Raw genomic sequence first — 121,257 nt, 5'->3', positions numbered from 1 at the left:
AAGGATTTTTTTCAAAACAGAACATTTGACTCATAATGCATTTGTGGATGAAATGAACTATCAGAGATGATCGCCTTGTCGAAGTCGACATATGAATAGAAGCTTGATTAGCGAGAATGTATTTTAGATTAAATGACTGTCAGTTCGGGCTGTCAGCAAGGAATATAAATTTTCATCAAATTTTAAACATCAGTATTCAGTTTCCAGTTGTAGTGTGGCGTCGAGCTGCGGTTGACTATGATCACCACTACAGGAGAACTACGGGCCAGTTTACCGATAATATCCTCCGTAGGTCAAATATCAGTTGATGGCTGTGGTCGAGATGTATTCGTTGGGGATCTCGTGGTATCGAAAGAATACCGAGATCGTGCCAGGTTACAAATGTGGTTGCTGAGGTCACAATCAACGGAAGAATGTATGTATTCTGGTATAGTTAAACAAACATGTACGGAAAAGCAAGCCCTCGTAAAATTGGTTATAATAATAATTGTTTCCACTACAGCAATCTCATTCTCTTGATTAAAGTAGGTCACTTCACAGTTATGACCAAAGGCGAAGAGATTAGAAACTTTGAAGCCACATAAATGTAGTACGTGTAAGAATTTACTTAGGGGGCTCCTCTGGTAGTTCAAAGAAATGAAAATTTCTGGAGAAGCTGAAATACCCAATTGTCTATTAAGTAGACCTACCAGAGAAGAGTCGCGAATACCCTTCTTGTTGCATCACAGAACATCCAGATGACTTGTCGCGGAGATAAAAGTTCGTGAAATTTCAAAGAAGTAGGTTCGTAGATATGTAAACTACAACCCTCTCATCAACTGTGTCAAAAAAGTCGTTACGAAACAGCTGGGAATTATCAAAGTAAAAACAACTGCCAAGTTTTATAGAACGCCACTACATTTCAGGGTTTTTCATTCGTTAACCATCCGATTTCTGGAGTTTTTAATCGTAACCCTTTTATAACGACATAACTGTAGTAAGCGTACGAAGGACAATATTTAAAAAGGATAGTGGTATTTTTCCTCGCTGAGTAAATTTCATTGTTTTGATCGTTTATTACGTATCAAGACTACGGTTTTCACTTTAATTGAATTCATTTCAGTTAAAGTATTCGACTAGAGTACCGTTTTTACCGTTCTCTCAATTAGTTTTGTCGTTGGTGCTCTTGAGTACCAATTGTATCTGTTAGTACTTTTGGTTCTAACAATCTACAGTTCTTCACTTTTTGGTCATTGATTATTTTTTTGTTTCTGAGTATCATCGCATCTCGTTCCTTTTTTAAAAGGACTCCTTTTAAATGAACGGATAGTGTGAAAAAAGCGGTTGCCAACGTCCGGGTTGTCGTTATCCCGTTGAAAGCGGAATGCAGTGCGACGAGTGCAAAAGCTGGTACCACGAAGTTTTCACGAACTTAACGCCTGCGGCTTTCAAACGGTTCAGCAAGAAGGGTTGCGTATGGCTTTGTCAACAGTGCTGTTCGGATGCAAACAGCCTGTTAACCGAGAACATCTCACTGGTTGATGCTGCAAAGAAGTGTTTTAGCAAGCGTAGTCGGAACACGTCAAACAGCACTCGATCTGTCGGCACACAAATCGACATGAAGCAAACTAAGGTTAGTTCGACAGTAGATGACTCACGCCGGTCAAAGAAGGACTAGCAGTCTCCAAAGGGGCCTGCCTTAAACAAAAGATCAAGGAAAGTAGGTTCTTCTGTTCCCGTCTCCCAGATGGGATCCCACAGGAAACGCCTAGAAGCCGCAATCGCAAGGTTCGATCGGTTTCAAGCGGTAAACATAACCTGACCTCTCAGGTCAGGTGTATAGACTAGGGAGTCAAGCGAACTTGAAGCCTATCAATCCAATTTACTCAAAGTAGTATTCAAATCTCAGAATGAACGCGACTTAATTTTAAGGAATGGATATAAATTGAAGGGTTTAGGTGTTTCTATCCGTAAGGACTTGTCGTTGGCCGACCACGTAAAACGACGGAAAGCCGAAAAGGAAATACAAATTAGGTTAGACGCTGGCGAAAAGGACATAAAAATTGTAAGTTTTCGGGTTGTAAGGCTTAGACAGAGAATGATGCCGAAGCCACTCTGGGTGAACCACGAAGCCACTTAGATAGGCTTCGGATTTTTTACACTAATGCCCGAAGCTTACTCAATAAGCGATCGTAACTAGGTGTACAGATTAACTCTACAAAGCCAGACATAATTGCAGTCACAAAAACCTGGTTGACACAGTCTATAGATAGTATGGACCCTTATTTCGAGGGTTTTATGTTAGTAAGGGCCGGCAGAATACAAAAGCGTAAAGGAGGGGGAGTGGCTCTATTCATTAGGAATGCTACCCCATTTGCGATTATCGACAGTGTATCCCATGAGAGTGGGACGTATGAATTAGTTAGTTGCCTCTTGAAATGCAAGGGACAAGAGCTGCTGGTTTGGTCTATCGCAGTCCAAGCTGTAGGGTAAATGAGGTCCTGCTAAGCAGTCTCAATACTTGGTCACAAAGTGCTCGATGTCTAATCCTAGGGGACTTTAATGCATCAGTGGTAAACTGGGAAAATCTGCGAACTGAATCGTCAGATAATTCCTTCGATCAGGAACTAGGTGATGCAGTTATCAAATGTGCCCTAGTGCAACATGTGAAAGAAGCGACTTGGTACGACCCGGCCACTGAATCATCCTAACTAGATCTTATATTGACTCACTATGAGGATGACGTTGTGAACCTCCATTACATGCCACCCCTAGGTAAAAGTGGTCACAGTTTTAAATTTTGACTTCCATATAACTGTCAATCACGAGCACGCGTCAGCTCAATCCAGAACTAACGTCTGGAAAGCAAACATACCAGGTATCATGCACTCAGCATCGTTAGTAGTTTGGACAATAGACCCAGAGTCCTCAGTTGAAACGGCCTGGGACGCATTTCGAAATTCATACTTAAAAGTTACCGCACCGCACATCCCTTGGACTATATCAAGGGGGCCGAGAAACTTTCCACCATTGTTCAGTAGGGAGTTTCGCATCCTTCTGCGTAAGAGAAGAAAAATGTGGGATATGTTTAGGTTACTGGGAACTGATGAAACTAAATCCCAGTACCGAAAAGCTCTGAATACCTGTACCTCGACCCTCCGTAAGTCTAGAAAGTTAGGGAATCCATAGAATGTCCTAAACGCTTGTATTCGTAAGTAAACCAGAGGACAAAAAGAAGAAAAAATATTCATGCATTATAGGGAGACAGTACTGCCACATCATTAGTGGAAGACGACTTTGGTAAGGCTCAAGTGTTCTCAAACTACTTCAGTAATGTATACACCATAGAAGCACCCTTCCCATCAGCCCATACAGATCCCCCACACATACACTGGATAGCGCAACCATTAAAGAACTCTATGTCTTTGGTCTACTAAATAAGCTTGATATAGGTAAATCCACGTGGCCCGATGAATTACGTCCTAGGCTACTGAAGGAATTATCTAACTTCGTTGCGAACCCTTTAAGTATATGCTTTAACCTATCCGTAACGCAGGGTCGTTTACCCAAAGACAAGAAAAACGCCATAGTAAGTCCTGTCTTCAAAATAGGTACGAAACACAAACCTGAGAATTACCGCCCCGTTAGCCTAACTAGTGTGGTTGTTGAAATCTTAGAAAAGATTATTCGGAAGGAGCTGTTTAAGTATCTCGATGAAAACCGGATCCATTCGGAGAAGCAGCACGGTTTCAGAATAGGTTACTCTTGTCTCACTAACTTATTAGTGGCCTGTGAAAGATGGTGAGCTCTTTAAGACCAAAAGTTATGTGAAGACGTGGCCTTCATTGATTTCAGCAAAGCTTTTGACAAGGTTCCGCACAACCGGCTGTTATATAAGCTAAGGAATGTTAGAATTGGAGACAATCTATTAATGTAGATAAAAGACTTCCTAGTTGGGAGCCAACAAAGAGTACGGGTGAACTCAAAGTTATCTAGCTAGGGAACTGTGCTTAGTGGAGTGCCCCAGGGTACAGTTTTGGGGCCAGTGCTATCCCTCTTGTATGTAAATGACCTTCCTCGTCTACTATCATCATCGGTCTTGCTATATGCTGACGATGTCAAGATATGGAGAACGGTACGATGTAAGGGCGATAGCTTAGAACTCCAAAATGACATGAAGAAATTATCTGAATGGTCTGAAACCTGGCAGTTGCCGATAAATACTTCCAAGTGTGTTGTGATGCATATCGGTCATCAAGGTACAGGTACATACACGATGAATAACACTGAGCTACCTGTCATCCAAACATATAGTGACTTGGGAGTCATCGTTAGCCAAGACTACTGCACACTGCCGTGCAATAGCCCCCAAAGGTTTTAGAACGTTATGGTCAATACGTATGGCTTTTAGTCATGTCGACGCTAAGACGTTTTTGACTTTGTATACAGTGTTCGTTCGTCCTAAACTTGAGTACTGCATACAAGCGGCCAGCCCCTGCCTAAAAAAAGACAGTGAGCTTCTGGAAAAGGTTCAGAGAACAACAACTAGGCTGATTCCCGGAGTAGCGAAGCTTCCGTATGAACCTCGACTGGCCAAGCTGAACCTTTTCCCGTTGTCATATCGCAGAACTAGAGGCGACTTGATTACAGTTTTCAAATTGCTTAGTGCCAAATTTGCACTTGATATGCCCTCAGTTTTCTTGTCTTCCAAAACAGAGAATTTACAAGGACACTCCAAAAAAGTTCACAAACCAAGAACAAATTACTTGTCATCTGACTATCGACATTCCCATCGAATCATCAACGAGTGGAACTCATTACCTCAGCACGTGGTTGAGGCTCCATCCGTCGAATCTTTCAAAATAAAGTTGGATCAACTGAGAGACCACCATTGCCAGGACTAACACAGGCCATCAGGCTTCCTGTCCTTCCCAAACTGAAACTGAAACTAGAGTCATGAGTCATGCTGAAAGAGGCATAGCAAAGTAAAATGATAGTATTTTATAGGGTGAATTTAAGCACATAAATATTTTATGCTGGAAAGTTGTGTATTAATCAGTATAATATTTCAGAAAATGTAGTCCTTACGAAGGTTTATAGATTTCGATGTTGAATATTGGTCATTGTTTTCTCCGGTTTATTATTATGAATCCATCCAATCAGACTACTCCACACAGATTACTGACCGCGTTCTTGGGATGTGTTACAAAGTTCGGACGCCCTTCTATTATTTTTTTACGATAACATGTTTTTACAGTATAGGTATTTTAATGTTTATTCCTAACTTTAGTTGTTAGTAACCCTATCAGTTAATGGTAGTGTGGAAGATATACTGGAGAAAGGGACTAGACTTTTAGCATCCGGTAAATTTGAGGAAGCTCTGTTACTGTACAGTGATGCCATCGGTATGTCGAAAGTACTTGTAATTTTTTAGGAAAAAGTCCTGATAGTTATATGGCCCACTACAAAAGGGGCACAGCATACATCGCACTATCTAATTGTAGGATGTCTCTTTTGGATTTTAATAGAGCTTTGGAGCTAAATCCAGATTTCATTCCTGTTAGTCATAAGTTACCTTGATTAATTCACAGGCAAGAAAACATCGGGCGTATGTGAAGCTAAGAATGGGGAAGCTGACAGAAGCCATAGAAGATTATGAGAGTGTGGTACTGTTTTCAACTACAAAAATTTATTGCATAGCTAAATCATGATACTGGCGCAAGCGCCAAAATATCTGAAATACATAAACTGCAAAATCAGTGGGAAGATGCTCGTAAATTGTTCGGGAACAGTGAATACAGAGAAGCTCTTACGTTATTGGACAAATTAGTGGAATCAGTCGACTATGCTGAGGAGCTACGTGAATTGAGAGCAAGGTGTTACTTAAGCTTAGGAGACGTGCAAAAGGTAATATTTGTGCTTAATTATTGTCCTCAGGGTTTGCAAGAAATGAGATTTGGCGTTCATCTGACCAATGATAACCGCGAGGGATTACTGAGAATTAGTCAAACAATGTATGACGCCGGGTTTGCAGTGCAGGCTGTCAATGAGCTTCGAGAATGTCTCAGGCTTGATCAAGATGACAAAGCCTGTTTGAGCCTCTACAAAAAAGTAAATAAGGTTGCCAAGGCTATAACAGCCACGCAAGAGGCTTTGGAAGCCGAAAGGTACTCTGATTGCATCAAGAAAGCATCAGAGATAGTCAAGTTCGAGTCTTCAAATCCAGAATATGCTAATCAAGCAAACATTAGCCTCTGTCACTGCCATGCAAAAGTGAGTTATTCATGTGCGATCTCTAGGTCTTATAAATTAAAAGATGCTTAACTTGTTACCAATATGTCTAATGTTCGATTTTACAAAATGCTTCATGCCAATCCAGTCTACTCACAATCTAGACATGGCTTACCATCCTGTGTATACATTTCCTTATGGTTTCTAACTCGCTGCGTATCTTCTTTCTTGAAATATATTCAAGCGGTAACGAAACCGTTAAGGCGTTCAACTGTCGGACATTAAGTCTTAGACTGGGATTTTGATTCTCCCACTTCGGTTTGGGAAACCTGGTGGTTATCTTGCGCGTAGTTACTTGCAGCGATGAAACTGGCCAATACTTCTCTAATCTGTCACAAGGTCCCTCGCTCTCTGTTGCTTTATTTGGTTTTCTCAATATATATTTCCCATAAAAGTTAAACAAGACTAATCAGGTATTATTTATAACTACCTTAAGAACTAATGTCAATCAGTGTCAGTGTAACGATGTCTAATTCGCGCTACTTGCATCGGCACAAAATATTTTAGGATGGATCTGAATCATTGCCTTAACATAGGTCAGAGATTGAATGTCACTTTTAAACATAAATTCTCTCGGTAATGAGCATCTACAGGGAGTTTTTAGGTAATCTCTCTAATAATCAAGACGTTTCAATTACCTCTAGGCGAGTAAATGTCCTTCCTGGTGAGTTTCCTTAATCGTCACATTTTACTCCTTAGTTTAGCTAACGATGTTAATTCCTTATCTGTTATCTGTAGCTAACGACTTTATTCTAGAATTTGTTCACGCACTTCTCCAGGTCGTGGCAAAGCTCATCAATTCTCATTTGGTTTTTGCCTATATGCCAGCTTTTAAGATCCAGTTGGAAAGCATATACTTTGCTGAAATTTAATTCTAAAAGGTCACCACAGCAAGTTGGCTAATGATCATACACTAGAATAAAATACATTGGTTCAGTATGCTGAATATGTGGTACTTGGTATACAGCATTGACTCAGGGATGCATAATATGTCCACGGTACCTTTTGTCTTATTTACGCTCTTCAGAAAGTTCGTTGAGGTATATCTGAGCACCTTATAATGACGTTCTGGTTAAGATTAATACCACTTCAGTTTTACTGCAGATGTCAGGGTTTCTTTAAACAGACTTTCATAGTCAATTAATTCTCTAACGAGTGCTTACTGTTCGAATCCCTCCATTTCATTGTTGGCATATTTGTGCATCGATTAGTGTGTGGACAAATCACGAATGTGTAGTCTGAATCCAAACGTGTGTTTCAGGAGGTCTAATTTTCCAACGATGAATAACAGCGATGTAGTTTACTTGTCTTTATTTTTCGACCAGCAATGTCTTTCAATATATTTAGGACTGGCACTTAATATAAATGCTTTTCCCACTCTTGTTTAATTTGTTAATACATGTGCTCGTAGAACTTACACTGTTTTCGTCCAACTTTCCAATAGTTGATCCCGATTTTACACTCATTGGTAGATAATGTAGTTTTGTTTCCCAAAAACCAACTATAATTTGTTAGCGGCTAACTAGTTTGGCATATGTGGCGTACCCCAGACATCCATTTACAAGCCAAGGGACGAACATGCTGTTCACCAATCTTCTATTTTACTTCATGGCTGAAACGTCTTTCGAAGTAGAGGACTTCCGTTGGCTATCAGCATCTAATAGTGTTTTCTAAGCGTTGTTAATATACTGTAGAATGACAAAGTAAGCAATGCTGGGACCAGATGTCGAGCACTAGGTAAATAAATGAAATCTCTAATCAGTACAGAAGTAAATCAATTAATCATTTATTATGATTGGTAGTACTACTATTTAGACTCCTGTATATCCTACCTTACTGATTCCATCTCTATGTTAAGATGGTGTAGCAACTTGTCCCGATGCATATTTATGCTATATCGTACGTTAATTACGGTAAGTTGATAACTAACTGGTTGGTATTGAACGATTCCCTGAACTTAGTTGCTACAAGAGATCGTTGTTATTTGTTCACTTGAATGTCAAGAGACACCTGTTACAATGACTACATCTGAACTCGGGTTTTTCAAGGAAATTTGAAAGTTTTTTGTGGGGACATCTTTTTATCGGGACTACACTAGATTAGAGTGTAGGTAAAAATTGAAAACAAACCGGAATCCATTTTTAGGTTATCGATTTCTCACAGTTCTGTTCAGTGTGAGTGCGTACAAGCAACGGTCGACTAAAGTCTTTCACAGGTACTTATTCAGGCTTTAAAATGAACATTACCTCTACAATTGTAAAACCATAAGAAGTCACTAACAAGTCCGGATACACGGACAGTGGGCTGTGCTAGTCTCAATGACCTGGGAGGGTGACCATAGAGACAACTGCTTAAGGCCGACCACCTACTACTTTCTCACTATTAGTTGTTTTTGTTACGCTGACTACGCACTTCAACTTGACAGTCGATACTGATAATTCGTGTCCGGTGTTATTTTCGTGGCCATTTTTTCTAATCTGTCCCCTTATACATGAAGACTGCTTCACTGAATGTGCTGGTTATTCGTGAAAAAACCCCACCACCCCCACATTCCTTCAAATGACTTTTCTAGCATATTGGGATGCTAAGGAATAAGTCTTGCAATCAGTGTTAGTCAATCGGGTCATCATAATAAGCAACCCTGACGAACTCATTAGGTTAACAACCGCGGTTAAACTTGAACCCCCTGTATTTTGAGACCTCTGACGTACATCTCCGCATCAAGTATGCGATTTATACTCGCAATACGATTACTTGAAAATCTATCGTAAAGACAAGTTTAAATGTCTCTAAGATGTTTGTTGTAAACTACTATCAATACATGGAAACCAGGACTTATAAAAGCATATAGCACTCGTTCATATAATTAATGTTTTCTTATCTAAATATCCCAGTTATCTCGTAAAGTCTCTCAATTATTTGCATTTTAACATGTTTCACTGCATATATTTTCGACGATTATCTATTTTTTGTTTGTCGGGTTACACTTAATCTAGTGTATAACCCGCAATATATACAGTTTATTTTTATGGCTTGTTCTGATAGGCAAAAAAATTGAAGTGTATATGTATATCACAGGTTATTGTATTTTACCTCTACAGTATTTGTGTTTGTGATTAACTATCTTAGGCTAAAAGTGCTGATGGAGTCTCGTATTGTGAATCTGTTGTTCAACATTATCCTGAAAGTACTGAATTCCAACTTTATCAAGCTGAAGCTTATATAAATGCTGACCGTTTTCAGGATGGTAAGATTTTGCACAAGCAATTTGTTTTATGTATTTCAAGTTACAACCGTTGTCCCACCCATATTTGGTAATTTTCTGAATCGACAGCTAGTAATCCCATATCCCCGATGCATTGTCGTTAACAAGATAGAATTGTACCCTATAACCCATTAATTTAAATTCTTGAGCCTGACGGTATCTGGTGCTTTAGCGTGGCGGTCGGGCTTACCTGTCCAACCGAGCTGTTTTTTTCCGGAACACTAGTTGACTTGAGTCCTATCATCCCAGGCAGGTTGATTGGTGAGCGGTAAAACTAAAAGCAGCAGGTGGAGGTTTAAGAGTAAAATCATACTACTGACTACTGGAAAGTGACAGAAGCAAAATGTTTACTGTAGACAACCATCATCTGGAATGATAATGCCTTCTCATAAGGGAAGGGGCTGGAAAAAGTTGGGCTTAAAAGTGCTACACTTCACATTACCTTATTGCTTTCCATCTCCGGCGATAAGGTCTTTTAATTAATGGGCTAACTCCTCTTAAAGTACCCAGTAAAAGGTCTTGTATGACCGGACCTCAGCAGTTGTCCTTTGGGCACTGTCGTTAAACTCATCTTCAGAACCACTGGAAACCAATCCTTCTTTTCAGGTCCCCAAAGAAGAAGTATTCCTCTGTGATATGGGCAGCCGGAACGTGATTATCATTTCAAATTGTTTAAAGGTAAAGCCAAAATGATAACTTAGTCATGCTTAATCTAGGAAATGTATAGTGATGCCTTACTACTGCGTTTAATTCTAGTTATTCATCTATGTAGCAGTGGTTTATCTAATAAAACACAACTTCAAGTTACTAAGCTGTAGCTTTAAAAGTCATTCCACATTTTTTGGTCTGGTTATATTTTGGTTAGCACCATTGACTCAAAAAGGTGTTACCCAAAGTCGAATACGCTGACTTATATTTGGTTATCAAGCGGGATTTCAGTTTTAGCTACTCTGACTATTGATTTAAGTGGTATTAAACCATCATTATTTGGTTCATTTAGTGAATAGATTTAGTAGTTATTCATCTCACAGGCTAACCGTTCACTTCTTAACCTACTGCAAGTTTGGTCTATGAAATATTCTAGCCACATACAAAACATTTTAGAAAATGTACCTATTAAGTATACATGTTTCTATCAACCGTTTCAGCTTATTGAGGCCCGAGATTCGTATAATTTTGCTAAAATAAGGATTCCCATATCCCTCTGAAGAAGTTGCAAGAATCCAAATGTAAAAACCATAAGCAAAACGTCTAGATGTCACTGGATTGTCATCATTTTAAATTCACTTTTATATTCTTATGAATTCCATCTGTTACATCTTATTGCCCGTCAAATGTCATGTGGCAAAATCACCTATTAGAATATCCATCCTTGTGACCTTGCCCCTGTGCTACATCAATCATGCATCAAACAGCCAAAAATGGATGTGAGTATAGGAGACCGTAACTGATAAATTGGGAATTAATTAAAAGTGGTAAATCGTATAACAGTATCCAATAGGTCAAATGAAAGCTTATGATAAAAGGAATATAAATATGTGTATAACTTAGTTACTTAATAGTAATCCAATAAGATTCAGTCAATCGGTCAGCTACAACGTAGGACCAGGCACATATATGCATCGGTCCAAGTTGCCATACCTCCTTAACACAACAAGATGAACACCGGATTCATAAAAGTAGTTAATTCAGTTGTGGCAATATATAGAAGAAAGATTGCAATAAGGATAAAGTACAGGAAGAAAGATTTAGTTCGTAGAAAGAAAGATATAAAGCGATTTTAATCTCTTAGTTTAAGGGAAGACAGATAGTGTATACACCGACGCCATTGTGATAGATTCTGAGCCATGTCACACAGTCTCCAACCATTGGTTACGATAGTCACGCGGACCCCAACCAAGTAGTCTGCATCTACCAACATGGTTCAGACTAGAAGTTAGTGACTTAAAGCACTGACGCCACGTTTTGGTTTGGCCGCCCCTAACTTTCTTCCAACCATCGCCAACACCGGTTAGCATTGCACGTCATGGTAATCGGTGTTCGGGCATACGTAACACGTGGCCCAACCAATCCAATAGGAACATATGTAATAATGGTCCATAGATGATTCCTAGCATCTATCATTCATTTATTCTTCGTTCAGATATACCACCATCCGATTTTCATCTAGTCTTCTAGACAATTATGTTTGACCATTGTTTAAGTGATATACCTTACGTTCGGCTTCCAACTGATAAACCGATATCTCGACAATGTTATCTCATTTTGCTATTAGCAGTCCTCTCAAAATGGTTTGGATTATTTTTTCTGGTAAGCGTTTTTTTAGCGAGTTACTTTTCTACGGGATGGGGACGCTAACCCCATGCCCAACCCTCCTCCTTTACCCGGGCTTGGGACCGGCAGCAACCCTATAAGAGCTACAGGCTACATCTTCCAGAGTTACACTTGATGGCGAAACTCTGGAAGATGTAGAGTCCTTCACATACCTGGGAAGCATCATCGATGAACAAGGAGGATCCGATGCAGACGTAAAGGCGAGGATCGGCAAAGCAAGGGTCGCATTCCTACAATTGAAGAACATATGGAACTCAAAACAACTTTCAACCAATATCAAAGTGAGAATCTTCAATACGAACGTCAAGGCAGTTCTACTGTATGGAGCTGAAACTTGGAGAACTACAATAACCATCATCAAGAAAGTACAAGTATTTATAAATAGCTGTCTACGCAAGATACTCAACATCCATTGGCCGGATACCATCAGCAATAGCCTTCTGTGGGAGAGAACAAACCAACTTACAGCTGAAGAAGAAATTAGGAAAAGACGATGGAAATGGATAGGACATACATTACGCAAATCGTCAAACTGCATCACGAGGCAAGCCCTAACTTGGAATCCTGAAGGGAAGCGAAAAAGAGGAAGGCCAAAGAACACATTGCGTCGGATAATAGAAGCAGATATGAAAAGGATGAATTACAACTGGACGGAGCTGGAAAGGATTGCCCAGGACAGGGTTGGGTGGAGAATGCTGGTGAGCGGCCTATGCTCCTTCACGAGGAGTAACAGGCGTAAGTAGTCCTCTCAAAGATGAGTAATATGCTTGGCTTGATAAAACAATAACATAACCAACCATCTTATTCGGATGCAGTACCCAGGTTAGAACCTCATTCCTCTCTAATTCAATTGAGACAACCGAATGGTGTCATTGGCCTTCACAGAGGCAATCTCTCAAAGCCGAGTTTTTAAATCTGTACTTCATAAATAGGTTTTGACTGGGTAGTGAAAATGTAATCCAGTTTTCCAGTGTCATTGTGTACTTATCCACAAAACATTTTATCACTTCTACTTGGAGCGTTCTGAGGTTACATTTTTGTTGCATCTCAAGTTACGAAGATATATTAATTAGGTTGGTTTGATGACAGCTCTTTTCATTAATCCCAGTAATATGAATTATAAGCAACTTATTTCAACCTTAACATTTAGCTTTTCATTTGCTTCTGCCCCACATACAATTGTGTTTTATAATTATTTAGACAGTTTCCTTTAACTTTGCTGAAGTATATTGTAGTAACCAATGCATATCTACGCTTAATCCTACTTTTTTATAATAAAACAATAGCTGAACTATCGTCCCATTGTATTTTGTGCTATAGTATTCGTTCGGTTATTTAGCAATAATTATAATGTATACATCTTTCTACTTATATTTCACAATAAATTTTTATGTCATTTTATTTCGCTATCTAGCCATTTCAACATACCAAAAAATTTTAGAACATGAATCGAATAATCAGAAAGCGAAGGAGGGCATGAAGAAGGCTCAAAAGCTTCTAAAAGCAAGCAACCGTCGTGATTACTATAAAATACTTGGGGTGCCCAAATCAGCTTCTAAAAAGGATATTTTGAAGGCCTATCGAAAAATGGCTGCTGAATATCATCCGGACAAATTTCAGGGCGAAGAAAAAGTGCAAGCCGAGAAAAAGTTCGTTTTAATTTCTGCAGCCAAGGAGGTCCTTACAGATGATGGTGAGTTTACCTAAATAAAGCTCCAAAAATTGCAACTTCTCAAAAATAATGTATTATTTATGATTAGGAAGGCATCAGTTAATATCCACGGTCCTTAAGAGCTTCACTCAATTAAAGTCCAGTAGTTATCTTAAAAAATGACTCATCAAAAAGATTTCTAGATATAATCTAAAGTTCTTTAATAATTCAAACTTCACAACAGCATCTCGTTTCCGGCTGGTAAGGATCATAGTATCTCTAGCGCACTTTGATTTTATTATGGAGGACTTTGTCATGTGTTAAAGTCCGGAATTGCGACTTATTTCTTCATATCATTATTATTAACACAAGTATTTTTCAAATTATTGTGTTCTCCAGCACCTATAACTATTCAAGGTAATTAGCAATTGAATTATTTTCTATTCCTATTTTTGAGTATAAAGACGAAGTATTATGCTTCTGTATGAATGTATCCTGAGTTGAAATCATTTGTTTTCTTGAATAATTTTCTAATGTCAAACATTTCATATCGTAAAAATGGACTAGGCACGTAACTAAGTAACCAATTTGTACTTTTGTCGTCAGGTTTTGCTGACCTATGATCTTCCGTAGTATGTGTATGTATGCTAGTTTTAAATCACTGAGTTAGTAACTTAACCAAGACTCCGTCTTTGGATGTCGTATCGTTTGCAAGACATTTCCATCTTCGAAATAGTGATTAGGAATACTTTTATTGTATATTAAGCATTGGGTTTTCTTTAATACAAGCGAATGAATTATTTCATGTTTTGTTTATTATTATTAAATTTATCCAGAAAAACGTACACAATTTGAAAATGGAGTCGATCCGCTGGATCCTGAACAGCAAGCTCAAAACCCGTTTGGTGGTCATCCTTTCAATGGTTTTCCATTCTCCCACATGCATCCCTTTGAAGGTGCTCACTTCGAGTTTCATTTTGGATAACTTAACATTTTTGTATTTGGCATTTTGGTCTTGTTTATTTCAAACCTCGTTTATTTATATCCAATTCGTTAGAAAATAACTACTTTTTCTACTACCTTGATTTAGTCTTTCGAAGTGTCCTTAAACCACGCGTTGTACATAAAACTTCAGTTTTGCTTCTTTTTTACTTCAATGTTATGGTAATTTGTCAGATTATTTTATAGTACCACCTCTGTGTTATATCTGGATAATAAATATCTTTGATTACATTCCTGATCGAAACATGACTTCAAAAACCTTATATGTTAACATTTCCTTATCGATGTATAAAATATCATCTGAGACATTTTAGCATGCTTTTTTAGTTTTTGATTGAATTTTCAGATGTGAATTAATAAATAGATCACTGAAGTACTCCGTAATTTAGGATATAAATTCTCTGATAAACCCCTTGTATGCTTCAGTGATGATATTAACTGATAACTAATCTGTTTCTTGTCGACTGAACGTGTATGAAGTGTTCGGTAGTTTATACTGCAATTGAAAATAATTTTATCATTATTTTTACTCGTTTGTGAAAACTACATGTCTATTGTTACGATTTATATGCGTCTGTAGTATGCAAACTGTAAGGTAGGCGTCCAGTATTTATCAAAGTATAAAATATTACATTTGACATGAAACTAAAATTATTTTCGTACTTCTTGACTGCAACTCATTAAACAGACCACTTGTCTGTCCGAAAGAAGTTCTGACAAATCCCCGTTCTGTCATGTAGTTTTGATTGATTTCAGCACCTGTTTTTGGTGATCGACATAGAACAGTTCCCGAGTTTACAATTGATTGATCAATGTCAGGTCCTTCTTAGTGTGGATCGAATCCTATTGACTAAGTCCAGTCACTAACAAAGTAGGACTTCGTGCGTACGTACATCAATTCGAGTTGCCACACCACATTAGCACAGAGATGCAGTTATCGATTAAAATCCCGTAATGGTAGAGGTGGTAAGTGTATAAGCAGTAATCGGGAAGATTAGTGTTTGGAGATGTTATTTAAAGAGTATAATCCAGTGAAATAGATTTGGGAAGAGACAACGAGGAATCAGGAGATTAGAATTTGGGAGAACACAGAGAGTGGATGCACCTGCGCCATCGCAAACGATTTTGAGCTATGTCATTCAGGGTCTCTAACCATCGGTTGCTATCGTCTCGCGGATCCCAGCCAGGTAGTCTACACCTACCAACATGGCTCAGTCCACTTGTCAGTGACTTCATGGATTTGTGCCATGTTTTGGTCTGGCCGCCCCTAGCTTTCTTCCAATCTACCCCTATACCACTGAACATCGCACATCGAAGCAGTCGGTGGTTGGGCATACGTAGCACGTGTCCCAGCCATCTCAACTGATGAAGTTTCCCTACTTCATCAATTGGTTTGCCATCCTTACCTAGTACCCGTTTGCTAACAACTGCGTTACTTACTCGATGGTCCCAGGATATACGAGCAATGTGTTGAAGGCACCTATGATCAAATACTAGTAACCTACGGATATCCTCTACTCTTACTGGCCATATTTTACTGCCATAAAGTAGGATGGAACGAACTGCTGCAAAGCAAACTCGTCCTTTGGTTGGTAGACGGATATCTCGTCTACGCCATAAATGACGCAAGTTGGCAAAAGCTAGTCGATTCTTCTGTATCCGTGCTGAGATTTCGTCACACACCAGACCACAAGGGCTGATGAGACTTCCAAGATAAGTGAAGCGGTCGACACACTCAACTACTTCACTCCCTATCACTAGTTCGGGTGTCGATGTAACCCAATCCTGAAGCAACATTTTGCATTTCGAGGGAGAGAATCGCATCCCGAACATGCTTGCATTGCTGCTTAGAGTGGTCAGAAGACTGCATTTTGTCAGCGTCTTCACCAAATAAAACTATGTCATCGACATATTCTAGGTCATTAAGTGAATCTCCCGGTAGAAGTTCAACCCCTGTAAATTTAAGCATGTCTACGATAAAGTTAAACAAAAATTGAGAGAGTAGACAGCCCTGATGAACACCACTTGAGGTAATCGATTCTGATGACAGTTCGCCATAAGCCCTCACTCGGCCAGTTGTGTTCGGGTAGAGAGCCTTTATAAGGTTAGTGTACATCTTTGGTACTCCTTTCAGTGACAAACACTGCCGTAGAACCTCACGATCAACAGAGTCGAATGCTGCCTTAAGGTCGAGAAATACCACGATTGTGGGGTGTCTGAATGTGTGTCTATGTTCTAGGATCTGACGTAGTGTGAATATCTGGTCTATACAACCACGTCCAGGTCGAAAACCAGCCTGATTTTCTCTAGTCTGCTCTTCACGAGCTTTGGTTAGGCGTCGAAGTATTATTGAAACTAATATTTTAGACACTATATTAGTCAAACTGATTTCTCTGAGATTGTCACAAGAGGACTTTTGTCCTTTCTTATAGACTGGCACAATCAGTGATTGAGACCAGTCAGATGAGATTACGTCCAGTTCTGAGGTGTGTCTAAAGGCCAGTTGAACTGGTCTCTAAAGTGTTCTGCCCATCGATCCAATCTCCTGGATTGAGAATGTATAATATGTCCATCTTTCTCTGAGATTGTTACGCTAACAGTCGTGTTCCTAATTGCGGTTTCCTTAACAAGTCTGAAAAATTGTCTGCTATTACCGATTGCCGCTGCCTATTCCATTTCTATTGCTTTCGCTACCCACCACTGTTCACGATCATTGCGTAGGCTTCTTATCAGCTTGCGCTTAAGCTGACTCCGCTCTTCGTCATGTTCAGGGCCAGATGGAATGAGTTTTCGAGCATCTATCAGTGCAGTAGATGCTGCTGAGACGCAGTGTTTCACCCTAGCCTTGTGGTTTACTGTACTGGCAGATATCACTGCTGTTTCCACAGCTTTTCGGATATCATTCCATGCTGCCTCGGGGTGGGCATCACATACATGACTGTCTAACTGTTTTCCTAGTTGTTCCTGGAATATACTCTGAGCTTGACTATCATTAAGTAGGACCCTAAGAGGTTTCCTTGCAGCGTCTTTCCTACGTCCAGTAAGACGCAAGCAAATACGCGCTCGCACTAGAGCATGATCTGAATCTAGGCATGTGCTCCAGAATGAGCGACAGTCTTCTATCGAGCCTCTCCATCGGTGGCTGATAGCTATGTGATCTATTTGGGTCCAACATTGGGACGAATTAGGGGGTCTCCATGTTAAAAGATGTTTTTCCTTATGCTTAAAGTTAGTATTTGCAAGAAACAGGCGGTTATCTAAGCATAGCTGCAACAGACGGTCGCCATTATCTGTTCTTTGAGCCATGATGCTATAAGATCCACCCAGGTGTCTTTCCCTTTCGCTTAGTTTACCTACTTGAGCATTAAAGTCACCGGCCACTATTACTACATCAGAGAGCCTAGCTTTTCGGAAAAGGTCGGAGAGCTTTCTATAAAACTCATCCTTTACATCATCTGAACTGCAGTCAGTGGGAGAATAGGCAGAGACGACGACGAGTGTTCCTATCTTTCCGAGTCCTTACTGTTCCGTTTAGTCGGACAGCACACAAACGACTGTCTACTGGGATCCAGTCTAAGAGAGCTAGTTCTGCCCTAGGACTCAATGCTATACCTACGCCGGCGAGGTCACGGGAAGCAGAATCAGGGCTTCTAGATACACGAAGTGTGGATCGAGTTGGTTCTTTATTTTGACATGGTGAGGTCAAATGAATGACGCTACTCGGATCCTATATGCGCGTTTTGGAGACGCAGCACACATCGATGGCGCGAGATTCTAAAGTCCTAGTTAAGGAAGCTTTTCGTCCTATTTGGCACAGTGTTCGGACGTTGAAAGCTCCTACATGTAGTTTAGAGTGTGGTTTCAGGAGACCAGGAATAACGTTCAGCGTACTCGAATCGTTTGCCCTAGCGGTGCGAGATGATAAAAAGACGTGAGAAGGGTTAGTCATGGAGATAAGAGAGGTATTAGGAGGTGTGGGAAGGGTTTGAATGTGACCAACTTGGTCTCGTGTGCTGTTACGGGTATGAGGGCTGATGTCACTTCCCGGATGCCCACACCGTGGAAGGGTATTTCTTGAGGAACCTGAAAAGGAAGTTGGATTAATGTTGGCCTTAACGACCTGGGAGCGTGACCACAGAGCCCAAGGGACAAGTGCTTGAGACCGGTCGCGCACGGCCTTTTCGTGGAAGGTTTTTAATGTGTTAGCTCCGTTCTTGAAAGGGCCTTACCGCCGGAGACGGAAATCCGTGAGGTAAGGTGAGGTGTGACATTTTTAGGGTCGACCTTTTCTCACCCCACCCCTCCTTGTGGGAAGGCGGCACCGCTGCAGATGCTGGTTGTCCGAGGGAAACACCTTACTGCTGTCACACCCCTCTACAGTCAGCAGTACGACTTCGCCCTCAGACCTTGAGTTGCTGCTTTTAGCCTTACCGTTCTCCAATCGAACTGCCTGGCATGGTAGAACCTACAGGAACATATGTTCCAGCCAATATAGCTCGGTTGGGTCATCACGATAGACAAACCCGACCACCGTGTCAAGGTAGCAGCTACGGTCAGGTATCGATGTGGCCATCAGTCTAGGTGATTCGACATCGCGTGCACTATGTTATGATAAGATGGTGGTTGGAGGTAGTTAACAGGAAACCGTGGACCTAGGTTTCGTGCTACTTAGAATTCGTCAGCGACCGACCTCCTGTAGAACTGAGATGTACTTACAATTAATTGATCAATGTCAGGTTCGATTTTATATGTTTTTCCTTACGAATTACCTGCAAACACTAAGCATAATTTCGCCACATAAATCAAAATTGAGAAAATAGAACGTATACATTTGCCTCCATATAATTTGTTAGTCTCAGCTGAGTTCAGAACTGTGTTAACTCAAATAAGGCTGGTTAGTTTTCCTGTCATGATAATCTAGTAACGTACTCATTCTTTTAATCGTACCTCAGTTTTTTACCAGAAAGATGTAAAGTAAAGTGATATAATTTCAATTTCACGCTATACAGGGCGATTTTGTAAAATCATATCTGCCTGTTTTTCTGTGAGTTTGAAACTCTATGAACCATTATATGAGAACCGTCTTATCTGTAATATCATACATCGCTCATAATTAGGAACCACAGTTGTAGAATAAATAGTTACTGATTGGAAGGGCAAACTTAATAGTAATACCTGTACATTTAAACGTTTTAATCTATGAATCTACATAGAAACCCTGAAAGGTAAATTAAAAAACATTGCTAGATTCGTTATATGCTATGTCAATTTTATAGGTATCAATACCAATGTTGGACTTGATAATCTCAAATAAATTGAGTATTGGTTAGAGAGTTAATAATAAATATATTTTTCTTATATCCCAATGAGTAGAAAAATTGTATTTCTGACTTTTCGTGACTTAATGTAAACCACTTTTTTGTTTAAGCTGGGATATAATAAAAATATATTTATTATCAATGTTTTAATCTCTTGGACGTCAAATTTTTTAGCTAATTCCTATCTTACTGCGGACATCTTTGTGTTCGTATGTGATGATTACTGAACACATAAATATCTCACATCAAGTGGTCCACGCTACTTTATCTGTGGTCTACCCACAATTAAACATCTACTGCATCAGTTTATTTCGTAATAAATTTATCTGTTTAAAAACTGGATTTGCAAAAATAGACTGATAAGTGCACATTAGCTCATCACCTGGACCTGCTCTAATCGGAATTTTCGTCAGTTTTCTAAGATAACCTCGGTTGGATTTGATTGTTAATGGATTATATTACTTTAGACTCACCAATAACACGTTCATTGCCTACGATAATGTAAACCACGCTTTACATTTGTTCAGGAAGCTTAGACAATACCCATCCTAACATTAAGTTCTACAACGAAGTATGAACGGAATGATGGGTTTAACTTTTTAAACGTCGATATAAAAATGAAATAATCGGGGAGTTGTTTCATCGTGGTTTATAACTCTTCGATAGCTCTCAACTTGGTCTTTGTTTGTGGGATTAAACCATTAACGAGAAAATGATCGCACGTTTAGCTTAATAAAATATTAAGGATGGTTGGTTTAGATGGTTTCCAACTAAAATAATGCAACAACATATCAGCCCTAGTTGGAGGTGCTATCTTGTTGATGAAAGCTAGATCTTTATCCAAACTAATGATCGAATATCATGTGTATAAAGATAATAACTTGTCCAGTTGTATTTGTCATTCGGGACATTTATTGGAAGTAGCCAAATTTTTCATTCAAAGGGATAAATAACATTAGTACACTATCATTCTTGAGTTAATTGATCATCGAGATTAATAAAGATTTTCTTCTATATACCTACTTTGTATACCAATTAACATGCATAGTATATATATTCCGCGTAACCTATTGGAATTGATTTAATTGAATATCAGTATTTCAAGTTTTGATTTAGGCTGCTATATAGTTTGAAAAGTCTCGTTAAATAGGTTATTCTGTTGTTAAACAACCAGCCCATATCTTTTCAACCTTTCTCCCACTGAAATTCTAGGCTTTTTACAAATCATTATTTTTAAAATAATTTCTCGTAAGTCACATCACGTTATGTTTCCCAATATTTCTGCTGCTCATTAAGATATACGGTAATTGTGGAAGCATTCCTTATTCGTCTGTATTTTCCAGCTTAATTAACTTGTGTTATATTAGAAATTCATTCAGTTATGAAAGAGGTAAACGGACCTCCATGATTTAGTAACTAGGTTTGAACTTTGCTTCTTATTACAGTGATATTGTTCACACAGGAACTAGGTTTATAGTAACTATGAATAATATAAGCTGAAATGATTAAAGTAATAACAATTTATGACCAATGACCATCAAGTTTCTTGCAATTTGAGTTTACAGTGATAAAGTAAAATAAAACACAATCAGCCAGCCAAATAAAAGTGCTTGCAAAAAAGGCAAAAATTTCAAACGTACTGATTTATCCACTCAATAAAGTAGATTGTATTATAAAATGAGATACCAAGGATTTTTATTATACAGTTAAAGTAAGTGTAAAATTATGGTTCTTTATTGACATAACGGTTTAAAATATTTTTCTCTCCGATATGCTGTGATAATACGTTAATGCGATCGGACCCAGGATTCCAGTCCCAGAACGGGGAAGCAGACTAACCCTAGATAATACTTTATTCGACACAGTTACAAGCAGTCACAGGGACTCCGGAGTAAAAATCAATGAGAGGAAAGAAAATCACATAGTTAATAGTCTGTAAGCTAAGTGCCTGTTTGTCCGAACACAACAACCAATCATGTTTTGATTTCACTGCTACATATTATTTACATATAGAGAGAGGCAAAAAAAACTCTGTTTTGTTGACATTAATTATAAGAGTAATGAAAGTCCTATATTTCAATCAGATCACTTCACGAAGATATGGATTCCCCATCTTTTCACAATTAATACAGCATTCATGCTATTTATGAGTACACAATTATATCAATGAAAGGTATTCTTTTCAATAAATTTCTCATCAGGTTCTACAATTATCTCGTATCTAAATTAACAATCCAAAAAATTGGCCAGATTTAAGGCAGAGTACATCATTTGGAAATTGTAACAAGTGAATCAAGAATTGTTGTTTGTCATATAAAATCAAATCAGTTCATAAATGTTGAGGCTGATTAATATAAAGTGTTAACTTGAATCAGTTTATAAGTGAAATGAAATTGTGCGATGAATGATCGGAATAAAAATGGTCAACATGGAGTGTGAGAGAGAGAATAATAGAATAATAATCAGAAATTACGTAATACTTAGAATAATATGAATTACACTTATATCTGACCTAATTTATATTATTCTACATATTACGTAATTTCTGATTATTATTCAATTGTTCTCACTCTCTCTCTCAGCCCATGTTGATCATATTTATTCTGATCATTATTTATTTCACAATTTCATTTCGCTTATAAGCTGATTCAAGTTAACACTTTATATTAAACAGCCCCAACATTAACGATCTGAATTGATTTTATGTAACAAACAACAATGCTTGATTCACATATTACAATTTCCAAATGACGTACTCTGCCTTAAATCTGACCAATTTTATGGATTATTAATCTGGATATGAGATAATTGTAGAACCTGATGAGAAATTCATTAAAAAGAATATTCTTCGTTCATATTAATTGTGTTTTAATATTTATGAGTAGCTTAAAAATAACATCTGAATTTCTGTCCTTTTGATTAACAGTTTGGTGTTTTCCTTAATATTCATTTCCAATTAGGTCCCATATGCAGTCTAAAGGATTATATAGATGATTGTATTAAGATTACTATCATGTGCATAAAAATGCTATTCAAGTAATGATAAAGAAAAAACTTTTATAGCTATAAAGCGAATATTTAAACATTTCAAAGATTAAGTAGGAAATAATTTCTTTGCACATACATTTTTTAATAAATACTAAATTTTTCTTACAAGACATTATGGGGATTAATCAAAGCTTTAGATCATTTTGATTATAGATCAACACTAACTGAGGTAATATTAGTATTCAGGACATACTAAGTTACGGATTTGTGTTAGTTTGGAACTTCTCAATAGTTCATTACCACGTAAATGTCAGGGACTGAACGCAGGTTTACTAGAACCTAACTCATTGATCAAAAGTTTATACTGTTACACTGACCACAATGTCCTAAGTCTTATTCATAGGGAGAATGTGAGTGAGTACTGCTTAGGGATACTATGTTACAGAGAAGCAACCCTTCATTGAGTCCTTGTTGAAATGGTACTACAAATGATTTCGATTCATGAAAGTATCAAGTCATTCATTATTATTAGGAGTAGTATTCTTTTAAAATTACAATTGATTTCTCATATAAACTACTTATTGTTCTCAATGTTTAGATGTCAATGGTAAGTTTTAACAATAATCTATAAATTATTTTTTGAACTGGAGTATACTTTATTTGAGTAACTGAGAAACATAATACTGAGATATTTTTCTGAATTGAACGTAGTATTACGGTTGATACAACATACTGAATGATGTTTCAAAGTGAAATTTCAAACTCGGTTTCTCAATACGTACAAATTGAGAATCTCAATGATCTACTGGATAGTGGTCAATGCAGAATATTCTTTGCATAGTTGGGCTACTGATATGAGACTATGAACAAAGAGACATTGTAGACTACATTTATCGTCATAATATTAATTGTAACATCAGGTAAGTTTAAATTATCTCTGAAATCTGAATGTAAATCGACTTAACTACTATTACTAAACTCTAAGAATGACTAATAAACTCATGTTAGTAAATACAGATAGAGTTTACTCAAGTACAGAGACATAAAAATTAATCAAATTAATCTCTTGAGTTCGCGACAAACTATTTTTAAGTTAGACTAGTTTGATATGTTTGTTCATTCCTTCAAGTCAGCCCTACGTAACACAGTTCATTTCAAGACTTACAATTCTTCACTTTCTGATCATTCATGAACTCAGCCAAGAAATTAAGAAATAATTTTCATTGTTAGCCGTCAACTCATTAATTCAACTGTTTCACTTTTAAACAATGATAGATAAGTAGAACTTCACAATAGAAGGTTAACTGGATAAAAAAACACTGACTTTATATAAATAACCACTTGAGTTACTAAGCTGGCTAGTGAGAATTGCTTCAGTGGGGAAAGACACTTTCATCATGAAGTGGAATTTGTCAGAACTATAAGAGAGTGATGTTAACAACACTATCTTATCAAGATTTTACTGAAGACGTGCTGTGTTGATATCCTTTAAAAATTAAGTCAATCTAGAAACTTGAACTAAAATGATTTTTGGTTTAAAGTCTTTTGAAATGAAAACCCAGCGTTCTTTTAAAAATCATTAGCAATAAGAACTGAAATGCGTAGTTTAACACCTTAAACAAGCTACATTATTGAGTAGTAGTGATCCGAGAAGTTCATATTTTTTGAGATTTACTATCTTGCTACTATTTATTTGTAAGTAGCACAACGTTATTTCAAACGTTTTTACAGCACATCTCATTCATGTATGGTAATTTTAGTAAATTTTCTTACTCCTTTTTTTTATCATAGATCGTAGAAATTAGCGTTAAAGGTCATAGTGATCAAATTACTTAACTTACAAACACCTTTAATCTATATTTTTTATATTATTCCCCAGCAGTTTCAAGTTTGTTAGGAAGTAGATTGAAGTAATGAACTTTGTTGAACTATTTATTTATTTCCTAAAATATTTATTGTTTACCAAATTATTGAATATAGCATATTTACTAAGGGAATTACTACTAGGATACGAAATAATTTATTCAGTTGTTCGTGAAGAAGTTTTTTACGATTTCAACAGAATGTTCAATCGAAAACAGATGATCGATTCCCTTCTTAGGTGATTTGTGCTACAGATATTCAGTTCAAATACTAATATATAACATCCAACTTCTTTATTTAAGCTTCCAACGAAATAATTTATAATGGACCAAAGAAACGTATTTGTTGAATGTAGTTCATATAAAACTAGAAGTTCCTTTTAATTAATAATGATTAACTTGATTACGGAAAAATGAATAGCTAATATTCTTGGACTGATCAAAAATTGATTATCTTTGGGTGGATGCAATATATTACTGGAATAGAAGAAGAAACATTCTATTTAGAACTACAAAATTTTCATGAAGCGAATACCAAACAGAAAACGGATTTGGAGAGGTATTTGAGTAAGACATGTCAGAATCTAGCTTTTTTTCAAGACATATTCCTAAATTAAGTTTAACTTCTTCATTTCTCAATCAAGTGTTTCACCCAGTTACTTACGACTGACAATATAAATAGAAGACCGTTAGTTTGAACTAAATGAAACTCAACTTTTACACTAAGTCATCGTCTTCGTATACGCACAGAATTTTTTGTTTTAACAAAGACTACCTATGTTTCCATACATTAATTCTTGATTCTTATTTTCGTGGAAATTTTAATTTCTCGTTTTCGCACTGAAAGTGCCCATGTTACCTCTAATTTGCATTTCCAAACTGGAAAGATCTTAGCCGTGACTGGTTCGCCTGGTCTTTCAGTACACTAATATGTGAGGCTTTTCAAGGACATTTTTTGTATTGTATATAATAGGCGTTGGTTTAGTGCTTGTTATTCATCCTTCCGCATTGCTTGTGGAATTATATCTTTACCATCCTGACTATGTTCTCCTTCTTATAGTTATCAGTGCTGGAGCTCAGAGGAATGATTTAGCTTCGTCCTGTTTTGCGTTGCTAGTTTACGTTCCGTCCGCCGGTACTAAGGTGATATCACAATAGCGCAAACATAGCAGAATTTAAGCTAATTTGCTAAAGATTAGGAGAAACGGTTAATTGTTTTTAATGTACAACAACTCAACGAAATACTTGATGAAGTTAGTATGATAGGGGAAATTATTTTAAGAAATAATTGATGAAATATCTAGATGAAGAGTGTTTATTAATTAAATGTTTATACATAAAGGAGAAACCTTATGAAGGATTTAATTATTCTCGAGTGCCTTCATTGAATAAAGGAATCTCAGATAAATATCTACGTGCAACTATTTAGGACCTTTTTTAAAACATAAAAATGACGTAGTTAATTGATTTTATGTGACTTTTACGACTCTTGGTTAAAACCAAGCTCTGTCTGCAATATATATCATGTGAAGGAAGTATGTGAAATATATTATGGGCAAATTCAGTCCATTACTTCGTTCATTGAATATAACATTGTGGGAAATCATGAAGTGATTCAGTTCATATTACTTCTAAAGAAAACTTGAATTCAAAAATGAATGTACTTAAGTAATGAAAATGTGCATGAAATTTGTTTCCTGTATAATCGTACCAATAGTAATTAGTTATAAACAGTCTATTCAAGATGATCTAATTTCATGTGATAGTTTACTTACTGTAAGATGACCCAAACACTAACTAATTAGAGTTTGAATACCATATAGATAAATGTAAATTCAATTCAAACTATTGTTTACTTCAATAATACATTTTTCCAATGAGATTGGTTTTTGATAACTCTTTCATGATTTTATATATTGTATTCATATTTCTCAGTTTAGTAATCCTTATTAATTAATAAGCTTTATGTCTTATTGTTCATATAACCAATAATGAATTTAACAATACCTTGTTTATTAAATCGTATCAGTTCAACATTCTCCAGTGTGTTTTAGGGCATTCACAAGTCTAAGTGACTCATTGTCGCATGAACTATGTTTAGATATATGTTGGGGAATAGTAATCGTAAGAAATCTTTGACTGAGAATTTGTGTTACTTGGAAATAGTCAACAAGGCGTACCAGCAATCTTGTGGGAGATAATGCCCCTCTGTTAGATTTGAATTCAAATAACCCAGTTTCACAGTCTATGACGTTCGGAGCTAGTAATTCAATCTTCAGATGAAATAGACTATCCATATCACACTCCAATACAATGAAAATAATAATTTTAAAATCTGTCATTCACCATCTTTTAAGATATAACTCATATTCGACAGTGAGTTTTGTAGAGAAAATCTAGAGCAGTTTCCAGATTGTTACTAGTTTCCTTTTAAATAGATTAACCCATGATCAACCTTTAAAATACGGTAATAAGTTAAATATTAAAAAAAACCCAACTATGTGATGATTTCTTCTAGAATGACAATAAGAGTTTAGCAGACAAACCATCTAGCTAAAAAAGAAAAAACACCATCAAATTCAATTTGTACATAAAATGTTTTGTTGAAATATATTCATCAGAGATACTGTCAAATACTAAATGGAAACGGCATTAATCCTCGAAATTAGACACATTTAAAATAAAGAAGCGAATTAATTCATTTCTAATTTATTAGAACCAGAAAACTATCTATATTGATGACATAATCAATAAGGATTTAGAAATACACCGGAGATCAGTAATATAAATCTTTATATCTTTCAGAATTCATTGAAAATGATTACGTGATGCTATGCAAAATAAATTGGCCATACTAATATAAAGTGATTTATTTTGTGAAAAATTCAACCCTTAATATTTATACAGTTTGTATACAAATATGACTCACCTTATAAACATGATACTTAAATGAAAGTCTACCATTGAATAAACCTTTTTTATTTTATGTAAACTATGTTATTAGTTGAAACAAAACTAACGACAAACCAAGATGCTAAACCATGAATAATCTACATGAAATATCACCCGTGAATTTGTTCTTTAAACATGTGCATAATGAAGTTGTTTTAACTTTCTGACTCATTACATCAAACCAAACCTTAGTGTTTAGACAAAATCATATATTTTTCACAATTTTCATTATTCTTCTGCATTTTTACTCGAGATCCTTACTTGCTTACTTACGGCTGTTACTCTTAATGGAGCACAGGCCGCCGACCAATATTCTCTAACCCACTCAAACCTGGGCCTTCCACTCTAGTTCTATCCAGTTGTTGTTCATTCTTCTCATGTTTGTTTTTAATTCTCGGCGTACTGTGTTCTTTGATCTTCCTCTTTTCCTTTGACCTTGAGGATTCTATGTGAGGGCTTGTCTTGTGACTCAGTTGTATCCTGTATCCTATCCACTTCCGGCGTTTCTTCTTGATTTGTCCTTCCACTTGAATCTGGTTTGTTCTCTCCCTCAGCAGGTTGTTGCTGGTAGTGTCTAACTATGTTCAAGATCCTGCATGTTCGAATTTGACTAATTGGTCTACCTATAACTTATCTACAGTTTCAAGAACAGTGAACAACTGTTGTGGTTCTAATTCCACTTAATGTGTTTATCATTGAATAATATGACTTTTTCAGTATGATATTACAGCATCTTCTGGTCTTACCAGAAATAAACAATTTAATTTTTCGCTTGAACTTATCTAAATTATATTCATAGCAATATTCACTTATACCTCTTGTTTGTTTCGTAGATTGTGCCGTAAACTTGGATTAATTTAAACCTAAACACCCATTTTTAGCTTCACACTTTGATTTGAAGATGATCAATAATTCACTTGTTTACAGATTGCTCCATCTTAGTGGGTGGAGTAGTTTTAAGTAATTACGATGTCTGCTTAAAGAATACTGCTGTTTTTATGACTTCAAATGAGTTAGTTTATGAATAATCCTTAGTATCTTGAACGTATATTTACTCAATAGAAAAGTAAAAGAACATCTAAGACTAACATCCATATAGCCGAATAGTCTTCTGTAAAGAAAATACAGTCAATATGTTGGAGCGCTTACAAAATTAATTGGATCAATGGATACAGAGTTGGCTGTCGGATGCGCCAGCTACGAAGTTGAAGTTCTTGGGCTTGACCCCTGAGAAAGTAGTGGTTAGGCATCACCGAGGTGTTCAACACTCAGACAAAAAAGTCCAGTTTCTCATTGCTTATAGTGGTTGCTTTTTAATGTTCGCTCTTGAAGAAGGTCTTCTTCTGCATATAACAACCCACCCTGAAAACATTTTAAGGTAACGAGTTATCATACGGAAATACAATACCTTTAAATAAATATAACATTGTTTATAGACTGATATGGTAAGCCAATCAGAAGTACCCTAATGTGAAGATCGATCGATGGCAATCGTAAGTGACCTGAAGGACAAGTGCATTTCGTTGGCTAGGAAATGAGTTAATTTCTTAAGGGGTAGATTTGTATACATACAAATGAGTATCTGAGCATTTTCATTCGGTAGCCCAATAAACTTTCTCCCTCATTCCTGTGTTCTCGTTCAAGTAGTCAGTTTGGTGTAGGAGGGTAGAATAGAGCATATCGTGTATTAGTATCACACTTCGGAAATCACCCGTCACAACATAAACGATACTTTAGAAAAACATAGTTATTGAATAAGACGATTTTTATGACCGAATGTTTAGGATAGCCTAAGTTGGAAACAAAATGTTTTGCGGTAACTTTTATTACTGTGTTAGGTATACGATTATCGTATCACAGTTGTAGACATGATAATTTAAAAGCATGAAGGCCTAAAATATCGAAATATACATTAAGACATTTCAATTCACATTAATTATAGGTATCAAAGAATAGTGGGTTTCTAAGCAGATGTTTATCGAAAAGATTATCCTTCTATTAAAGCCTTAGCTTTAAAAATAAACCAATTACTCCAAGTTAGATCCATCACATGAAAAAGAGGTGAAATTTATACCAGGTTAAAAGTTATTTCTAGGTTTGAGAAAAGTCTTGTAGTGTTAGTCTGGTGTAAAGGGTGTAGTTTTCAACGCACCAAGTATTGCAGACATAAAACATGTGTAGCATCATAAAGTGAAGAAAAATAAATTTCTAATGCTTCATAACTATTTGCTTACTGAGTTCCTTCATTAAGGTTATTAACCATTTCAAAGGTTTTCATAAACAAAACCAAGTTTTATTATTTGTTGCGAATTCGTCTTGGTGGCCCGACTGAGAGTGATTTATTGTGCAAACCTACAAGTTTCAGTTAGACTCCCAAACATTTTGTATGACAATATCTCTAAGTGAATATCCATGCTCTAGGAACTACATAGTAGATTGCTCCCTGTCGTTTATGATTCTAAATATCCCCAGGTTTCATTGAAAACATCCAATGAATTTAGCTAACTTATCGCTTTAGAATGATGAGATAGTTGGGATCAAAGACTTTGCTATTATGCAATTCCTGTTTGCTAGATGGTTACCTCAAAATTATCACTATCGTGGGTTGGTTTCAACTGACAACAGAAAGCTATCAATTTAGATAGTTCTTGTGTTTACTACACCAAAAAAGTTATAAAAATAATTTGTACGCGTAAGCCAATTATTTATAATTCCATTTACCATGATTGCTAACGGCTCAACGATTAAATAAAGTACTGAGTAACTATTGTTCAAACATTCAAGCAGGTAGGATTTTCAATTAAATTCAAACGACGTGTTGCTTGGACTCCCCCCGTGTTTTATTCATATCACACGAAATATTTATTGGGATCTCCCCTTCATTAATAACGTTGAACCCACTAACTTGGCTACTGTATGCGCTAACTTTCGACATCCTACATAAAGTTGACCTGTTACCAAACTATATACTGAAACACTTGGAACATCAATAAAAAACATTGTATTACCAAACTCAATGACTCATGTGATTATACATACAAATAAAATCGCAATGCATCATAAATAATAAATTTCAACAGGTAAATCATGGCATAGCATAGGCCGCCCACCAGCACTCTCCACCCAACCCTGTACTGGGCAATTCCTTCCAGTTGTTTCCAGTTGCTACCCATCCTTTTCCACATTTGCTTCCATTTCCCGACGTAGTTTGTTTTTCGGCCTTCCTCTTTTCCGCTTCTCTTCAGGATTCCAAGTTAGGGCTTGTCTCGTGATGCAGTTTGACGATTTGCGTAATGTATGTCCTATCCATTTCCATCGTCTTTTCCTAATTTCTTCTTCAGATGGAAGCTGATTTGTTCTCTCCCACAAAAGGCTGTTGTTGATGGTATCCGGCCAATGGATTTTGAGCATCTTGCGTAGACAACCATTTATTAATACTTGTACCTTCTTGATGGTGGTTGCTGTAGTTCTCCAAGTTCCACCTCCGTACAGTAGAACTGCCTTGACGTTCGTATTGAAGATTCTCACTTTGATATCGGTTGACAGTTGTTTTGAGTTCCATATATTCTTCAATTGTAGGAATGCTGTACTTGCTTTTCCAATCCTCTCCTTGAATCCGATCCTCCTTGTTCATCGATGATGCTTCCCAGATACGCGAAAGATTCTACATCTTCCAGAGTTTCGCCATCAAGTGTGATTGAGTCGGTGTTCTCCGTGTTGTATTTGAGGATCTTGATTTTTCCTTTGTGTATAGTGAGGTTTTTATTGTCGTCGTTGCTATCATTAGTGAGTGCATAACAATGGATAACATTTATCACGATTCCCTCCCTTTTTGTTTTGAATGATGCTTTCATGATTCTGGATCCGTGAGATTCCGATCCTATAAGTGAATCACGTGCTTCTTTGGACAACGTCAGAGCAAATCTATCAATGTGTGGAACATTTTCCTCTTCGTGGCCGGAGCACAGCAGCATCTCCTTCGAATTTATCTTTTTCTGTCCAGCTTGAGTCCAATGGGTTTCGTTGATTCCCAGTACTGCCAATTCGTATCTCCTTATTTCCGTTGCTATTCGACTGGTCCTCCCGGTCTTCCAAATTGTCCAGACGTTCTATGTACCTATGAAAATGTTTGGTCTAGTTAATAGATGGGGCATCGGTCTCATGGCTACCGAATCTCGGCTTTCATCATGAGGCGTCATAATTCTTCCTTCCACCCCCAGGGCAGAGTTTAAATGGTTTACTTTGTTTAATCTGTTTGGCGTTCTTTTAGCAAGGCTTTTTTCTACAAGATGGGTCGCCAACCCCATGCCCATCGCTCCTCCTTTACCCGGACTTGGGTCCGGCAGTAACTCTTGAAGAACTACAGGCGGAGTTAGATACAACATGAGGGCATTTATAATACAAAGCTGAATAACAAATTTATCGTTGACTAAAATATATATCACAACTATTATCGAGTCAAATGAAAGCCCGAAGTTAAGATAAAGTACAAATACCATGAACTATTTATCTAGGAATTAAGCATTTGTGATGAACTGAATGCTTAAGATAGTAGCTAGTTCTAATTAGTGTTATTATGATTACTTGTTTGCTCGATTGGGAATCCCTTCGAGACTTTATCTAAAACTGAAATCATTGTAAGACTATTTGAAAATCCAGAAAGATGTGAAAACCTATCATTGTCGGTAGGAATTTGTGTTTTTCAATCATTGATATTCAGACCTAATTTTAATTTAAGTTGGTTACATTATAAACTGCTCGGACAAATCCCCCCAACAAGTTTCTGATTTCTGGGCAATGCCCATCTTGGACTTATTAGGTGGATAAACCTCGATATCAGCACCGATGTTCAGATTTGAAATCGAACTTAGTAATTACTAACCTTTTTATTCCACAGTATTACTCACTAAGTCACAAAATTTATTCAATGGGTTTTTGATATTCATTACTAATTGTTAGTGTTGTTGTTTATCAGTGACTTCTCTCGATCTTTGTTGGAAGCCTAATTTTTGATTCTTTAACATTACGAATATTCATCTTATTCGGGATTAAAACAGTTTTACTATTAAACTTCAAACTTCAAGCAAAGAGAGTACTCTGTGCTTTAACAAAATGTACATTATTGTTGGATTAAAAAAAGTTTCACAGATTGAAATCATGAGTCAATTGAAGCTAGACCACCATGGAAAACCTGGAAGCACTGTACGACCGTTTCGTCCTAGTATGGGACTCCTCAGCAGTGCGCATCCACTAGTGACTGACTTCAAGAGATACTCCTGGAGTTCTAGTGAGAAGCCGTTACCAGTGGAGTTCAACCAGGTCTGTTGTGAGATATCAGCTCACTGAAGACAATGGTGTACGGTGGCGCAACTTCGTGGATTGGCTGAAGTTAGACATTAACATCACTGGATGCCGGCTCAGTGATCTAGTTGGTTAAGCGCCTGGCGCGAGACTGATAGGTCCTGGGTTCGAATCTCGCGGGGTGTGGGATCGTGGATGTGAACTGCTGGGGAGTCCCGCAGTAGGACGAAACGACTGTCCAGTGCCTCCAGGTTTTCCATGGTGGTCTAGCTCCAACTGACTCATGATTTCAACCAGTAAAATTTTTAAAATCTCCACAAACCCCTTATGATAAAAAATAAGTGTTTATTATAGAAGTGTTCTCATATTATTTAATCTTATCATACGAAATAATGGTATACTTGACAAAAATCTTTATTATTTGATATGCGATGTTTATCTTGATAGTTTACTGTATGATTTACTGTGTTACTCTCCTTCATGAAACTATTTAATTATTCACTATAATGTATATTAATACAATTGAATTTTCTTACATGTTAATATAGAATAAATTGGTTATTAGTAATATTTATATCAACCTTATGATTATTAAATTTCATTGTATTATTCATAAAATATAAACCAGTTTTTATCGAACTTCTACTTTACCACGCATTCGATATATACATATATAAATATATGTTTGCCAAGTAATATAGAACAAATCGGCAATAACTACCTTATTAATATGAAAATACCCAAAATAAGAATTAAATAAAATCAATTACCCATGATTTGGTGAAAATTTTACTCAATTTTTTTTTCTTATGTTCATCGTCGTCAACATGTTTTCAGTTATATATACATATCTATAGATTAACATATGATATACGGATGTGTAACTTTGTCTATAAAATTTTCATTAATTCCTCATCACACACACACTGCCCACCACAGTAGACTAACATCTGAAATGGATGAGTTGATCCTTATTTATTTAATAAAATCTATCATGAATAATTTATGGATATCATATGATCTATTTTCATAAATGTATGCTCCAGAGCCTTAAAAAAAAAGAATTATAATAAGAATAGTCAATGAATTTCAAATGATCAAATTGATAACTGATGATTAATATCAAATGTTATTTCTAAGTGTAAAAGCCATGGAAAATTTATAGATATCAAACAAACATGTGAAATTAGTTAGTTTGAATTATCTGTCAATTATTTGAATGTCGAATTTAAAACATTAAAGAGTTAAGGTGAGAATATCGGCATTTAAACTATTCCATATAGATGATAGTAACTGAGTTAATCGATCTGATCAAATTTGCTTCAATTATGGAAGTGAGAATTTACTAGAAAATATTTTTCAAGTGGATTATGAAAAATTATATAGTAGACTTAATGTGACTGACAACTGGATCGAGGATAAATAATTATCACTTCTGTAATTGTATCTGTTATTCAAGATGATGAGTTTCATCTATAGGAATTCATGACTTCAGACGCTCAGCAGTAAAGTCCTACTACAATCTAAAGAAAAGTGAGCTTACATCCCAAAGTTACCAGTGGAATTATAACAATGAATGAGGGTAAAATTCTTTACAAAACACAAAATTCAATACCAGTCGTAAACTCATCGGAGGTAAACCGGCGTCAAGATGACATTTTTAAAGTTCTATTGAGAAATATTGACTTTCTCAGTCAATCAGCGAAGCGATAAACTACTGGTAAAGGTGAATAGGAAACACACAAACTGACTAAATCACTTAATGTAAACCACGGAATTTTAATTCAATGGGTCAATTATTTCGTGCGTTAGACTCTATAACGAGTTTGTAGTTTCGCATTATTGAGAAGTCTCACATTAAGACAGATCCCTGTCTAAAGCACTCTGATTGTGATTATTACCTTCAGGTCAGTTATCGCTTTCTTATTTAATATATATATTGATAACAACAATAATAGTTAGTTACTGTTCCAGTAACGATCAAATTGACACAGTGTCATGAAATTCAGGATACTGAAAGTAGTAGATGTTGACGTGTTAGGTGTCATTATGAAATCTCAGAAGTTTGATATTTAGTGGCTGGGCTGTGTAAACCACTATCAAATCTTTATACAGTGCCCTTAAACCGTTGCGGTGAACAGTATCCACTAATCTAACAAATGAATACCATTCATTAAGTATTTCTTTTCTGTTATTTAAGCCCAAGTAACATGACACTGTATAGTAAATATCAAATATATTTTACTAGTTATTTATTATATTTACGTAACCATGTTTTTAGCTTAAGTACAGTTAGTTTACACCTATTATTCTTATTACACTAAACATATCTGTTGATACGAAATAAAATCCAAGCTTGACAATCAAGTTGATTAGAAGCAAAATGTTATGCATATCAATGGTAATTGCGAAAAATCAACTTCGTATGTCATTCGCACTGTAGTCGACTAAGTCATTGCTTAGCATATCATCCCCACGCCTCAGTATCTGGAAAACTCAGGAGTTTGAAAATGGATTATTTGATTGACAAACATCAAGTGTTGCATGATTAAAATAATTCTCCTAAGATTCTTGGTTTGTAACAATCATTGAAATGTCTCCAATTCATAAGCATAATTACGATCTCATTAAAATGAACCATCAAACTATTGAATTTGATTCTGATCATACAATTACTGGGGAATGTTTGTATTGTCAGCTGCCTAAACAAGTAATATCAAAAAACGTCTAGAAGGAAGTCTGTCTCTCTATAAAGCGAGTTAATTCAACCTGAAAAAAAAAACCTTAGAACTTATTTGGATATACAATTTAGAACATACCTTTGAGTATTTCCTCTAATTGTAGACTTAATATACTCAGCATTACAAAGGATGATAATGAATTTTTAAGCTTATACTAAACAAAATAGCTGTAAATATTCACTCAGTTTGGAATGACAATGATTTAGACTGGAATCATGAGTGAGATTCATTTAAAAAGCTGTTGTTCTTGATAACACCTAGCGTGTCTGTATAAAATGATGAACAAAAATAAGGATAAAAGTAAATGGTTACTCATTTTAGTCACTAAGCAATGTTTAGTTCCACTGTCATTTTTTTTAACACTGTAAACTAGTGAATGAATAAATAACTTATATAACTAACCCCCTGTTCAATTATTACCATGAAATGGATACAAACAATTAACATGGTTGTAATATACACATTATGAATGAATAAACTCAAAGGACAAATGTATATATTGATTTCTGTGTACTCTTATTTATAATACAGTTTAATTACTGTTTAGTTTATTTCATTGTCTGATAAAGCAAACAAACAAAAATTTAATTATTCATGAATATGTAAATTTTTATACAGCCTGAAAAATACATAAAAACAATAGTATTGCTATTCAAAATGTATTTATTTCACTAGTTTAATTGAATACAAGTAGTAATATAATTGTCGAAGATGTTAATATTCAAGTGTACGTGGAGATCTAATCACAGTATCAAATTGAAATGATATAAACTTCTATTGAAGACTGATATAAACATGATACAGGATATTTTTTGTTGTCGAAAAAGTTAAGGTAGTATTAACGTGAACAGAAACTTTTTTTATGTTGGTTCTCAACAAAGGATAAGGTGTTACAAAAGAACAATCATATGACTTAATAGATCAGTTATATTTTTACCACATGAGTTATCAGTTAAATATTTGTAGGCCATCCAGGTTTTAAATATTCAGAATGAACTATTAAGATGGTGGAGAAGATTTGCAGCTCAGGTGAATGATTTAGGTGGAGTTTTATTATCTGAGCTGGATAGTTCAATCTCAAAGCTTTCATTGTTCTTCTGAATAACATTATCAGCACAAGTTTCAGGTGAAAGTGAAGTGTTTGAATCCCTCTACATATGACATTCAAGTTGTCTTATAGACCTCGATTTTGATTGATTATTGATGACCTTTAACCTGTCATTCTCTGCCTCCTTATTTTGATTATATTTCTCTTTGATTCCATTTGTCCATGGTTTTTCTGATTAATTGATGAATTGGATAGATTTCACTGTGTTTGTTAGTCACTGATTGACCTGAGTGCCAAGCTTCTAAAATCTCTCTAGTGCGTTTAGTATTTCCTCTATCCAAGATCTCGACAATTTTTGCAGTCAAATATGTGTATACAGTTGTCTATATACATTGATATAAGCGGAAATATGTCACTGCGTTTGACCGCTAATCGGTGTTTGTGCAGGCGAAGATGAAGAGGGCTTCAACTTTGTCCGATTTAGTGTTTTATGCAGTTGGAACAGTTCCAATCTTGAAATCATTAGGGAATTATTATAATCTTGGCACTCAGGTCAATCAACGGCCAACAAACCCAGTGAAATCAGGTTCAATCTATCAACTAATCAGAAAAACCATGGACAAATGGAATCAAGGAGGAATATAATCAAAATAAAGAGGCAGAGAATGACAGGTTAAAGGTCAACAACAATCAATCAACATCGATGTCTATAAGACAATTTGAATGTCATGTGTAGAGGGATTCGGACACTTCACTTTCACCTGAAATTTGTGCTGATAATGTTGTTGAGAAAACAGTGGAAGCTTCAAGACTGAACCATCCAGCTCAGATAATAAAACTTCACTTAAAACTGAACTGCCGTTCATTTTAAAACCAATTTACGCATAATAACTTTCGTATAAGAGGTCATTTGTAACTTCTACGACTGCACACTGCGTGACGGTGGTTCGAATCCCACAGGGGATTATGAATGTATTCATGATTACAGATAAACCTTAATGAAATATCCAACTACTTGATATTAAACGACAGTACATGCAATGTCAAACCACTTAAACTCATGGCAACACTGTAACTTAATCATTACTAAAGACTAAACAAATATGAAATTGGTTACGGCTCAATGAATACCCAGCAAAAATAATATCTAACTTGGCAAAATATCCAAAATTACATACTTGAACTAAATATTTAAAATTATTTTATCTTCCTACACTCTGTATTAATCAATAATATCGTTTTTGTATTTTATTTAGCGTTTTTAATTTTACGAGGTCAATAAATTCCAGGTTTCATTCAGTTAATTATTATTATTGACATAATTACTATGGAGTTCTATATAAATCATCCCCTAAAAGAAAGTAAATTAGTATACTGCTCATAAGAATTATAATCACTATGTGACCTTAGAATAGTAAGAATTAAAAGTGGGCTCCAGTTAATTTTTTTGTTTATTTTTAAAAATTACCAATCTGTAAATAATTGTTTTAAGTAATTGATTTGCTGTAATAATGAAGTTAGTCAATAAAATGACAAGCAATACTGAGTTTTATCCTCTTTAGTTAATTTCGGCTATATATACATTAGATTTCGTTAGTGCTTCTGTGTCTTATTGATTTTCAATACCAATGGCTAAGTTTAAAAAATACGGAGCTAACAATACAAAATTTGCATAAAAAGGGTCTTAATGCCTGGTTCCAAAAGTTTGTTACTCGAGTTCTCTGTTCACACTACTGCTTCTAGAAGATCATCAATATAAACCCAGTTTACTTATCAGGGAAAATATCGATTTCATTCATTCTTTTCAAGATTTTCGATTTTTTGGTGAAGGTAAAACGTGGTACTATTTATTTTAAAAAACAGATCGTTATCAATATCGTTATTAATTAAATACTGAAACAAATATAATTTTAAAAATACTTAGGACAAGAAATAAACCAGTAACTTTTTGGCCAGAGATCATTGAAATACCTGCAATGTAAAAAAGATATATGTGAAATAGTAAAATTTAGGAATCACAAGCACAATCAACGACATAAAACTGCACAAATCATAAGTGATTAACTAGTTGAAAATTATGAACGATTGAGTGAAGATAAAGTTTGTCTATAAAACATTAAATACTTTTTTTACATCTCAGTGGAAACATGCACGAGATTAGATTGATAGACACATTTCGACATGATTGATAAAATTCGAACAACCTTAAAATAGCTGGATTAATATGACATTGGTTACTCAACACTCAATGACCAATCAGTTAAAAATATCTCAGTCCTACAGGAAGTTTGAGTAGTTCAATTATAATATCTCAAACGTTCACATTGGGTGATACGGAATCTAATCCTCCAGGGAGCACCAGTCCCTTCAAGATTACTGGTACACCTTACTGGCAAGTGCCAAATGGCAAGATACCTAAGTTTTGCATTGACTACCCACAACCACCTATAAAACTACACATATTGCACAGGATGCCAACTTAAATTAAAGATCACATTGTAATTTCATCGATGTATTTTGATAAGAACTAAAAAAACCATACTGACATGACATTTGTCACTGCTCAATGATTAATCAATTGTAAATGGAAACGATCTATGTGAAAAAAACAAAGTTGAAAAATTAAGAATCTGTGCCATTTTTAAATGTTGTTTTCTCAGATAAATACTGACATAAATAAAAATGAACGACAAATTAACTATTGAACTGTTATTTACTGTAACAGTTTTTCTCACTCTGATTAAATCCATTAAGGGACTTCAATAATGGATGATATTATGCACAAATGACCAAATACCAGCGTCTCAAGAGTTCAGATTTTTTTACATTTACAAATAATAAATGCTTTTTCTCGAAAAATTTAATAAAAAATACCTTTTTTTAGTGCAATCAAAGTATTTACCATTATCATTATCATATTTGTAAATAGTAATTCACTTTATATACCCGTATTATTCAATTATGTATGAATGAAAGTTTAAAAATAAACTACATATTGGACTAAGTAAGTATATGGTTCGATTTAAAACTTCAACTCTACTAAACATTTAAAAAAAGAAACACTTGATTTGCAGCATAATTTCAGAAGTTGTTTGTTAATTCAACTTTCATTTTATGAATTACAGTTTGAAAACGAAAAGAAACGAAGTATCTTTCTATGAATACGGGTTTATAATATACCGTTATTGATAGTTAAAATCATAGCTGGTCAATCATTGTCATACATCTTGAAAGAATAAACTTGACAGTTGCGAAAACTTACTGATGCCTTTATATCGATTGAAAAAATTATGGGTTATCTGGATATTTGAGGCTAAATGTACCGAGTTCGTGTTTCAGTATGAACGTTAACACTGGTGTAGAAGTACTAACAGATGACAAGCCCTGAATAAGAAGAAATGTACATATTAGATTCCACGAAGAGCTACATGCTAGAAATATCAAAATACTATCCTACTGCTTTTTTATTCATCCCTTTCTCTTTCTCTCTCTTGCTCGATCTATCTTACTTTCTTTTCCACTGTCTATTTGGCTCTCTTAATCCATCTGTTTATCACTTGAAACATAGACAAAAATGAAGTAGGAATATTAAAAGTTTCTTAAGTAATCCTTCCACCCTCTTGAACACTAAACCTTTTCCCCAAACATAATTGTACTATTTCATTCCTTTAAAACATATCAAAAGTTCTTAAAATTAGTTCATAGACATTAGATTCATTGAATTTACCTTAGGAGTTTTATTTTTAAAATTTCTAAAGAGAAACAAAAAAAAAACGACAACAACTAAATGTTGTGGGCGTTAATCTTACAAAAAGTGAATATGAGTCATAATCAATGAAACATGATACTGAAACAAAGACTTGAGAAAAAAAAATGAAAACAAGTATCATATAATATTAATAATGATAATAAGCATGTTGTGATACTCAATTTTTCTGAAAAAAATAAAAGCCTAGAAACAAACTTACAATGAGTAATCTTTTTTTTCTCTCTAGGCAATATTCCTTTATTTTGTGTGGTTACAGACAATGAAAAACCCTGAAACTAGTTTATTCATTTTATTGTACAATCTTTCACTTACATGTATTCGTTGTAATAGATTAGATACATGTTTGTACTTATTTAATTAAAATTGTATTTCATTAAGTAGTTTAAAGTAAAGGTTAATTGTGAAAAATTAATTTTTTTTATTTCATTTTTAAAAATTTGCATTCAAGTTGGAAATCCTGTTACCTGAATGTATTCTTTTAGCTTATCGATGTATGATCAGAATTATTTGACTAAGAAGGTTTTTTCGTTTGCTTAGATTTACCACATTTAATGATTCCATTGATTTGCACAACTTTATTTACAAATATAGGAGTACAATTCAGCAAGAGCTATTAATGTCAACTATGCCATTGTTGCTTCTGCTGTAGTAAGCGAGAACACAATCAAAATCTGTGAACCATACAGTAAAACTTCATTTGAAAAGTATTCATCAATTGTTTCAAACTTTGTTGTTCCTTCGTTTCCATAATAACCACTCCCTATTATCGTTCCCCTCTCTTTGATTTTTTCAACCTTCTGCCAACAGGTATTCCACTTTCTATTGATGATATATACTACTTATATATGTAGACATTAATAGCACATACCACACTTCTTTTCCATTAATATTATTATTATTATTACAACTACCGCTACGACTAGGACTGCTTCAATATCAAGTTGGTTCTGTGACTGCTTGACCCTTTAATAATTATCGACCTTATTTTATTATCAACATAATCAAATGTAAAACTTTCAGGTCAACAACTAATTGAGTTTCGTACTCATTTGAAAATTCCGTAATTATTGTTGATTCTAGGAACAAGTTTAATTTTGGTTACAGAAAGTTTTCAAAGTGTTTCAACATGATTTTCTCTTGTATAACACATAATAAGCATGAATAACACTGAAGTAGCTGTGAAGTTGACGGAGAACTATGAAATAAACATTAAGAAAAAAAACATTATAGGTTTTAGGTAATGCAGTATTACTTACAGTACCTTGGTTTACTAACTATAAATCAATTTCCACTTGACAGATTGACAAGATCTGAAAAAACGGAAGCATTAATAATTGAGATTAACGAATGATGCTTTAGACGAGGAAGTTTAGAAATTTTATGGGTGATTTCTTACATTCTATCAAATAAGATTTTGAGAATACTGAATAGAAAATTGTTATTTATGTGTTTCAAAATAAAGAGAATATTGTGATACAAAATTAATTGAATCTTTCCTAATCATCTAATTATAACCATATTCATTTACCTATTTGCGAATTATTGATGCAAATACTACAAAGTTTAGTATACATTTCAACAACAAAAAATACGTCGAACTTAGTAAATATGAACATTTAGAAAAATAAACCGACGTTGCAATCCAGTGAAGCATCGAAAACTGCTTTCTTTTTCAATTATTTTTATGTTTCTGAGTTCAATACAAATACTTGAAGCCTCCAAACAATCAGTCATTAAGACGTAATTTTAAGGTTAGTGTGCTTATTTAGCGTTGAGCTAATAAACCAAGAAGCTAATTTGTAAGTTGTATTCTACTCAGATTGATCACAATTGGAGTTCGGATACAAATCTGGAAATATAAGTGGGCTGTTTTGTTCTAGCATAGAATTCTTCTGTAATGAATATCCACGATCCCACCAGGGCTCAAATTGGAGACCTCTATCTTTTGAGGCAAACGCTGAACCAATAAAACCATTAGGTCGGCATGCGATTGTGCAATCTGAAATTCAGCATAACGAATATAACCTATAATATATAAAATATCAATTTCCCCAAAATTCTTTCAGCGAACTTATGAACTCAGAGTTTATTCTAGTTGTATTCTAATGAAGTGAATTGACATTTGTTTTACTAGAAAATCGATAAGATTCAAATCCCAGTCTAATGATAAAAAGTTTACATTTACATCCAAACAGAAGAACAACATATCTACCAGAGTTTATTCAGTCACATACAAACGCAAACAAATAAGTATGCGATTAGTTTGCTTAAATGTTTGTCATCATCATCACGATGATGGTGATGACATCATTGGTGTCATTGATGATTATCATGTTTAAATCCTTACAGACAGAAAGTAGTAAGATCTTGATAATTTTAAACTCATATTTATCACATGTTAATATACTTAATAATATTAGTAACGTACTGTTTACTGTAAATAAATACATAGTAATTATTATTATTGTGCTGATAATGCGGATAAAATTCTTTTTAAATCCATCTTAACATCATAATTCACAACTTAATTTATAATAAAGTAACTGGATAGAGTATTAGACATTAAATGGCTGCGGAAGTTAAACTACCTTAATGTGGAGAGAATTTATCATAATGATTTCAGAGAATCACTTTAGACAATGTTGTATACATAAATATACTCTGGAAAAGTGAATTTCAGTGTTGGAAAGTCATGACATTATCTTTCTATTATAAACAATGACAAATTTTCTAAAATTGTCAAGTCAGTACGGTGATAATTTGAAATACTGATTCGGTATTCTCGAAGAACCAGAATTTAATCCTTATTTTCACTGTTATTTACGAACATCACATACAACTTAATTTTACTCGTCAAAAATTTAATTATTCATACACATTTTCCAAGAAAGCATATTCTTTGGAAGTAAAACACTGGATTTAATTTTAAATTACCACCCCATTTGGAATTAAATCCATTGACTTAGTTGATTAATACATAGAAATAGGCATAGGTCGATGAAATTATTGTTTTAAGCTATCTTTGCTTTAGTGAAAACAAGATGTAGTCTTAAACACACCCATGCTATTTATTTGAGATGTTTGTTAAGATATGTTCTGTTGAGGACTACCCTTATATAAACAGGTGTTGAAAACTGATCATCAATGTACAGTTACTTCATACTCGTGTGAAACTTCTCACTTGAGTACACCCACCGTTTTCAGATCTCATGAAGACAGCATTACCCGTTTCTACAACCGCCCCATAATCAAAACCGTTAATAAAGGCGAATTGCCTGAATTCGCTATGTCCATGTGTATTTACCAATTTAAACGCTCTTGTGGAGCCAGTTATATAGGGTGTATAATTCAGTAAGTCCGCCATCGCATGACAGAACACCACCGGTTTTAGTTGAGAAAGAATTGGTGAGAGTGATTAAGAGTTCTATTCCTTTCCACTTGGTGGTCACAGGTTATCAAGTTAACTTGAATAAAGTGTTTTAGGTTATCTATCATATTCCATCAAATTAACCACATGGTTTACGAGTACGTCTTTTGCACGTTGCTTGAGCCATTAGAATTCATGTTCACAAACCAAACCTTTGCATCCAAAAGAAGTTTGTACAACCACTCTCCCTACCTTGTCCATTTGTATAGAAATCATTTGGAAGGAGAACGTTCATAAATTATTTTCGAATTTCTTCCACTTCTGTATTTTACGTATTCTCAACATTCATCTCTTGATTCTTATTAAAATACATATCATTTTGTTAGTTCCGTCTTTTTATATATTATGCAACGTAGCAACTGTTTGATTTTTCGAATAATTGCTTTGATTATTATAATTCTCGTTCTTCCAATTACTCAGTATTATTTTATAATCAATGTGTCATCATTTCATTATTACGTAACAGAACTACTCGATGTGTATTACTCATTATTGTAAATCATGCAAATATCTATATACTGGTGTAGAGCCATTATTAAAAAAAACCAACTGATGCGAAATTTATTCGCTCGATTCGTTCTTTTTTCACTTCGCTAATCAATCTATCGTTATAATTCAGACAAAAACTTTTAGAAGTTTTCCGTGTACAATTTCATCACATTCTTATTTAAATCACTGATGTTTCAAAACTGTTTCAGAGTTATATCAATAACCATATTATTGTTATATATAGTTACAATTAGTCTTCTCACTATGAAAGTTAGATACATAACAAGTAATGGAATTTGTAATATAATAATTCTACAAGTTAAACTCTTTACCATGTATAGTATTTTTATAATATCATCGTAATAGCTAGAGTCGTTACAGAAGTTGAACAGGAATTGTTTCATAATGAATATATTTTTGTTATATCCCAATTAGCAGAGAAATTGTATTTCTGACGTTTCGTGACTCACTATACGCCACTTCTTCAGAGTAAGCAAACAGTCGACATTAAATTTAATATTGAATAGGATATAACAAAAGTATATTTATTATTATTTACTCTCTACCCAATGTTTAGTTTATTTGAAATTACCAGGTCTAACCTTGGTATTGATACCTAGAAAGTGTTTCAGTTATTGATCGGATATTATACATAACCAACATAGTTAAATGATTATAATGATAACGAAATTATAATTCAATAATTGTAAACACAAAATCTATCAATGATAATCAACCAATACAATTACTAATTAGTTATTTGGTAGCTTTATCTAATTTTGGGCATTTTGACTTGAGTAGAACTAAAATATGATAACTAAATATTTAGCATGATAAATAGCAATTTTTCTTACTGAACTGATAATTCTGATTAACGATTTATTCTCTTCTGTTCAGTTAATGGTTAATCGAAATGTGAAAGAGTTGATATCCAGATTAAAATAAAATGAAATCAATTTCAATATTTACTATTCAGTAAACGTTGTTTGTCATACATCGGATTGGACTTTTAGCTATCATGATATGGGTACAATTGATTAAGGTTATTAACTTCATATTAAACAAATAGGTCTTTACAATAATATGGTTAAACTAAATTGTTGGAATGCCACAGTTTGATCCATAGCTTAGTTGCCAAATTATCTCCAATTTGTATTTTTATACTTAACTGATATTTTTACTATTTCATTTCAACTATGAATGTTATTCTTAAAACTTTACCGTACTGTATATTCATGGTCCCAGGACAGAGTGGGTTGGAGAATGCTGGTCGGCGGTCTATGCTCCATTAGGAGTAACAGGCGTAAGTAAGTAAGTAAGTATATTCATGGTAGTATGATTCTATCATAACACAATGACATTTTGATATTACATTAGATTCTCAAATTTTGGTCCTTTGAAACTAAAATACATTCGTGTGTTTGAATGAGGTTCATCTGATAACGTTTACAAATTATTTTATTCCTCTCAAATGTTGTTATTCAAAAGTATGAAATACATTCAGTAATAAGATAGCATTCATTATATATGGTGTTTTCTTTAGTCTTTACTATTATATTATCAAAACTCTAGTCATATCCGACCCAACAGATAAATGGAAAGTTTGTTTCGTTAAAAAACAGCACAACTTAAAAATCTAATCACATTTACTTTATCCAACTATGTTATTTATATTATCTTATAATTAGAATTATATTTCCTGTAGATTGCTTATTATATCATTTTTATCAATCATTATTGTATATAGCCCCTTTCTAATTAATTATTCCTAATATTGATACTGTTCAGAATAATAACAAACAATTTATTGAATCAGTGCATCTCGGCATTAAGAGAAAGGCTTCATCTAAGTAAAAAAAAAACAAAGTAATGATAAATTACAGTAAAGGAACTTAATGAGTTTACTAAAAAAATTTTAAAATGGTAAAAAAATTTAAGTAGCTACAAAAATAGCTCATCTAATCTTAAAAAAGACTATCTAGTAGGAAATAAACATATGTATATATTAAATTATTATAATATTCACAAAACTTCTCTCCGACTATAATCATCATATGCTCATTAGTAATGGTCTCCAAGAGGTATTTCCTGGAGTTCTAGTGAGAAACCGTGATCATTTGAGTTCAACAGAGTCTGTTGTGAGATAGTAACTCACTGGAGACAATGGTGGACGGTGGCTCAATTTCGTGGATTGGTTGAAGTTAAACATTAGCATCATTAGATACCAGCTTGGTGGTGTAGAGGTTAAGCGTTCATGCGCGAGACCTATAGGTCCTGAGTTCGAATCTCCCGGCGGGCGGGACCGTGGATGCGCACTGCTTAAGAGTCCTATACTAGGACGAAACGGTCGTCCAGTGTTTCTAGGTTTTTCATGGTGGTCCAGCTTCAATTGACTCATGAATTCAACCATTATATGCATATATGTTAACACTAACACTTGTCTCGTTGTCAACAAGCATAATCAATTATCTGTAATGATGAAAATAGGATAAAACACGTGGATTAAACTTATCTGTTAGTCAAACAAAAATGTCAGCTGAAAACTGTTTTACAATTCTTAATAATTTAAATAATAACAATAGCACATGATTGTTACTCAGTTAAACAAAATGCAGTCAATATTTATGAAACATCTAGAAATATTATTAGTTTATTATCCTCTGTGGTGAGTTTCATATTGTTTTTCACGTTACTTTCTTTATTATGTTTGTTTCCTCTTACCCTCCATTTGTCTAGTTGACCTTGTGATTTTTCACGTATAAATGTTCGTAACAAGTATATGCATGATGAGATTGTTCTAAATGTATTGCGCTAAAATATCACATAGTACTGATAATCTTCGTCTTCCTTATTACACTATTTAAATACGAAAATTTTGTTTACCTTAAGTGATCTGTTTGATTAAACTGTGATGTCAGTATTAGATGGTTTTATGTAATCAGTCATGAGGTCCTTACAAACTTAAAATCTTAATTCATAATTAGTGGGAACACATAGTGAACTAATTAGTTCGAATCTCATGTTACCATTTTGTTTTAGGTATACGAGAAATTTACTTCAGGCATTCAGTTTTTAGATTTACCTTAATTAATATGAAATACTGAACTATAATTGTAAGTCCATATTAATATTCATGCGAAATTAGTCCGGAAATTTTTTTTATAAATTATAATCAAATTCACTCTTTTACTAATCAAAGAAGTGAACCAAAATCCTATAAGACTACATCATAGTAACTTAAACATGTCTTTGTTACCGATAACTATCAGTCTACAATCGTCTTCACTATCATCCAAGTTACATTGCGAAACAATTTAATATATTTTATTTACATTTAGCAGTATAAATTCCAGTGAACTGTAGATGGTTATGTAACATGTTAATGAAGTAGTCAGCGTGTAAACTGAACACTTAACATTTTTCTAAGAGAAGAATAAGTTCAAGTACCATCAAATATAACTACAATGTCAGTACCATTTATTTTTTTTGTACTTTTTAATCAATTCCAAAATTAACATGGCCCATAGTAAAGATCCATTTAACCTTAATAAAAATTCCTTACCGAAATTCAATCATTTTTCTAAAGAAAAAAAACCTTTCAAATCACTTAAGCATATTTACATATAAATTATTTACTAACAACCACACATTTTTCACTTGGGAGTGATGTGTAGTCATCAGAAATTATTATTTGTTGATTACTGAGCGTAAACAACACTGTGACCAACAACAACAATGACAAGATCAATATTCATTTTGTTCAATTTTAATTATAAATAAAAACAATATTGTAATATGGAACTCTATATTCATATATCTATGCCGTAAATCTTGATGTTAATCAGAATTCTTAAGTAGTTTACTTTGTATTAGCTACTTACCTTGTTTTCTATGTATTAGGTTTGTCCTATATACATGGAAGAAGTAGAAAGCATGGATTTAGATAATTTTTTTGTCACAATTCTTTACATTTTTGTCTGTACATTTGTGTATGATTATATACTTATGTTTTAGTACATGAAATAAGAGAGATAGAAAGGTAGACCTACATAAATCTTTATTCAGTGATTAAGAAATCAGCTTCATATGAAAAGAAGGGAATCTCATTAACATATAGAATGCAAATGAGATTGAACATTTACGAAATAACCACAACCTGAAAAATTTATGAAACTATGTTATGTGAAACTGGTTGGTTAGTCATCGAATTAACAAGTTGCATGTTTACTTCTTTCAACTACCCATACAATTAGTTTGTTAGTTTGTCGACTGATCATTCAGACATTCATTTTTATCCAGTATTGATATTACTTACCTTTTTTTCTTTGAATACACATTGCAATGAAATCTTAAAGTATTTGTTGACTGTTTGCTTAACTTTTAGTTCTTTTTAAGCAAAATGAAAATGAGACACCGATTTGTTGAATTACCTTTATTTTTTCTGAAACCATAATCAAATTCAGATAGAAGTTTATGCTGATGATGTCGTTCAGAAGAACAATGAAAGCTCCACGACCAAACCATCCAGCTCAAAGAACAAAAGTCCATCAAAATCATCCACCTGAGCTACAAATCACCGTCTCGTAATGCGGAAACTATTCTCGGAAGTAGATAAAATCCAAATTAATAGAGATCTTTTCTTAATCAAAACTTTACCTATTACATTGTTACATTGTTAGTTTCATACATTCTCCAGCGTGCCAGATGTTGAATGGATTATAGTCTAATAAATGACAATAAAAATATTGAACAGTCACGTTTGAATATTTCACAAATGATATAATCTTATTGCATGAAAATTAGGTAACTAAGAGTTGTAAACTGAAAAAAAATTCCTCATATAATGAAGTGTAGAACTAAGGTGTCGAAATACAATTTGCTATTAGTAATATTATTGATAATATTCACAATTACTATTACAATAGGAATTAATTAGGTAGAAAACCTCAAGGAATAATAATAACTAAGACAAGATTCTGTTCTGTCTCTTAACATGCTACAATCCTCGCTATTCTTAAAACTATTATAGATAAGTTTACTTATAGGACTACATCACAGTGAAACAAAATGATGGTTTCTAGTGAACTATGATTTTATTGTTGATTCAGTGATTTACCCAGAGTGAAAAATGTAATCGGCTTTAGTAGTATGAAACAAGCTTTCTCTTTGCTAATCATCTGGTTATTAGTGATGGAAGATTTGTGAAGGCTGTAAAATGTTCATAGTTTAGGTGATGAACTGATTTTAGCTTTAATAACTATTAAAAATATGGAAGCACTGGGCGACTGTCCCGTCCCAGTATGGGACTCCCCAGCAGTAACCGTTCACGACCCTACCACTGGAAATCGAGACCAAGAACTTCGGTCTCTTGCACGAGCGCTTGATATATATACGGCTGAGTTGGCACCCAATGATATGTATGTTTGCAATTTGTGCGATCCGCATCAGCTGTATCCTGCGTATCCTGTGTCAATACTTCTCACTCAATATTAAAAACTTGCTTCTTGAAGTTAGTCACTACAGAACAAAAGACTGTTATTATTATGGAGGAATCTGTGGAGATTGTAGAATTTCCAAAGTTTAAATCACAGAGCGATTTATAGCTAATCACGCCACAGAAAGAATTCTGTTAGATTTATATTATTTAATGAATTCACTGTTTTTATGCTAAACTATTAGTAGAATTTGGAAGTCATGTCATATAGTTGGTGCCACTTAGTGATTCGGCTGTCTGTCTGTTGAGTAAATTAAGTGGAAAAACATACTTTTTAGAGGAGTACAATTTAATTACCTTGTAAATAACCACCTGAAGTATTCATTTCATCTAAAGTGTCATATAATTATTACTAAAGTGTCGATGAGCGTAGATTTCTAAAACTTATTAAAGTGCATAAAAATTCAAATCAATCCTCCTGACATATGCATATACAATAGTTTAATTGAAATGTCTCTCTACTTAATCATGATAAACATAAAGTATGAAGCAAATAAAATACTTGAGTCAAATCATTCAAATGGGTTGGTTAAAAAGGTGAAAATTGACTTATTCTACCCAACAACTTTAAACCAAATGGGATTTTGATTCTCATTATCAACTCTTTCACCAGGAAAATAAACATCGAACACATAGAAAACAGTTAGTTTGACATTTCTCTCATTTTTTTTATACTAAAAATTTTTAATAAATTTTTCTGTCCATTTTTTATGATTTTTGGAAAATTTTACTGTGATTTCCCTTATGAACCTATGCAATCAAGCATTCACAAGAAACTAGAATCAAAATGGATCCTTATGATTTTTATTTAGAAGCCTTGACCTATGAAGTCAAATAATTTAAAAATCAAACAATAACTCCTCAAAGACAATGAATAAGGATAACATAATCTTGAAGACATTTTAAGTTTGAAAATTGTCCTTGATTGAGATTGTGAACCGATTGAATCAAAACTTAATAACCTCCATAATCCCTATACTGATAAGTTCGAAAATCTGAATCCTAATTTTCGATATGGATTTTATAGTGAGACCTAAGCAATTTGGGCACGAATGTATATAAGATAATTACTTTGCATTGTCATCATCCAACTACAGCCAGTTCTTCAAAAACAATTACCTCCAAATGGTAAAAAATACTTTCATGTAACTATATAATATTCTCTTTCAATGAAAAGAAATGATTTTGATAAGATGGAAATGGCAATGAATTAATTTTTAATTAATAAAATATCACATCTATAAACAAATAGTTCAGCCTTAATTAATTTAGCTGGTTATATATTTTGTTCTGTGAATTACATTTTGCACTATTATAAGCAATATTATTATTAATTATTATACCTAACTAACGATAGTTTAAAAAAGAAGTAGGAATTAATTGGTAAATGAAGAGAGAATAAGCTTTGGCTGTCACAAAAATTATCAGACTATGGGTTATGGTGAGAAAACAGTTTCGGTGACCATCCAGACATTTTAGATATTTCTGTTAAACCTCAACTAACGTTTGTTTTTCTGTTATTATTTATACTATATGACACAAGATTATATTCTATGTTGTGCATTAAGTTATAAACTAATTGAAACTATTCTGTTAGAAGATATCTTCCGATAATCGAATCAGAAAATTCGTTTGAACTCATAAATACAATGATTTCGAAAAAAAAATATTTCAGGCAATCTAATCACACGTCTACTTGTCAATGAAGGCTATATAAAAACCTATGAAAGATTGATTAAATATACATTGATAGTTGCAAATGTAAGAAAAAGAAAGATATCATGAGATTATCGAAATGTACCGAGGAAATACGTTACATTTTACATATCCACTTCGCCTCTTTATTACACTACAGAAACTTTGTAAAGAACTCAATATTATATATATATATATATATATATATATATATATATATATAATATATATATCAAAGGGGTTTTGTGGAGATTTTAGAAATTTCACTGATTGAAATCATGAGTCAATTGAAGCTAGACCACCATGGATAACCTGGAAGCACTGGATAGCAGTTTCGTCCTAGTAGGGGACTCCTCAGCAGTGCGCATCCACGAACCCGCACCCCGCGAGATTTGAACCCAGGACCTATCAGTCTCGCGCTAGGCGCTTAACCAACTACACCACTAAGCCGGCATCCAACGGCTGTCCAGTGCTTCCAGGTTTTCCATGGTGGTCTAGCTTCAATTGACTCATGATCTCAATCAGTGATAAATATAATGATTTATATCTATCATTAACACAAGGAAGATACATAGTACAATTATAAAAATTTAGTAATGCATTTCATCATAAACATCATGAGTGAGTCTAGGTGAAAAATGAGTTTATTGCTAAATCAGTCAAATATATATTCATGTCAGAATCTATGGAAATGAGCATTAAAGCTGTAAGAATACTACCTTAACATCTTTTCTGTTTAGCTATGAAATTTAAATGACAAACAAAATTACACAATCGTTTGTTTGAATCTATATCAGAAATACTCTTAGAAATTGAAAGCAAACGAAAACATGCATTAATGTATAGTCTTTTGGTGTATATCGTGAACTTTAAGAACTACAAGCGCCCAAGAAAATGAAAATCTGCAATTTATATTACCATCAATGATATTCAATAGTAATTATCAAATGTTCATATAGGATCAGTAAAATAGATAGTGACTCAATTTAGACAATGGTGTTGACTGCTAATATTTGACCAAGCAAATTGTACAAAGGATTGTGAGAAGCTACATAGGAGGTTCTGTTCCTTGCTCGTGTTTAATGGCACTGAGAATGACTCAGATAATAGATGTGTGTTCAGTGGTTTTGAACCAAAGTAATATTTCATGCAATCTGTTCACCTTAACAATTCTGGTATCTGGCTTCCCAACAACTGTTGATACTTCAAGTGAATTGAAAAGTTATATCAAGCCTACTAGATATATTAAGGGTTCTGATAAAGAACCATAACTTGATGGGTTACGTAAATTGAAATTACTAATAAAAGACTGTGAATAATAATATGGATAGTTATAATATTTATCACTTGTTACTTGAAGCTGAGAAGTGTAGGATATAAGATTTCCTTCGAGTACGATAACCAACTTTGATATTTTATCGTGAATTTTTATTTTAGTTTATATGGAAATCCTTATAACTCTATGTATTTATTGATTCATTTTTTCTGTCACAGATAAGAAGAATGAAAGAATACAATTTTAATAGGCTACTTGCTACGGAAAATTGAGAAGGATGATGTCATATTATCTCTGAAGGGGTAATGAAATTTAATTGGCTTCATTAAAAACAATACCTAATGTTATTTAAGAATAGATACAATGTGATTTATACAAACACTGGATTAATTAATTCTCCATTTGATTAATACATTGAATTCAGATTTTAGAGGGAAAAATCGAAGAAAGAAGTTTGTTAGCACATGTAAACATATATATATATATATATATCAACTGGACAACTGGACAAACAGCACTACAAAGGTTCTATACAGTCTTCCTTCAAGATGCTGACAAACTCAATGAATTCAAGATAGCTCTCAACAACAGGTTTCAAACCTTACAGGATCTACTGAAGGAAGAAGAAACTACTATGGAGGACAACTGGAAAGGTATCAAAGAAGCATTAACTTCAACGTGTCAAGAGGTTCTGGGCCTAAAGAAACACCATCATAAGGAGTGGATCTCTGTAGAAACTCTGAACAAGATCAAAGAAAGGAGGAACAAGAAGGCAGCAATTAACAACAGCCGAACACGAGCAGAGAAAGTCCGAGCACAAGCTGAATACACAGAAGCAAACAAGCAAGTGAAGAAGAGCATTAGAGCCGACAAGAAGAAATACGTGGAAGAACTAGCAAAGACGGAGTAAAAAGCTGCAACAGAAGGAAATATGAAACAGCTTTACGATACAACGAAGAAACTAGCAGGGAAATACAGTAAACCAGAGAGCTCGGTCAAGGACAAAGAAGGCAAGCCAATCACTGAAATTCAACAACAGCGGAACAGATGGGTAGAGTACTTCGAGGAACTCCTGAATAGGCCGTCTCCAATGAATCCACCGGAAATCGAAGCAGCACACATATCTCCCTAAAGATGTCAATCCACCAACGAAGGAAGAAATCAGAATGACCATCAGACAAATCAAGAGCGGGAAAGCAGCAGGATCCGACAACATACCAACTGAAGCACTGAACTCAGACATTGAAGTAACTACAAATATGCTTCACCTTCTATTCAAAAAGATTTGGGAGGAGGAACAAGTGACGATGGACTGGAAAGAAGGACACCTCATCAAGATTCCAAAGAAAGGAGATCTGAGCAAATGTGGAAACTACAGAGACATTACACTACTGTCAATACCAGGGAAGGTCTTCAACAGAGTGTTTCTGAACTGGATGAAAGATGCAGTAGACACCCGACTTCCAGATCAACAGGCTGGATTCCGTTAGGATCGGTCGTGCACAGACCAAATTGTGACACCACGGATCATCGTCGAACAATCAGTTGAGTGGAACTCGTCACTGTACATCAACTTCATTGATTATGAAAAGGCATTCGACAGTAAGGATAGGAGGACGTTATGGAAACTTCTTTGACACCACGGAGTTCCTGAGTAGATTGTCAACATTATCCGGAACTCATACGACGGACTACAATGCAAGGTCGTGCATGGAGGACAGCTGACAGATGCATTCCAAGTAAGGGCTGGAGTCAGACAAGGCTGTCTACTCTCTCCCTTCCTCTTTCTTCTGGTAGTCGACTGGATTATGAAGACCTCAACATCTGAGGGAAAACACGGCATACAATGAACAGCTCAAAACCAATTAGACGATCTGGACTTCGCAGATTTCCTAGCCCTCCTATCGCATACTCACGAACAGGTGCAGATGAAGACAGCCAGTGTAGCAGCAGTCTCTGCATCAGTAGGCCTCAGCATACACAAAGGGAAAACTAAGGTCCTCAAATTCAAAGCGGAGAACAGCGATCCAATCACTCTTGATGGCGAAACTCTGGAAGATGTAGAATCCTTCACATATCTCGGAAGCATCATCGATGAGCAAGGAGGTTCAGATGAAGACGTAAAGGCGAGGATTAGCAAAGCAAGGGCCGCATTTCTTCAATTGAAGAACACATAGAACTCAAAACAACTTTCAATCAATGTCAAAGTGATAATCTTCAATACGAACGTCAAGGCAGTTCTACTGTACGGAGCTGAAACTTTGAGAACTACAACAACCACCATCAAGAAGGTACAAGTATTAATAAATGGTTGTCTACGCAAGATACTCAACATCCATTGGCCGGATACCGTCAATAACGGCCTTTTGTGGGAGAGAACAAACCAGCTTCCAGCTGAAGAAGAAATCAAGAAAACACAATGGAAATGGATAGGATATACCTTGAAGAAATCATCAAACTGTATCACGAGACAGGTGCTAACTTGGAATCCTTAAGGGAAGGCCAAAGAACACATTATTTCGCGAAATAGAAGCAGATATGAAAAGGATGAATAATGACTGGAAGGAGCTGGAAAGGATTGCCCAGTACATGGTTGGATGGAGAATGCTGATGAGCGGCCTATGCTCCTTCACGAGGAGTAACATGCATAAGTAGGTAAGTAATATATATATATATATACCCTTTGTTTAATCGTAAAAAGAGTGGGTAATATACAAGATTTTCATGGTGTTCCCAATATCTAGTTACTGATTAGATACGACATCATATTGCAAACAGTTCACATTTACAGATCATCTTATAATGAGAAATGTTATGCTCTGTTGGTCAATGTTTTACTCCATCCTAAACTTATCAAATATAAATTGTTCTACATTCTCTGTACACAGTTTATTTTAGACTTTTCAGAAGCTCAAAATATAATACTGACGTCAGATTCATTTTTGTTCTAATCACTTTCTGTTTAACTTGAGATTTTAAAGAAACTTATATTTTTAAATATTGTCATGCAGTATACTGTGAACGATGAAATTGGCAATAATCACTTTATTTTATATCCATTGTTTTCATTCATTAGTAATTTTGATCACAGTATGGGGTATGAAGTATATTTTATTTTACACAACAGGTTAATTCTCTTCTTAACTGGATTATAACAAACGATGAACGTGAATTCCCTACAACAATCGGAAACAATAAGCCCAACGACTAAATCATGGTAAACAAAATAATCTCTTAATCCAAAGATTATGGTCAATATCTGATGAGTAATAAGTCGCATCGTGGCCTAAAACTATCCAAATCCTGACAACATGTCAGAAAATAAACACTGACAAGAAATGGAGAAGGTGAATAGGAAGTTTCGTGATTTACGGTCAGCACTTGTCATTCAAGGAAGACCAATTTTCCTGCTGATTATGATAGTAGGATCATGCAAAGGCGAAAGTGAAGTAATTTCATCATAACACTAACACTTACTTGAATGTATGTAAGCCATCTAATAAGTTTAAAATAAAATTAGATTGGTTCTTCGAGCTCCACTAAAAATGTTCCCATCATGATACAGTCACAGGCTCTCTCGCTCTATATATACTCTTATTAAAAGACCGTACACCAGCATGAATTTAATAATTTAGTCATGGAAATTGACGATAAGAGGTCTTAAATCCTAATAACTTTGTACAGCCTTTGAACGAAAGGTGAATAATTCAACACAACAGATTGATCGCGTAATGGAATGATTGTTTAAAGTGACAGATGCTAGCATTTAATTTTGTTGGGTGTTCAAAGGCACACCGCGATATAAAGATTCAATTCACAAGTATTTATTTTATTTATTTATTTGAATACCTAAATATTGGTACGAAGGGGCACCGAATACATATACGCCACACAAGTCACTTGATTTGTGTGTGGGCTATGATACCACCCGGGTACCCAAACCGAAACAAGTGGTTTTCTTAGGGGGCCACACCCGGAGCCTTCGACCTAAAGGTCTGGTCCACAAGGCAGTGGAGCAACGTTAGGAGATGCACTCCCATGGTAGCCGGTAAGCAACGACTGGTTCATACGCCATTTGTTCCCTCAGGATATTGGAGCCCATGTGTATCATTGGTTTAGAATCAGGGTTTTACGACTCCTCTAAGTGGATGCTCCGTACCCACCAACTCGGTTAAAGCGCCGGACATTCGCTTTCCGTCCTCTAAATTTCTTAAATAACACCCCCACCTAGAGAAGGCAGTGGGTAGGACTTCCGTGGCAGTGGCTGTATACGTGTGGCCACATGAGGGCATTTTGAAAGGGTGAGCTGACTCTCCTCACCTTCGGCTGTACCGGGGCATTTGGAGGCAATTCTCAAGTAGTCAACATTTCATATATTGCTTCCTTACAATCTTAAGAAGTCATTTTGAAGATCATATTTCATACGTTTAGTTTCTAAAGAGATGGTTTACTCAAGTGATTAATTATCAAGAGTGGTGTTCAGAACTTTGATAGTGTTTGGCAAGATTGGAACCAACTAAACGAATAAATCGAAAGTTCTGCATAAACCACAAATCTCAATAAAAAATGTCTATTCACTAAAGTCTAGACTAGAGAGGAATTCCGGGAGTTCTTTTGAGAATCTGTGACCACTGAGATCCACCCATGTTCGGAGTGAGATAGGTTTCAATGTAATAGATGATGGTGGCTCTTTATCAATTAATTGAGGTTTGAAATATCCACTAATGGATTCATACCAAGTGGTCAATAAGAATCCTAATAAAGAATGAAGGTCCTAGGTTAGTTCTCGTTTAGAGCAGTAGGTGAGCATTGTTGTTCAGTACTACCTGATTTTCAATAGTCCTCAATAAAAATTACTAATTCAGACTTTAAAAAAATAACTATCTACTATTCACATGATCTGAAATTCTTGTTTTCTATATTACTCCATCAAGAAACGGAACAGCTATCCATAACCCTAACCTTATCGACTGTTTTTCATTTGTAGATCATATCTTATAATATATATTAATCATATTAATCTTTACCGCAACTTAAGCTAATTGTAATTACTCAGTACAGTTTACTAGTTATCTCATAATTAACTTTATTGTATTTGAATCATCTTCACCACAGTTTTGTCAAATCAATAAATATGTTATGATTTAATATGTCTAACACACTCATAACCAGTTTTTAAATCATGAAAACGGATTTTAGCAATAATTACTTTAAAAATGGAAACTTTAATTAGTGATATGAAAAGTATCATTTAGTTGGCTAATTAATTGATCGATTTTAATTCCAACCAGAATTGGAGAACAAATTTGAAAAACGTATTTCCAATCAATTCTAGTGACATTCTTTGTATCTCTGTTCACTGATTCACAATACATTATAAACTTATGTACATACACCCACATAGGTGTATCTATACACATAACATCTGTACACAAATTCCATTTTTAAGTGTGCATAAATATGTCTATCACTATATCTCTATCAACCCTCATTTTACCCACAAGCCCAGAGATCACCCGCATATGTAGTTAAATATGTGCGTTTGTGTATATGTGCACTAATCAATTTGAAATAGTCAAGTTGAAAAGGAAATGATACTAGTCTGTGCTTGTATCTCCTGTGGATTTAGTTGCTGTGGTCCATTATTTTTCACAGACATGACCTCGGCCACATGATAATCAGGTTATTGGCTTCATACTCATTGATTACCACCCCCCTCTGCTCTAGAAACTTATTTAGAACTCTGGACGTGGGTGAACGCAGATGAAACATGCATAAACTTTCAAGCTGTCTCCCATTGAATTCACATTCCATTTTTTGAGCTGTCTAAAGTCTGGGTTTAGCTCTGCCTTGGTCCTATCGATCCATGTATTATAACTCACATGAATGGGTTGCTATGTGTTCTTTAGAAATGATAATAAGGGTGGTAGCATCCCGATTCAGGAGAATAGCAGAACGGGAGTAAGGGTGATGGTGAGTTTGAGTGGGTGAGTACTTTGTAAGGGTGTAGAAAATTTTTGGGTGTGTGTGAGCGTATGGTCACCAGTGCTATGAAGGCAGGAGCACAATAAAGGCACAATTCCATAAGGCCAACAACTAAATTGTAAATAACAGTGATTGCACACCTACACACAAACTGAGAATAATGGATACAGTGACTGATTTTTTCACTCTCAAAACTTGCTCCTCTAACCCGTGCACTGGCTCACAAATATACAGTACCCATTAACGAATGGGTTGTGCTGCCTAAATCAGGTTGAAGCTAGCTGTAACACAGACTAACAGACAGACAGCACACCCATCTGTCGATAGAGTAAAGTGGATTATTTGGCACTTCCGTCTATCATAAATCAGGGGACTGACAATTTAAATCATATTTATAGAGACAGATTGGGACGTCTTACGTTTATCACGTTACAAACTGTGCAAGAAAACAAAGACAAACATTTTGTGTATAATTCAAATATTGGAATTCATTTTAAAATCGATAAAACCAAGTATTTGAAAATTTCCTATCGTATTAACAAAGTGAGTTCTTTATTGTGTAATATTCAGAATTATGATAATCAAACATTTGAATGTACGAGTTCAGATTTTTATCATAAACTGATAATATTCAAATATTTCACAGGTTGAAATCGTGAGTCAATTGAAGCTAGACCACCATGGAAAACTTGGAAGCACTGGACGGCCGTTTCGTCCTAGTATGGGACTCCTCCATGGTGGTCTAGCTTCAATTGACTCATGATTTCAACCTGTGAATTTTCTGAAAAATCTCCACAAAACCCATTCTGATATTATTCAAATATGTATTATAAATTAGTGAGTGGTACAAACTTATTAAGTTCCTCAAGGGGATTTTTCAGATATACCCATCTTGAATTCAAACCTAGATATATGAGTCTTTAAAAGGAATAATTTATTTTTTAAACCATCGAATTAAATTCTGCAATGATATTTCCATCCTAATTCTCTATAGAACTGTAATATTGAGATCCTATGGGAAACTTAAGCATGATATAATGGTTAAAGATAGTTAGTAAATATAGATTTTAATAAATGTGCTTCTCTTCGTTAGAAAATTGATTTATTTTTATAGACATGATGATGAAAGTTGAATGGAAACGGAAATTAAGGTTTGACTCACACCGTCTAACTTCATCACGTATCTAGAGTAGAGTCTAGTGTTCGCAATCAATAATTTGAGAAAATTGAAATACAGGAAGTATCCATTGGATTAACGGTCTGATTCCCTGAAGTAGTCTTATCTAATTAAACATTTAATGTATAGATAAACAATTACTAATATATATATATATATATATATGACTGGTCAAATATTGATATCTGCTCACTTTCCTACTCTTCCTAAAAGTTTTGTTTCGAATAATTACATATTACAACATAAACTTTCTCCTATGGTTTAGATTTTCGTTCCACCAAAGTGAATAATTGATGTCTTTCATGATTTTCTTTGACATTTAATAACTTATACAAAAGTGATTCACGAAAATTGTAATGTTTGTAACTGGTAGTCAACAAATATTATTATTATTGATCAATCTGAAGGTATTTTTGATCAAAACTGAAGAACTACTTCTGTTTATGTGAAAGATATTACGAAACAGCAGAGAGTTAACACGTCCTAGTTTAAAAAAAATTTATTTGAGAATATTGTAAATTCAGTTACAATGCAGTCAGATCTCGTGTTCAATATGCCACAATTTGGCAACAAATGTTTCATACCTTACATACTTAGCTAACTGATAATATAGTCGATTACCACAGATGCTCATTCGGATTGTCACATACAAAAAGTTAAATATAACTATTGATTAGTTGATAGTTATGTCATAATTTATGGCAAAAGAATATTTCCATTCTCAAAGACTATTGAATTCATTAGAAATGAATACCAAATAAGTGACGAACGTATAAACTAACATTAAATCAAATTCTCATAGTTAGTAATGATGTAAATTGAGTTAACAACCTACAACATGGAGTTAGTTATATAGATGAGTTGTTCATTTGTTTTTAGATGATTGGATATATATCTATATATATATATTAATAAAAATTACTAATATTTAACTATTTTTTTTACTTTAATTAGATCGAGTTGTTTACATAAACTAGTAATCAAATAAAATTTCTTACGTTAGGTTCATACTTTTAACATTCGAATTAAACTGTTGTCCTTTAAGTGGGTGGCGTTTATCAGTGATTGAAATCAACTTGGGTATAATCGAAGACCACAGAGCACTAGTATACAGTTCCTCAGGAATACTACTTGGAACCAAACCCATTTTTCGAAGCAAGAGCGTTATCCTTACTCCACTAAGTTAACACCCTTATTATAAACTTTTAACCTAACTTAAAAATCTCACGTAACCCCACAATTAATCATTTAAACCGGGTTACTATCTCTTAACTTCTTGAAATGTTAGTCAGTAGGCGAAAATGTTTTATAACTGTTGAGTTAAGCCGCATTGGCTTTGAATTTTTACCACTAATGTGTAAGATTTAAATTGTCCATTCGGACATAGTGTCACACTATATAGCTTGTAGGTAGTGTCATTTTACAAATTATACGGTCATACTTGCTGAACATTTAAATGAGTCTATTTTTAATCCAGCATTATCTTGTAATGCTTAATAATAGGATTTTATTAAAAGTTTGGTACGTTGATCTAGACTTGAATTCATGACTTGTTAATTAGAAGTTAAAAATCTTTAGCATGTAATCTACCTCTACATAATTGTCTACGTAACATTAGTAAACAAGTATATTTTCCTTTGCTATATAATTACATAATATCCGAAGTGAACAACGTGAAGTTATACCAACTAGAAATATTTTCAGGGGTTTATAAAATTACCATTTTTCTCACTTATCTCTATTAGTTTAAGTGTACAATATGTTTGCTATGTAGACTGAAATCTAAGATTCAATTTTAAGTGAACTAATGTTCGGATAATATTAAACTTTCAGATCAGAATGACAAATCAGTTTTACTTTTTGTTTGTAGTTTACTGGACAACGGAGTTGGACACCCAGTTTATGGCTGTAATTAATTCCATATCTATTTTTAGAATATCATACAAAAGTTTTGTAGCACAAGTTTGTTAACACTGAATCTGTGGTAAACAAATGTTTATGATCATCTACTTACAACACATCCATGACATTTTGGTTACGTTATTATTAACATAGATAACTGGTGATTATTACGTTATGATTACTGACTATGAATAGAAAAATTTACATATATTTAGTTTTTTTAATGTGATGTCTTTCCAATAATGTGATGTAATCAGTAATCTAACTAGACATATTTTTTAATCAGTGCTTTATGTTACTGAGATCTAGTTACCTATTTTAAGCACTCTTACTTATGATGCTGAAATTTAAAACATAAGTTTAACTGATATTGGAAGTTGAAGAAAACTATAGTATTTTTGTTTATAATTATCTGTAATCCTTTGTCTGACTGCTCAATAAATCAAAATTCACATTTCAATAGATGTCTAGTTACCTCTCAATAATATTGATTAAAATTGTGAACTCGTAAGTAGATGAACATGACTTCTATCTTGTTATGACTGAAAAATATGTGTACTGTTTTATTTAGATGCATATTTCGGTGAATTATCAACGTTTAAATGTTCTCACATTTTATAAAATGAAATACAAACTATATGCATATCTATCACATTACTATTGGTTAAATCTTGTAAGGATATCGAAATAGCGGGAGAATGTTGAACTAGAAATCGTTAGATAGTTGAAAGTAACACAATTAACGGATGCCAAATGATATAGGTATTTCAAATAAAGGTTTCAAGTCACACTAATGTGAAGGCTTCTTCTCAATATAATAAACATGAATGAAAAATACCAAACATTATCAATGAAGGACATTTCAGATAAATGATTGATTACCATTACTGACCACTCTAACTTCTTAATATTTTCGTGGAAAGTGAATTTTACAGGAAGAGAGTATCTCATCCAAGCAAATAGAAGAAATCAATCTGTGATATCTTTTATCTTGTAATTGAGAGATAAAATGAAGAGAAAATTTATTAATGCGTATATAATGTGTTAGACTATGATCATCAAATAGATGAAATAATTGAAGGCCCTATGAACTTACGGGCTAAAGGGCAACACCTATGAAGTAGTTCATCGATTATCAGTCTGATAATTCTTTAACTCCTATTTTAAATGTTTGGGTTTTCTCTCGAATCATTCACTATTGCGTTCATTGGTCATATAAGCAAAACGATCACAAATAGATGCTTTACGTTATACTACCTTTTAAATAAAGATTCCTCATTTCAAGCCAATCCGAACTGAACTGTTTAGGAAAGATGATTGACCAAGTGGTTGGAACATAGAATACCTTAACCTGATCATAGTCTGATGGTAAACATAAATGTACATAAATGGACGAGAGTAGAGTATGATGGAAACCACAAGTCACAACTAGATTCAAATCAATCGTATCTAAATTACATATTCTACCCTATTTCTTATATTTTTTACAAATTAACTGATTCGTATATAGTACATAGTAACGTCACACTTCGAACGAAACAATTGAAGCTGAGGACTGGAAAGTTTAAAATAATTCCAAGACACAAGTTTTAAAGGAAGATGAAAAGTAAATGAACCTATAGTACTGCAGCAAATCATCAACCACGCCATTTCAGATATTTAGTGCTAGACAACGATCATCACGTGGACTGAAACCGGAAATTTAACACACTCAGTCACGGTTAAAACCAACATTCAATGACTTCATGTCTTGATGATCTGGTTGCCTTCATCTTACTTCCAACCTAGTGCTGTGCTAGCATAACGAAATAGTTCGAAATTACTTTTGGATCTGATATATGTTTCATTCATAGTTAAATAACATAAACACTAAAATTAATCAAGTTAAACTGGCCAAGAATTATTCATTAAAGAATTTAAGGAACAAATTAAAGGTTTTTTCTTCTTATCATTATATTGTTTGTTCCTCAAAAGAAAAATAAGTATTACCAAGACTGTTCTTCACATATTAACATTATATATTTCGTAGGTGATTTAGAGTTTGAATAACTGTAACTTATGTTCTTGATCGTAACAAATCTAATACTGAGAACTTCTAGCTCTAGAGCATAGAATAATGACCACAGGTTGAACGTATTATCTGTCTACATTTGTACCGTTGCCTATTTTCATGGCACCATAATTAATTTGATAAAATACTGGTAGATTAAAGTGTTCGAACAGATGATTTACTTACAAAAATGGATTAATGAAGGAGTCAATGATATAGTTTTTTCCATATATAAAATATTCAGCCAAAGTCATGCGACTTGTTGCATTACAACTATTAAACAAGGATCAAAATTTCGTTTTGGTTGAACTATTTGTCAATAACTTGTGAAGAATTTTTATTATCCTATTACTTTTTAATCTTGTGTTGGGGATTTTGTTTATAAAAATCATGAAAGCTTCACAGTCCAAACATTTAGTTCGGAAAACCCAAATTCACTACATTGAAAGTGAAGGTCAGGAAACGGTGATGTTTCACATCTTCCTATCTTATCAGAGTGCATACTATTAATATCGTCCAAAGTAAATGAAAAGGGGAAAGTCAAATGAAATGCTGAATAAAACGAGATAGAAATTACTATCAAACATGTTTTTACTAACTATTTAATTCAAAATACAGTACTAGTGTAAGGTAGAAGCCAGTAATAAGAAGACTCAGAATGGTCATGTTCAGACATTAGATTCATCTACCAAATTTTTCATTATTGATCTGAATAATCCATAGAAATTTTCATTTCTTAATCATAATTTATAATGGAAAATGTTTAAAGAATTAAAAAATGTTTGGTCTTCATTTCACGCTAATCTTTAAACATTCTATTATTCGATGGATTTTCTTCCTTTATTGGTTTGCTTATTTCCTCTAAATCACTATTATTATCGTTGGTATTCTCTATTTTCACCTTGTCAGCTTGATATCATTGACATCTCCTTACTGAATTTTTAGATGTGGTGATTTAGATCGATATACTGTTCAGTCACGCCCTACCTTGTTTCTTTTTGTTTATCCAATTTAGAATTAGTTTACTTCAATAAGTACAAATTATCGATTTGGCTTCAGATTTAACGTCTTGTTATGGGATACATTTTTAGCAATGTTATGTTTTAATAGTCAATTTTCCACTTCATCTTATTTGTTGTATCATAATGGAATATCGCATTATTCTCCGTTTCATTTACAAAAGGAAAGTTATTCTTGACTAATACACATGAAAAATATTAAGTATAACTGAGAAATTGTCCGATTTTGACCAGTGCGAAAAATCTTCGGCAGAATCATGTTATTACTATTGAAGGTTAAGAAATAGTTGATCAAGTCTTAGCCTCTTTAAATGTTACATTAGTAAATAAGACCACTGAGTTATGTTGTGCCGTGTCTTTAGTTGCTAATTTAAAATTTGCTTTTTAAGTCTTGATAGCTTTACACAAATTTTGTACTCTGTAATTTATTTTGTAAAGATATACTTATCCACTGACCTGTAATGCTGTTAGTGGAATAAGTTGTACAGCGTCAGAGTTCACCCTCCGACCATCAGATGAAATCAATTAGCATTAAACCTAAAACTTAGTTTTACTATTCGTTTCCATGCACCTACAAAACTGAATAGGTCCAAACTAAGATATTAAGCATGAGAGTTACAGAGTTTTTGTTTCTTCGAAGAGGTACTAAACGATTTTACATTTCTCTTCCGGGTAACAAACCTAACACATTGAAGTTTAACTATGACCTCACCACCCAAAGATGATAATATCTTCTAACACTGACAATTTATCAAAAAATAATTCAATGAGTGATTGTAATTAGAATTATCTGATATTGTCCAACTGATCTAAAATGTTTTTAGTGTTTTCTTAGTGATCTCAAATACTTAGCTGTACAATTAGTCATCAGTAAATATTTGACTTGAAATATTTTAGTTTTCGAGATGACTTTTGTCATGAATCGACTTCACTTTGGGAAACTACTGAAAACCAGGGAGTATTGGGCATCTGTCTTTAACTAGACAGGTACTCCAACTAATGCATAACTATCAAAGATCGAACCTATGACCTTCAAGTTTTGTGGTAAGGAGGATACCACTGTACCATTGAGTTGAAATTGAGTAGTTCATATTGTTTAATATCATTAAATTTTCCAGATAGCACGATTCTTAACAAGTAGCACCTGTGAGTTACTTTATCACCTCCAATATGGTCAAATTTAGGAGTCACTGCTTACCATTACTATTTATCTTCCAAATATTCAGTCACCACTGAATATATATCTATTCTTTAGTTCTTTAATTTTCATAAAGACTGAAAATACCTTTCACTATAAGATGATAACAAGTAGTTCAAAACTTCACAAAAACTACTCTACATGTAGATAAGTTTGAACTAAATCGTAAAAGGTGTAAAACAGGCTTTTCATTTAAGGTTAACTTGATTATATAATCTTTTTTTCACTATAATATCGGGCGATTATAAGAGCCCGAATCAATTGATCAATACAAAATGTTACGTCAAATTTATTCAAATGATCTTAAGTAAAAAAATATGTAAATTCATATCCACACGTCTTTGATATCAGTTTGATTACTGAAAAGATTTGCATGGAATTATCGAAGATATTTTTCTTAAATATATAAATTCAATTCCATGTAGTAGTTTTCTTCTTTATACTTGATTACAGTAATGTTCTATCTTAACACTTTTAAACTGATGTACTTAGATCATATGATACATCTTTGCTGTAGAGGTTCATATTTTAGAATACTTGAATTTCTTATTTGTAGAATATTTTCATTTTTCAAATGGCTTTTACTTTAATGCCAAGTTATTTATTGAATAATTTGTTATCAACAGTTTCATATCGAAATACATTTCTTTTCATTAGAGATAAATAGAAACTATAACTTCTTTTAAATGATTTCAAAATATTTAACAGTAAGATTTGTGCAATTTCTTAGTAGAGTTAAGTGTATAGATATACTTTTACTGTTTTAATTCAATACATTGTTGATAATTGATTGTGTTCATGTATTTATGGAATTTGTAATATATTTTCATGTAATATTTTATTACAGTACTGGTTAATTCCGTATTTTATAACGAATAAATATGAGATTATCTCTTATCTATTAAGGCTAGGAGAAACTGGATTTTGAATTATGCTCTGAGATTTATATATATATATATATATATATATATATATATATATATATATATATATATATATAGGGTTTTCGGTGATATTATAATGGTTTGTAGTCCAGTTAAGTTGCTTTCCACTTTTCTAATGCTTGATCAACCTAACTAGAAAAAAAAAGACGAAAATGAAGACCGGATGGTAAGGAGTACTTACAAAAAGTACAGTTCATGATTACCTACTAATGACAGGATGCATGTAATAGAAACATATGGACACTAACTTTAATGAATAATCCATTACTAATAACTCCCCCACATATTTATCTCATTATATGAGTGTTATAACTTGTCGTTTGAATGCTTATTGTCTTGGCTCTTTTAATGCTACTTTTTGTATCTGGTCGTCGCTGATTGTTATATCGGAAACGCTTATCACTTATACTCGGAACGAGGGACCTCTGCAATTCCCACAACGCGAAAGTAAGAACACAAAGACTGGTATAAGCCATGATTTATTAACCCCAAAACACGATGACGACAACGACGATTCTAGTAGAAAATACATTCATTTATGTACTGATTGTACACCCATTTTGATTAATAATTAGGATGAAATCCCATATATGAAAAATACTTAGAGTTATAATAAATCACAGACTGAGCATAGTTCATATCAATGGAATACAAGAATATCGTATATTATACAGAATAAAATATCATACGAGAAAACAAAACCGACTACTACATTGAGTCACCATTGCATTGAATCAAAACGGAGTTAATCTTGTACTAAACTCAAATTTGAGTAAATCAATCGAACATTGACTTTTCTTTCCATCAGATCAATGACCTTGGGACATCATATGATCTGCCTGTTTATGCTTAACTCGTTAGGTATACATCATTAATAATTCTGCTTAGTATAACAAAAAATTCTGTACAACCCAAAACTTAATATGCATTGTAATTTTCTTATTATATATATAAATATGTTCTATGACAAACTATTATAAACTCTTAAATCAGAAGCACATTATAGGAATTGTTATTATTAAAGGATTAAATTAAATCAAATAAACTTAGTGATAAACGGTTTTATTTGTGTATTTTAAATCATGCACAAATTTTCTCATTACCTGTACAAACATGTGTAGTCTTTATTCAGTATTTTTTCATTCATTATAAATGTCCCTTTATATCCAAGATTATTTAAAATGAATGACAAATTACTCCTATATAACTCAATCTTACTGAGATTACAATAAAATTTCATACTATCTAGTTTGATGTAAATTTTTATTATGTATCTTCTAGGATGATTGTTTATATGTTTAGTTCTACTATATTTAATCATGTTCAATTTATTATTATTATTATTATTATTATTATTATCTGTTAAATGATGAAATATCTAAGTCTCAATTAAACTATACTCAAGTCAAAATAATGATCGATAAATTTTTACTCATTAGTTCCTATAATATTATATTACAATTTAAGATAATTAAATATTATTATTACCAACTACTTGTTGAATATAAACTAGCATGAAAAAAACTATCTAATGCTTTTGTTGATCTTCAATGATTTTCTATTTAGAGTCAGTTTGAGATTAAAAAAAACTAACTTTAAGTTATTGTAAACAATGATGGATAGTGGCTAGCAGTGGAATCCAGGACGCGCGTTTCGTCCTATTTGGGACTCGTCAGCTGGATGTACCTGCATCTCAGAGAGCTGATGTTCACTCTGGGACTCAAACCCAGTACCACTCGCTTCAAATGCCACCGCATTATCCGCTCAGCTACTGAGTCCTGATAGCCACTTGCTTGTGCATATGCCAATAACAGACTGATCAATTGCAGTCTTAAACCTCAATGGGAAGATACAAGCCAAACAATACCAAGTGAATTTAACTTTAGGCTATATGAAATATAACAATCTGACACAAAAGTAGGTATTAATTTATAGGCTAAGTGATAAGTGAATAACTCTAAGATAGATTTTCAAAATTTGTACTGGGAACCAGCAACATTTTATTTCATAAGTAACATAATTTAAAACATACTGAAGTGATCTCAAAACTTTTTTATATAGCTTACAGATTCAGATAAATTATAAGTAAAAATTATAGCAATCCTTATGACATATTGTAAAAATAATAGAATATCTCTAAAAGAATACCTTTCTATCATGTTAATATTTGTATTTGTTCAATGACCAATTTTGATTATCAATGTCTTCAGTTTATTTTTGATTTCTGTAAAGTAGATAAGAACTGTACTGTTTCAAAATAACTGGATTTTTCAACAACAACAAAAGAGAACATTATATGTGAAAATGATATTTGAAGTAATCTCAGCGATTGAAATTTGAATAATTCCAACGTTTCGTCCATCATCATTTGATGATAACGATTTTGATTATTACCCTGAAGAAGTCCAGACAAGTTAGCTGAACGAAACGTTGGAATTATTCAAATTTCAATCGCTGAGATTATTTCAGATATAATTTTTACATATAATGACTTCTCTTTACTTGGCGCCCAATTTCTGACAAACTATTCGTTCTAATCTTGACGAATATTCGTATAAAAAAGAGAACGTTTACAGTTTTGATGGTATTTTTAGTACAGTATCACAAGAAGTAACAATGGACTTTTTATTTGCTAAATTGTTAACTTACTCAAATAGAAAAATTTTTTTAGATAAAAAAATTATTCCCATCCAAAAAGGTAGAATCCAGAAGATCTAATGGTTATTAGACTACAAGTAATAATAGAATTTAGGCTTCCGATTGAAGATACTTGAACAATCGATTAACAAATCAATAATATCACGCCTTTAATTGTGATTAAATTTTATTTACAACTTTACATTATAATAATAACATTGAACCTTTCAAAATTTGTCTTTATGAGAGACTAATGTAATTACTATCACATACATTCTAGACATCTTTAAACAAAATACATTTACTCACAATATTCAACATTAATTAAAATAAACAACTTAATTTAATGAGTATTGAATTTCTTATAAATAAGCAGTTAGTTAGAAAGTTATTGGGAGAGCAATAGTGCCCATATGATTAATTGATAAACACTACCTTGTTTTTTTACTATCTTTAGTAACTAAGTGTATGAAATGCAACACATATCGATAACAAATTACTTAGCATAGGGATTACGTTTCAAACGTGATCACTCGAATTTAATCGGCTGGAATATATAGAGGGGATTATTTCGATTAGTTATTTAATGAAAGCATTTTTTTGCTCCGATAATACTAAAGGAGGGATCTGTGGTTACTATAGCTTTTCAAGTTCGTTGTCACGGTAACTTTATAGAGTTTCAAAAATGTGATCAGTAAAAAAAATGAGAGCTTTCAACATTGATAAGTATCAAATGAACAGTTGTTTAAAAACAACTTTAAATGTCTTGTTTTATTGTCGAATTTACTTGAAACAAAATTCATATTCTCTAACCTTGAATAACCTAGCGACATTAGGTATAACTTTACACCCTAAAAATTAGAGAGCACTGGACAACTGATTTGTGCTAAATTCGAACTATTCAGTTATTTACATAATAATCCAAAATTCCATTCTAAAGTTTAAACCATTCTACAACAACTGATATCATGCTGATTGTGTAACATAAAAGGTCATAAGTTCAGTCTACTAAACAAGATCAAACTAAAATGAATCAATTTAGCAATTTATTTCAGTTCTCAATGTTTTTTCACTTGATGTTATGTTCAGAATGAACTCGTATTGTGAGTATTTTCCCACGAACTCGTTAAATAGATAACATTTTAAAGATTGTAATTTGTTTATCTGGGAATTAGTTCGAATTTCATTTTCAGAGTTTTTTGATTGAGATCATAAATCGGTCGGTGTTAGACCTCCATTGAAAAGCTGGAAGAACCGGACGGCTGATTCGTCCTAGTATAGAACTCCTCAGTAAAATGCATCCACGATCCCGCACGTTGGTTTCGAATCCAGGACCTTCGGTTTCGCACTTTTGTGGATTGGTTGAAATTAGAGATTAACACCGTTGAATGACGGATCAATGGTGTAGGAGTTAAGCGTTCACATGCGAAACCGAAGGTCTTGGGTTCAAATTCCATGTGAGGGATCGCAGATGCGTACTGCTGAGGAGTCCCATACTAGGACGAAACGGCCATCCAGTTCGACCAGGTTTTCAATGATGATCTAACATTGATCGATTCATGATTTCAATTATAAACTTAAAAATCGCCATCAACCCATACCGATAATTTCCAGAATTGTTTTACATTTATTAATAACTTACAATGTTATTACTTAGTTTTATAGCAAATTAATTATTTAGTTGAATGGCAGTACTTTGTGAACTTTGCACTATCTCCACCTATTCATAAAAATAACTAAAAAAACATTTTTATTGATTCTGTATTGTTTTAATTATTTGGTTTTTGTTATAATTTAATGATGATCCAGTTCATGTTGTTATTATTTAGTATCTAGTAAGTTAACTTGTTTTCTATATATCACATGTTACACTGTCGGCATGAGATTTAATTTTACAGCCTATATGTGTTCATATATGGATGCTGATTATTATCTATAAGTTAATGGTAGATATTGTCCAATTTTTTTGATTTCCTTGCAAAATGTTGACAAAATGTGCTTTAAATACTTCGCAAAAATAGTTATTTGTTAGTTTGAAAGGTTTGCGAGATTTTTGAATTTGTGGTTTGACAATTAATACTGACTTCAGTTCAATAACCAACTAGTTTAATGATCAACTTTTGAGGAAACTATATAACTCAGAAATAACTAATAGCTCAGTGTATGAGGTCATTGCCTATGAAAGTGTACTAGCTTACTTTACTTATGGAGACTATCTTAAGAAGTATGCAAAACTAGATGGTAATTGATAGATATTGTCGTAGTGGTTTTGGATTGCTTAGTAATAGGCGACTTTAAGTAATCGCGACCACAAAACCAGTTGTGATTTATTCCTGGGGATGTCCTAAACGGTTTATTTTAACTTTTAGAAAGTTTCAACACAAATTGCCATATTTCATTTGGACTCTATGAAGATCTTAATTGAATATATATTTGTTTAGTGCTTGAGATGTTGGAAACGGATAAATAAACGTCTATTTTGTGACTACACAGTGAATATGACTTGACATTAATACTAATTCACAAGAATAACCTGGTTTTTCTGTTGCAAAGGAAAATTGCACATCGAGCGAAATTCTTGTCATTCACAGCACAACCAAATGTCTGTACTCTTTCCAAATTCTCTGTATAGTATGAATTCAGCGATGTAAAAAACCGACTTTTAACCACAGAAATATTTTTCAGTTTTTTTTGTTTGTAATAAATTACTTATTTATACAACCCACATTCCGACTGACTAATAGCGGGGTAAATTTTCGTAAGGTCATTTTCAGGCTCACTCAAGGTTGTCGCTAAAGTACAGATGCTCCAATAATTCTAATTAAAATGTTAATGTAATGTAATCTAATTAAATAAAAATGATAGAGAATAACTTGTGAAAAAACATCTGAATCGATACGAAACCTGTTTACATCTTTAACAAGAATAAATACTAATAGGTCAAATTCTGCTTTATGGTTTTTCTCATGCATTTCATTTTTTGTTAATTTCCTTTCTGTTGAATAGTGTATGAAGTTGAATTAATAAATTACTGCCGAAGATCATAAACACTAAATTATACTTCATTATGAACACTTAACAACAATCTTATTAAACTAAAATTGTCCATTGGAGTCAAACTATCCTACTTCTTTAATGGAAGAACTTTTCTTGAGACTGGTCTAATTTTTAAATTGTAAGCGTAATAGATTGATCTCATTTGGAATTTTATTAAAAATCAAAGAGCGGCAGAAAGCCATTTTATCGTAGGATGGGACTTCACCGTCGTTACTATCGACCCCTTGCTTTGCAACAAAGGCCTAACAATATACCAGTTGAAGCACTGAAGTCACACATAGAAGCAACTGCAAGCATCCTCCACGTTCTATTCAGGAAGATTTGGGAGGAAGAATGTGTGCCACTGACAGAATGAAAAGAAGGATATTTCATCAAGATACCAAAGAAGAGAGATCTGAGCAAATATGAGAACTACACAGGTGCCACACTAATATCAGTACCACGAGATGTTTTCGACAGTGTTGTTGAATCGGACGAACGACTCAGTAGACACCCAAATTTGAGACCAACAGGTGGGATTCCGTAAGGATTGGTCGTGCACAGATCAAACCGCCACACTACGGATCATCGTTGAGCTATCGATTGAATGGAACTCGTCAATATACATCAACTTTCTTGATTATAAGAAAGCATTTGACAGTGTGGATAGGAGAACATTGTGGAAACTTCTTCGACACTATGGAGTGACTACCTGAGAAAATAGTCAGCGTCATGCGGAATTTATACGACGGACTACACTACAAAGTGGTACATGGAGGACAGCTGACAGATACATTCCAAGTAAGGACTGGAGTCAGACAAGGCTGTCTACTCTCTCCCTTCCTCTTTCTTGTGGTGGTTGACTGGATTATGAAGACCTCGACATCTGACGGGAAGCACGGAATATAATGGACAGCTTGTAAGCAACTAGACGATTTGGACTTCGCGGATGACCTGGCCCTTCTATTCCACACACACGAATAAATGCAGGTCAAGACAACTAGTGTAGCATCAGCCTCTGCATCAGTGGGTCTCAACACACAAAGGAAAAAGCATGATCCTCAAATACAACACAGGGAACGCCAACACAATCACACCTGATTGAGAAATTCCGGAAGATGTGGAATCCTTCACGCATCTCGGAAGCATCATCTATGAACAAGGAGAATCGGATGTAGACGTAAAGGCGAGGATTGGCAAAACAAGTACAGCATTCCTACAATTGAAGAATATATGGAACTCAAAACAACTGTCAACCAATATCAAAGTGAGAATCTTCAATACGAACTTCAAGACGGTTCTACTGTATGGAGCTGAGACGTTGAGAACTACTAGAACCACAATCAAAACAGTACATTTATTTATAAACAATTATCTACGCAAGATTCTGAATGTCCATCGGTCGGATACCACCAACAGCAGCCTACTGTGAGAGAGAACAAACCAACGTAATTCTGAAACAGAAATTAAGAAGAGACGTTGGAAGTGAATAGGACATACATTACGGAAATCACTAAACTGCATCACGAGACAGGTGCTTACTTGGAATCCTAAAGGGAAACGGAAAAGGGAGAAACCAACGAACACACTGAGCCGGGAATCGGAAGCGGATATGAAAAGGATGAATAGCAATTGGAAAGTATTGGGTGGCGAATGCTGGTGGTTGTTCTATGCTTCTCCACGAGGGTTAACAGGAATAAGTAGATAAGCAGCTAAGACGAAATTCTAACGAGTACAATCTACAAATTGACCTAATCTCAATAAAGCGCCTCCAACTTAAATTATACTAATCAGATTACTAAAGGCTGGCAGCAGAACGCTACTGAATTTTTAGTATAAAGTTCCAGCTAGTAGAGTTCATACATGTCCGGAGTGAAAGAGTTTTTCCCAATGCTGTTGTATGATCATTGCTCCATATTGCGATTGTTTAAGGTTGAAATTTCTGGAATGGATGCTGACCTAGTGGTTCTAATAGTGAAATGTTTTAAAATAGATCAGAAGATAGTGGGTTCGGTCCCTAGAATGGTCTCGAATGAGTACTGATGGAGAGTTCTATATTAAGACGAAAGGGCCGTCTGATGCTCGTTAGTATTAATATTCTAAATTAATTGACTAACAGAGTTTTTCATTTCAAACAGCAGATTATTATAACTGTTACTGTTTTACTTTAAGCTTCTTATAAAACTGAACTCCGACTACGGTTAGTATTAGATCAGTGATATCATGGTACCCATTAAATTGTGCTCACAATCTATTCAGGCGCGTTTATGAAAAGTTTGCAACCTTTCGCTACACGGGTTACAAAAAGGTACGATCAGCGACATCATGGTGGCTGGCAATATGCATTGAAACGAATGAACATTAATCAAATGTGGATTACCGAACTCCTAACACCCAACTGGTCATCATTCAAAATTTATCGTCACAATCGATCAATATATAAGAAAAGGAAACTTGTTGAAATACTTTATGCTGAGAATTCTATATTGTGCCAAAAATATAGTGTTGAATAAAGCTTATAATAATAATAATAATAAGGGAATTAGCGATGTGAACAAAAACTGCCAACGTTATTAGGCAATTGAATATCTTGATTGTATACAATCCAAGATTATTTTGCTGTCATATTGATTTTGCATCGTTAGTTACCATATCTCTTAATAAAATTGACTTAGTTTCGTATGTAAAGGGATGTCGACTGGTACCACAGAAATATCCTGTCCAAGTCCTTAAAGTCTTTTTAAAAAAAGAAACTGGAATACGCGTCAGGTAATTCGAATATTATAAGCCATAAGTCAACACGGTAGATTATAAACCATTAGATATTTAGTAATATTTTTATTGAAATTTTCATTTAGTAGAAAAATCCAAAACATCAGTGTTAAGGAAAGAGTTCTTTTTGTGGTATGTCCATCAAGAGCATAGTCCATTCTGAGGTATAAAATGTTCTAGTGTTTAATAAAATAGTGAATTCATTGATTTGTTTTTATAAAAAGAAAACATTTCAACAAAGCCCTAATAATCTAAGTGCTAATGGACAAACGAAATGTGACACAGTACACAGAACAGTATACAATGCAGACAATCGATTATAAAGCATTTTATTGATTTCAGTGCTTATCCATATATATATATATATATATATATATATATATATATATATATATATATATATATATATATATATATATATATATATATATAATAAAGAAAGATTGTACAAACCGGGAACAAGGGTGGATTGTGCAAGAAAGTATTTTCTTCAAAAGCAAATCAATAAAATACTAGCATTAAATACAGTATTTTGTATTTTAAGCAATTAATCCAGCATATTGAGAATGAGATAGAACATGAAGTGAGAGAATAAACATATTAGAGAAGTAAAGAAATCACTTGTATGAATAGCAAATGCTTGGTTGTACTCACACACATGTATGTGTATGTTATTTCAAACAAATTACTTTTATCTATTCTTATAATCTTTTTGTTATTTTCGTACTATGACTGATTTCTTTTAGAGCATAGAAAACTGCTTTACATGTCCGTGTTCATTTACGAATTCTCTCATTGTAACTATACTTGTTTAAACGTGTTCAGATTGATGACCTCAACTAACAAACAAAATAGATAAAATTCACATTTAATGACTGTATTATAGAGATTAAGATGAAATTAAAAATGAATTTAAGTTAGTTTAGAAAGTAATAATGATGAATTAATACCAATAATAATAATAATAATAATAATAATAATAATAATAATAATAATAATAACAGAGACAAGATTACAAATAGATTTTAGATTCTAAAGTTCAACCAAAAACTTAACAATCTCCACAACCCCCATACTGATAATTAACATGTGCTCACTAGTGACTAGCTTCGTGAGGGAATTCTCGGAGTTCTAGTGAGAAGTCGTGACCAGTGGAGCTAATCCGTGTCGGGTAGAGACAGGTATCTACCTCAGTACAATGGAAGTTGGTCGCGCAATTTCGTGGATTGGTTGATGTTAGACACTAACACCATTGGATGCCGGCTCAGTGGTCTAATGGTTAAGTGCTCAGGCGCGAAGCCAGTAGGTCCTGGGTTCGAATCCCGTGGGGTGCGGGATCGTGGATGCCCACTGCTGAGGAGTCCCATACTAGGACGAAACGGCCGTCCAGTGCTTCCAGGTTTCCAACGGTGGTCTAACATCAATTGATTCATGGTCTCAACCAAAAAAATAAATAAAACAGATAGTTGATATTTGGGATAGTAATTGACTAGCCTCTCTTGGTATATATGTTCATCTCGATTGGATTGTTTTGATGTAGGCATTAAATCACAAGTATTTAATATATTTGGTATATGACTGTTAGTGGAATCCAGGATCCGTGTTTTGTTTCATTTGGCACTACTTAGTTGAATGTACCAGTATTCCAGCACTGATGTTTACATTGAGACTTCAACCTAGTACCTTCCACTTCAAATGACCAATGGGTTATCCACTGATTTACTGGGTCAAGCACTAATTCCATGTTTTTTACGATTACTGTTTAGTCTGAAAGATGATCATGATTAGGTTGGTGTAATTTTCGTTTATCCTTAAGAAACATTATTTTTATTAAAAAAAAATGAAGATTTGACTTGGACTAATGATATTACAGTAGAACTTTGACAGTCAGTGATTTGTTGCATAGGGAGACAAATAAGAGTTTGTTTTTCAAGTGTAATCCATTTTCATCAATATAACTAGTCAGTTTCAAAAAAAATAATTTGGAGATCGGGCTTTTTAAACAGTTTTTATCATTATTACTACGATTTCTCAATGGTATTCTTAAAATCATTATATATTTCAATATCTAATAGATACAGAGAAATAGCTATAGATTATTACATGCAGGATGTTGATAGATGGCGTGATTGATTTAATGTTTTCATGAAATTTTCAAAATAATTCAATCTTTTGAACTTATTAGAAGTACAGATTTCATTTAAAAACTTTGTATATGTGTATTTATGTATACGTTTGTTTATGGAATAATCACATTACATTAAAAATTAGTCCCAAATTACACTTAGTTAAAGGGGTAGAATTTTTATGAATGGAGAATTAGTACATATACTTGCATACATGTACGCATGTGTATGTGTCAGTGGTCATAGTTACACGATAATGTTGGATATATTCACAATGATTCCTAATCATTTGTTTATTTATCATGAAATCGAAATTCTTTGTCTCATTATAAAAAGTAATCGATTATTTAATAAACAGTAAATAAAGATTGCATAGAATAATGAATAGGGACTTTGTAATGAATTCACAGTTATTATCGTTACTACAGGAGGTTTGCGGGAATTGTTCAATTTGAAGTTGTTTTTTTACCTGGAACTGGTTTCAGCTAAATAACCAATGAAAAGTAAGGGGGAGTCGTGAAACAACTGCTTCGTCCTAGTATGGGACTCGACCCATCTTGAGGTTAAACTCTGGACATTCATATTTTTAACTTCTGTTGATCTAAGATATTCAGTGACAATTATCCATTTCTACTTAGGATACCTGTCTAACTCCCAGCGTGTTTGGATTGCGTGGGTTAAGGCTTCTCATTGAGATTTCCAGAAGTCTATTCGAGTTTAGTCACTAGTGTACGTGTGGTTATTATTAACATAGGATGTTCATAGAGATTGTTTACTTTGAAGTCAATTTACCTTACAAAGTGAATTTGATGACAAAACTAATGAAAATCAGAGTGGCATTTAACAACTGTTTCGTCACAGTTTGAGACTCTTTATCAGTGTTCGCCAAAATGATGTAAACCTATTAGAGCTATTGCATATTTTGTAATCGTAGAAACAACCGGATAGAAATGAAGTATTGAAGATGGATCGGACGAATTTAATATCCTTTTCCATGATAATTTAACCCAGTATTTAAACGAAAATTATTAAGATCGAACAAATCAAAAATTTAGTCATAACCAACTTAGAAGCAACATTTGAATAAAAATGGCCTCAATAAATTCTCCATTAGTAAACTGTCGTCAAACTTTATCACCTAATCTAAACTAAATTTAGGTGTTAAAAGTAAGGCAGAAGATTTTGACGGAGTTTTGTTCTACCTAAAGTTTGTGCTGATGATGTCGTTCAGAAGAATGATGAAAGCTCCACGACCAAACCATCCGGCTTAGAAAACAAAACTCCATCAAAATCATCCACTTGAGCTACAAATCTTCTCCACCATCTCAAAGGTAGAAGATAGAACTAAACTCAGGGCTGATCCATCACATGTTATTCTCTCTTATGATTACTACCATTTTTATTATTATTATAGTTTCGTTATTAGTATCACTACTATTAACATTAGATATAGACACTTTCAATGAGATACTTCCCTAAATTTTTGGTTCATGTGCGCGTACGTGTGTATGGTATTCTATTGTCAATAAATGTCGATTATTAGTAAACAAATCTAAATTTCTATTCGGATAACTTGTAGAAGAATCACATAGATCTTGAAATGATTAAAAAAATCAACTTTCTTTATCACATATGATTTCATAAAACAATCTATTTGTTTATTGAGACATGTAAATGTTTTTCTATTCATCTTAGCTTTGATATTTTAGTTGTGAAGATCATTATCGCTATTATTTAATAATGATATTATGAATTGTCATTATTATTGCAAAACAAAATTAGAAAATCACATTCATGATCAAAAATTCAAAATACCGAAATAAATGTCACAAATAGATTACTATCTATCACTCAATATCGTTTATATATATATATCTCTCTCTCCTTTACTCTCACACTTTCTCCATTTTGTATATGCACAAAAGAAGATCTCAACTATCACAAATAAACAATTCAAAAACAAGCGCATATCTACATAAATGTAACAAATGAATATATATATATATATATATATATATATATATATATATATATATATATATATTTATTTCCAATGTCCAATGTTCAAAGTTGTTTAATCCTTTTTCACTTTGAAGTGTTGATTGACGAATATAACAACAAATATAATTTTTTTCCAACTAATATCTTAAAATAAATGTCTAAATCTAGTTCATAAAAATAAAACCATCACTATTATTATTATTATCTTATATATGATATTTCAGTAGTAAAGTGTATAATGAAAATGATACAATGACTATCTGTAAAGTTTATGTAATAAGTAAGATTAACGAAGATTAAATAAATACAAAACAGCTGTCACCAATTTCATGATATTTTGTTTATATGATGTATTCGATCGTAATACAGAAGATTAAACTGATTGTCTAACGATATATATATATATATATATATATATATATATATATAACTGAATTTTCGCAGATTTTGCCTACCTCTCTTGCTTATTAACAATCCAAATGCTTACATGCCTAAAAGTATGGATTATGAGACATTTTCAATAATTCTTGATGAATACCATCACTGGATAACATGAATCGTGGCTTCACAATAGGTACAATTCATGTGTTGTTTTTTTTACTTTGAATTACTGAATTAATGTTATGTACTGGAAAATGGATTTATTTGTTTGAATGAGATGTCATTTTCTAAGTATTTATTAACCACTTATTGAACATCTACTACTTGAATTACTCAGTTGATGATAGAGATCTCTATAGTTTGGATATAGATTCTTATTAACAAACTGACATTCACCGGACAATAATGAACTTCACCTAAAATTCTTTTGATTGATAGGTGTAACAATTTTTCATGGACGACCACTTACCTAGTATTTTTTAATTTCTAAAAACTTGATAATATTATATTTAAATATCTTGCAATAAGGTTCAGGGTTTTTTTATGGAAATTCGACATTAACACCGTTGGATCCCCTCTCAGTTTTAAAAATATGTAGTCCAAATATCGTCAATAAAATTTAACAATGATTTCGATATCAGTCACCATGTATAAAGAAATATGCGAAAGTTTAATAAACATGCTATTGCAAAGAAATTAACTGTATATAGCAGAAATATTGATTAATTCGAACTTGCAGTTAAAAACAGTGTCCCATAGTGACATGCAGCTTGTTCCTAATTATCATTTATTGTTCTGATCAGTATTTTTCGTTCTGTTTTCCTTATAATATTCCTTTCTAATCTTGTTGACTAACTTTAACGATATGTTAAAATGACCTATAATACGTTAATCTTGACATTTATTGACTGTTTAGAAATGTCACTTGAAGGGTGACGGTAAACTCATAAAAAAGAAATAATACACTTCACAATTAAACATTGAACAACTTTATTGTGTTACTGTAGAATATATAAAGTTTGTATGCGGTAGGCATATTTTAATTGCATTGTCTAATTCAATTGATACTTTGCTGTTTTTATTACTGTCATAAACATCTTTTAAGGTATTTATCTTATTTATTGTCTAATCCTACAACCAACTTTGTCCAATTTCCAATTATTCTTAGTTGTTCTTATTTAGATAATTACTTAATCATTATTCAATTTTGATAAAAGCAATAGGGTTAGTTTGTGATATAAACTATGAAAATGATGACAAGTAACTGGATTTGAATAATAATAATAATAACGAAATCTATCAATGTTTACTGAAGCAATCAAAAACCCTCATATTCAGTTAACTATTACCTGTGGTAAACTTTGTCAGGTCATCACCTTTGAATTCAAAACAACTATCTATATCACAAACTCTTCAAAACCATAGAAATATAAATTCAATAGAATGTTTTCCTTCTATAATTAATCGTAATTATGAGTTTCTTTTGTTTTGTCACAAAACAATAATGTTTTTAAAAAAAATTATTTTTTTAGTTTCATATAAATAAAGAAAACTGCGATGCTAATGAATATTAATAATTTCATGGGATCAATTATGCCAAAAACATCAACACCAACAAAAGAGTTGACTGGAACTGATTATACCGATGGGTCATCTGGTCACGATATGATTAAAACCGATTTATTAAATTCTTACACAAACACTTTGTCGTCAGTTGCTAGCTCTAAGAAACTTACTACTAACAAAAATATCAGTAGCTATAACTGTAACAGATCAATTTTAAAAGATAGTGAGACGGAAGCTTCGGTAGAATGCTTGTCAAAGGATGAATCTTATCATAAAACGAACTACAATAGTGCTGATTTTTTACAGGGTTATACACTTATAAACAATCAAGAGAATCTTGAAGCAAATGGGTTGAAAATGCGTCTCTTAGCGACGCTCGCTGATATGATTCCACATGATGAAAGTTTAAGTTTACGTCTACTGATGAGCTACACAATTGATGATCAAGAAAGTGAGTGTGTTGTTATTGATGAAACACTGTGTCGAGGGGGAAAGCGTAATGAAACCAACAATAATAGTTTTCAAAATTGTTTAGATAAACCAGAAAGTAAGAGTGGAATTCATGAAATGCTACTCAATGAAAGAAAACCTATCTTGAGTGCAATATCTCTTGAACATTCAACTAGCCAACAAAGTACTTCAAATGAAGCTGATGCATTAGACTTGTCTCTACATAATGAAACATCTGATTCCATGGACTATCATATAGATTCTTTGAATACAAAACCAATAAAACAAGATTATACGTCACAAGCAATTATTGACGGTGTAATTAGTGAAACAAAATCCCCATGTTGTATACCATCGAGTTTGTTATCATCTAGCCTTGTACAGTCCAATATGAATTCGACAAAAGCTTTGGATACAGTTGTAGCTACAACATCTGCAACTAATTCGATTAATCAAATTCCATTATTTGATACGTCTATATTAGCATTACTTCCATTATTACAGCAACAACAACAGTCTCAACAAATACAGCCAAACCAACAAAGTACAAATACATTAGCATATCAAAATGTTTTAAACCCAAGTTCATTGTCATTACTTCCTGCCACTATTCCTACTTCAATGACAACAATAAGTGCAACGAAATCAAGTCCTATCACTTATAATTATACAGGTATGTCGACAAATGCCAATTTGCTATTCAATCAATTATATCCAACACAATTGCAACAAAATATTCAACAAACCAATAATTTACTTACAACACATTTGAGTAGTATAATACCAAAACAAACAGAAACAACGACAACAGAATCAACTTCGACAGCAGTTTTAAATACAATCGCAGGTTCATTAACAAACAATGCAGTTAACACCCAGTCGCTTTTAAATACAGCATCTGTTATAGGATTCCCATTAATAAATCCATTTTCACTCCATACAAATATTACTAGTAATAGTAGTACCAGTAACAACAATAGTAATACTGACCAATTTAATGCTTTCCTACCATCTACATCATTTCTCGGAACAACATCAACATCTACACTTTCACAAGCATTACTGACTCAACCAACACCATCATTATCATCATCACCATCGAATATTACATCAATAAGTTTAGGATCGACAAATACCACTGCTACATTATTCAATGTCAAAGATAAGCAAACAGGTTTAATTGAAACTGTAGGTATAATGCCAGGTATAAAACATTTAAATCAACCAATTGCATCATTAATCAACCAGTTAACTCTCAATGCTTCGTCTAATAATAATAATAATATTTCACTTAAAACACTCTCAACATTATCCCAACTATTTAATAGTAACCTCCTTACAACAATATCAACTCATAATTCTACAAATCATAATACTAATAATAATAATACAAATTCTACAAATTTCAATATAGTAAATAATCTAACTATACCAACAATAGTAAATACCCATATTAATAATAATCATATTTCTTTGGATAATGGAACAATGAATGATAATGAACTAATAACAATAGAGAAAACTCATATTAAATCATCTTCAAGTGCAAGCATATTATCGAATAGTTCTAGTCCATTATATTCATTAAATAATCATTCAACAGATAAATTTTCAAAACTAAATTCAACAAAAAATCATAAAAATGAAAATATGAAATTATCAGTGCAACAAAATCAACAATCTAACACCACAACAACTACTACTAATACTAATACTACAACTGCTAATAGTAATTTTTTATTTGGTCGAAGATTAGTTCTTAGTCGTCGTTTTATTTGTAATCAATGTCGTCGTAATTTTTCATCATTAGCTGAATTAAATCGGCATACAATTGAAGCGCATAATTCATTTCGTTGTACAATTTGTTCAGCACATTTTACACAAAGATCTAATCTACAACGACATTCATTGAAACATGTTGGTTTTAAACCATTTACATGTAATCTATGTAAAAAAGAATATTATCGTAAAGATCATTTAGTTAGACATATTGAAGTAACACATCCAACACATGATCCTAAAATGAATATTACTGTTCATTTAACATCATCAGAGTGTTTAGATTATTTGGATAGATTACAAGCTGGAAAACAATCACAATCACCATTATTACATCATAATCAACCGGAGAATAAAGAATCAACATCTAATTTAGGTTCAGATGTTACTACAAATATTACTACTACTGCTGCTGCGATTACCGCTACTACTATAACTACGGGTAGTAGTAGTAGTATTAAAAACAGTACTGCTTCTGACCTATGCAATAAGAATAGTATTTACAAAGACGATTTTGATTTAATGAATGAAGAGTCCATGAAAATTGAAGAGGCTACATTAGAAACACCAGATATTGAAATGAACGGAGACAATGATATCAATAATAGTAATAATGACGAAGATATTGAAGAACAATATTACAGTATGACCGATTGTAATGAAATTAGTTAACTACAATTGATTAATGAATTAAAAACAAACAGTCAATAAGTGTAAAAAAAGACTTGAAAACTATTTCATCGAAATTTCCATTTTTGTGTGTATTTACTTGCACAACATGCATCTGATAATGCACCGGTCTCTGTGTTATTACAGTTTACTAATTTCTCAAAAACATCGGTAGTTTCTTTTTTTCCTACTAAAATTGCATTTATGATAAACATTTAATGTTGTGAATAACATTGAAATCTGTCAGTTACCTTTGAAATACCATTCAGCATTATTATGTATTTATTTAGTACTTATATAAAGGGATATATGCTATTGTGCAGTTCCACTTTTCCAAATGTTTAACCAATTACACAAAGAAGTGAAATGGAATAAATGAAATGAATAATAAACAATAAATCTCAATCATGTTAGTTCCTGTGATTAATTAATTCTTCCAATCTTTTTTTATGATAAAGCTCTTTTTATATTGTGTTTCATTGGATAACAAATAATTCATTTTTATATATACATGCGTGCAAGGTCGGTTTGAACGATAACGTAGACCTTATTCAACATTCCATAATAGAAAACAGAGAAATGAATTTGGATGATGAAAAATTTGACAGAGTATGTTATATTAAAAGTGGATCTCTTTTGTTTCTACTTCTTGTCTTTTCCATACACAAACATGTTTTTTTATAAAGTTACTTTTTTGCTTTCATTTAATGAGTTTGTAATTTGTCTTTTATATTTTATTAACGGTTACTTCTATCATTCCTAAATGCTATTTATGTTATTACCACCACAAAAACCAACTGATTGTATCGATATTCAGTATTGTCATATCTAATTCATATGTTTTACGCTCAATAATTCCGCTTTATGAAACAGGTTATTTAGTAGTTCGTAATGAAGAAAACATCAATAGAGAAGTGACTATTTTAGACTGATATCTTTGATATTAATGTCATTTTAAATTGACGATTTTTTGGGAGAAAAAGAAATGTAATTTATACCTGTTTACATGATACTAGCATGAAGTGTCTGTTAGAATATACCCTAAAAGGTTAGTGTTTTGTTAAAAAGATTTATATCTTGTTAATCATTTTAAGTAGCACATTTACGGAAAACTGACTAATCACTGAGTGGTGACTTAAGTCATGTTTATCTAGACCTTAGTGTTGATTGAATATTACGGATTCAATTACAATGTGACCACTAGTCTAAGTGACTCGATACAGTGTGGGCTGTTGTGTTAGGTGGTTAAAGGCACTCGACATGAAACTCCAGACCCAGGTGTCGTATTACTTATCACTCATCAGCAAGGTTCACCTGATGTTTCTCGATGGGTAAGAAATCCTTACCACACAGCTTCAAAACTCAAGGCATTACCACTGAGCTATTCAGGCAGTGACTGGCCTTTTTTTAGAACTGAAATGGTCGTGTTGATTAATCATGGAATAGGAATCAATATCATGCTTGTTCAGACCAGGGTTTTCAACCGACAAACTTTAACCACCTAAAGAACGGTTACGGAAACACTTACAGAATGAAATTAATTCATTATATTTTAACGAAGGACAAATACCGGCAGATTGAAAGGAGAGATAACTTGTCAAGATATCGAAGAAAATAAATCATAGTAGGTGTGAGAAATACAGAGGCATCATACTACTATTCATATCAGGAAAAGTCCTCGTCGGCATTACTGAACCAAAGAACGATCCAATGGACTCCCAACTTCGAGACCAACAAGTTGACTTGCGTAAGATCCGATTGTGTGCTAACCAAATCGCAACACTACGGATCGTTATTGAACAATCAACAGAATCGAACTTGTCACCATACAACAACTTTCTTGAATATGAGAAAGCATTTGAGAGAGAAGATAGGAGAATCCTCTCCGATACTATGATGCGCCTGAGATTTTCACAATCATATAGAAATCCTGAGACAGACTACACTGCATAGTGTAAAGAAAGCAGTAAACAGATGCATTTCACGAGATAACAGTTGTCAGATAAAGCTACTTTTGTCCTCTCTCCTTCTAGTGGTTAACTGGATTATGAAGGCCTCCCCAAATCAGGGGAAGCACGGAATACAATGGACAGCATGGATTCAGCTAGACGATTTAGATCTCGCAGAAGCCTTGCCACTTCTATACATACACAGCAACCAATACAGGAGCAGACAGCCAGTGTAGCAGTAGTAGGCTTCAACACTAACAAAGAAAAAAGTGAGATCCTAAGATACAACACAACCGGCACCAACCAAATCACATTTGATGAAGCTCTGGAAGAGGTGGAAATTTATATACATATGAGCATCACTGATAAACAAGGAGAGTCCGATACAGATGTGGAGGCACGGATTGGCAAAGCAAGGGAAGTATTCTTACTAGTGAGGAATATCTAGAACTCAAAGAACCGTCACTCGAGATCAAAGTCAGAATTTTCGACAAGAAACCTAAAGCAGTTTTTTGTACAGATCTGAAATTTGGGAAAATACTATAAATAACATCAAAAAGGTGCTGGTATTGAACAGATTTCTATGAAAGATACTCTAGATCTAATTGCCAGAGACTACCAACAATAACCTACTATGGCAGCGAAAAAACCACCTCCCAGCTGGATAGGAAATCTGGAACAGACAACCGAGGTGGATAGGTCACACTTTACAGAACTGCATCGCTGGGTAATCCCTAACACGGAATCCTCAAGGGAAGACATTAATAGAACGAACAGCACTAGACAAGTGGAAAGGAGAGCCCAGGATGGAGTAGGTTGAAGATACCAGATTGACGGCCTATGCTCCACGAGGATTGACAAGCGTAATTAAGTAACCTCAATGTCAAAAGAAAATGAAGCAATTAGAAAGTTAAAGTACGGTCTAGTCATCGAAATCTTGCATAAATGTGGAAAATACCTCCACAAGATTTCGGCAAGCCTCTGTGTGCTTAGTGTTAGAAAACAAGCATAGTTATTCTGTTATCTAAGCAACTTAAGTTGTTTGAGCATCATTTCCTAAGATTAAACTCCAAGATCCCCTAAAATAACTTCGAACTATTGCACTTCTGACCGCCTTTGCGCACATTTATAAACTATCTCATCAACCACGTTTGCTTAGTAATCTGATATATTTCCTTGAAGCATAATTGACTTCAATTGAAATGACGAATGCAGATTTAAAAATAAAGTAAAATATTTAGTAAGAACACAATTGTAAATTCAATCTATAACTTATATTTACATTAAGGTAATACGGTTGCTATATTATAGTTACTAGTGACAACTAAACAATATACAGGTGAACATTAATTGAATCCTGTGAATGAATTCAAAATCTGGAAAAAGGTGAAAAGCAGAATCAGTTTTGTAACCCTTATTCTGTTGTTAAATTACTCAAGTATATAATCCGGAATTGCCATTAACTTAATGCTCACATAATTTGTGACGAAACCCAGTTGAATTACATAACTTTCAATCAAAACATTATATATATTATTAGATTGTTGGACAAAATGGTCTATAATGATTATTCTCAGAATAGAGCACCTACAATGTTAAATGGTGATTCGATGAGGAAACTATATGTATAGCTGTAAGGTAAGGTATGGCAACTCGAACTGATTTACGTACATACGAATCCTACGTTGTTACTGACTGACTGACCCCTCCCCCATGAAAAACATTCACTTCTTAATTTTCGAGGAAAAAGCGCGAAAACATTAAAAGAAATTATATACTAATAAAAACAATACGGTTACAGGATCAGTTACAAACAAACTGTATATGTATGCAAATATATACATATATTTATATTGAAAAAATCACTCTCATATCTGATTAAAAAAATAAACCACGGAAAACAAAAGATAAATCCGTGCATAAATAAAGTTGCCGTGTATAGATTAATGCATATATGTATGCATGGATAATATGACCAAGAGATATGATATTAAAAGTTTAACCGATTAATGTGGAGTACAAATATTGGGCACAAATAAACACAAACATAAACACACTGTTAGTGAGGAAATAGTCAATCATCAAGTCGATTAGGATCAAGGTGCGTAGAAGATTGTTTGCCACGACCTAGAACTTTACTCAATTGTTTCAGTATTTTCGGTTGACCCTGGAAAATAATTATTTATAAGATAAATGAAAGTCAAAAGAAAACTACACAATATTAAGTCATATTCTATGACAATTCAATTAAACGAAATAAACTGTTATTTAGGAAGTTATATAAATATATTTATTTATTTTAGCACATAGATATTGGTACACGGAGGCACCAAATACATATGCGCCACACAGATCTCATTTGATATGTGTGAGGGCTGTGATACTGCTCGGGTGCCTAAACCGAAGCAGGTATATAAGTATATGGCAGCAATATATTGCCATGTGATTATCTACGTAGGACCTGGGGCAGATCTGCGTTCGTTCAAGTTACTACATTACAACATCACAATGATATGAAATTAACGATACCCATAAGTAAACGCACCAAAGTAATACTCGCGTCCATAACAACAAAAAAATGTATATTTACAGAATATGATGTGAAATAAAGAAGATGAAATTGAAGAATGAAAAGGTATGAAATAATGCTAAAACTCAAGACAATGGAGAACAAACTCATTTACACTAGTGGAACTGACTTTCAACCACAAAAGTTAACGTCTCCCCAACCATTAAACACGGTTATTTCACAAACCCATACAAGATAGTCTAAGCTTTCCAGTATGGCTCAAACTAACAGTCCATGGTTTCATGGACTGACAGCATATCTTGGCTTGACAACTCCTAGTTTACTCATACATCAGTCATCATTGAATGTCAAGGTAGGCGATGGTTGAGTATACGTAATACCTAAGTATGGACAAATATCTTTTAACATGAGACAAAAGATTGAATACACTCATTCATTAAAATTTTGTTTCAATAATATAGTTCACTACAATGATAATTTTATAATAATGGTCTGAGAAAAAAAAGTTCAATAAGATATTGTAAAGATAATAACATTTAATATGTTACCATCCACTTTTAAAAAAGTAAGTATATTTTTCCAAATGCTCAGATTGACGATAATCATGATTAGCTTACTATGTAATAAATATAACAGCCTATACAATTATTTCATGAAGAATTTTTACGTAAATTAGTTTTTCAAGAAAAAACTGAAAACTTACACGATGCTTCAAAGCTGATGGCACCTATGTACATAAAATAGAATAAAATCAGAACAGTTTGTAGCATTAAATGAAATCAGAGATTTGCAAGAATTTATATATATATATATATATATATATATATAACTATATATTGACAAGAAATTCGACCGCGTGATAAACCACGGCGTGCCAATAATACATGCTTATGTTATTCTGATTTTAAAATCAAAATAATCTAAAGATCACACTAAAAGAAAACTTCAAGGGGTTTATTCATAATTAACTGTACAATAACGTGATAAAAAAAAACAGTGGAGATAATAAGAAGCCTGATGACGATCTAATTGAAAACAATTGTTCGCTTATATGTGTTGTTCTAATTTTCACAATGGGAATCTTTAATATTATAATAAGAAATAAGCAGAAAATTCAGAACGACAATTATATATCCAAACTAATAATCCCAAAAATTGGCCAGGTTCATCATTTAAGGTCACAGCATGTGAATTTAGGATTATTAAACAAAATAGAATAAAATTGTTAATGTTGGTATGACTCATATGGAATGTTAACTTGAATCAGCTTATACGTTAAATGAAATTGTGAGAATCATGATCAGAATAAATATGGGTGAGATAGAGTGAGAAAAATAAAAAGATAATTACTAATTACATCAAATATTTCGTGCAAGACTATATTGTGTTAAGATTTTAAATGAAATCAGTAAGAAATAATAAAGTGGGATGAATACTAAGAAAATAAATCATGCAATTGGAAGATTAGTAATGACGCCAAACCAATAATAGTAGCGATAATAATAATACACAGATGACAGATACAATTATATTTGACTAAGAAAGGTTGTAAGTACACTAGTTAAATTAAGTCATTCAATAATTAAAAATACTGAGGTTGGCCAAGGTATAAAAAGCGGTTGAAGATATATACATATAGGTCCAGTTTCTTAATCTGGAAAGCTACTGCTTTTGCCGATTGAAGGATTTTGAGTCTGACAGGCTTTGGCAAAAATTACTGACCCCAAAAATGATCGAAAGAGACTGACTTATATTGGCACTATGACGAGTTTAACTCCGCCTGTAGCTCTTCTAGAGTTACTGCCGGTCCCAAGCCCGGGTAAAGGAGGAGGGTTGGGCATGGGGTTAGCGTCCCCATTCTGTAGAAAACTAACTCGCTAAAAAATCGCTAACCAGAAAAAATAATTCAAACCATTTAAACTCTGCCCTGAAAGTTAGAAGGTCTTCATTTAGAAGGACTATGACGCCTCATGTTGAAAGTCGAGTTCCTACAGAAGCCACGAGGCCGATGCACCTTCTAACAACCAGAGCAACAATTTTTATAGGTACATGGAACATCCGAACAATGTGGGAGACCGGGAAGACCAGTCAAATAGCAACGGAAATGAGGAGATACAACTTGACAGTACTGGGAATCAGCGAAACCCATTGGACACAAGCTGGACAACAAAGGCTAAATACGGGAGAGATGCTACTATACTCCGGTCACAAAGAGGAAAATGCTCCGCACACTCAGGGAGTCGCTCTAATGCTGTCCAAAGTAGCAAGAAATGCACTTGTAGGATGGGAATCTCACGGATCCAGAATCATCAAAGCATCATTCAAAACACAGAAGGAGGGAATCACAATGAATATTATCCAGTGTTATGCACCCACCAATGATAGCAACGACGACATTAAAGATTAATTCTATGAAAGGCTGCAATCAATCATAGAGAAGTGCCCAAGAAAGGACCTCACCATTCTAATCGGAGACCTAAATGCCAAAGTCGGAATGGACAACACCGGATATGAAGATATTATGGGACGACATGGACTGGGTGAGAGAAACGAAAATGAGGGAAGATTCGCACATCTATGGGCATTCAACAAATCGGTCATAGGGGGCACAATATTTCCACACAAACGTATACACAAAGCTACATGAATCTCATCGAACCACACCACAGAGAACTAGATAGATCATATTTGCATCAATAAAAAGTTCCGAAAAACAATGGAAGATGTGAGAACCAGGAGAGGAACTGACATAGCTTCAGATCACCACCTAGTTGTGGCCAATTTAAAACTGGAGCTAAAGAAGAACTGGACAACTGGACAAACAGAACTACAAAGGTTCAATACAGCCTTCCTTAGAGATACTAACAAAATCAACGAATTCAAGATAGCTCTCAACAACAGGTCCCAAGCCTTACAGGATCTACTGAAGGAAGAAGAAACCACTATGGAGGACAACTGGTAAGGCATCAAAGAAGCATTAACTTCAACGTGTCAAGAGGTTCTGGGCCTAAAGAAACACCATCATAAGGAGTGGATCTCTGTAGAAACTCTGAACAAGATCAAAGAAAGGAGGAACAAGAAGGCAGCAATTAACAACAGCCGAACACGAGCAGAGAAAGTCCGAGCACAAGCTGAATACACAGAAGCAAACAAGCAAGTGAAGAAGAGCATTAGAGCCGACAAGAAGAAATACGTGGAAGAACTAGCAACGACGGAGTAAAAAGCTGCAACAGAAGGAAATATGAAACAGCTTTACGATACAACGAAGAAACTAGCAGGGAAATACAGTAAACCAGAGAGCTCGGTCAAGGACAAAGAAGGCAAGCCAATCACTGAAATTCAACAACAGCGGAACAGATGGGTAGAGTACTTCGAGGAACTCCTGAATAGGCCGTCTCCAATGAATCCACCGAACATCGAAGCAGCACACATATCTCCCTAAAGATGTCAATCCACCAACGAAGGAAGAAATCAGAATGACCATCAGACAAATCAAGAACGGGAAAGCAGCAGGATCCGACAACATACCAACTGAAGCACTGAACTCAGACATTGAAGTAACTACAAATATGCTTCACCTTCTATTCAAAAAGATTTGGGAGGAGGAACAAGTGACGATGGACTGGAAAGAAGGACACCTCATCAAGATTCCAAAGAAAGGAGATCTGAGCAAATGTGGAAACTACAGAGACATTACACTACTGTCAATACCAGGGAAGGTCTTCAACAGAGTGTTTCTGAACTGGATGAAAGATGCAGTAGACACCCGACTTCCAGATCAACAGGCTGGATTCCGTTAGGATCGGTCGTGCACAGACCAAATTGTGACACCACAGATCATCGTCGAACAATCAGTTGAGTGGAACTCGTCACTGTACATCAACTTCATTGATTATGAAAAGGCATTCGACAGTAAGGATAGGAGGACGTTATGGAAACTTCTTTGACACCACGGAGTTCCTGAGTAGATTGTCAACATTATCCGGAACTCATACGACGGACTACAATGCAAGGTCGTGCATGGAGGACAGCTGACAGATGCATTCCAAGTAAGGACCGGAGTCAGACAAGGCTGTTTACTCTCTCCCTTCCTTTTTCTCCTGGTGGTTGACTGGATTATGAAGACCTCGACATCTGAGGGAAAACATGACATACAATGGACATCTCAGAACCAGTTAGAAGATTTGGACTTCGCAGATGACTTAGTCCTCCTTTCGCATACACACGAACAAATGCAGATAAAGACAGCCAGTGTAGCAGCAGTCTCTGCATCAGTAGGCCTCAACATACACAAGGAGAAAACCAAGGTCCTCAAATACAACATAGAGAACAGCAATCCAATCACACCTGATGGCGAAACTCTGGAAGATGTAGAATCCTTCACATATCTCGGAAGCATCATCGATGAACAAGGAGGCTCAGATGCAGACGTAAAGGCGAGGATCGGCAAAGCAAGGGTCGCATTCCTACAATTGAAGAACATATGGAACTCAAAACAACTTTCAACCAATATCAAAGTGAGAATCTTCAATACGAACGTCAAGGCAGTTCTACTGTATGGAGCTGAAACTTGGAGAACTACAATAACCATCATCAAGAAAGTACAAGTATTTATAAATAGCTGTCTACGCAAGATACTCAACATCCATTGGCCGGATACCATCAGCAATAGCCTTCTGTGGGAGAGAACAAACCAACTTACAGCTGAAGAAGAAATTAGGAAAAGACGATGGAAATGGATAGGACATACATTACGCAAATCGTCAAACTGCATCACGAGGCAAGCCCTAACTTGGAATCCTGAAGGGAAGCGAAAAAGAGGAAGGCCAAAGAACACATTGCGTCGGATAATAGAAGCAGATATGAAAAGGATGAATTACAACTGGACGGAGCTAGAAAGGATTGCCCAGGACAGGGTTGGGTGGAGAATGCTGGTGAGCGGCCTATGCTCCTTCACGAAAAGTAACAGGCGTAAGTAAGTAAGTATGACGAGTTTGCACTAAATGGGCCAAAATCGATCTGTTCAATTTCTCCACTAGGTCTTTCTTTAGGCACGCCGGCAGGTGTTTGGGAGCACGAAAATGAAATTCATAAAGTACTCACGAAATAATGAAATATAACGGCTTATTCCCTGAGAACAATCTATAGAAGAGTGTATATATGAGTTTACCTTCAGTCTAAAAATCTACTGGTCAATGTTGAATAATGATTAAACGATGGGAAAAACCACTATAGTTTAAGACTTTTAGGTAGAACAGAATTGGGGCTTACTCTGAATAAATGTTATATATTGTAATTTCACAAAACATTTTGAACATAATGGTCAGAATTTAATTAAAGCTACAATATAGTTGGTTTGATAAATTCGTAGTAATAATGATTCTGTCAGTTGGATGATCAACAGTGTGATTCTTCTTTTTAATGTAATTATGTTTAAATATTATTTCCAAAGGGACATAAACACTTTCAAATCTCCCTCTTTCATCTGTAGATGAACACAAATGAACTTTATGTACACTGTATTTACAAAAGTGACGATTATAACGACTCATTACTTTTTCATTTCCTACGGATATAAATTTAATTATCAATATAAATTAGGGCATATATATTATGATAATTCTGCACTTGTATAAACCTTTTCTTCGGTTTAACAAAAGAAAAAAACATGTCACATTATCGAGAGCGATTAAATGACTCACTGACTTGAAACATTTCAGAGTACATGAAACTACACTCCAGTATTCGATAACTATAAACACTTACAATAAAGTATTAATTGTATTGAAGTAGAATATTGACAAAATTCTATGTCTACTAGGATAGAATGTTATAATTTAGTTAGAGAATTAATTTATACAGCGAATTAGAGTGGAATCCTCACGATTATTTCAAACTACTTGGTTTTTTTCAAGAATAAACCAATATTTATTCATAATTTAGAGAATAGAAAAGTACAAATGATTTAGGGTGAAATAAACGTTGTGATCAGATTTATACTTGAAATTCAATAACTTTAAGACTAGCAAAATGTAAATCATTTTCATAGCAAATTTATTTAAAACTATTCAGTTGAGAAACTTACTTTACTTAACTCCGGTTTATCATTACCATCTGCCCAACCTACATGAATCTTTGATCGATTTCTGTGCCATGAATGATCACGGACAAATTTTACTGGACCAGCTGGAGCAGAACTGGCTGTACTTGGAGCGGAAGATGTACTACCAGTATTTGACACATTATCACTTGCTCTAGGTGGCCGACCATGTGGAACAGCAAAGGTTGAAGGAGCGGGAAACGGAAGTCCATCATCAAAATCAGCATCATCAGCAGAATATACATCATATCCTAGCGGATCATAATCTTCCATGTAACACTCATCATTTGCTGATGTTGTATAATAAGGTGCATTTACAGAATAATCTACTTTAACGGGCATAGTAGAGTGCTTTTTGAAGTTAAGACGTGTTTTGCTCATCATCTTTTGTATACGACTGGGTTGTCTTGTAAACTCATTAGATGATAAATATTCAACATTCTCAGGATTAGATCTGTAGTTAAAACATATAATATTAAAAAGTTAGTCTTAGCGCGGACAGAGCATAGATTAACACAAACGAAACTTATTTTATAAAAATGAAAAGAAGCTTTAATGAAAAATATAAGTCAAGCTTACTCAGTCTTTACTTCACGTTTACGATGTTTATTGAAAAAAGCAGATGCTGCTGAAATCAAAGGAGCACCTGGTCGACGACTTTTAGAACTTATAAATTTACTAGCCCGTCGTTTACCACCTTCAGAATTTTGATAATCTGAACTACCATCGGCAGAGCAATTACGATGAGTGTTATTGAATTCCGGGGGTAGAAGACCACGCATGTGATTGATCAACTTCCCTTGTTGTTCTGTAATAGTAGAAAGACGATGAACTTCACGCTCAAGTGCTTGTTGCGTTGCTTCGCCTAGTTCTTTAGCTCTCACTGTTGCCATTTCTGACTCTCGAGCGTCTTGACGAGCAGTATCACGTTGACTGAGAAGTTGTGTATTATTGAGACGAAGTCGTTCAACTTGAGTCCGCAGTTGATCTATCTGAAATATAAGATTAACGAAATTTAATTTGACAGTTTGTCTCGATCAAACAAAAACTGAACACTGAAAGTAGAAATAAACCTACCTCGTCTTGGAGTGTTTGTTTCTCATCAGTGAGAGTAACTAATTGATTATGCACTTCAGATGAATTTTCAGCAGTCTGTACAGTATGAAAAACGATATACGGAAGTAATTAACAAAGATGTACAGAATATGAAGTTAAACTATTGAAAATCTAATATATACTTCATAGAAATAAGTTGTATTTCAAAATCATAAGGACCTCCTTTAGAAGTCATTACTATCTATTCAAGTTTGTACAGATGTGAAATGAGAAGTGGTTGATATTTGCAAACATAAGTGATATTGTCTTAAAATATTCGTCGATGTATGAAAAATTGGATGTTAATTTTAGTTTGAATTTTCTGACTTTTTAGTGTACAACTTGTAAACTAAATACAGTATATAAAACAGTTCACAAGACTAATTTTGTGATGATTAAATCATCAATACAATCAAAGTGTGATGCTTAATCAATGAAAATTCAGCACTAAAACAACAGAAAAACCTGATACTCAGCTTACAACTCTTAGAATAAATCATTGATACACCGATGAAAAGACATGGTGTTATACGAAAATAAACAGGTGATCTGAATACAAGAGTTATCAACAGGACTCACATGACCTAGAGCAATAGAAGCCTGTAATTGATCATGTCGTGTTCGCAGAAGCGTCACTTCTTGCTTCAGGTCAGAAATCTCACGTTCATAGTTAGCTACGCGTTCGCTGAAAATAGACAACAAATAATGAAGTTACAGTGAATAGAATACATGAAACACTTGTCAATAATCATATATTATTTGATTATTTACTAAAATAGAATATCAGTAGCAAGAATACACGAGAAAAAATAAATCACAGGTAAAATTACTTGGGAAATATAATTCATGCAAACATACAAAAAGAATGTTTAAAACATTTCCCAACACAAAAATATATAAAGAAGACATTTACCGTAACAATTCCTCATTTTGTTTATATTGAATAAGTTCAGTTTGAGCAGTTCTCAACTGGGACCTTGTTGATTCAAATTCATTTCTCATTTGATCAAGAATAAGCTGTTTCGCAGGTAAAAAACAAAGGTAAAAAGATAAAATTAGGCTATTAAAATCATCCATATTATAACTTGAAGTAATTACAATGCAATAAAATGTACACTAGACTAGAAACAGTTTCAAAAGAAAATATTTAAACAGTGACAGAAACTATACCGTTTGATTATGTGTAGTATTTAATCTTTCCAGTCGAAGTGTTGCTTCACGAAGAGAAATTTCAGCAGATTCTTTTTTCATTATTGCGTCATTTAATTGTAGTTGCATATCTGATAAGCGCTAAAATGATTTAAGGGAAAAGAATAAAATAATAAGCAAACAGGAGAATGACTTTAAGAAAACCCCACTCTATCAACCACATTAAAATGATACACAAATTTGAAAACGAATTTTTTTTCATGTATGAAAATCCTTAAAAATTAGGATTACAGTCTTAGAATTTTTTGAAAATAACAAACAAAATCAATTCAATCTCCATTACAGAATATATTGTATTAGTTACATGACGCAGAATATAAGAAAAGGTAAAAACGTCATCTACGAAAGTAGATTATTAGTTAAATCATATATGTCATCAGTCATAATAATCTATATCAACTGGGGAGACTTTTAGGTAAATATCAATCCTACAGACAAAGACATCTAAGAACGCATATAAAAGTAATAAACATCCTATGAACAAGGTAATCAGAACAGAACGACGTCGTACTTGTGGAAAGACCTAGATAAATCGACTTCTATTTGAAGTTAATACCGAGGATCCCATTTAAAATAACAGTGAAAAGCCATACAATGAATGTTGTATGTAAAAAAGGTTATACCGCATAAATTAATTTAGTTTAACTAACCTGAGAGTCGATTGCTGAAAGTGAAACTAAACGACCACGTTCAGTAAGCATAACTGTAATTTGATCTCGTAGACTTTTTAATTGCGTTTCCGCTTTATCTGCTCGTTCTTCTAGTTGACGACGTTCAGATTGCTTATCAGTGAATAAATGCTCTTTCTCCTTGAAAACAAAAGAAAACAATAGTAGATAACTACAAATTGTTGGAGAAATATGTGAAATTGATGAAATTACAAAATACAAATAACAAACATTTAGTACGATTAAAAGAATATGATTAAGTTACAAAAATAACAGTACAAGTGAACAGATAAAAACATTTAGGTTATAATGGGAAAAAAGTAACAACATCATATGTAACATTGATTATAACATTTTTTGAAATATTTTGCTCAATGATTTCAAAAGCTTTGATCTTTGGTCTTAAGGTCACAAATGTACCCACACATAGTAAAGTGTGACAATATATTGTTCATTATTATGATTTATATTTAATTTTAATTTATGGAGCATCACGAGAACAATAAATGGACGAATTTGAACAAAAATTAGCATATACCAAGTCATTTTACCAACTTTAAGTCAATCTGAATGAATTTATTATACATCTTATTGTCAACTTGGATTCATTTCATGGCTTCTAGAGCTGATTCAATAGCATTTTTCCCCATCCACAATAGTGTATACACATGATCATAATCAATTTAAAAAATATCACGAACTAACTACGCATCAAACGATAAAAAGGACGTAATCGAAGAGTACTTACTGTTCTTACATTATCCAACTGCTTTCTCAATTCACTTAATTCGGACCCACTTTGTTGTGTTGCTTCTTGCAAGGCATTTCTTAAAGCTGCAAGTTCTCGTTCCACTTCCTTATTACGTTCAACCAATAAACTAAGTTGACCACTAATATATAAATAAGAAAAACCATCATCAACTGTATCAGTAATTATGAAATAGCAAAACTTCAATCATATATGTTTAACGACAGTAATCAAAAAGTTATTACTCGTCTTTTCATAGTCTACTAAAACTTGATATCGATTAACAAGATGAATTGTTGTTTAACGGAAATCATTTATCAATTTTGCAATGTACCGGTGAGGCATTACAAAAAGAAAAGCAAAACAGATAATGTAAATATGGCTAAAATGATTTTGACAATATCTCTCTCATCTTGATAGCGATTTTAAACACAATGGCCATTAACAATAAAGTATCGGATCAAAACAAAGAAGAATAAAAATACATCACATCAACAGATTTTGAAATAACCTAGGTGTTTACTGAAGAGAGTGGTTTAGTATCATACCACTGAAAGTAGTTAACCAACAATCATTGTATTCTTGGGGGACATAGCTAACTTAAAATTCCCTACTGTTTAAATTATTATGAGGTACTGTTAAAATTTACAATGAAGCATATAAACAACACAAAATATACTACAGGTAAACAAGTATACTACCGAGTTCATACGTGAATATATCATTGATGTACAAATCATTTGGTTCCGAGATAATTTTGATAATAAAAAGATATATTTTAAAAACTAAAAGTAGATTTAAAATTACAGAAGAGCTTACGATTGTGTTTGCAATTCAGATGAATTATTCTGTTGTTTTTGCACTGAGTTAAGTGTCAATTGTTCAAGTTTCTCTGTAATCTCTTTGTTTTTCTATAAGACAAAAAGTGAATTAGTAAAATAAAGTCAATAGAATGTATGGAATACGTATTTTGACTCTAATTCCTTAAAGTAACAAATATAACTTGATAAGGATTCAAATAATTGACATAATGGTAATAAGTCAAACATCATAGCCAGCCAGTTAGTCATAAGCAGCGTAGGACCCAGTACTTATGAGTATCGCTTCAAGTTTTCATACTAAACTATAAGTATAGTGAGATGAAATTATCAAGACAAATGTAAGTGATAGAAGTAGTAACAGAAAAGATTGGGGATGAACAAAATGATTCAGCAAGAAATAACGAATTTAAGGGATGCAAAGTATAAGATAATTTTGAAACTCAAGATATAACGGAAAACAAAGAGTAAAAGAATCTGTGCCGCATCGATTGATTATAAGTCATACCACCTAATGTCTCTAACCACTGGTTACGATGACTGTGGACTCCAATCTAATGGTCTGAGTCTGTCAAAAAGGTTTAGTCCACGAGTCAGTTATCTTCTGAATTGACGAAACGTCGTAGTTTGGATATTCCTAGTTTTTTTCAACTTATTCCTATCAATAATTTTACTCAGGGTGACGAAAAAAATATTTAGAGACTCGGATAAAAGAAAAACAAAATACTGTAAATAATACAAGTTTTCAAGTTAACTCAATCAAACGGAGTTGTCTGCATACTTTGGCTATAAGATTTTTAAAATCGATTTTAAGCATAATCATTCAAAGCTAGTGGACCACATTGGTACAATTATACGAAAGTTCACTACGTAGTAGAGATTGAAGACAATGACAAGTCTGCGTTTCTGTTACAAAAACGACAGTAAATACAAAGGCTATGGTTTTAAGTCTTTCACTGACTAGGACTCGAAAACATTAGTCAATCGTAGTATCGATTATATCGTGAGACGAAAACGCTCATTACAGACAACAACGTTATCTAGGTTATTCGTTAGCAATTGCTGTTGTGCAAGAAAGTTAGACTGTCATGGTCGCGTGTACGTAAAATTAATTTTCTACAGCTACAAGTTACATAACTTTTGGCTGATAAGTTCTAGTTCCCCTCTTCAAGAAACTGGGATAAAAGTGATTTGCATAAAATTAGTTTATTAACGATGGCAAACCTTTTCTTCTTCTTTTAACCTCTCTCGTGCTGAGAAGTATTTGTCTTCAAATTGCAAGAACTTCTGGTGTAAATCACGTTGATAATCCTTCGAATCTTCAAGCTTTTGTTTCAATTCCTGCAGAAATGAATATTAAAATAAAACGGTTAGCTATAGGAACTCTTACATTAGTTGAACACATCTACAAAAGTAAGCCTTGCATCATACAACAACTGCTAATTTTCTGATACTCAATTAGACGACACTGATATAGGAAATATGAAGACGATATGAAACACAACTATACCCAGACATGTTCAGTGTACTAGGCTTATAAGCCACATCAATATACAAAGGTTACCCAGAACTCTTTACGTGGGACGGTTTTTCAACGTGGTACAGACATGGTTTTATGAATAGACGAATAAGCCAAATACCAACATACTTCCGAAACAGGAAATAAAGCACATTATGATCAATGGGATAAATTACATATATACAGAAAATAAATCGTCTCAATACAATTAACATAACTATTTGCCCCCTATAATGAGTATTTATTATTAATTAATACAAACAATTTAACATAAAAAACACTAAGTATATTCCACTTGATATCTTGACAATCTGGGTCAATATCTGTATTAATTCAGAACTGAAATGACTCTAGACATAATTACATGTATCATATAAACTCGTAGATAATATAAAGAGATAATTATTGGGTATAATAAAATCAATTATGCGAAAATCTAACTAACAAACTATCTTTCTGCATAAAATTAGGTTTTCGACCACATTATCAATAAACAAGACTTAAATATCACAGACAGAGAATGTGATATTAACACTTGCACAAAAGAGAAAATCAATATTTTCTTTGGATGACTATATCAATTGACGGACGAAAGAATACTCACAAATGATACATCAAACTGTTAACAAGTACACGATCTATGTTTGATATTACGTTCATTAAGAAACATGTATAACCCCGTTTGTCGTTAAACAGATATTTCTGAATGATTACAAGTTAAATAACAGAGAAAAAACTAACTTTAATTTCCCAATTAAGATTGCTCTCAGTCTCACGATAACGACGTTGATCTGCAATTAATCCATCAATAGTTTCCACCAATTGATTAACTTGTTGCTTTGATTCATCTAAAGCCTTTTTCAGCTCAGCATTAGTCGATTCTAATGCATAACATGATTGTCTTGCACGATTAGAAGCATGTTTAAATTGTTTGAGAGCGAAATTGATAAGACGATGAATTAATTCATAGCCAATAAGATTATCTGATGAATTAGATGTACGTATAGTTGACAGTGAAACATCAGCGAGCATTTCAGGTGTTGTGTAAACTGTAGGTGGACATAGTGCAGTTAGCAGATCAAGTAAATCCGCTTCTGTAAAATTACTTGGCAAATTTGAAAGACGAGACTGAGATTTAAAAGTAGAATAAAATCACAGAGTACTGAATTATGATAAGTTTCTTACAATGTGAAAGAAATAGCGATAAAATAATAAAAACAACATTTATGGATCTACAACTTAAAAATGCATTGTCAAGATGGTGGAGAGAACAAGTTGTCCATCATATCTCCAGAAATTTGAATAACGTACTTCCACCTGGACTTTATGCTGATGCTACTAAGAAGAATAATGAAAACTACACGATTAAACCAACTACCTCAGAGAACGAAACTCCACTAAAATATTATGTTTTAAAGGAACATATTTATGTATCCAGAATAACAAATTACTATAGTAAGTAGATCTATTTTTCATCACCACAACAAAAGACATTGAATTCAAGTATATTAAACTACTAGGAATTTATTTGAGAAAAGGCTTGGAGAATCAAGTACATCGATACAACTAAGCTTCTGAAATTAACCAACAAATAACTTGAGTTTACAAAATAAAGACCCACGTAAACATAGGACTAGATAAAATTTCTCCTAAACACAGTTGAAATATAAAACTAATTTACTATTTCGCATAATTTACTTGTAACTTTTTATTACTTAAAAAGTTAGTAAAACGTACACTGGAAAATCTCTAGATTTGACCCGTGAGAAAATGATAAAATAAGATTTCTTTATACAAAATGTTGGTCCGTCTACAACCCCTATAAAATTATCGAGCATAAATACGATGGAGTATTAAGTAACTTCTTTTTTAGTAGTAAAGAATTACACCCGAAGTGATAAATTAAAATATCATACTTAATGATTTGGAAATGGAATTTAACACTAGAAATTCTGTACGTCAATAGCACTAACCAATGGAGTAAAGATTCTTCTCAGCTTAGAAGTCGACTTGTATCGGTCGTTTGAATCTTCTTACTGATGTTTAGGAGTGAAATTAACCAATCTCATTTCGGAATATGTGCCTTGATATTGCCATTAATTTACAAACACTATGACCAGAGATGGCTGGTCATTAGCAGTGGAATCCAGGGTGAGTGTTGCGTTTTATCTGATACTCGTCAACTAGATATGCCTGGATTCCAGAATTGATGCTTATTTCGGGACTCAAACGTCAATATCTAGGCAATATGCACAAGATGCATATATGTCAAAAGAAATTGATCGATTGCGTAGATTAGTTCGAGTCTTGGAATGAACATCAGCCGACGAGTCACAAATAGGACGAAACGCGAATCCTGGATTCCACTGCTAGCCACCAATCATTTCTGTTTAGGGTTTGAATTCATGATTTCTAAGAAATACTCAAGCAACAATAAATGACATACATCATCTTACAACAAAAGATTATACTAAGATCATAATACTAAAAAGAGCAAAAATGCATACCACAGCGTGTTGCAATTGATCTACTATAGCTTGTGCCTGTTGACAACTTTGTACTGAAGCAGTCAAACGAAAATTTTCTTCCTGAAGGTGTTTTATTCTAGAATTCAAATGACCAACAGTAGACCTATTACGAACAAAAAAGGAACGACATATATTATGGGTAAGATTAGTAACTATCGTCAGGGAAGAACTTGAAAACTGGAATAACAGAAAAGCTAACCAAAATCTTAGAAACAATAATAATTATACAATATCATATAAAAATGCACTACGGTAAAAAAAATTTCACACAAAAAACCCTAATTATATGAAAGTGAATTAGAAGACTAACTTTTCTTTCTCAACGACTGTATCAGAAAGAACACGTACAGCTTCATTAATTTCTTTCAGGACATGACCATTGTCGAATGCACTTAATAATCGTTGACGTAAATCCTATACACAACATAAATAAACAACGTGAATTACATAATCAGATTGCCTTACAGACATAAACAGAAGAGATACAACAAATAAATGATATATATCAAGTTACTGTTAAGTGTTAGTTAAGCTCACATGAACCATAAAGAAAACAAATTAATAGACAAATAAAACAAAATTGTAAAACAGTTTTATTTACTAACTAAACGCCATTTAATGAGTTAATAAAAAAACCTACAACAAATAGGGAGTTATTTTAATTGACCTTAAAGAATTAAAGAAATAATAACACGAAAATAGATCAACATTCGCAACGACCATATGCTTAAACTTTCCTACTAGTTAACAGTTTAACGTAGTTATGTAGGTCTTGTCTAAATATTTTGTAAGAATATGTGAGCGACAATACAAAAAAACGTATTTTACATAAACGTCAAATACTGGCCACTTTTTGTCTTTTAACAAAACCAAAAAACAATAAAGAATATAACTCTGCTGTGACGATAGAACCTAGGATAACGATAGGTTGAAAATAAATAAGCTATGTTTTTTAATTTACCATGAATACAAGTATATACAAAAGTGATGAAGACTAGTACTAACATTCACACGTTCAGAAGTATCCAGTGATATAATTGACGAATCCAAATACTGCTCTTAAGATCGACTAGACAAATAAATAGTTTTAGTATGAACAAAGTAGGACAGATGAAACAATCACGTTTTGAAAGTAAAATAACATGAAAAATTTAAGGAAATTATTGTGAAAACATGTGAATGACACAAACGCTGTCAACAATGATATGAATTTCGTTAATGATTGACAAACCAATGGAAAATAAAGTGACAATCGGCCCATAACAAGATTATATATAAAATATCGTGAAAATCAACATACCTCAGACTCTTTATTCTGTAGTTGTAGCTGTTCAATTTGTTCACATAACTGTCGATTACGTTGCTGAAGTTCAGATAAACCGACAATTTCAGGATCACTCGTTTTTTTGGCATCCTTAAGTCGCCCAACGTCAGAACAACCAATGCTATGTCTAAGTGATGTAGATAATGAATCTTGGTTTTCAATAAATGTTCGTCTGTAAGGTGTGCTACATTAATAATGAAGCAGGAGGAACAATAATACAACATTAATAAAAGTGAAAGTTTCTGGTTTAGAAATAATATTGAGGAATATAACATATGCTACAATTAACTGTAACTTTCTTTTCAACATTAATTATGGAATTTATACTCACTAAGACAAACTGTGAGCTGTGACACAGAGAAGAGTCTGTATAAAACGGTTAATTGGTTTCAAATAGTGGCATTATAAACGTGATATGAAGAAGTATAACAAGTTATGCGGTTGTATTGTGGCGTGTGCTACTTATATCGACATGATATTTTGCAAATTAAGTATTTACTGTACGGTTATCAGATTTTAGTACGGTGCTCTGTAATTTTGTTTTCAAATACATTCGATTGCCCCCACTTGTGTTCTCGTTCACTACATTATTATGCAAATTTACCGGATTGAAAAAAGTTTAGATCCTATTCTATTATTGTCATCATAAAGAAACTAACTAATTGGCATATTTAAAAAAAGTATTGATATTGAAAATCTTTCAAGGAGAAACTCGCAGTGGCCAACATATGAAAAAGACAAGAATGATAACTGATTGTAGAACGAAATAGCAAGAAACAACCAAATGTATTCCATTAGAATAGTTGCCATTTCTACACTTCACCATCATTGGCGTGAACGAAAACAGACAACAAGGAAAAAAATGTAATCTGTACTTGATAAATTAGTCACATTACCTGATAAATCATTGTTTCTTTCAATTTTAATGAGAAGCAATGAATGACCAAACATACGTAACATAAAGTAATATACTAAGACTCCAACTAAATGATAAATAACCATTCAACCAAGAATTTAGCTTTAAGACCCAAATATAAATTTCCAACAACAATAAAAAATACACCATAAAATTAAATCTCACTCGTAGAGAAGTCAAATTTGATGGGTTAAAAACTGATGTAGTAGAAATACACTAATTTCTAAACAAAACATTCAATTAAGTCATTTGATAAAACGTATTACAATAAGATTGAAACATATTACATCACGGTAATGTCTGTTAAGGATCCTCTAGTGGATTACAAGTACAGGAAGAAAACTTTGAAAAAAAATTCTACAATTCCTGAATTTGGGAAATATAAGCAACATACGAATAAAAACTGTTTGGGACCATTTGTGGGTACTAATCTGAGTAAACAGGACCTAACTCTTGAGAATCGTGATCTGTTTGAATATCGACCTCAGTTTATATGATACAACATGAAAGCAAAATATGAGAATATGAGATATACTTATTGAAAGTATTAAGTATCATGGTAGTGAAGGTCTATCAACAAGATAACCAACCAATGACTATATTCAAGACACTGGACCAACTGAAGCAGCTACCACACACACGGTTGCAATGTAGAAAACAGAAGACAGTGACAATTAGCAAGAGATTTGGGAGACTGTTATTTGAAAGTCTTAACAAAACAGGAACAGTTCGGATAGACCAACAGTATTGGCAAATTAAATGCTAGCAAAACGGTTATAACCCGAGTATTTGGAATACACTAAAGACTACCTGATATTAGCTATTACTGATGTTCCAACATGAGCAACGGAGGTCGAATGAACCTGTTTCTTGGAAAGGTTTCCGAATAATACCAATCCAGGTGTATACGTATATCCCAAGAATGGTAAGTCCCGGACACACTCAGAACCTTCCCATTCTATATCTTCTATTTCTTCAATTTCTTCATTTATTGGTACAGCAGCAGCTTCTTGAATTGCTTTTCTTTTTAATACTTCGGGGGACAATGGTGATTTATGTGGATTAATATTCTCCTGATTTTCATCATTCAAAATTTCAGTATCTAAAGGCTTTACCAGCACAGTTTCGTCTTCTTCGTTTTCTTCATTGTTTAAAGTAGCACACTGAGTGACATATCCGTCTTGAACAGATGACTTTGTATAACGTATTGGGGAGAAAGTCTGATTCCTAGAGACATCCAATATAGCCTCATCACGAGCACGAGAACCACCGCCGGAAAAATTTGAAACATCGTCTAACTCACCAACTGGGGGCAAGTATGGAGGAGTGACTATACAAAACAAGACAACAGGAATCATAAATAATCAAAACTTAAGATGGGTATACAATTAAAACGTACGTTTAGGAATCCCGAGTCATATTGCTATCCAAAGAAAGCCACGAAACTCATCACCCTGTAGACAACTTTTGTTGTAACTCAGATTCAAACCATGCGTATTGAATAAAAGTAATGCAGAGAATTGTGGCTTATCGACAAAATCAATGAATGATCAATTATTGACAGAAACAGACTTGAGACAACCAGCAGTGATGTGCCACGAAGGGTAAAAGAAGACGCATAAGCAACTTATAATGGTAGAACTTTGATATTTACTGAGACAAAAAGACCTATATGGATTGGTGATTAAGTATGTGATTGGATGAGAGTGCACTGGAGGGATACATACTGAGAAATATGTCTGGGATTTTATCACCAACAACGTTGCCTGAATGTAGACTTAGATTAAAATATACAACCCATCAAATACAAAACATAAGTCATAAATTAAAACAAATAAACAAAATAAAACGTAAATTAAAAGAAGTAAGCAACAAAATAACTAACCTTGTCTCAATGCAGAGAAATCAATATCTTTGAAAAATGGATGCATAACAACATCTTCATAACTTAACCGTTTCGATGGACTAATAATTAGTGATTTAATTAAATGAATAGCACAGTCTGTTATTTCAGCGGTTGCAGGGAACTTTAGTGTTTTCTTCACAAAAAAAAACATAAAAATAAAGCATTATTTGATTAAACAGATGATAATGAAAGAAGTTACCCGATAATCCATAATTTTCTGCATCATTGCATCATCATCTTCATCGTAGAAAGGCGTCTGTCCATAAAATAATTCATATAATAAGACACCAATCGCCCAATAATCGAATTCAGGGCCAACAAGTAATGGTTCTTGATTATGACGTCCACGTTGTCGTAAAAGTTCAATGTTCAGATATTCTTTTGTCCCAACCATTGTAGGACAGACACACTAATGTCAATCAAAAAAAGAAAGAACAATCAGATTAACTCAGCACGTGAACATATGTTTATGTAATGGTGCTCAAAATAAAAATGACAGTCGATTAGAAAGTCACTAAATCAAAAACAGTTAAACATTATTGTCACATCTAAACAAACTTCTCTAATCAACTAAATGACTGATTGATGAATAACTAAAGTGTGTATTATATTTCTTGTCAAAGGAATTCATATGCGGACTGAATGAAGGTTTACAATTAAATCTGGTTTCATAAAATACAGACGATTTAGTGGGTATGTGGGGGGAAGTATATTTATTTTGCATTCATCTTTTTTAATAGAAAAGGCGAAACGTTTAGTGAACCATAACATGTGTCGATGCATTAACAATACAAAAACCAGTTTAAACACGATTCAACTAGAGAAAAGATAGAATGAAAAATTTAACATTTTGAGTCGAAATAATTTATGAAAGAAATTGGTCTGGCGAAATCAAGTAAATGACATTCTTAGTTATTAGTTTGTATCTAACGTGACTAACTCACTCTGACTGGGTATTATTGAATGAGTGACAAAACTTCATAATTATGGTAAGGTGGTTGTTCTCTTCAATGTACTACCTATCATACCAAGGTGATGTAGCATATCACTCGAAAAAATGAACAGAAACTAGCGACCCGCACGATGGTAACAGCTACCATACCACATCAAATTATCATCATTCGTTGGTGTGTATGTGTGGAAAGACCAGCAGGTTGGGTGTCAAGTTTAGGCTACGTGGATTAACCAACGAGATTTTAGACCCGTGCCCCATTAACTTATCGATCAGTCGTTCGATACACGTGCTCATTATATTTAAACACCAATTAGTTTCGTTTCCTGTCTTGATTTAAGTAAGATGGAAATGAAAGCGATCTGTCTACGAAATAACACAAATATATTCAGTGATTATTCATCGAAACACTTTGTTCACTACTTATTCAGATTTGGTAAATATTTAAAAACATTTATTAAGATAAGTGATACATATGAGCTGAGACTATATATTTCTGTATACCTTGAGCAGTTGGTAATACAAAATAGCATCTATTTTACAGTTTCGTTTTATATTTCCATGAGATGTTTTTGCGGAATCAAGTACAGTTGTATCGGAATAGTGCTCACCGGTTCACCACAACTTTGTAAATGAAGACCCAGGAATCAGAAGTAACCCGGTACATAAAAATGTGATCAACCATCGCTTAAGTGAAAATCAGACAGGTATCCTGATCTTCTATTACTTTTAATAAAAGGCAAGGGGCATTTCTTATCCGAATGTAGTTTATTTCGGTTATGTCCTTATTTGAACTATATCTCATAGTACTTCTCACCATTTCCTGAATAATTTTCCTAGTCTTCCGTCGCAAGCTGTCACAAATAAAATAATGAAAATATCTTGTCCAATTTTATTTGTTTATTGTTTCGACTTTTTTTAGGATAAAGTGAAACAAAATTTTAAAGAATTGTACCACAATTACTTTGACAGTTGTCCAAAAACCAAGCGATAAAAAAAGCAAACTTATATTTAATACTAGAGTAGATGGAAAAGGCTACTAGCTATAAGAAAAGCAGAAACAATTATGATAATAAATGGTAAGAATAACAACTCCATATATTGTTACGGAACAAAGACTAAATTTATAGCGAATTGCTAATTAGTGAAGACCAGAGATATAGAGGTAGTAAATCATAAGATAACCCCATAAAAACATGAATGGTCGATGATGATAAACAGCCTAGTTAACCAGGCATCGATTCTTACACTCGCCGAAATAAGATCTTTGGAATTGACTTGAAAAATGTAGTTCAATTCACGAATAGTCATCAAGGTATTTAAACAATCACATATAAGACAAAATTATACACTTGAAATTACTTTTCCATCAGCATCAAGCCTGATAGCCGAACCAAAATCAATTAGCTTCAGGTGTCCACTCCTTTCAATTGCGAAATTTTCAGGCTTTAGGTCACTAAAAGATAATAAAGTAATTTTCAATTATTAGTCAAAATCAAAAACGATAAAAATGTCCTCAAAAATCATTATAGTTTATCATTTATAGGAAGTCATATAGTGAAACTATGATGAAATTCCAAGTCATCTTTACCTAGAGAATTTGAGAAGATATAATCACAATAAGAATAAACTGCCAATAAATAAACATACCAATGAATATAGCCCATTTGGTGCAATGAATGAACGGCTTCCACAGCTTCAGCACAATAAAACTGTATCATTTTTGAATCCAACAAATGACCAACTCTGAAAGCAAAATATATCAAGAGACTTTAATCTGAAACAATTCAAGATGCTCGGTTTTTAAAAAAATCACTAGCCAAAAAGTGTAGCTACATGAAAATCAACAGTAGAGTCAGTCCCAACTTGGCAGTTAATCTGATAGTAGTGAAAGTTAGTAATTAAGTATACGTTGCCCGGTTTTAACCACACTTCCGGTCAAGGCTAATGATATCACTCGGTTCTTTATATGGAAATATTTATAGCCACATGCGAACACTTAACATAGTGATTGAAAGAAGAAAGATTCAACCACCAACCCAGTGCTCTATTCAGACACTAGTTAGATGATACACGAAAGAAGTAAATATTAGTGACAAAGTGCGAATGATATCAGTTAGTCAGCCAGTTACAACGTAGGACCAGGCATATATATCCATCGGTCCAAGTTGCCACACCTCATTAACACAATAAGATGACTAGTATTGGAGACATTTGGAAGAAAGTTAGGGCGGCCAAACCAAAACGTGGCATCAGTGCTTGAAGTCACTAACTTCTGGTCTGAGCCATGTTGGTAGATGCAGAATACTTGGTTGGGGTCCACGTGACTATCGTCACCAGTGGTTGGAGATTCTGTGTGACATGGCTCAGAATCGATCACAATGGCTTATGTGTGTACACACTTTCTCTTCCCTTAAACCGTGAGATTGAAATCGCTTTATATCTTTCTTTCTACGAACTAATTCTTCCTGTATTATATAATTATATGCAATCTTTCTTTTATATATTACTACCATTGAAGTAACTACTACTATAGATTTGGTGTTAATCTTAATGCGCTAATGAGGTGGCAACTTGGACCGATGCATATATGTGCCTGGTAATACATTGTAGCTGACTGACTGACATTTGAAATATCGAAACTCTTCCAAACCATTGACATGCTTGGAAACGAAATACTTCATTCTGTTGATAATCTCTATCTGAGGGAACTATAACTTATTTTGTGAATAGATAACTTATTCAGTGTACAACCACAACTTAAATTTTACTACACAATCTATAAGTGCTTTTAAAGACATGAGGGCGGTTGATTTTTGCCGGTTGCTTACACAGCGGAAGGGTATTTCTCCTTGAGGGACCCGAAAAGAAGACTGGACTATCAGCAATCGTAGTGACTTATGAACATGGTCACAAAGTCCAATAGATACACGGACTTTCTGTAAGTTTCTGATGTGGTCGCTTCGTGATTGGAAGGACATTAACACTGAAAATAAGAATCCATGGGATAAGGTGAAACGCGACATTTTCAGGGTCAATTTTTTCTAACCGCTTTTTTCTGTTATGAGAAGGCAGCAACATTGTAGATGTTAGTTGCCTGAGGAAAATATCTTGCTGCTGTCACGCTTCAGTACAGTCAGCAGTATGACTTCGCTATTTGACCATGAGTTTGCTGCTTTTAGTCTAACTATTCTGAAATCGACGTGTTAGGCATCGTGAGACCTAAAGAAACATTTGTTCCAGTCAATATACCTCGATCGGATCACCACGATAAGTAAACCGGACAAGCACGTCAATGTAGCAGTCTTTTATTAGAGTCCCATTTGTATTTTGCGTTGATCACCCTTAACAGCAGCATATAAGAACAAAGAAAGCACGTGATGTTGGTTGAGTAACTGTAAAACGAGGGTTTACTTGGGTAGTGTTCTTATCAGTCCCACAGAATTAACACTGGACTGTGTAATAAACTACGTTGTCCGGACTGAATATATGTCTTTGTTTATCACCAAATATAAAGTCGACGTAAAGCGGCTTATTTATAATCGATTCCCAAAAATACAAACATATCATTCACTGTGACACGAGCAGTAATCATCTCATGTTAATATACGTGTAGATGCAAAAATGTAGAACGCGCATTTCTGCAATGAGCCAAGTTGTTCATCTATTTTTGCCTTCTATACATCCAATCAAAGCAAAAATATGAAATAGATTACTCCGATTAGTATGGTTTGTTTAATTTTAGAATTATACAGATATTTACATAAAATTCTGTTCCAATGCTTTACCTGCGGTTTTTTGGTAGAGAGACATTTTTATTTAGCCTAGATTAGTATGGAGTTTCTATCTTAAGCTAAAGACAACTTCGTTAGCTAATTTTCATTGTGATGCACATATAACAAACAATAGTTACAATTTATGCTAAAATTGGTCAAGTAAGAAGGTCGCTCACTTGCTTAAGAATATATACAAATCGCCACCGGGTTCATAGTCCATCACAAGATGCAAGTGCTTTTCATCTTGAAATGCATAATGCAGGTGTGGAAGCCATGGATTTTCAATGGCAGTTGCTTGCGCTAACACAGTCCTTTCAAGCAGAATCTGAGAGCCCTCCTAAATAGGCAAATAATGCAAAGAAATTATAAGGATCACTAAATCAAGAAAACCTACCGGATCATGATGCAACCACGCTCCTTTAAACTGAGATTTCATTGCATACACTGAATGAGGTGGCGATACCTCACGTACTACACGTACTATTCCACAAGCCCCTCTACCAACACATGCGCCCAGCTTGAAATCCGACAGTTTGAGACGGAATTCTGATAATCGAGTAATGATTGGCTTCACTACAAGTAAAAGAAAATGTCTGTAAGATAACTTTTATCAGTGACGTAGATTAATAATAAAGTACGTGGTAGATTACGGCTAATACAAACTTAACTATCCAACATCATAAAATATTATATTGCTTATGTGAATGACAGAAAAAACTTATAGATTATAACTACGGAGAAAAACTCATTAAAAGAAGTTTTCCTGACAATTAAACACCACGTGAATTGAAAAATACATTACCTCGTCTTCGGAAGAATTTCGCAGCCAAAACGGTAGGAGAGTGTTCGTATTCATCAGTCCCCCGATTTTCTGGATTATCCATACAGTCATGATAGATTTGATCAACCAAAGAATTCGTTACGAATAAACAGTCTAGAAGACCGTCGATCGATAACAAACACGGATCAGGATCAATCGGACGATTTCGTTTGTTAGCGGGTAGAATTTGATAATTATTCTGCGAACCTTTTTCGAATGAAAGACTGATTCCCATGCTGGGAGAAAAAAGAAGCGGAGGCCTTGTTAAGAGATCAAATAAGTAACTCGCACGTTGGGATGTCCAGCCCAAACGTAAAGCATCTTCTAGATAGACCATGCTGTTATTGCTGTTTCGAGATTTCGTTTTAACCTGAAATATACATTTATCCTGAGGTGTCTCCACACCATCAGTGTTCATTTCAATATCCAAATTAGCTTTCTTATCTTTCCGTTTTACATTACTTTTAATTTCGATCTGTAAGTGATGTGGAGTTGAGGAAATTAGGAAATTATCAATGGATTTTATCGGTGAAGCCATTCTTAACCTAAAAGTAAATCTTCCTTTATTAATGAAACAATGAATTTTAAAAGAAGATGACGCACAGAAAAATATTTATTTTTCATACATATTCGATGACAGTGTCATTTGGAAGGAATTAATTTAAAAATATTTGTAGGAAACGAGGCCGCAGTTTTAAAAGAACTTGATAGGTACAAAAGCTGTTTAGCAGTACTCAAACGTACTGTGCGTGTTAGCATTGTCGAAAGGAACTGTACATGATTGTCAAATTGCTCAGAAAGAAACTCAATTTTTACTGTAAAACGTGAAGTTTCATAGTTTGGAGATAAAAGGCTCTTTAACCATAATTCTCGTAGCTGAAGGCCCATATTGCAAAGGTTATATATCTCTGTAAAAAGAAGCGAAGTAGATTCGGTTAATAGGCACACGGACTGTAATTCATTGAGCAAATTTTTATGATCTTGCACAAGATCAGAGAAAGTATTTGTTTCGGGGATATTGTGATTGATAGATGTAGTAGAATAAAATTCAGGAAGACACCACTTAGATGAAAATCGAGTTCGGATAGCTTCAATTCTGTGTGCCAAGAAATCATGTAGGCTTGTGAAGATAAACAACATTTTTACACGTAGTATGATAAGATAGTGGTTGACGGGGAAACAAGTTGGAACTCTTTTCTCTGGAGTGCTGAAATGTAAGTTTTCAAGACTCCATTTAACGTATTTAATCTGAAGGATAAGTAATACAAATTTCATTTAATTGAGATAAACGCTGAAATGAAACAAGTGATCAAAAGTGTTTAAACGACACTGCACAAATAAAAATATGAGAATGACCACGTCAAATTCTGTAGAGAATAAATGACTAAAAGTTTATAAACTGCTAAAATTCCATCTTTACAAATGGCAAGACATAAACCACCATATAGCTTATGGCTATCGTTCCCCCCCCCAAATAACAAGTCAGTCAGCTACAATGTATTACCAGGCACATATATGCATCGGTCCAAGTTGCCACCTCATTAGCGCATTAAGATTAACACCAAATCTATAGTAGTAGTTACTTCAATGGTAGTAATATATAAAAGAAAGATTGCATATAATTATATAATACAGGAAGAATTAGTTCGTAGAAAGAAAGATATAAAGCGATTTCAATCTCACGGTTTAAGGGAAGAGAAAGTGTGTACACACATAAGCCATTGTGATCGATTCTGAGCCATGTCACACAGAATCTCCAACCACTGGTGACGATAGTCACGTGGACCCCAACCAAGTATTCTGCATCTACCAACATGGCTCAGACCAGAAGTTAGTGACTTCAAGCACTGATGCCACGTTTTGGTTTGGCCGCCCTAACTTTCTTCCAACCATCATCAACACCGGACAACATTGTGCGTCATGGTATTCGGTGTCCAGGTATACGCAACACGTGGCCCAACCATCTCAGTCAATGAAGATTCAAAACCACATCAACTGATTTACCATCATTCCTTAGTACCCTGAGTCTAACCTCACTATTACTCACCCGGTGATCCTAGCAGATGCCAGCAATATTTCTAAGGCATCTGTGGTCAAATACTAGTAGCTTACGAGTGTCTTCTACTCTTAATGGCCACGTTTCGCAGCCGTAAAGTAAAATAGAACGAACTGCTGAGGAGTATACTCGTTTTTTTATTGATAGACGGATATCTCGCCTTCGCCATAGGTGACGTAAGTTGGCAAAAGCCAAGCGAGCCGAACCCGACTGTTGTTGCTACCTCGACGTCGTGGTCGGGCTTGCCCATCATGATGAAGCAACCGAGCTATACTGGCTGGAACAATCGTTCTTTAATATTCTAACATACCAGACAGGTCGGCTGAAGAGCGGTAAGACTAAAAGCAACAAACCCAATGTCCAAAGGCGAAGTCATACTGCTGACTGTACAGAGGTGTGACAGCAGGTGTTTCCTTCAGACAACCAGCATGACAGAGATGCTGCCTTCACACTAAAGAGGGGTGGGGTTAGAAAAGCTCGACCCTAAAAATGCACACCTCGCCTTATCGCACGGATATCCGTCTCCGCGGTAAGGTCTCAACAAGTACGGAGCTAACACGAAAATTACTCATAAAAGGTCGTGTGTGACCGACCTAAAGCAGTTGTCCCTTGGGCACTGCGGTCACGCTTTCAGGTCACTAAGACCACCTCTAATCCATTTTCCTTTTCAGGTACCTCCAGAAGAATCCTTCCACAGTGTGGCCAAACGGAAAGTGATAACCGCTTTCATACCTCTAACAGCACTCAAGACCACTGTATTCATAATCAACCCCCCAAATAACAAGTAGAGACCCAAAGAAATTGATCAGATTAGCAATCAAATTTAAGCAAACCACCAAAAACGTTTCATGAGCGCTTCGCTCATTAACACCAACCTTTTTTGGTTCCGTCACTCACACAAATGTACATCAGTGATGACAGATTTCAGTTAATACATTCAGCAATATTTCCAATTTATTTAACACCTCTAATAAAGATCAAGAAGTTACCAGCCATGGGCAGGCTAGCCAAGTGAAAACAACCCAACTAAATGACTAATCCCCCTTCCCAATTTACGACCTAACATATACCCTTTATTCATATTGTATGGCAACTCGAACTGATCTACGTACATACGAAGTTCTACGTTGCGACTGACTGACCTTATAATGAATCTATGACAAACGATATCAATATTTAATTTTTGGCTGACAGAACGTGGCTCATAGGGATCAGTACAACTGCGAATAACCAGGCTACATACTTGGAGATCAGCTGAAGGCAGATTGTCGTGAATAAGACACTGTAGTAATGGAAACAGTTGAAAATGTTAACAGCACTACTCCTTGTCATGCAAATAAGCTAGGAGGAAGACAAATGTTACACCACCTTTTCACCTTAGACGATTAGGAAGAACAATGTGGTATTTCTCCCAGGGAAAGTCATAGTGGAACTTGAAAATTTTAACGGAACTGTGCCTCTTATATAAATCGGGTCAGTCAGTCGCTCATCAAAAGAGCGAATAATAGATAAATCTGTAGAAGTAGGTAACCCATGAAATAAGAAATGCTCAAAATAAAATTTTAATAAACCCTTTGCTTGTACAGCCTCCAAGATAGCTTACGATGAATGCATACAGAATGTGAGCCAAGATAAAGATTCTAGCAAACTAGCTTATTCACTTTATAAAAATCAATAGGTTAGTCACATGCAAAGTAGAACCTAGCACATGCTCATAGGTCCAACTTGCCACATTACATTAGCACAGTGAAATGAAATTATCAAGAAAAATGACAAAACAATGTAGTAGTAATAATATCAGTAGTACGAAAGAATAGGCACAAACAATATGATTTGAGAATGAATTGGTGAGAAAAGTATAAGCCAATACTAGGACTCAATAATTAAAGACCAAGTAAATGCGTCTGTGCCATCTCGATCAATTTTGAGAAACACCATTTAGTGTCTCCAGTCACTAAAGATAATCGCATCAACCCCAACCTGGTACATGGACCTCCCAACAAACCTCAATTCAACAGCTTTATAGACTAGTTCCGCATCTTGGTTTGGGAGCTCCTAACTTTCTTCCAACCTACTACACCACCTAAAGTCGCTTATTGAGGTAGGTGGTGGTTGGGCACACGTAAAACATCTTTATCACCATGAGCGACCAAGGTTCAGTACTGCAAATAAACTAGCCATAATCCCACACATGTTTCACAATCCGAGCAAGTGTCACTGTAATTTGGTGGCTACTAACGTTAGACTTTAAAGTACTTTGATGTCCAAATAATTGTTCGGTGCACAAAGGTAAATCTGTAAAACATGATCTTGTGTAATCATAAGACGAACCAATCATAAAAAAATGTGAGGACGTTCGTATACGAACCTAGCATCCTAGTCCGAGTGAACTAAACTAAGATATGACCAAGGTTTCAGTATTTCACGAAAGCACAGCTATAGATTCTTTGCGATTAATCAGTATTTAAGTATATTTGATCAAAAGTATGAGTCGTTCGATTTATCTGGTGGTGAATAAGCTGCCCATCGCTGGATTACATACAAGAATTACATTTACTTCACTTTTTATTAATGAGAATATTTCTAATTTCGTTGGTGAAAGCTAAGGACTATATACCGTATACAAGCATATAAAAAGCCATATCCTAGTGAATAGTTCAACATACCTGAAGCAAGAAAATGAAGACATCGTTATAAATTCCAATGCTGTTTTCATCCAAAATGATATTCGCTGGCCAGTCCAGGTGATAATTAAGTCTTAAATTACCAATCAAATCAAAAGTCAGTACCATAGGTCGATCATCAACTGGTTGATCCATATTAAGGAGATCAAATGTGAAGACAGGAGACTCTAGATGCAGGAGTGAATGAGATACATGACGGTTCCTGAAAGCACCACTTAACTGACTCTGTAGATTAGCGGTGAGCTCAACAAGGTCCAGCTTCTTGGCTCTTGAAAATGCAATATTCCTGAAACACTGGCGAGCGAAATCGTTCATATTATCACCAGCACCGAAAAGATACACTGCTCCCGCAACAGCTAGGCAGTTTCCTACAGTTCGCAAACCATTTGGCCCACGCATATGCGAGAGAAGCAATAACTTCAACAACTGTTGATTAACTGACATTCTTCGTTCACAAACAAAACGTTTTAATTGTGACTCCAAGGATTTGAGTGTGGTCCTTGATTCATCCATTTTGTAACAATTTTTCGAGACATAGGATTCTTGGTGGTTGAGCTTAAGACGAAAATGTTCGCTCAAGAGAGAATCCAAAAAGATACAAATAGAGTTTGAATCAACTGTTCCGAGGAAGGAGTAGTCCCCAATTTTTTCACAGACCGCAGTGAGTAAGAAGATAGTTTTAAGACCATCGACTACCTCATCCATGATAGGAAGAAACATATACGGTACGTGAGATGACCCTAACACATTGTTTCGCGGCTTAATGGCATCAGACCAGAATTTTGGATCATTAGGTGGTATATTAAAATTTATATCAGCGAACAATTTTACCAGTGGGTCGGTGAAAGTCGCAGACCCTGAAAACAGCTGGACTAGTGAGGAAATGAATGGATGAAATGTGATGATGAACATAGAACGTAGTACTTTAACGATGTACTGGTCAAAGCCACAGTCTTCTAGTAAGTCTGAAGTATGATGTAGTGCATCCAGCAAAGTTGTGATCGTACTTGTCTCTCGTAAGTTATCGAGGTCGTTTTTAATGACATCTTTTATGATTTTCGACAATATCTTAACACGGTTACACCAAGGGATCAAACAATGATAAAGACTGATCATAGTGAAAATGCCTGGATTACGGCTTTTACTTTCCATCTCATGCAAGAACTCATCAAGTTGAGACAAAAATCCATTCAAGCAACTGGCAAAAGAGAAGGCGCAAGCATGAGATACGCAGTCCATTTTGTTGACTACAAAATGGACTACAAGTCTGATGAATAGTATATGATTATTCCAATCAACGAACTTCCCCAGCAATGAATCAAGAGCATTATAAGATAAATGGCTAACAGATACAAGATGTGGTTTGCAACAAATATCTACCATTTGGTTTTCACATAATTGCATAACAAAGCTACCCCTGGCACCAAGCAGGACCCAGATAATTTCACGTATCAGTTGATACTCTGTTAAGTCATATCTTTCATCACATTGCCCAATGTAAGACAACCAACGATTTTTCAGACATTTATCTTTCAAACTAGTTGAATACCGACTCCACCAATACTCAGGCTGCAAGATTTTGTAGATTAATTTAGATGGGAAGTTATAATTGGCGAAGATATGTTTGTTTGACGGAAGTTGATCCCAGCGACATGGGTATGAGTATTCAGAAGTATAATCCTGTTCCAGCTTTGTAACTTCTTCATTTGAAGAGTTGGAGTCACATGTTTCAACTGAAGATGAGTGAAATTGGAAGTTAATGTAATTCCTGGTACACATAAATTCAGCAGAAACTCATACGAAGCCTGATTCGAGGATTCAATTCATATTTGCACGTCCTAGAGATCACAAACAAAAATGTAGATGAAATAAACAAGTCATATCGCTTGTAGAATCGACACCTCTATATACACTATAATGCTTCACAAGCATTTAAAAAAATTAACATACGAAACTTTTCTTCAATACGATATTATTCCATAATGAATATTATTGTTTATTATCTCCACATTTGTCAAAGAGAATTTGTGAACCATATGTCATGAGCTGCGTCTAGGTAGCATTATTCCCTACCAAGTATACAGCTAAAATAATCGTCAAGTCTTTCTTTTAATGACTCAGCGTGGGGTGACATTACTATATATTCCTGTAGACAGTCCCATTATTCACCTATTTGAACTGCGAAAATTAGCATGGTATGCCATACTACCTATTCCTTGCAACAACTAGTCGGCTTAGATCTCATATTTCCGGACTCATTGACTTTCAAATATATCCTTAAGTTTCTTTACTCCTGAATTCCGGTTAGCTGGATTTGGTATTACATTTTCAATTTGGATAGAACAAGAGGCTAGGTGACCTGTTTAAGGTCTCTCGGTTGGTCCAACTTTCTTAAGAAAGTATTGACAGATGGGGCTTCAATTACGTTTTGAAGTGATGAGTTCCATCCCTTGGTGACTCGATGGAAAAGTGAGTAATCAGCTTATAAGTAATTTGTTCTGGAATTCCAAACATTTTCAAAAGCATTTTCAGGAACTTACAAATTCTGGGCCGTTCGGTTAGACCCTGCAAGTTATTTTGAAGCTTCAAACTATTACCTTTACTTTTTATCGCTCTTTATGCACGAACATTGTCATTAAATTATTAAACCGATGGTGTTAAGAGACTAGGAAGGTCATTTGTACAGGAGGAACAACACTAGCACTAAAACTGTTACCTGAGACATTCCGCTGATCAAAGGTTGTCGGCTAGACGACTGGGAGTCCACCTATACCATATGTTGACGCTCAATAAAAGAATCCTTTATCCACATAAATAGGTTGACTCCGACCCTGATATCACCTACATAGATAACGGACGGTTGTGGGTAGCTTTGTCAAATGTCCTGCTGAAGTAATTGTAAGCTACACATATAGGTAACTTATGATCTTTAAAGTTCAAAAAAGTTTCACGGGCTTCTCACAAGTTTGTTAAGCATGAATAACCTGTCATAAAGCAAAGCTGCTTTTCAGAAAGAATCAGATCTTTGTCTAGATGATTAACTAACCCCTTAAGAATAATCTTATCTGAAATTTTAACAAAGGCG

General features: G+C 34.0%; 3 protein-coding genes across 5 annotated transcripts; 2 read left to right on the top strand and 1 right to left on the bottom strand.

The window, feature by feature from the left end:
• The first annotated feature begins 5,132 nt into the window (after nt 1-5,132).
• DNAJC3_1 (DnaJ sub C member 3) lies at nt 5,133-14,835 on the top strand. 2 transcript variants are annotated; one of them, XM_051209518.1, is made up of 6 exons: nt 5,133-5,241; nt 5,277-5,645; nt 5,680-6,252; nt 9,400-9,517; nt 13,284-13,562; nt 14,357-14,835. In XM_051209518.1, the coding sequence occupies exons 2-6, from the start codon at nt 5,604-5,606 to the stop codon at nt 14,503-14,505; spliced, it is 1,161 nt and encodes a 386-aa protein (XP_051074974.1). In that variant the 5' UTR covers nt 5,133-5,241; nt 5,277-5,603; the 3' UTR covers nt 14,506-14,835. The 2 variants fall into 2 exon arrangements, with proteins under 2 accessions (XP_051074974.1, XP_051074973.1); XM_051209517.1 differs by having other exon boundaries at nt 5,277-6,252.
• A 43,509-nt stretch (nt 14,836-58,344) lies between these two features.
• Nucleotides 58,345-87,352, top strand: MS3_00001978 (uncharacterized protein). The gene is made up of 2 exons (XM_051209516.1): nt 58,345-59,410; nt 81,643-87,352. Exon 2 carries the CDS (start codon nt 81,668-81,670, stop codon nt 84,575-84,577), a length of 2,910 nt encoding a protein of 969 aa, XP_051074972.1. The 5' UTR covers nt 58,345-59,410; nt 81,643-81,667; the 3' UTR covers nt 84,578-87,352.
• A 249-nt stretch (nt 87,353-87,601) lies between these two features.
• MS3_00001977 (uncharacterized protein) lies at nt 87,602-120,069 on the bottom strand (the record flags this gene model as incomplete). 2 transcript variants are annotated; one of them, XM_035733713.2, is made up of 26 exons in its annotated part: nt 87,602-88,690; nt 89,757-89,780; nt 95,139-95,607; nt 95,733-96,145; nt 96,231-96,305; nt 96,828-96,933; nt 97,162-97,265; nt 97,419-97,538; nt 98,108-98,266; nt 98,874-99,015; nt 99,693-99,784; nt 100,916-101,032; nt 101,952-102,338; nt 103,718-103,841; nt 104,049-104,152; nt 105,039-105,246; nt 106,789-107,308; nt 107,864-108,017; nt 108,084-108,293; nt 110,199-110,292; nt 110,487-110,582; nt 112,789-112,949; nt 113,007-113,185; nt 113,415-113,977; nt 114,115-114,680; nt 118,155-119,951. In XM_035733713.2, the coding sequence occupies 26 exons, from the start codon at nt 119,949-119,951 to the stop codon at nt 88,598-88,600; spliced, it is 7,077 nt and encodes a 2,358-aa protein (XP_035587835.1). In that variant the 3' UTR covers nt 87,602-88,597. The 2 variants fall into 2 exon arrangements, with proteins under 2 accessions (XP_035587835.1, XP_051074971.1); XM_051209515.1 differs by having other exon boundaries at nt 113,415-114,680; nt 118,155-120,069.
• Between the last annotated feature and the right edge of the window lie 1,188 nt (nt 120,070-121,257).

The sequence above is a fragment of the Schistosoma haematobium genome, chromosome 1 (assembly GCF_000699445.3).
Source record: "Schistosoma haematobium chromosome 1, whole genome shotgun sequence".
Lineage (NCBI taxonomy): Eukaryota > Metazoa > Platyhelminthes > Trematoda > Strigeidida > Schistosomatidae > Schistosoma > Schistosoma haematobium.
Note: the sequence above shows the minus strand (reverse complement) of the source record. Positions and strands in the feature narration are given on the sequence as shown.

What these genes read in the sequence shown, in the direction of transcription:
- DNAJC3_1 (XM_051209518.1), top strand. Translation starts at nt 5,604, where the DNA reads ATGGGGAAGCTGACAGAAGCCATAGAAGATTATGAGAGTGTG. An exon ending in TCTGTCACTGCCATGCAAAA is followed by an intron (nt 6,253 to 9,399) that starts GTGAGTTATTCA and finishes TAACTATCTTAG; the next exon opens with GCTAAAAGTGCTGATGGAGT. An exon ending in TGCTGACCGTTTTCAGGATG is followed by an intron (nt 9,518 to 13,283) that starts GTAAGATTTTGC and finishes TTCGCTATCTAG; the next exon opens with CCATTTCAACATACCAAAAA.
- MS3_00001978 (XM_051209516.1), top strand. Translation starts at nt 81,668, where the DNA reads ATGCTAATGAATATTAATAATTTCATGGGATCAATTATGCCAAAAACA.